The sequence below is a fragment of the Kogia breviceps genome, chromosome X, assembly GCF_026419965.1.
Source record: "Kogia breviceps isolate mKogBre1 chromosome X, mKogBre1 haplotype 1, whole genome shotgun sequence".
In the NCBI taxonomy this organism is placed as follows: domain Eukaryota; kingdom Metazoa; phylum Chordata; class Mammalia; order Artiodactyla; family Physeteridae; genus Kogia; species Kogia breviceps.
Window position 1 is genome coordinate 14,859,104 of NC_081330.1, and position 124,917 is coordinate 14,984,020.

General features: G+C 41.6%; 3 protein-coding genes across 9 annotated transcripts; 2 read left to right on the forward strand and 1 right to left on the reverse strand.

The window, feature by feature from the left end:
• Positions 1–12,722: 12,722 nt before the first annotated feature.
• Positions 12,723–79,577, reverse strand: SLC9A6 (solute carrier family 9 member A6). 5 transcript variants are annotated; one of them, XM_067023778.1, is made up of 18 exons: positions 79,523–79,577; positions 65,355–65,595; positions 64,996–65,220; positions 55,271–55,470; positions 53,800–53,877; positions 53,435–53,511; positions 53,019–53,131; positions 50,666–50,771; positions 44,277–44,418; positions 42,326–42,431; positions 41,941–42,029; positions 39,457–39,570; positions 33,774–33,885; positions 32,701–32,854; positions 26,956–26,986; positions 24,597–24,676; positions 19,090–19,195; positions 12,723–15,429 (listed from the first exon to the last, which is right to left on the reverse strand). In XM_067023778.1, exons 3-18 carry the CDS (start codon positions 65,162–65,164, stop codon positions 15,157–15,159), a joined length of 1,950 nt encoding a protein of 649 aa, XP_066879879.1. In that variant the 5' UTR covers positions 65,165–65,220; positions 65,355–65,595; positions 79,523–79,577; the 3' UTR covers positions 12,723–15,156. The 5 variants fall into 5 exon arrangements, with proteins under 5 accessions (XP_066879879.1, XP_066879877.1, XP_066879876.1 ...); XM_067023776.1 differs by lacking the exon at positions 79,523–79,577 and adding an exon at positions 67,900–68,125; XM_067023775.1 differs by lacking the exon at positions 79,523–79,577 and adding an exon at positions 67,845–68,018.
• An 87-nt stretch (positions 79,578–79,664) lies between these two features.
• Positions 79,665–91,216, forward strand: MMGT1 (membrane magnesium transporter 1). 2 transcript variants are annotated; one of them, XM_067023779.1, is made up of 5 exons: positions 79,740–80,025; positions 84,048–84,100; positions 86,452–86,555; positions 87,688–87,782; positions 88,147–91,216. In XM_067023779.1, the coding sequence occupies exons 1-4, from the start codon at positions 79,947–79,949 to the stop codon at positions 87,770–87,772; spliced, it is 321 nt and encodes a 106-aa protein (XP_066879880.1). In that variant the 5' UTR covers positions 79,740–79,946; the 3' UTR covers positions 87,773–87,782; positions 88,147–91,216. The 2 variants fall into 2 exon arrangements, with proteins under 2 accessions (XP_058907238.2, XP_066879880.1); XM_059051255.2 differs by lacking the exon at positions 87,688–87,782 and having other exon boundaries at positions 79,665–80,025.
• Positions 91,217–93,238: 2,022 nt separating this feature from the next.
• LOC131748968 (integrator complex subunit 6-like) lies at positions 93,239–115,124 on the forward strand. Of its 2 annotated transcripts, XM_059051392.2 has the most exons (6): positions 93,239–93,295; positions 101,577–101,674; positions 110,316–110,493; positions 112,074–112,448; positions 113,329–113,422; positions 114,146–115,124. In XM_059051392.2, exons 3-6 carry the CDS (start codon positions 110,319–110,321, stop codon positions 114,246–114,248), a joined length of 747 nt encoding a protein of 248 aa, XP_058907375.1. In that variant the 5' UTR covers positions 93,239–93,295; positions 101,577–101,674; positions 110,316–110,318; the 3' UTR covers positions 114,249–115,124. The 2 variants fall into 2 exon arrangements, with proteins under 2 accessions (XP_058907375.1, XP_066880377.1); XM_067024276.1 differs by lacking the exons at positions 93,239–93,295; positions 101,577–101,674; positions 110,316–110,493 and having other exon boundaries at positions 111,696–112,448.
• Positions 115,125–124,917: the final 9,793 nt, after the last annotated feature.

Below are 124,917 nucleotides of genomic sequence, written 5' to 3' on the forward strand. Positions count from 1 at the left end.
CAGGGGATGCTTGTGAAGACGCAGCGAAGCAATGCGTGGGAAGGGCTGACCCCCGCCCCCCGCCCATACGAGGTACTCAATAGGCCGCAGCTGTTATTGTTACTCTTCCATGTGAAAAGTATCAAATGATTAGGATCAAAGAGGGAAGCGAGAATGGTCTTCACTCTGGCTTCGGTCTCCCCTCACCCTCAACTCTTTTCACCTGACCCCGGCTCTTTAACACAAACCCTACCCATTTTCTCCCAATCCCCTGGGGGACAGCCTGGATGCGAACTGACCTGACCCGTCGAAAAGCATGAGCTAATCACCCACAGGACTGGGTGCCCATCAGCCGCCACTCTGAGCAGACTGCCTCTTTCTGCCTCCCGGCCAGGTCCATTTTCCGCAGTTTCCATCTCCTTGACGTTGCCACTTTGGCCTGGTTCCACAGGGCAACGCGCGAGGCACGCCCTGGCAATGTGAAAAGGCGTCGGTTGGCTATCTTGCCAGACTGTGCAGCTGTGAATCAGAAATACCAAGGCATTTGTTTTTTTTTTTTTTTTTTTTTTTTTTTTTTTTTTTTTTTGCGGTATGCGGGCCTCTCACTGTTGTGGCCTCTCCCATTGCGGAGCACAGGCTCCGGACGCGCAGGCGCAGCGGCCATGGCTCACGGGCTTAGTTGCTCCGCGGCATGTGGGATCTTCCCGGACCAGGGCACGAACCCGTGTCTCCTGCATCGGCAGGCGGATTCTCAACCACTGCGCCACCAGGGAAGCCCAGAAATACCAAGGCATTTGAAAGCAAAAGCCACACCTTCTGTGATGGCCACAAAAATAATGCCCCCAAAGGTGTTTTTCCCTTCTTCTCCTGAGCGTAAAGCAGGAGAGAGAAAAAAATAAGTGGCAGCAACCAGTCCTGTGAACAGAACGTTTCATCTTGGCTCATGCATTTGTTCATTCATGGCATTCTTAGTATCCCCTCTTGGCTGAGTGATATGCCACAGGTACGGGGAAAATGAGACGAATAAGACAACGGTGCCTGGGCCCAAGGGCTGCACCATTGACTGGGTGGGGGGGGGGGATGGACAAAATAAATGAGCAATTGTCATATGGTGTGGAAAGTTCTCTGCTGTTGGGCCCCAGAGGAACGGACGCTGAACTCATCCTGGGAGTATGTTTGTTTTAGTCTGAGAACAAGCCAGCGACAAGAACAAAAAATAGGCTTTGGTGAAAACAAATGGAACTCAGCAGCCCAGGAAACCACATTCAGAGGGCACAGGGCCTGCAAACGCAGCTCTGGGTCTTGGTGATTCTGCTGCTATTTCGTGTCCATTCCTGAGCCTGCTGATAGGGCTCTTGCCTCCAACCCTCAAGAAAGAGTTCATCCTTAAGAAAATGCTCACAATATTGTTTTAATTGAAGTATAGTTGGTGTACGATGTTTTAGGTGTACAGCAAAGTGATTCAGTTATACATATATATATATATTCTTTTTCGGATTCCTTTCTATTATAGGTTATTACAGGATATTGAATATAGTTCCCTGTGCTATACAGTAGGACCCTGTTTATCTATTTTATATATAGTGGTGTGTATCTGTTAATCCCTAATTCTTAGTTTATCCTTCCCCCACCCCCTTTCCCCTTTGGTAACCGTAAGTTTGTTTTCTATGTCTGTGAGTCTATTTCTGTTTTGTAAGTAAGTTTATTTGTATCACTTTAAAAAATTCTACATATAAGTGATATCATATGATATTTGTCCTTCTCTGATTTACTTCACTTAGGATGATAATCTCTAGCTCCATCCATGTTGCTGCAAATGGCATTATTTCATTCTTTTTTATGGCTGAGTAGTATTCCACTCTGTGTGTATGTGTGTGTGTGTGTGCGCGCACGTGTGTATATACATACATCTTTTTTTAAACATCTTTATTGGAGTATAATTGCTTTACAATGGTGTGTTAGTTTCTGCTGTATAACAAAGTGAATCAGCTATATGTATACGTATATCCCCATATCTCCTCCCTCTTGTGCCTCCCTCCCACCCTCCCTAGCCCACCCCTCTAGGTGGTCACAAACCACAGAGCTGATCTCCCTGTGCTATGCGGCTGCTTCCCACTAGCTATCTATCTTACATGTGGTAGTGTATATACGTCCATGCCGCTCTCTCACTTCGTCCCAGCTTACCCTTCCCCCTCCCCGTATCCTCAAGTCCATTCTCTAGTAGGTCTGTGTCTTTATTCCCGTCTTGCCCCTAGGTTCTTCTGACCATTTTCTTTCTTTCTTTCTTTTTTTCTTTAGATTCCATATATATGTGTTAGCATACGGTATTTGTTTTTCTCTTTCTGACTTACTTCACTCTGTATGACAGACTCTAGGTCCATCCACCTCACTACAAATAACTCAATTTCGTTTCTTTTTATGGCTGAGTAATACTCCGTTGTATCTATGTGCCACATCTTCTTTATCCATTCATGTGTTGGTGGACACTTAGGTTGCTTCCATGTCCTGGCTATTGTAAATACAGCTGCAATGAACAATGTATACCACATCTTTATCCATTTATCAGTTGATGGACATTTAGGTTGCTTCTATGACCATTGGGGTGTGTATACCTTTTCGAATTACAGTTTTCATTTTTTCTGGATATATGCCCAGGAGTAGGATTGCTGGATCAGCTCACAGTATTAAGTTACAAAATCCAAAATAAAAATCCCAAATCCTGTATACAGTAGGATTCCAATCTTGTACTTGTTTGTTTCTGTACATGGGAGTTCATAATGCACATACAGAAAAAAAGACTGGAAGGAAACACATACAAACATTAACAATGGTTCCCTTTGGGAAGCCTTTTTATATCTTCTTGTTTCTTAGTTAAATATTTTCATTTTTCTACAATGAACATGTATTAATCTTTGTTATCTGAAAAACAATGTTATTTTAAAAGCGAAGAGTCAGTCTGCAAAAGGCTGCATTGCTATGTGATTCTGTTTATATGACATTCTGGAAAAGGCAAAACTATATAAACAGAAAACAGGTTTGTGGTTGCCAGGAGCCTTAGGTGGGGAAGGGACGGCCTACAAAGGGACTCAGGAGGATTTTTGGGGGTGATTAAAATGTTCTTTATCTTGATTGTGGTGATAGTTACATGATCGTATGTGTTTTTCAAAACTCCCAGAACTGCACACTTAAAAGGATAAGTTTTATCGTATATAAATTGTTCCTCAATAAATCAGATTTCTTTTTGGTTAGAGCCTGGATCATTTCTCCGCTTCTATTATTTTTTGAAGAATCTAATGGACCTAGGAAGATAATGACAAATTTGGAGGATATGATCTCAAAAGGAAGATTAAAGAAAGAGATAAAAAAAATGTTCATATTCCTCTCAGTCTCTTCAAGTTCAGCCATAAATGGCTGGGGCTTGAGTTTGGTGTTTTGGTTTTACTCCTTTTTTAAAGTGACTTGAGACCAGGATATATGAAAGACACAGTTTTTCTTGGTGTTTAATGAGGTGACTTGAGCATGAATTCAAGTATACGATTTACTTGTGATAACTTTATGAAACATTTACATCTGTGACAACATCTAATAAAACTTTTTATTATTATTAGAAACATTGCTTGTATGGTTAGAACAGACTGTCAAAATGATCCCCCTTGGACCAGACACATCACAAACTGATCAATTACCTTGCTGCTCTTGCCAGTATCATATCTAAATTCAGGGGACTTCCCTGGCCGTCCAGTGGTTAAGACTTCGCCTTCCAACACAGGGGGTGTGGGTTCGATCCCTGGTCGGGGAGCTAAGACCCCACATACCTCGTGGCCCAAACACCAAAACATAAAACAGAAGCAGTGTTGTAACAAATTCAATAAAGACTTAAAAAACGGTCCACATCCAAAAAAATCCTAAAAATAAATACATAAATAACTAAGTAAATTCGGTCTGATGGAGAATCGAGCAAAGGGCAAGCCACTGACACAATTTTCTTTACGAAGATTGGGGTTTTCATTTACTGCAAGGGACAGAACATAAAGACTATCTTTGAGTAGGAAACTGCGCGACCAGAAACTGGCAAGAACTTAAGATTATCTGGAGAAGGAGAGAGAGATGCCTAGACACAGACCCTCCTTCACACAAAAGGACTTGAGGACCCCCTGTGTCTATGGCATAGGGATGGGTGCCACAGTTCCTGTCCTGAGTGACCAGGGTAGACACTGCTGTTCAAATTCAGTCATATCATTTAAATATATGAGACCGCTTTGCCCTTTACTTGATATCAAATCAGATCATTGTCCACAAATACTGACGTCAGATGCTGTTATAATTGAGGTAGCATCGAAGCTACTTTCATTTCTTCCTTAGGTAAACAACAACAAGAGGAGATTCTAGAATAAATCAGTGTTATGGAAAGGAGATAGGCAAGAGACTCAATACAGACAGAAGAGCTGTTCCAGTTACTTTTTATTAACCTGTGAATTCTTCTGTTTCTCCCCAGAAGTGGCTTCAAATGCGTGGTACAGAAACTGCATGTACAGATGCTCCTGGTTCAGATAAAATCAGTTGAGAAATCACAGAGAAATACCGAAAATTAGAAACTATCTAAGCGATGGGTGCTGGTTAAGGGCAAAATGAAAAGATGGCATGGAGTTTTCTACAGAAAAAAAAAAATGGCCATGTTAGTCGATTTACAAACTAGGAAATTCGAGCTCTAGACCCATAAAGCCAACGGCCCACTGGCCATCTGCACTTGGGTATCCCGTCATGCTCAGTGTGTCCCAACCTGAATTCCTTCCCTTTCCCTCTCTCCCTGCTCTGCTCCTCTGGGTTCCTCATCTTGGGGGACGGAACCACCGCTCACCAGTCACTCAGTCCAGAAACCTGACAGTCATCCTTAACATCTCACTCTTCCTCACCTCCCATATGCAAGCAGTCCAACGGTCTCCCCTAAACCTGCTTTGCCATTCCGTTACTGTTACCACTGGTCTCCATATTCCTGGATCCAATGGATGCTCTCCTGTCTTTGTATGACTTGATCTCTTCACAGAAGTTGGCGTTATTAGCCATCCTTTCCTAATGAAAACGCTTTCTCCTTTAATATCTGTAACACTGCTCTCGTTTTCTACGGACCTCTCTAGTCCCTTTAAACATCACTGGTTTTGCTTTTTGTTTGTTGTTGTTTTGTATTTTTTTCTAGGACTCTTTCTATTATATACTTTCTCTTGGGGATCTCATCTGCTCCCAAAGTCCAGATTTTTCTCCTGTGCTCCAGGCTTATATATCTAACTTATCCTTTAAGGCTCCGTTCAACATGAACTTCCTCAGGAATCACAGAATAGTAATTCATCTAATTACAAGTCTGTCCCTACTACTAGACTGTGAGCTCCCTGAGGGCAGGAACCATGCCTTATTCACCTCTGAATTCCCAATACCTTGCGTAGGCACTCAGATAACGTTTGTTTGTTGAATGAATGAATGAGAGCAAAGTTGCTGGCTACATTATTACCCAGACCAGCCAAGTTTGTCCTGGACGGTAACTCTAGGCCAACTGGGAACTCTGACCAGCTGTCTCGAAAACGTCATGTGAGTCATCAAGCGGAGTGGGTGAGAATGCAGCATCACTAACCCAGATGGCGGTAGGCTCTCACCCCAGTAAGTAATCGTCTCCCATTGGTGTCTCCATCGGAGCCCCCTTTTGGGGTGGGATTGGTGTCGGCTGAAGAAAACCTTGGGGAGAGGGAGAGGAGACTTTTTTTCTTCCTAGTGTCCCCAGGGGCTATACATCGAACCCCGCCGTGTACAGGGAAAGACTGAGGTAAGCCAATGAAGGTTTCTGTATAGGTTAAGGGTATACTTTGTGAGGTTCTGAGTTTAATATACATTTTTATTTTATTTTATTATTATTATTATTTTGCGGTACGCGGGCCTCTCACCGCTGTGGCCTCTCCCGCTGCGGAGCACAGGCTCCGGACGCGCAGGCGCAGCGGCCACGGCTCACGGGCCCAGCCGCTCCGCGGCACGTGGGATCTTCCCGGACCGGGGCACGAACCACTGCGCCACCAGGTAAGCTCTAAGGCCCAGCCTCTTTATTTTCTGTTATAATGTCAAATGATTGACAGATTTTATTCCAGCTCCCTTTTTTTTTGCGGTACGCGGGCCTCTCACCGCTGTGGCCTCTCCCGTGGCGGAGCACAGGCTCCGGATGCGCAGGCTCGGCGGCCATGGCTCACGGGCCCAGCCGCTCCGCGGCACGTGGGATCTTCCCGGACTGGGGCACGAACCCGCGTCCCCCGCATCGGCAGGCGGACTCTCAACCACTGCACCACCAGGGAAGCCCTAATATACATTTTTAGATCAACACATCAGTCCTACAATCTCTGGATGGGGGAATAAAATCCTGCTGAGGAAGGAATGTAATCATGAGTCAACATAAAAGCAATTTTAGGAACTACCTATCGGGATCAACGTCACTTTTTTTTTTTTTAATGACAGCTCTCTGTGGATCATCTTTCTCTCAAGGTAGTTCTGAACTGACTTTTCCCAACAACTCCGGAGGCAACGAAGACTGCATTTTGGAAACGTTGGCTGGGTGAACTGATGACTCACACCTCGGATGAATTAATAAAAGTTAAGAAAACAAAAACCAGATGTTTCCTTCATCTTAACATAGGCCTCTATGCTTTCTTTTGTCAGTTGTACTGTCAATTGCCGATTTCCTTCTCTTGGGGCAAAAATCAATTTTTAAAAAGTTTGACTCTCTCTGCATTTTTGGATGAACTCTGTCCCCACCGTTGCTATGTGGCTCAAATGTCCACAGGGACTGCAGCTCCGGCACCGACGGTTTCAGCAAGCGAATGCCACACGGTGCTTGAGGGCAGCATACCAGAGGGGTTTGGACGCTGCACTGGATTTGCTAGAGAACTCCTGCAACAGTCTTTGGGGAAAAGCACAAAGTGAAGCAGTCTCCTTGCTCACACGTAAACCTCCCCAGAACCAGAAATGGTCTGGCCAACTAGCCGAGGCTTCCTTTCCAGCTCCGGGATTCATTCTCTGGCCCTCGACCCTCCCAGAAAATGCTAAGGACTGCATTTTAGAGTGCCCACAACATATATCTTCATTCTCCTGGCCAGACCAGTGGAGGATACACCGAAATCCAGAGTGACGCACTTTGTAAAGTTTCCTAGTCATACCACCCATCATTCCCTGAGAACTTCGGAAGCATTCTGTTTTCTGTGAGGGAAAATCATTTATTTCTTCCTCCATCTATTGTACTTGGGTTAAGGCAATTATTCTCCCCGGACACCACCCCAAGCAGAAAGCTCCAGGTGGTCTTTGGTCATAATGGGAGAATGGATTGCAAGTCCTGGTGTTTTCCGAGCTTGCATCCTCTCATCCTCTCCCAACTTCCTCGTTTGGAGCCCCGAGTTCCTTTCTGTCGCCCCTTCTCCTGCTTGGGTTCCATCTCCCCTCACCTTCCAGAGGCAAATTTAGATTTGCACCTTCCCTGCCTACATTTCTGAATGTCTTTGTCAAAAAAGGTGTTCTCTACAATTGCAGTACTACCGTTCCACACACCCATTTGGCCAACCCAGATCGCTGGGAATCACTGTAACCCACCTCAGCCCTCACTCATTCGCCGCAGTTGGTCTCCAAGTCCCGTTGAGTCTATTGACGACACGTGTCCTGCGTTTGTTCCCTCCACTCCACCCCTCCTGCCGTTTCTATGGTCCAGGCCACGCCCTCTCTCACCTGAGCCATCAGCCCCGTGTTCGCTCCTCCCCTGTCCGGAAAGGCCACCCTTCCCACTGCAGCCACAATGAGGGCGATCCTTCGAGAACCCACATGTGGTCATGTCTTCCACACACTGTCACTCCGTGGTCAGATAGTGGGCGTGGAGGCCTGGGAAAATCCCTTACACCAGTGAGTAACCAGTGAGTGCAAGTGTCCGTTAAAGGTAGGCTAAAGTCACAGAAACGGCAGGGCGTTGCCCAGCCTCCCAACCCCTCTCCCAGCTGGGCATTTATCATCCGGACTGTCCTCCGTCCCGGTGCCATGTCTGCGTACTCGCTAGTCTCCCTCACTGGGCGGTGGACTCTGGATCTTGTTCAGTTCTGTATCCGCAGCACCGTGCACAGTGTCTGACACAGAGCAGACATTCAAAACGAAATAAGGGACAAAATAGCCTCTCCCTCCAAGGCAATGCGTTAGCTCCCTACTGCTGCTGTAGCAAATTACCACAAACATAGTGCCTTAAAACAACCTGCACTTGTCATCTTATGGTTCTGTAGGTCAGAAGTCTGACACAACTTCACTGGGTTACAATAACATCAAGGTGTCGGCAGGGCTGCCTTCCTTCCAGGGGCTCTGAGGGAACACTGCTTCCTTGCCTTTTCCAGCTTCTAGAGACCGCCTTCCTCTGTCTTCAAAGCCAGGAATACGGCATCTGTCTGCCCCCTGCTTCTGTCGGCCATCTCCTTTTCTGAACACAGCCAGGAAATGTTCTCCAATGTTGTGGGCCCGTGTGATTGGACTGGGCCCACCTGGATAATCCAGGATAATCTCCCCATCTCCAGGTCAGCTGACTAGCAACCGTAATCCCATCCACAACTGTAATTGTCTTTGCCATGTCACTATTCACAGGTCCCACAGGCATTAGGGTGTGGACATCGTTAGAGTTTATTATTCTGCTCACCATAAGCAGTAATGGGTAAGGGCCCTGAATCCCATACAGCGGTCCCTTTCTAATGCTTTTCACATGATTGCAATGCTTTTCCCTAATTGGCTGCAGCTGCCTTTATATCAAAACCATGATTTAAGTCACCTCTGTGTTCCTAGTGCCTGGTCCAGGGCTCAGACCCTGTGAGGTGCTCAGTGTTTGCTGACTGGAGGTTAGGAAGTAAAATATTGGTTGGCTGGAATGTTTAAATAGCAACTTCTTGGTTCCCCTTAGAAAAGGGAGCTTTGATTGTTGGTCTCAAGAAAGTGTTAAAAAAACCAATTTTGTGCCACAATCAGGGGGTCCTATCGCCATTATCTTGCTTTCTCACACTAAACCAGCCCTCAGATTGGAAAAACAGTCAGCTTCCATGATCTGACAGAAGTCTTCCAGATTTTTCAGATGAAAAAACAGCTCACATGCTTTCTGCCTAGTTCACATGGGAACACAGCTGTATAGGAAATTCAAGCGAACAAAAGCAAAAAAATCATGCAATAAAGTCTTGTGACTCCCCAGGCAACCAACAAATCTGGAGAAATTAAACCTTGTTTCCAAGAAGCGCTCACAGAGCTCTCAATGCGTTTTTCCATCACGGCGAAAGAAAGAGCTTGCACAGCTAAGCTGCATCTCTCAAGCGGGATCCCACGCCCATTGGACAGCAGCAAGTTTCAAACGAGCAGGACACCAGAGGGCAGGGCTCCCAGGCTGCAATGGCAGTACGGGTGCCTGGTAAAGGAGAGGAGCTCTTTCACTCAGCAGACAGAATTGTCCAGAAACTATCAGGTCTCATGGAGTTCAGGCTCCAGCAATGACAGCCCCGGCTAAGCCGGTTCTGAGTTCAGCCTTCACCGTGGCAACCGCCTGGGAAACCTCCAACTTGCTGAACTGGTGATCCTGAAGCAAAGTCACCCACAGTAGAAGCACGGTCTGCAGAGAGTTTTCCATGTTTTATTCATATAGCACCTCATCAGCAAAACCTGACAGAATACTCAAGCTCAATGTCAAGAGCCTTCTGAATCCCGGTCCAAACGTTTCAAGGTACATCACTTCATCTGATCCCCCAAACAGGCCTGGCAGCTACTTGGGGCTGGAATCATACTCCAGTACCTACCACAGGGCTCACACGTGACAGTAGCTCAATACATGTTTGCGGGATCCGTGACCTGTCATCATTTCATAAAGGAAGAAGCAGCCTCAGAGAGGCTTAAGCAGCTCCCCCAGCATGCCCAGCGGCAGGCGGGGCTCTCTGTGTCCCCACACTCCGCCATGCTGGCCTTCCAAATCCAACTCAGTAAAGGGCAGGACGCTTCGCTCCTTTTCGACAAACATTCATTGCGCGTCTACCCTGGAGCAGACCTTTCCACCACGCCTCGCTGTCCTCTGCCCGGGCAGTTCCTTCAAGCCTCGGTTTTAGTGTCACTTCCTGAGCAAGGCCTCCTCGATGAGCCCTTCCGCAGCCACCGGGCCGCCACCGCCTCGCACCCAGTAGCCTCTATGCCGTTTCCTGTTTGCTACTTATCCCCGTCTCTAATTACGTGATGTGCGTATCTGTCTATTTATGGTTGGCCTTCCCCAACTGGAAGCTCCGTGATGGCAGGGTGCCGGCTCAGGCCTTCTGGTGGCGCCATGAGATGAGGGAGACGAGGCCACCGCAACAAACAGCCAATGTGCTCTCAGGTGCATTCATTAAAGATGTCCAGCACAGTGGGCTTCCGGTGCGTGTCTGAAAGACAGGGAGGCGATGGGGTTGTCAGCACGGGGGGCGGAAAGACTCAAGGAAGACACACCAGCTCTTCTCCAATGTCTGAAGGCTGCGACCCAGAAGAGGGCCGTGGACTTGCCTCAGAGGGGTGGCGGGGGCGGGCTGGAGGGACGAAGTGGCAGGGGGCAGGCTTGCGTTCACGGTGCCCCTCCCTAGGATCGGCGGGTACTTCCTGTCCTGCGCACTAACATGTGAGTACAACGAGGGTGGCCGGCATCCATTGTATTCCTCTCTGTATGTAAATAGCGCAGTACCGGGTATGTGTGTCACTCCGTAACTATCTGATTGAATGAATGTTGTGTCGAAGATCAGTTACAGGCGGAGGCTGTCACTGTTCACTCTGCCTGGAATGTTCCTCACCCCCCCCCGCCCCCGCCGCCTGTCATCTGCTTGACCCTCCGGTTACTCTGTGGTCTGACCTTAAATATCCCGTCGTCAGGAAAAGCCTCCTTATCCCCCTATCACCAAATCACAGTCCCCTCTCAGAGCCTGCTGTATTTTTCCATCATGTGATGATCGTATCTGATGTTATCCGCTGGTTATTTGAGGGAGATAGTCCCCTACCCGAAGGCACTCAGTCTTTCCTGCCTGAATGATCCCCAACAATGCCGCGAGATGGCTTTGGCGTCCCCTGTAGAATATGCTCTGTGAGAGCAGGAACTGCTGTTATTTGCTGCGATAGCCATCGATCGCGTGGGGGCACAAAGCAAGTACGCAAATATTTCTTGAATGAATTAACTTTACAACTAAGAAATTGCTGAAGGCTCAGCAACATGTAAGTAAGTGGTCGACGTTACACAATAAGCCAGCAGTAGAGTCTAGTTTTGAACCCAGGTCTGTGTAACTCCAAACCCTGGGGTTTTTTCTACTACACCAAACTCTGCGGGTGTAGAGCCACGGTTCAGGCCCTCGCGGTCTGCCATAAAAGGTGGGCCCCTTGGTGAAAATGTTGGAAGGCAGAGTGTGAAGGCATGGCACTAGCCAGGTTGCCTCACCCATGGGCTCAAAGAGATACAGGAGGGCACTTCACTAAGAATTCGAGAAACTTCCCAAGCAGGGGAACTTGTGTCTGGCAGCCACCAGTGCAGCAAATGGAAGGACAGAGCCGGGACTTCGTGCCCTACCCTGGCCTGAGGGCAAGCAGGTGGTGGGAGCTGGCGGAGCAGCAGGCAGCAAATCTAGACTTTGGATTTGAATCCTGGATCTGTCACTTACTAGCAGTGTGACAACTTCCCTCCACCTGAGTTCCCTCATCCGTGAAAGGAGAATAACACAAAGCACGATTAAGATTAGATTAAAATGTGGATGAAAAGAACACCTCCTATATACACTGCCTGGATGTAAGGGGGCTCAAAAAAATGAGAACTACCATTTGTTGTTGTTTTTGCGGTACGCGGGCCTCTCACTGCCGTGGCCTCTCCCGTTGCGGAGCACAGGCTCCGGACGCGCAGGCGCGGCGGCCATGGCTCACGGGCCCAGTCGCTCCGGGGCACGTGGGATCCTCCCGGACCGGGGCACGAACCCGCGTCCCCTGCCTCGGCAGGCGGACTCTCAACCACTGCGCCACCAGGGAAGCCCAAGAGAACTACCATTTTTATCATTCCCAGTTTATGTCAAGCCTCATACCTCAATGCAGCATCATCTGTGTGCAGTACTTCCTAGCAAGGACTTTCTGATTAAGTCAAGACATCTACATTTTCATCTCCTTACATCTGTGCACTGAGTCAGGTAAAGAGACCTGCTCAAATCTAATGCAGGGTTTTATCTGTGAATTAGGAAACATGAGTTCGTTCAAGAAACGAGCGGCAAAGCTGCTGTCACCAAACCCCAACCTACAAAACTTCTTACGTACAAAGAGAAAGACCTGTCTTTAACTTGGAAAAAGGGCTATTTGTGTGATCGTGCTCCCAACCCAACTTGCAACTGCCTTTCTACCTAACTGGGTACAGAATTTACTCCCCCCATATAATGGAACTAATATTTTCATGACATTATCCACCAGTGAGCTAACAGGCTACAAATCAATGTAACAGAATTCGACTACTTTGAGTCGTATTTCTTAAATGGTCCCATAAGCAAATACAACCAGCATCACACATAAGCACCCAAAATTTGCCACCCCGTAAGTTCCGTTCCGTTCGGTTTCTGTTTGTTGCTTTTTAAAACATCAGTCTTCCCCCTTTCCCAGTAGGTATATAGGTAGAAAAATAAATGAAGTCAGCACTCTTTACTTCTCACTAGAATAAACTGTGACTCAAACACTGTGAGTGGTTATTTGCAAGGCTATAATTTTTTTAATGACAGATTTTTCCTAAAAGAAACCACTATAACATCTGTCCAAGAACTCCAAGGGAAAACAAAAAATACATAAAAGATTAAAAGTCTATTACTTTAACAGCACATTGCCAAACACGGACAACTAGGATAAAATGCCAAGGAACCTTAAAAAATGACTTGAAAAGATGCAACGTTCAAGTCATTCAAACGTGTAGGGTCCACAAAGAACAGAAAAACAAGTCCGAGAACAGTTCTACTTGCATGATGGGAACTCAGACTGTACCTCATCCAAGTTCATTCAGGTGTCTCAAACCAACAGATGTATGAGCAGAGTTTGTTTTTATTTTCTTCTTTGCTTGGAGATGCGCACGCAGATTAGAGGAGAGGAGAATCTTCCAGATGCTGACGTAAGCACAGCGGGCTTGGTTCACCTCTGATAAAGTACGAAGGCAGATTTAGTTGACTCAAGCTTTATCAGTTTCCCTAAGAAAAAGTCTCATGCATGCTGAAACAGACGAGTTACTGAATTTGTCATGCTAAGTATTTACAGCCATTTTCATAAAGTGAGCTCAGTAACTTGACAGGATAAAAAAGGTAGTTGTGAATTTCTTATATAACCTTTTACAACGTGAATGACATCGTGGGTAAATGACGCTGAAGTTCAAAGCCCCTCAAACACACATTAACAAGAAATTATTGACTGCACGAAGAGGCACACATCGTAGAAAATGCACACTTCACGGGGTTCCTGCATAGCAGGAAAGTCGCTACCACTACATAACAAATGGCTATGCCAACAGTTAGAGCTGCCACTCAAGGGTCCAACAGTAGAATTCCCTCAAAATCGCAAGGAGTGTTTGCATCACAGCAAGGAAACCTTTGGGAAGACAAGTACATATTTTGTTTGCAAAGATGTTTTGTGTTGGACAATTTGAACATCACATAAACGAATCCGTTTTTGAATTGGGTACGATTTAAGGCAATGCTACTCAGACCTGAGGGGGAAAAAAAAACCCACAGAAGTTTCTAGTTTTCTTCTGAAACTTTGACGGGTCAGAATCGATGTCGGAAAGGATCCCCCCCGCTAAGCATTCAATGTACCATTAGGTATCTGCAGCTTACAAAATAGAATCCACTTTCATACTCTGAATATGAAATGGGCAGTGTTATGTACTCTTCCTTGAAAACTGTGAAAAAACAAAACAAACATGGCAGCTTAGGTATTTCATATTAAAAAGTCACATGAGCATGAAGGCAGCTACACCTGGTGCACACAGATGGGCAACCGCCCTCCCAGCAAGCTCTCCGCAGCGCTGTACTTCTCTCAGGACTGGCTGTGGCGGAGTGTGGAACGGTCAAGGATTCATAAATTAACTTTTAACATCAACTACAGACTAATGAATGACAATGAGACACAAGTAAGTTCAAAAATTTTACATTTTGCTCCTGTTTGGCTGCTAAAGAGCAGCGATTTAAATCGATATAAAAACTTCTGACCACAAAGCTTGCTATACACATAAAGTACATAATCAAAAAGTAAGCAGCAATTGAATTTCTTATTTAAACTTATCTGGTATATAGTATTTACATATTTGGGGGGAGAGCTCTCCAAAACCACCATGCTTCTTACTCCCCTTCCTGGCCTCTGCCCCCTCTCCGCCTGCCCCAGCCCCTCCAAATTGAAATCAAGTGCTCTGAACTATATACAACTGTACTTTGGCTAAGTGGGCTGGATGGCGCGACTCCTTCTCACGTCTTGGAGTGGAAGAAAAGAAACAAAGTCTTGGAAGTCATGTGCAGCCTTCTTTTCCGAGTAGCAGTGTGCTGCAGCCAACAAATCTGTTCTTTTCACGGCAAGGGGGGCAAAGGGCCCCCGCACTTCACTCCCCAATCTGAATGGGGCAAGACCCAAAGCCACCGGCCTCTCGCACCACAACTGGCCACCGGACAAAAAGGAAAGGAAAAGGTCAAGACAGAGGCAGCAGCAATCAACCCAAGTTTCCCGACAAAGGAACTTCTCCTGCTAGCACTCCCTCCTTCCTCTCCCTCCCCTCCCACAAATTCATTGCCTTAAAATTAATTCATATCACGAGAACTTGGTACTCCGGTTAAGTGTCAGGTAAATATAAGAAAGAGTAAATCTGTCACCTTGTATACTTGAACTGGGACATAAAGCTTGGACACACGACATCACTGAAATTAACTTTCTAAAACAGACCCGGTCTACATAATGCAGCCAATAAAACGTAAGAGTTTGTTCACAATCTGCCTTGTACAGGGTATTTATAGTCTTTCGATGCCATATAAATAGCATTTATACAGCTTAAACATTCAGAGACATGCACTGGGACTTTTTAGGTAGTACGAATTTCTTCACAATCACATGTGCAAATTTTACAGATCACTAAGTGAGTAATGAGGAAGCTTAGGCTGGACCGTGTCTTGTATTATCTAACAAATTTAACGGGGGTTCAGAGTCATCCATAGGAAGAACCAGGCGTGTTCCCCGAATGACCAGTTCGTGGTCCCCGAATGCAAGTTCCCGATCCAGGGCATCTTCAGAACTGTTTCCCATAAATCTCCTAGGGGCACCGGACGATGCTGATTCAGTGTTCACAGTAGAATCTCCATACGTCAAACTAATATCACCATCATTGAGAATAAGATCGGAGTCATCATCTTTCAACTGTTCCTGGTTCTAAATTCAAATAAAATAAGTTTTGCGAATTGTTATGAAATTCAAGAAACATTTCCAATAGCAGAATTTTCAAGGATGCCCTATTTAAGACGCTTCAGGGGCCGCTCCCCGCCCTCAGGATAAAGTCGGAAGTCCTCACCTTGGCTTAAAAGACACTGTGCTACTTGGGCCCCTCAGCTTCATCTCCCACCACCATCTGTTTCTCTGACCTCACCCGCCCCACTGTGTGCCCAAAGACTGAAGTGCTGACAGCTGCCCCAAATCTCTCGTGCTTTCTCTTACGTCCTGTCCCCTCTCCCCTCCTTCATGTAACTAGCGCCGACTTATCACTGAGGTCTTGGCTGAAAAGTCACTTTCTCCCAGAAGTCTTCCTTGATCATCCAAGGCTAGCTTAGGTGTCCTCCTGTGTTCTCCCCTGGCGTCCCGTACTTGGTCTTCTCCCTAGAGTGGCACTTACCCCTTTGCGTAACTGCTCAGGCAGTGGTCTGCACCACACACACACCCCCCCCGCACTAGACCCTAAGTCACTTGTACACTGTACTTCAATCACCTAACAGTTTGGGGGCACAGAGAAAGTATTCGCTAAATATAAGTTCAAATGATTGTTGAACAGATTTATATAAATGAAGCTTTTACTGCCATATCAACAATACCTAGAAATACTGAACCCTCACCACACACTTGTCACCCAGCTCAATGGGCTTTGGTTCTAATGGAAACTTAGGGGCCAAAAAGAATATAAATAAATAAAGTTCCAGAAAAGGGGAAAATGTCTAGCATATACAGTGCCATTGTGGCAAATTAAAAAGTGTACATGTGCACAGGAAAGTCTAGAAGGTATTCAACAAAATGATGATAATTAGCTCTGCATGACAGAATTGCTAGTGGTTTTTATGTTCTTATGTTTTTGTACTATCTGAAATTTTACTATAATGAGTACATATTACTTTTAAAAATCAGAAAGTCATTTTTTAAAATGTAGAGTAAGAATCGTTCTAAATACTCATATTGATCTAGCAAAAAAAGTCTGTGACTAATACCCCTTGAGGGAAGTAGAGGTGACAGAAACATCCTACACTCAGCTCTCCTACCCTGTGGGTGTTTAAAATCTTTAAATTTGTCTAAGATGGTCAAATAGACTGAGGGCACGATTGGACAAAAATTTTAAAACTTTAAAAAAATTTGCTGTTGCTAGAAATTTGCTTAAATACTCAAAGACAAAGACATGTGAATTAAAAACCAAACAAACCCATTCCACCAACCAGCCATAATCCCTTCCTGCCCAATCCAGTTATAACAGTTAAGTCTAACAAGCGTGTCTATCGCTTAATTCAGCAATACTCAAAGCTCTGTGGCACCTTCACTCGTCAGCAGGGGTTCTTCAGCACCTTCTAATGCCTTTATTAAGTTTCAGGTTTGGGGCAATATCTACCAAATTTTAAAATGCATATGCCTTTTGACCCAGCAACTTAACCTTTAAAATCTATTCTTATAACTTTATATTCTTGGGTAAATTTATATACACAAGGATATTCACTGTAAACATTGTCTGTAATAACAAAAACACACAAAGAGGAACAATGTAAAGGTCTAGCCATAGGAGACTAATTCAATCAATCTTGGCAAACCCACACTGTGCAGCCACCAATAGAGAGAAGGTAAGGGCTCTCATGGACTCTTAGAAACATATCCATGCTGTATCATTAAGCGAAAAAAGCAAGCAGCAGGACAATACTCTTATTATGATCCCATTTGTGTAAAACAATAGCAAAGAAAGCTATATATACATATATAAGTTTGTGTAGATAAACTATAGCAGGGAGTACCAAAATAAACCCTTAATAAAGACTGCCTCTGGGGGATGGAGGTGGGAGAAAGAGAGCAACTTTTATTTTTCACTTTGTACACTCCATACTGTTTGAATATCTGGCTGCAAGCATGCTACCTTTATAATTTAATAAGTAGTTAACATAGCAAAAAATAAAATTAAAAAATTAAGTTTTATGGTTGTTACGGGTTACGTGGTATCTCCCCCCCGCCACCGCACCTCCCCCAAGAGATGTGAAATCCTAACTCCCAGTACCTGTGAATGTGACCTTATCTGGAAATAGAGTCTTTGCAGGTGATCACATTAAGATGAGGTCCTTGGTGTGGGCCCTGATCAAGTATGACTGGTGGGTGTCCTTATAAAAAGGGGGAATTTGGAGACACAGACACACACGTGCACACAGGGAGAATGCCAGGTACAGATGAAGACAGAGATCTGTGTGATGCATCTTCAAGCCAAAGAATGCCAAAGACGGCCAGCAAACCCACGAGAAGCTGGAGAGAGCCCTCGGAAGGACCCAACCCTACTGGCACCTTGACCTCAGACTTCTAGCCTCCAGAACTTGAAACAGTAAATTTCTGTTGTTAAGCCATTCAGTTCGGGGTACTCTGTTATGGCAGCCCAAGGAAATGAATAGAACAATGCCTTATTTTGCTATCCACAGGACACACAGGCATTGTGGAACTCTTCTGGCTTTTGGTGATGGCGAGTGGGTCTTTGAAATCCCAGAGCCAGACCTCACTGACTTAACTGACAAAGCTGGCTGACCCCTCAGCACAGAGCCACATGGGCTAACCGGGTAAAGAGGGAATGGGGGCCTTGCTTGATACTGCAGCCTGGGCAAAGTGGGAGGGAGGGACAAGACAACACGGGGTGTTCCCCCGACCCCACCAGTAGTCTGTCGGAACTGTGCACTGACTCAACATAACACAACGTTGCACGGTACTCCTCCCTGACTCAGGTGCCACCCCTGCTAAGACTCCTCTTCCCCATCCATGCTCTGTGGGATCTGCTCTAAAGCACCACGGAGGCGATCATAGGGAACTGGAGGGCGCACGTCTACACTGCTTTACCACAGCCTCATCTCTCAACTCAAGGTGTTGCATCAGAGTAGTAAAAACTGGTGGGTTTTGTTAACATGGGCACTTTATTTGATGCACCAGATTATTTTTGAAGGGTTGGGTTAGAAGTAAAGGTTTTTAAAAAAGAACTTGAAAAATTAAATGTTCATATTTTAAAATAAAAACTGGTTAGCATTTGTCATTTCTTTCTTTGTGGCAATACCTGCTGAATCACTAATCTTATGTTGGCAGCTAAGGAAAAAATATGGAATCTAGATTATATCTAGATATATCCATGCCTCCCAGCGATATGGTACACAGGTACATAAACTTTCCCTAGTACCCAAAATAAAAGAGCATCTGTTGCACTTTAGGGGCATCAAAAAATGTTTTAGTAATCCTCTCCACATGACTGTGACGACCCTGATTTATAGATTACAATATACGCAGTTAGTACTAAGCTCAGGCCACATGTTGCAAATAAATGAAAACCAGCATGGAAATAGAATTATTTACTAAAATCATTGACAGTAAGATGAGATGCTATTCTATATCTTTTTTCAAATGACGGCTCAAAGGCTGTCAATTATATTTATAGATTTCAGTGCATTTTCTGGCTGAGCAAAATATGTTTATATTCCTACTTGTGGATTTTATACCTTAAGCAAAAGCAAAGCAAAACAAAACAAAAAACCAGTAACCCATCCACAGAGCAGATAACTTTAAATTTAACTTAATGAAGAACTTAGGTTCTGGATAAAACCAACTTACCTCATAAGCCTGGGGGCTGGTTAGGCATCTCGCAACGGGTCCACAGCAGGCAGGGAGGGTTGTCGTAAGAGGAGGCCCACTGTGCGTCAGCAGAGGCTTCAGATAGCTGTGCCAGTTAAGGAAGAGCTGTGTCCCTTTCTTTACCAATTTAAAAGAACAATCTGTTTGATAACAATCACTGTCACAGTGTACCTACCAATTCAGATAGCAAATGTTGTCCCATTTCATGACCCCATTATGCAACGGGAGGGAGATTTTATTATTATCTCTGTTTTACAAATATGGAAACTCAGGCTCATAGAAGTCAATGATCTGCCTAAAGTCACACAATTAAGTAAACGGAGGACCAATACTTGAACCCAGATTGGTTTGATTCCAAATCCTATGGCCTTTCCACTACATCATATTGCCTTTCTGATTTTACTAAAGCCAAAAGGAAGACAAAATCGCTCTCAATTTAGCGCTGAAGGAGACACAGAAGAAAGTAAAGAATGGTAAGAGCCTAAAAAGAGATTAAATATTCCAGTAGTAGAATATAGTAATATAAATGGTTTTAATTATTTATTGTAGATTCAGCTGGCCTCTTCAATGAGTTGAAACTTTAGTATCAAAGGAAACTCAATTCTAAAAACATTTAAAAAATTATGCATCATGAGGTCCTCTGTCATAGTAGACTCTTATTTCAGTATCCATCTATTCTCCAAAAATAAAAATAAAAACAGATGCAACAATATATTTGATACTCAGAAGAAAAAAAGAGGGAATCATGAGAAAAAGCAGAAAAAGGGAGAAAGACACATACATATTCGCTACTTTCTAAAATTACAACTTAAGGTTGTTCTCAATTAAAAATGAGGAGGCCAAAGAAATTTACATAAATTCACATATTTATAAACTCTAAGATTAAAGTACTTCATATAAACATGCTTACATAGTTCATAAAATATCTTGTCACACAAAACCACTGAAAATCTGGAATGATGAATTCTACTAGTGCATTAAGTACAGAAAGTACCAGATCGTAGTTTAGTGGTACTTAACAGGCTAATACTGAGGCTAATAAGTCTTGGTATTTAACTCCATAAGAACAAATTCCCTAAAAACTAAAACTTACCAAATATTGACAAAAGAAAATCTGAGACGCAAGAGGGAAGAGATATGGGAACATATGTATATGTATAACTGATTCACTTAGTTGTAAAGCAGAAACTAACACACCATTGTAAAGCAATTATATCCCAATAAAGATGTTAAAAAAAAAAAAGAAAATCTGAATAGTCCTGTATTTATTTAAGAAACTAAAAACCTTTTCATACAAAAAGTTCCAGGCCCAGAAGGCTTCACTGGTTAAAATCTTCCCAGCAGTTAAGAAATAACACCAATCTTACACAAACCCTTCCAGAAAAATAGAAAAAGAGAAAAATTCTTCCCTACCCGTTTTATAAAACTAGCACAATTTTCCTATAGAAACTTGACAAGGACATTATAAGAAAAAAAAAATCACGAGCCAATACCTCTCATGAAAAGACACAAAAACCAGACACAAAATATTAGCAAATTAAGTATAGTGACATACACAATGAATAATATCAAAATCAAGTGGGATTTGTTCCAGCAGTGTAAGATTGGCTTAACGTTCAAACAATTGATGAAAATCAGCAAGATAACACATGAAAGGAGAAAAAAATAAATACACGATCATCTCAGTTGATGTAGAAAAAGCGTCTAATAATATTCAATACCTATTTATGGTAAGAACTCTTAGCAGACTAGAAATAGAAAGGAATTTTCTTACATTGATCAAGGATATCTCAAAAGCTGATAGCTAACATCATACTCAATGGTGAAACATTGAAAAATTTCCCCCTTAGGTCAGGAATAAGACAAGAATGCCCACTATCATCACTTATATTTAACATTGTACTGGGAATGTCCAGCCAATATAATAAGACATAAAAAAATACAAGGTATTGGACAAGAAAAAATAAAACATTATTATTCACTTGGTTATATGCATAGAAAATAGAATCTAAAAACTATTAGAAATGTAAGTGAACTTAACAAGATTGCTGGATACAAGGCCAATATATAAAAATCCAATTGCATACCTATATATTAAGGGCAAAAATGTAGAAAATAAAATAAAATGAAATACATACCATTTACAATAGCACCAAAAATACCAAATATATAGAGATAAATATAATGAAAAATGTGCAAGACCTGTCACTAAAAAGTATAAAACATTAATGAGAGAAGTTAAAGAAGATCTAAATAAATGGAGGGATATACCGTGTTCATGGATTGGAAGACTCAATATTGTTAAAATGTCAGTTCTCTCCAAATTCATCCAGATTTAATACAAATTCAATAATTTGCCAGCAGGTTTTTTTCTGTGTGTGTGTGAGCACGTGTGTATGGAGAATGACAAGTTGTTTCTAAAATTTAGATGAAAATGCCATGGACCTAAAATAGCAAAGGCAATACTAAAGAATGACAAACCTGTAGAATTTCTCCTATTGGATAGCAAGAGTTATTAAAAAGTACAATAATTAAGAGGGTGTGGTACTGATGTAAAAATGGACAAACAGAAAAGATGGTCCAGAAACAAAAGCCTCCCGACTTATATGGCCAAGTGATTTACAACAAAAGTTCCACTGCAATACAGTGGGTTAAGGATGGCATTTCCAATAAACAGTGCTGGGTCAACTGAATACCCATACGGGAAAAAACAGGTCTTGACCCACACCTCACACTATACACAAAAATTAATTTGTAATGGATCGAAGACTTAAATGTGATAGTTAAGACAATCATATGTTTAGAAGAAAACATAGGAAAATATCTTCATGACCTTGGGATATAAAAGATCTCTTAAGACACAAAAAGCACTAACCATAAAAGAAAAGATTAATGAAATAAACTACATTAAAATGAAGAATTTCTGTTCCTCAAAAGACAGGATTACAAAAATGAAAAGGTGAGCTATAGATTGGGAGAAGATAGTCACCATACATATAACTAACAAAGAACTCAATTCAGGAATGTAGAAAGAACTATAAGTAAATAAAAAAAAGATAAGACAGTTCAATTAAATAGTGAGCAAAAGAACCGAAGAGACACACTTCATAAAAGAGGATATCCAAATGGCCAATAAACATACGAAAGGAAACCTCACTGGTCATCAGAGGAATGCAAATTAAACCACATGAGATATCACTACACACCCACTGAAATGGCTAAAATTTCAAAGGCTGACAAATACCAAGTTTTGGAGGAGATGCGGAACAACTTAACTTGCTGGTGGGAGTGTAAATTGGTTACAACCACTCTGGAAAATGGTTTGGCAATATCTATTAAAGCTAAATATACACTTGCTCCAAATTCCACTCCTAGGTATATACCCAAGAGAAATGAGTGCCTATGTTCATCAAAAGATGTACAAACAGGGAATTCCCTGGTGGCACAGTGGTTAAGAATCCGCCTGCCAGTGCAGGGGACACGGGTTCGAGCCCTGGTCGGGGAAGATCCCACATGCCGCAGAGCAACTAAGCCTGTGCGCCACAACTACTGAGCCCACGTGCTGCAACTACTGAGCCCATGTGCCTAGAGCCCATGTTCCACAACAAGAGAAGCCACCGCAGTGAGAAGTCCGTGCACCACAACAAAGAGCAGCCCCTGCTTGCTGCAACTACAGAAAGCCCGCCCGCAGCAACAAAGACCCAACGCAGCCATAAATAAATAAATTAATTAAAAGATTATTTTTTTAAAAAGGTGTACAAACGTTTAGCTTTATTTATAATCGTCAAAAGCAGGAAACAACCTAAATGTTTATCAACAATAGTTTCTGAGATATCCTTGACCAAAAAAAAAGAAAAGAAAACCCCCAAAACCAAAACCCTGTAGTATATTCATACTATTTATGGAACACTACACAGCAATGATAAAGAATGAATTACCGGTACAGGCAACAATATAGATAAGTTACACAATGTTGACTGAAAGAAGTAAAACATAAAGTAATACATAGTATATAATTCCATTTATATGAAGATCAAAAATAGGTAAAACTGGGCTACCCTGGTGGCACAGTGGTTGAGAGTCCGCCTGCCGATGCAGGGGACACGGGTTCGTGCCCCGGTCCGGGAAGATCCCACAGGCCGCAGAGCGGCTGGGCCCGTGAGCCACGGCCGCTGAGTCTGCGCTCCGCAATGGGAGAGGCCACAACAGTGAGAGGCCCACGTACCACACACACAAAAAAAGGTAAAACTAATCCATGTTGCAAGAAATCAGAACAGTGGCTGCCCTTTTGGCTGGGATAGGGTAGGCCTTCAGGGAAGGCATTACTGACTGCAGGGAACACAGGGAGCCTTCTGGGGTGCTTGAAATGTTCTACATATCTTTACATGGGTGCCAGGCACACAGGTGTATACATAAGTCAAAATTCATTAAGCCGTACCCTTAAGATTTGTATACATTACTGTATTTGAGTTATATCTCAATTATAACAAATGAACAAACTGACTGCACAAAGGAACTGAAATCTAGAATGATGAATGATTAATTCTACTAGGGCACTAGGTATTAAAATTACCGAGTCTTAGTCTAGTAGTACTGAGTCAAACAATTCTTGGTGGTCACTTCTATAAGAATATAAAAAAATATTATTCTATTCTTTCTCTACATTAGGATCATTTAATTATTTTGTATATTATGCAGAAAATATACAAAACATTTATGAAGGAAAAAGTAAACAATTTTTGTTAAATCAGAGGGATGAAAAACTCCCAAGAGATATGGGAGTGCCTTATACCCAAAATGCTGATAATGGAGCCAAAAGTAATGACATAATCATTAAACAATTTTAAGGAGCCAGGATCTCTCTCCCTCTAATAGGAGTCTTAATACCATAGATAAGTGAGCATTCACGTTTCCATATATTAATTTTGAGTCCTCGCAAAAAGTGAATGTAAAAATCTAGCAGAATATAGTAAATAGTAGCTTCTAATGATAATTGTCAAGCGCATTTTTCTTAAACATAGAAGGTTTTGATCAGAAAGTCAAAAGCAAGGGAAAAGCATTTTACATGGTTGTCCCAAATTTGCTTCAATGGAACATAAACCAGGTTTTGATTCCCTTACTGATAAGTCTCAGTCAGAAAGAACTACATGGTCCCTTTTTCTAGTTCAACTTTCAAATAAGAAATTAATTTTAATAAATAGTGAGTGATAAAATGGTTTTTTAAAGGCATGATTTAAGCAGGTTATTATATATAACCCAACCCAAAGTATAGCTATGAAGAAGACTGTTACGATAGGACAAGAAAGAAATCTGGTAAACAATGAAGCACTGGCATTCTGAATGGAGAGGAGAATCTCCCAGTCTGTGGAAAGGTCAGAGAAAAAAAGACATTGCTGACTACTGTGGTACCTAGCATCACTGAATTTCTCATTAAACTCTAGTTGTCCATGTCCATACTATCATTTTTTTTTCTCAGTTAAGGATACTTATGATCAAAGTTATACCATATCCGGAAAAGCCAGGCACTCTCTGCTTTGGTAGTTCTTCTTTCACTTTCAGGAATACCCTGCAAACAGATAATAAATCAATATATACACAAAGATAAAAACACATTTATTTAAGAGTCATTCCTTTGTAGAATCAGGAACATAGCCTACCACATACGAGATACTCACCATAACATGAGAAATTTAATAGCTTGTACACTGCGGCTTGGAAATAAAAAATTGAAGTGTTTTTCTAAACACTTCTATTACTCAGGCTGCTTACTGATTTATGAGTCTACTGGCATTTAAAAAAATCAGTGTGGGATAATCCACCCCCTAAATCTGAAAAGCTTACACGCACGTGAACTGCACCTTAAGTAGAAAACATCCCATCAACATCCCGATCTTTGGGAGTTGTCATGGGTCCAAGTTAACTGGCACTTTCAAAGTTGCTACTCTGTTCTTAGAACACTAGGCAAAATGTAAGTAAGTAGGGAAATTCCACGTAAAGCCTGACTGGGTAGGAGGGAAAAGTAACACAGCAAGCAGGCCTCTTCAAAAACAGCTCCCCCAAAACATAAACTGGGTCCTTATGAGTAATATGATACGGTCGGTCAGCAGTGACGCTGTTAGGCCACCTGGTTCGTCTTGGCTCTGACATGAACTACTTGGGCAACTAACTCCCTTTCCCTCTCTCCAGTGGAGTTTTTTCATGTATCCAACGTTACTCGAAGGCTCTTTCCAGCATGAATGTTCTACGTTTCCGGGATTTTTGAAGACTACGGAGTTTAGATTCTGGGTTTTGGTTCCTGTTCTTCCTGATCTTCGAAATAAATGAATCTTCCTCTCAACATGTATCAAAACATAGACAATATAAAAATGTTTGAGAACACTGTATGGGCTTACAAGAGCAGAGAATCACCCATATTTCCTTTCACATCAGGAGGCATTGGATTGTATGTCTCCGCTTTTTGAAGAGTGACGAATCTGTAAATCTCACACGATCCCCTCACCACATGAGCACCTGTACACCCAGCTCCCACATGCTCCGTAGTTACTAGAATCTTCCTTTGGGCTCCCCAGTGGACACTCGAAATGCTGAGTAAACAATATACTGAGCCAAGGCATCCATACGGTTTTGAGGGCAAGGTAAAAATGGTATTTTTTTCCTGGATGTCACAGCTGCTACTCACCTACCTGGCTCTCTCCCTGTCACTCCATTTCCACATGTCCTGTGTGGCGACAGAGGGGACATAGCAGGTGGAGACTTACGCAGATGGCGACCAAGCATTTGTCCGGGGACCTGTTTGGTAACTCTTCTCATTTGGCCGTGGGGGTGGAGGCACTGGGGAGCTATCAGCCCTTGGAAAGCACCCCAGCAGCTCGCCATCATGGGAATTTATCCAGCCTTGCTGAACAAATAGTTCAAGCCCATGAAATTATACTTGAAGGTTCTGACCACAAAAGGGGCGAGTACTTACTACGTCACGTACACACTCAGCACTCAATAGCTAGCAAAATTAGCATTCAGGAAATGAATCTGATAAAAAAATTTTTTTTAACTACACTCTGAAGACAAATAAACCAGGGCTTGTTTCAGACAAGAAAAAGAACTGTGTTTTTAAAGAGATGCTTTCCATCTTCAAAAACCTCATTTCCGTGATCCCCCATCTCATGTCTAGGGCAGAGGCACATAGTCAGTGGTGCTCAGAAAAAGCATTAACAAGGGGCGGGAAAATACCAGAAAAGGGTGGTCAGTCTAGGGAAGGCACTGAGTCACACTGCACTCAGTCTACCAGGTTCAGGTTCAGAGGAACAACTGAGAAAGTGACACAGGGAAGTAAGCAAGGAAACATGGGCAAGGCTGCGGCACGGGGTAAGAGAGCACATTCTCCCGAACAGGCCGGGAAGACTGGCTGATGAGTCCAGCACTTCTGGGCGGTTCTCAAGGGCAGCTGCTGGTCCTCCAATTTGAAAGTTACACAGGAAGAGCAGCTGGAGTGGGGCTTACATCAGAGACAAGCCTTCATGCGCAAACCAAAGTGGAAAAAGGCTCCTCGTGCCAGAGGCAGTCACTTGAAAACCCAGGAGCACTTAAGGGACTGCTCTCGTCTGTGGCCAAAGCCCAGGTTGGCCCAAAGATAGGAGAGCTGTCACCCTTGATAACCACACGCTGCCTAAACTTCAGTTTTGTCTCTATCGAGCAGTGAGAAAAGCCAGGAATGATGTCAGTTAAAAGCTGATGCAAATAGGCCAGGATCTAAATAATAGTGACATGAAGTCTACAGTAGATTTGTTTTCTTTCCAAGCGACTGCACATTTGACAGAAACGCCAGAGACAACACAAATGCATATTTACCAAATGTTCTTGGTCTGAATCAACACCAACCCTAAAGGAGAAACACAAAAGGGAAATGAGATCTTGAAGTCAAAAGAAAAATTGTCTATTCACATATGGGCACTGTCAGGCAACTACTTTTCTCAACGCAGAAGCTATGGAATGGTTAATATTTTCGTGCGTCTCGATGGCTGGTGATGTAGACTTTTGGCTCCCACCACTCTCCTTAGCAGCAGCTTGGACCCTAAGGCAAGCAGGGTCTGCTAATATTCTCTTCCTGCAATCCAAACCCACTTACCAGTTTCAGAAAAAGAACTTTTTCTTCTCTAAGTCCACTATAGGCAGGAGTCAGGGAAAGCAGCATTGCCCCAGTGGTTGAATAAGAACTACAAGGTAGTTCCAAAAACAAGGCTGGCCCAATGGAGTTCCAGGAGGAGCTGCATGTTTTGGGACCTCTCGGCTCTCACGGCAACATCCTCTTATGATGACTGCAGAGAGGGTCCAATTACAGGGGTTTTCCCATAGACTAATGGATAGACATTAGCCTTGGTTCTTCAGAATTCTTTTTTATCTGCTTTCCGTATCCCAGGGAAGAGCTTCATTATGAAGAAGCTCTCTTTGACTCCTCTACCCCCTCAGCACGAGCACTCACCAACCCCGCTCACTCTTCCTCTAAACTGTTTCTCAGGTCTTCTCTCCTTTCCAATTGCTCAAGCTCGGGCCTCATTCTGACTCGTGGGGTCTGGAGCAACTGGCTGTAAGGTTGCCCAGCTGCCAGGCTCTCCCCTAGAGTTAGCCGTCTAAAGCAGAGAACTAACTCACCGGCTTGTTCCCTGGACAAAAGACTCTGAGAGTAGCTTGCAACCCAGAGGGTCAAGTCTAAAGTCCTTTGTGTGGCATACAAGACTCTACAAACTAGCCTCCCCCGCCACTCCAGCCTAGCTTTCCCCTCATCCTCGCCCACATACCCGCTGTTAGCCAGACCCGACTGCTCCTCTCCCCAGATCCTGTCCTCTCCTGAGCCTCCACGCCTCCGCTCACTGTGTTCCCTCTATCGGAGATGTACTGCCCCTTATTTTTTTTTCTCCTCCTTTTTCAAGTTCCAAAGGAACCATTCTATGGCCCCTTCAGGTGGGATCATTTTTCCTCTGTGCTTTTACAGCACTTTCTAGATTCCTTTATTATACTACTTAGCACAGTATAGTTATTTACCTGTCAGTCTCCCCCAAAAGACTGTGAGCTCCTTGAGGGTAAAGGCCATGTCCCAATTCATCTCCATATCCCCAGAGTCTAGCACAGTACCTGACACACAATAGGTGCTCAAGTGTTTATCGATTAAGGTCACTACTACAGACAACACAGAAAAAATAGCAGTGTGAGAAGCTGTAGCAGGAGCAGCCCAGTAACACCGAAGTGGGGAGAATGATGCACGACCTTATCTGGAAGGCAAGTGAATCAGGGCCAAAGACGAAAACAGATGGCCACGACTAGATTCAGAATTCAAAGAAATGCTCATTTCTTCCTTGTTAAGATGGCCAGAAGCTGTTTAATATCTTCTCAGCCAGATTAAACTCTAATCACATTTGTGTATCTCAAGTGACATCTAGTGGTCTTGAAGACAGCATATTTGTGTTTTTTTGTTTTCTTTTTAAAATAAATTTTATTTATTTATTTTCTGGCTGCGTTGGGTCTTTGTTGGTGTGTGCAGGCTTTCTCTAGTTGGGGTGAGCAGGGGCTACTCAGTTGCGGTGCGCGGACTTCTCATTGCGGTGGCTTCTCTTGCTGTGGAGCATGGGCTCTAGGCACGTAGGCTTCAGTATCTGTGGCACGTGGGCTCAGTAGTTGTGGCTTGCAGGCTCTAGAGCTCAGGCTCAGCAGTTGTGGCGCACGGGCTTAGTTGCTCCGCGGCATGTGGTACCTTCCCAGGCCAGGGCTCGAACCTGTGTCCCCTGCACTGGCAGGCAGATTCTTAACCACTGCGCCACCAGGAAAGCCCCCTGAAGACAGCACATTTGTAATTCTCAGATGGAACAGTACTGGAGGCCAAGTCAGGGTAATAAACATTTCTCAGAGCAGTTATTATCTGCCAGGCACTGTGCTAAGCACAGGGCATAGACATGAATTAGACACGGCCCTGTCCTCAAGGAGCTCACAGACTGCTGCGGGAGACAGACACAACTAGAGCGTAATCCCTAAGGGCTTTGCAATCCAGGAGAGCTGGGTTCCAATCTGACCTCATCTCCTTTCTAGCTGTTTGAACTCCGTCAAGTTATGCAGCCCTATGAACCGCAGTTCGATCACCTGGAAAATGGGGATGACAGACCCCACACAGAGTCGCTGCAAGGATTAAACAAGAAAATGTGTCTAAAGATTTTAAAAGTGTCCCATACATCACTAACATTCTCTAAATGGTAGCTCTTATAACAATATCACTATTACAAGGCTGACTGAAACAAGTGCTGTAACAGAGGTACCCCATGTTAAGCAGACGGAAGAGTGGTGCTGATAGAAAAGAAGAGGGCAAAAGGAGGGGGCGTTTGAGCTGTGTCACCTCCTGGGAGTGAAAGAGAATTCCAGGCAGAGGCAACAGTGTGCGCAAAGGTTTGGAGATGGAGAAATGCAAAGTATGTGTGGTAAATGACAAGGAGCCAAAGGTGACTGTCAGACTATGCGAAAGGACCTACGAAGCCACTTGCAGTGAGTGGCTCTCACTCACTGAGGAGCCGTTGTCCACGCAACAGGACAGATCATGTCATTTTCTTGCTTTCAAATCCTACAAGATTGCCAATTTGGATTTTAAAATCCAAACTCCTTACCGTGTCCTACAAGACCCGATAGCAGGGGTCCACAAACTACAGCCCACAGGCCAATTCAGTGCACCTCCCGCTTTTGTGAATAAAGTCTTGTGGGAACACAGCCACGGCAACTGATTCACATATTGTCTATGGGACTTTCACGCTGGAGTTGAGTAGCTGAGACAGAGACCATACAGCCTTCAAATCCCAAAATATTACTCTCTGGCCCTTTACAGGACACGTTTGCCAACCCCTGCCCCTAAAGGATCTTGCCCACCTTGTTTCCTACCTACCCTTCAGTCACTGTAGTCCAGCTAGGTGGGCTTTGTTTCTTTTCATTCAATAGGCTACATGTGTGCCTACCTCAGGGCCTTTGCACATGCTCTCCCTGCTGCCTGGACTGCTCTTCCTCCTGCTCACCATTTAACTGGCATCATCTTGTCATTCAGGTAGACTGAGCTCAAATCTAACCTCAGAGAGACCTTTCTTGATCTCCACCTATAAAATACATCTATCCCCAGATACTATCATAGTACCTTGTTTGCCATCATAGCATTTAACATCATCTAAAATTGTCATCTTCATTTATTTACTTGCTAGCTTACTATCTGTCTTCTTCCACCACAGTATAGACTTTATGAGACCAGGGACCTTTTCTATCTTATTACTATCACTGCACCTCTCCAGACCAGGGTCTCTTAACCTTCACATTACCAACATCTTGGCCCAGATCATTCTTTGTTGTGAGGGCTGCTCTGGGCACTGGAGGATGTTCAGCAGCATCCTTGGCCTCCCCTCTTAGATTGTGACAATCAAAAATGTCTCCAGGCACTGCCAAATGTCCCTGGCAGGGGGGATCACGCCCAGTTGAGAACCACTAAATTAGAGCACCATGGCACATAGTTGGTTCTCAATCAGTATTTATCGAATGAATGAATAAAATGCTTTACAGACATTAGCTCACTGAATCCTTACAACAATCCTGGGAGGGAGGTTCTGTTACACACGTCACAAACAGGAACCTGAGGCTTAGAAAGGTTAAAGAACTTGCTCAAGATCACAGAATTACTAAACGAAGGGGCAAGAACTCAAAGTCAAGTCTGATCCTGCCTGAATCTTAAACCTGGAGGACTTTTCAGTATCCTCACAGTTGTACTAGACAAATTTGGGGGGAGGTAAGAAAAACTTAAATTCCGGTTTCTGTTTGAAAAGAGGCCAACCCCCCCCCCCCCAACAACAACAACAGTAACAAGAGTTAACCTAAGACTGTAAGGTAATGGATACAACTGAATGCCAAACTATGCTACAGAACAGGCAAGATGGAGCCAAAAAGCTTGCAAAGCTGGTGAGGTAGATTCGACTTTATGTGAATAGGTAGGTTTTTGTGGTGTTTTTTTGGGGGGGCAGGTAAGCGTGGGTATTTGGTTTGGTTTATGTGGAAGGCAGTTAGGGAAGAGAACTGATTCTACTTAAACACTGAGACTCCACTTAAGACTGTTATTTTTCCTAAATTATCTTACATTTAATTTTGTTGTTATTAGTAGAATAAGGAAGAGTCTTCATTTACAAGCTCTCGAGGAAAAAAAGGAGTTTAATCCTTCGAAAATGGACCACCCTCATTTCTTGATGCAGCATTCTAGGAGAAATTAAGTGAGACTGGAGGCTCCTCTGTCCACCATTTAATGATATGTATGACCTTGAATAACTCAGAAACTTTCTAAGCCTCTATTTCCTCACTTGTAAATGGAGTGATTGTCATTAGATAAATACATAAAATGTACCTAGCACAATGCCTAGCACATAGGAGGCGCTCAACAAATGCCAGGTCCTCCCTGAAGTAATAATCAGGGTTACAAGAACATTATTTTGGTGTATTTTCAATTACCTACAATAACAGCACAGGAATTGTAAGAAAGGGATTTGAACAGTAAGGGAGGGGTGAGAAAGGCAGTAACAACATTCAAAGTCTGATTGAGCACCGGTTGCTATTTAGAGTGTTAAGAGAAAGGCATAATAGAATGAAAAAAATGGAGAACAGATTCTATAAGATGTGAAATACTGTTTTCTCTAATGAACCTTACACATGCTGGAAGCTCAGTAGCTCTTAAGGTCTATGAAGTTACAGCCAAACACAGAAGTAAAATCTACAACGGCTTTAGCAACATACACTGCTATACCCATGGAAACAAAGGCAGAACTCTTGAGATACAAGGGAGTTTTCCAATTGAATCCATTAACTAGTGTGCATTCAAGACTAAGACGTCACAACCTTGGCCTTGGACTGTCAGGTCAGAAACCATGCCGATCATGAAGATGAGAAAGAATGACAATATGCAGTTGTGATTGGGACTGGGATAAACCAGACTGCCTCATATGCTGCAAATATAAGAAGATTTTTGATCCGGTCTGGTAATACGGATCATAAACCTTAAATAGAGGCATATCCCTTGACCAAGCAATTCCACTTTTTAGGAATGCATCCTAAGGAAATAGATAAGTGCACAATGGTGTATGCATTTACAAACGTTCACGCTCAGTAAGAGCAAAATCCTCAACTGTTAGCCATAACAGCAAAATCCTAGAAACAATACAAAAGTCCAATGGTAGGGATTTGGTTAATAAATTATAATATATGCAGCCTCTAAAATAATATTTACTAACATAAATGTCTATGCTATATTACATTTAAAAATCAGTTTACAAGAGTACCTGAAGTGTTGCCCCTTTTTGTTAACAAAATACGTAAAGCACAGCAAGAGGTCTGGCAAGACATCCCTCAACAGTGTTAACAACAGTTTTTTATTCTTCTTTTGCATATTTTCCATTTTTTTTCTGTACTACATGTTATATACTTTTGAAAAGGAAGAAATGAAATATTAGGGGCCTGTCAAAGCTCAACATTGTCTCATGATTAAAAGAAAACAACTCATATTATATTTTAATATTAAAATGAGGGCCCCTTAGTACTTACCTTATATGCAAGCATGACAGCATGGCAGTGGTACCACCACCAAACACCCACACAGTGAAAAACACAATCAGAAGTGTGGTGCTGAACATCATTTGGCGGGCATAAGTGGCAGTATCTCGAATGGCCAAGGCAAATGCCATCGCGCCACGAAGGCCTACAAGGGAACAGAAGAGGGACAACGTGAGCTTCATAAATGCAGAGAAATAGGGCACGTTCTGAGACCTTAGATGAGCACGAACAAATACGTAATATATTTTAACATACAAAAGTATATACAAATACAAAAAGAATTAGTAGATGATATAGGCATCGATCGTTTTACAATTTTTTGAAATCTGTTTTAAAATTTACTTACACTGAAGTTCACTCTTTTGGGTGTATAGCTCCACGAATTTTGACAAATGTATAGAGGTGTGTGACCACTACTACACGTGAGACACAGAGTGGTTTCATCACCCCTCTCCCAAATTCGTTTGTGCTACCCTCTTTTTAGTCTCACCTCTAGTCACCCTACCAAACCCTAGCAAAACCAGTGATCTGCTCTGCATCGCTGGGCTTTTGTCTTTTTGAGAATGTCATGTAAATGGAACATACGGTATGTAACCATTTGAGCCTGGCTTCCTTCACTCGGCATAATGCCTCTGACGTCCATGCATGTTGCTGTATCACTAGCTCGTTCTTTTTAGTGCTGAGGAGCATTCCATGGCATGGATGTACCACAGTTTGCTTATTCCCTCACTCACTGGAAGACAGACAGTTGGGCTGTTTCCAGGTTTTGGCAATTACAAATTGCCACAAACATTCACATACAGGTTTTTGTCTGAAAATGCGTCATCTTTACCTCCTCCACTACACGTGACATCGTTCCGAACTGGGAATTTGGAACCAGAACATGAAAAAATCCCCATAGAAGGGAATGGCACACTTTTAAAAAGAATTCTCTACTGGAGGTTGCAACTTTAGTATTTAAGGGAGTCTCACGTTACCAGCATATCACTTCCGTCTAAAATCAAGCTGGTGTACGCACTGTGAGTTGTCTCTTGGACTAAGCAAGAGAGGGAATTATAACTTACCAGCAAACATCATCATGTGTTGAAAATTTGATCCAATCTTACTTCTTCTACCCAAATTAAGTAAGAGGGACAAGGGATAAATATTGGCAGCTCTTCCCAAGAAAATAGCAATCTAAAATTATTAATAGGTTAAGGATAATTCTTTTTTATTATTAACATTCTTTACACTATACCTTCAAGATGGTGAAACACTATCTTAGGGAGCTCAGTTTCTAACACACAGTCTTTATTTTTTTAATTAAAATTTTTTTTTAACATCTTTACAGGAGTATAATTGCTTTACACTGGTGTGTTAGTTTCTGCTGTATAACAAAGTGAATCAGCTATACATATACGTATATCCCTATATCCCCTCCCTCTTGCGTCTCCCTCCCTCCCACCCCCCCATCCCACCCCCTAGGTGGTCACAAAGCACGGAGCTTTTATCCCCCGTGCTATGCGGCTGCTTCCCACTAGCTATCTGTTTTACATTTGGTCGTGTATACATGTCCATGCCACCCTCTCACTTCGTCCCAGCTTACCCTGTAACAGTCTTTAGGTTCCACTGTCTGACGCAGCACCGTCCGATGGAACTTTCTGCCAAGACAGTGCTATATCTGCACTGTCCAACATGGTGAGTGCCTGAAGTGTGGCTAGTGTGACTGAAATTTTCATTTAATTTCATTTTAATTAACTTAAATTTAAATAATTAAATGTGGTTAGTTGTTACCAAATTGGACAGTGCAGGTCTAAGATATAGGACATTCATTAGATGAATAGGAACATGTTTAAAAACAGAGCTTCTTTGGCATAACCTTAAGATTACTAATATAACAGGCTAGTTCATCTTAACTGACAATGTTGGTAGGGGGAAGAGTAATACTGGCTAAACTTGCCCTTGCTTCCTCAGAACAAAGGGCAGCTCAAACACCTCATACCACTGAAATTCCTACTAACCTTGATGTACTCCTCTGAGTTTACACTTTCACCCTCCTTCAAAGGGAAGGCTTAATTGGAATTAAGAATGGTTTTAACTAGAAACCAATTTTAGTGTCTTTTTCTCCAGTTTGTTCTCTATAGAGACTCTTGCTTTAAAATACAATTTTGGTTTCAGGGGTTACAATACAGTCTCCACCTCATTTTCTGAAAGGAATATAAAGGAAAATCTAAGATTAAAAACAAAAGAAGGTGGGAAAAAAAGAAGCTGGGGGAAAACAGTGCTGACCTAAGTAACTTTGGAAATGGGTGGAGTTTGTAGGACTAAAGGCAAAAGAACTGCACATAAGCATTACATGCTCATTGATAAAGTTGCTTCCCATGGGAGCACTGGGTAACAATCCTGATATTACTATGCATGCTGGAATGGAACAGTTAAGTAATGGATGGTAGAAGGTGGGAGCCAGGTTCCCCACTATTGGAATGGGGATTCACAGATCAGCAGGAGAGGAGGCTAGAATGACCCATATGGTAACGGATTAGAGTTGGAGACACTGGTATCTGGCTTAATAGAAATACAGATGGCTACCTATATAAATATTTATAGATACACATATATTCAGGAGCTAATATATACATATATATTCCTCCTCTGTCAGCTGGAAGGGCTTAGAAGCCAGGACACCCAGTAGCACTGAGCATACCTAGAGCCCAGATCTTGATTTCTAATACCATTCCCCAATAAAAGGAACCAGGGCTCCTTGGAGAAATGGCTGATTCTAGGGCTGGGGCAGAAAATATATAAGATGAGCCTGAAGAACCTTACAGTTCCAGAAAGTGAGGAAGCACTCACAAAAATTTAAACAAAAACAAAAACAAAACAAAACAAAACAAAAAAACACAAGGGACACAGGAGCCCACTGAAACAGCTTCTAGTGGTCAAAGCTGGAACAGGTCAAGCAACACAATTTTTAAAGAAGTACTGTATTATAACCTGAAGTATAAAATAAATATCAATGAGTTCATACTGATATAAATAAGTGATAGCTTAAAACAATAAATGGGGGAGAATAGAAAAATCTCCTGTGGAAAGAATTTCAAATAATTTTCTAGATACTCTGTCTTCGAGGCAGTGGAACTGAACTCCCCAGTCCCTAAGTGTGGCTCCCTGTAGTGACTCCCTTCTAAGCAGTACAACATAGAAAGGGGGGAAATTGAGGAACCTTACAATGGAGCAACCTGACAAACACTATCTAGGCCAAGTGATTAAGACCCAACACAGCCAAAAATTAAAAAACAAACAAACAAACAAAAAGTAGTGAGGCATAAACTTGGGGGTTTTCCGGGCACATTCCAAGCTAACTTACAACCTAGGAACACGACTTCCAGGAAGGCTCTGCTGCCCTAGTAACCAGACTTGGGAATGGAGAAACGCTGCAGCCTTTTGGCCGTTTCCCGCAACAGCAGCTTTAAACACAGTGCTAATGGTCACTTAATATTCACAATAATTGTAGACCCATAAATGACACCTGCCCTCAAAAAAAATTGCGGGGTCGAAAATCAACCAAAAATTTCCAAAGAAGGCAACCTTTCAAGAAGACAATTTCAAAAGGCATATTTTACTCACATTTTTTCTTTTTTTTTTTTTTTAACAATAAAGGGCATGGAAAATGCTCAATATCATGAATTAAGAAAGACATGCAAATGCAACATTATTAACATGCTGATAAGTATGTGCCCTTGCCATGATGTGATGAGAATGGCACTTTACTTCTGTGGTCTTCCTCCCAAAGAATGCACAAGTCCGCTCTAAACACGGGAAAAACATCAGGCAAATTCCAGTCGTGGGACATCCTGCAAAACACCTGAACAGTACCCCCTCAAAATTGTCAAAGGTCATCAAAAACAAGGACTGTCTGAGAAACTGTCACAGTCAACTGGAACCTCCAGAGGCATGATGACCCGACAAAATGTGACAGCCTGGATGGGACTTTGGATGAGAACAAGGACATCAGGGAAAACTCTGGGGATCTGAATAAAGTATGAACTTCAGTTAATAATAATGTATCAATATTGGTTTATTAATTGTGACAAGCATGCCATGCTAATGTAAGATGTTAACAATAGGGGAAACTAGGTGTGGGGTATATGAGAACTTTCTGTATTCACAACTTTTCTGTAAATCTAAAACTAGTTTAGAATCCAAAGGTTATTAAAAGTAGTGATTCCTTGAAAAAAAAAAACAAGAGACAAGAAAATAAAACAGTAACAACAAAACATGTGGGCCAATGTGGCAGTGACCACTAGTTATATCCCCAATATCTATTTTTTCTTCCCTCAATAGTAGTAGATACTCCTCCCTGTCACCTCCAATTTTCATCTGAGTATACAGACACCCAGCCTCCTCTGCTGGGAGGTGTAGCCCATGGGTGTTAGGTGGAAGTGATGTGTGCATAATCTGGTGGGGGTGAGCCACCTGGGACCCTAAGAACAAAGGCAACTCCCTAAGGATTCTCGTAAGGCTGTTTGGGTCCCTGCTGACCTTGTGGAGCAGAGCTTGCCACATCAGTCCAGACTTTCCCATGAGAAAGAAACACACTTCTATCCTCTTTGAATGAACCTTGGTTAACTTGGGTCATTGCCACGTGAAACCGAACCTATATCCTAACAAACATAGCCAGCAAGAGAACAACTCTCTCCTGGTAAGAGTCAATTTCCATGGTAGGATTCTGTATTGAGGAACTTCAATTCCTAACAGACTCAGAAACCTACAGAGAATATTTAGCCTTGTTTCTGGATAAGTATACTGGATCAAGCCACTTGACTGCTCAAAAAATTTCTCATAGACTAGCAGGATATGAAGTTACTGATCTCATGGGAGTCTTCCAGCTAAGGTTCTTCTCTTATGAATAAGGCTTTATCTTTTTTTGCCTGAAGTTAATTCTCAGAAGACTAAGACTGCAGAATGGCATTTCAGTAATACTTCACTTTCTAACACAGATCCTACTTAGAGCTTTAATTAAAGAAATACTTCTGCCAATCTCTTTTGGCAGAATCTTCATTCTGAGGTGGTTTTTTTAGAACAGTACTTCTTTTGAAAATCACTAATTCAAACATCCCTCTCTCTGACCACAATGTTTCATGTTCATCTATCCCGGATAATTCTTCCATCTCACTGGGACCTCCAGTCCAAAGATCCTGCTACTTTTCCATCAGTCAGTCCTCTCCCTTCTTCATTTCCTTTTTTAGTCACATCTTAATAAAACTCATTCCAATACCCTGCATTCACTTACCCCTCTGTTTTCATCGCACCGACTTGACAAAACTCCAAACTCAGACGGACTCAGCTATCTATTTTCTCCATGCTTACAGCTAAATTCTCCTGGACAAAGTCATATAATGGGGCAGATTGATTCTACTGTTAATACTTATTCCTCAAACTCAAATGGGTCCCTAACACTGCTCAGCGATTCTACTGCATGCCTTTGGTCAACTCACTTTCCCACTCTTGCAACCACTATTTCCAAACCTTCTCCTCAAAACTCCTATCACTTATGGGAGCCAGCCTCCTAGAGGGTTCCCTAGTATTCACACCCTTGTGTAGCCGTCGCTAACACTGTACCAGGGTTTGTCTGTGTGACCAATAGAAAATGGCAGAAGGGGTGATGGTACATCACCTCCAAGATTAGGTCATAAAAGGCACTTTGGCCTCCATCTTGGTGCTCTCTGGTCTCACCCCCTCTTGGGAAAGCTATGTTGTGCACTGCCCCATGGAGAGGTCCATGCGGAGAAGAACTGAAGCCTCCAGCTAACAGCCGTGTCATTGAGGTTGGGGTGGCTCCTCCATCCCCATTCAAGTCTCGAGAGAGTGAAGCCCCAGCCCAGAGCATGACTACAACCTCAGGAGGGTTGTGAGCAGCCAGTGAGGCTGCTCCTGGATTCCTGACTCTCAGAAACCATGTGAAATAATATGTTTGTTGTTTTAGGCTGCTAAATTTTAGGGTAATTTGTTATATAATAGATAACTGATAGGCCACCTGCTCCTATCTCACTTTCAGCAGATGATCTCACCTCCTACTTTACAGATAAAAATAGAAGTCATCAGACAGGAACGCCATCTTGCAAATGTACCCTCATCTCTACATACCCTACCCTTTCCTGGAACAATGGCGGAGCTGTGCCCCCTTCCACTGAAGGCCCATCCCTCCCCACATGCTTTGGATTCCATCTCCTCCTGCCTTCTCATGAGGCTGGCACTATTGATTGTTGTCTTTCATGTAATCAGCTTATCCTTTTTAGCTGCGCTTTAAAAACGAGAGAGAGAGAGAGAGAGAGAGAGAGAGAGAGAGAGAGAGAGAGAGAGAGAGAGAGATGGGGGAAGGGAGGGAGGGAAGGAGGGAGGGAGGAGTGAGCCTCCTTCCATCTTTCATCATCTTTCAACTACTGCCCTGTGGCACAGACTGCAAACTGCTCCCCACCATCCAATCCCTCTTTCTTCCCTTCAGTAATAGAGGACAAACAGTTTTATCTTTTGGGGTTGGCAGAATGGCAGGAGACTTTTTTTCTCTCATTTCAATCTGTTAGTATTATTTGTGCGATAAACAAAAATGGAAATAGAATAGATAAAAAAGTTGAAATCCTTATTTGCTTTATTCAGAGGAAAATTTTATATATTTAAGTGTATTCTTATCAATCACCCCTCCAGAAAACCCATGCAAATCTCAATTTAAAAAGAAGTTTCCAAAATGGAACACATAATAAAGGATACAAATGCTCCTACCACAAATGTTGGGTTAAAGACATGATTCTGGAATGTGAACAGTGTCAGTCCCATGTAGGAGAAGATGAAATTCTCTGCCAAGAAATTGAGAAGCTCAAACAACTGAAACGAAATTTTAAAAGGTTAGTCCAGTAAATAAAGTTACATAATTTGAAAACATGAGTATTACTAAGATATTGAAACAGATACTTCAAATATGTAACGTTCATATATATCCCCCAAAACTCATGATTCAGAGGGGAGCAAATGTAGAGATGACATTTTTCTGGTCCCGCAGAAAAAGCCAGAAATGTTACCCCTTCACTTCCCCAATCAGCTTCCCTTCTTCAATCCCCATATTCAGTCATTCTTATCCTCATCCTGCAAACCCTGCCAATTTTTCTTTTGCAATGTTCTTTGCTGTCCCTGCCACTGCCTTAGTCTAACTTTCATCACTTCCCACCCATAATGCTGTGAAAGGGCCCTAACTGGTAACCCTGCAATCCCTAAAAATATGGCAGTTCCAAGACACGTCCCTCTTTACGGGCTGTAAGATCCAGTTCAAATCCTTTTATCCTGGCATAGAATGTTTCATGACGACTCTCACAACACCACCTTGCCATGCGATTTCACTTTTTACATGGGTCTCAGCCCTCACTGAGGGAGTAAGCACTTACACATTATAGTGTGGTGCTCTGTACCCTCCCCTGCTGCCTGCCCACCTCCACCTGTTCACATCACTATGATGAAAAGGCCACAACTAGAAGCATGAAAATTACGAAAGAAGAAATCTCATTGGTAAAGGCAAATATACAATAAAGGTAATAAATCAACCATATATAAAGCTAGTAGGAAGGTTAAAAGACAAAAGTAGTAAAATAATCTATATCTGCGATAAGTAGTGAAGGGATACACAAAAGAAAAGGATGTAAAATATGATGTCAAAAATAGTAAACGTCAGGCTTCCCTGTTGGTGCAGTGGTTGAGAGTCTGCCTGCCGATGCAAGGGACACGGACGGGTTCGTGCCCCGGTCCGGGAAGATCCCACGTGCCGCGGAGCGGCTGGGCCCGTGAGCCATGGCCGCTGAGCCTGCGCGTCCGGAGCCTGTGCTCCGCAACGGGAGAGGCCACAACAATGAGACGACCGCGTACCGCAAAAAAAAAAAAAAAAAAAAAAAGTAAACGTGGTGGGGGTAAAATGCATTTGAACTTAAAAGCTCAGCAAATATATGCACCCCACTGTTCACTGCAGCATTATGTACGATAGCCAAGATACAGAAGCAACCTAACTGCCTATCAACAGATGAATGGATAAAGAAGATGTGGTATGTGTGTGTGTGTGTGTGTGTGTGTATATGTGTGTGTGTGTGTGTGTGTGTACCCAATGGAATGTCACTCAACCATGAAAAGGATGAATTCTTCCCATTTGCAATGACACAGATGGACCTAGAGGGTATTATACTAAGTATAATAAGTCAGAGAAAGACAAATACTATATGATTTCACTTACATGTGGAATCTAAAAACCAAAAAAAAAAAGAAATATAACAAAACAGAAAAAGAGTTACAGATACAAACAGGTGGTGGCCAGAGGAGATGGGGGTGGGGGAAGGAAAGAAATAGGTGATGGAGATTAAGAGGTACAAATTTCAAGTTGCAAAATAAATGAGTCACGGGGATGAAATGTACAGTGTGGGGAATACAGTCAATAACTATGTAATATCTTTGTACAGTAACAGATGGTAATTAGACTTATGGTGATCATTTTGAAATGTATAGAAAAACCAAATTGCTATGTTGTATAACAGGAACTAACATAGTGTTGTAGGTCAATTATACTTCAAAACAAACAAACTCATAGAAAAGTAATCAGATTTGTGGTTACCAAAGGCAAGTTGTGGGGAGAGGGGGAATTGGATGAAGGTGGTCAAAAGGTACAAGCTTTCAGTTATAAGATAAATAAGTACTAGGGATGTAATGTACAACATGATAAATAGAATCAACACTGCTGTATGTTATATATGAAAATTGTTAAGACAGTAAATCCTAAGAGTTCTCATCACAAGAAAAAATGTTTTTCTATTTCTTTAATTTTGTATCTATATGAGATGATGTGGTCATCATTTCATGATGTATGGAAGTCAAATCCTTATGCTGCACACCTTAAACGTAGACAGTGCTGTATGCCAATTATATCTCAATTAAACTGGAAGGATAAAAAGCCATTAGGCAAGGGAAACAAGGAAAGGAAGCTAACTGACTGACCACTGGAGCCACAATAATAACAGCCCCTGGCTATTCTGCTGACCTATCTATACCCTAAAAGCTGTCACCCTTCAATCTGACAATCCCATCTATCTCTGGAGTCAACAGAAGAGGAGTTGAAATGAACAGGCATCACTCTGAACAGAACAGATTATTTTTCAGTAAAGAAAAAATATGTTTTCCTGCAAGGAGGAAAAGTTTATTCACAAACTATAAAGTTTCTCTTACCTGTTTAGTTCTATGCTGAGACTCCGTGGACAAATTATTGTATGTATAATGGGCCTGTGTGATGCCACAAAACAACACTGCAACCACACCTATAAATACAACAAGTTCCAAGTTCACATAAAAGGAGAGTTCCCAACTTTTATACGGAGGCTCTTATTTTATAGAAGTAAATTAGATGCTTAGTGTTAAAATTTTCAGTTGTGACTTACTTTGTTGAGAGGAACTGCTTCCACTGAAAATCTTTTACATTCTAAAGTGACAGCATAAGTCCCAACCCTAACAAGTGTGTTCAAACACTAGAGGAGTTGGTCCACACACAGAAAAAAAGTCACTGGCTAAGTCCCTCCTTGTAAGGGTTTACAATTAAAAGGAAAAAGTAACCTACCTGTGAAACCCCATGCTTCAGCCAAGAGGAAGGTACTCCAGGACATCAAGAAGAACAGGCCTGTCTCCAACAACTGGAACTCTCGTAATTTGGTGAACTTTGTCACGTAAGACTGTCAAGGTTGATAACAAGATCTCATAATACAGAAGTGTGACTAGAAAAAATAGTAGTCGAAGCAAGGCAAGCATAAAAGCAAAAGAAGGGTTCTCCAGTCTCTTAACACAAAAGTCACAGAATAAGGAGGTACCAAAGCAAAGAAACTCTGAATACAAGCATTGTACTAAGGAGTCAGCAGCCTTCCCTTCCATGAGAAAGTCCTACAGCTTAGTCCATCCAATTGTTTTACGGGTATCACATGCCTTGCTAGAAACCACACAGTAAAGAATAGACTTGACAGTAAAGGACAGGAGTGACAGATCAGATACGCAACATGCCAACTCTATTAATTTTTGACCCAAAGCAAGACAGCTTCCATAATGATAGCAATTTACATCTATTAAAAATGTCATTTCCACGAGATTTCATGTTTATTTAATCCTCTAACACCTCTGTGATGTGGAGTATTCCATGATGAAGAAACTGAGGCACGTCCCTCACTCATACTAGTCTAACAAGTATATGTTACTTGCCAGTGGAAGGGCCCGTGTTAAGCCGTGGCGAATCTCAGGCTGGAGTCTACATTCACTTCAACAAGTGTGTACTACAACACAAAGATTAAGTTCCTCAAGGAACTTATGCTAGGGAAGAAATCCTGGTCCTTCTTCAGAACTCTTTTCACTGTCCTTTTATGCCTCAGTTCGTCTGTAAAAAGCCCGAAGACAAGTTTCTTCCACCACAAAGCTGGAGTATAGAAAATGAATATATTCTCAGAAAAAGTACTTGTTTTATATGAAAGTACCTTAGAAGTTTTAGAGCTGGAAGCTCTTTAGAGATCAAGCCCCACTCATCTTCCCTGCTGTCCCAGCCCTCTACCTTCCTACACTGAGGTCCCATGAGGTGAAGTGTCAATGCTTCTATATCAGAAGCTCCAAAAGGCAGAGGCCACGTCTGTCTTGTTCATCTTTGATACACAGGGCACAGCATGTGGCATGTAGCAGGCAATCAAGAATTGTTTTTGAAGAATGAAACACTGATATAAAAAGGAAAACTGAAATTCCAGAATTTTAGGGATATTTGCACTTAAAGAATCCAATAAGAGAAAATTTAGATCCATTTATTAAACTATCATTTTCTATTATATTTTAACTTATGAAAGTAAAACTACAATGAGTAAGAAAAAAAGAGGGTTTTTTCGGAATGAATACAAGAATGACTTGCTCAATGTTTCGAACAGCAAATTAGTGGCAGTGCATAGGACTCAAGAGCAGAAGGTTAAAATCGGTGACAGCTGAGATGAACTCCCAGCTATCCTAACCTGGGAACCTTATTTTGTTCAACTGGCATCGAGGTCATACATTCCTATTTGTCCTATTAAACGAAGAGCAAAAGACTGCCAGGATGAACAGTCGTACAGAACAAGCAGAGGCTCTTTGGAATACATCTACGTTTTTATCAATTTAGTGTAGAACCTTAAAGTTCACCCCCATATAAAGCAGAAACTAACACACCATTGTAAAGCAATTATACTCCAATAAAGATGATAATAAATAAATAAATAAATAAATAAAGTGGATAGATCTTAAAAGAAAAAAGTTCACCCCCACAGGGTCACTGTGTCCAATTAGAATTCTGTAGTGAGTGTTTGAGGGCATGAAGTCCTACACAAAACAATGAAATTCTTTTATTTATTTATTGGTAAAGATGATTGCCTAATGTTTTCAAACCAAGTACTTGTTTATAAGGTTCATAATTATAACACGATGTCAATTATGGAACTAGTGGAGACCATGGAACACAGTATTCAATGACTCTGTGAGGTTAACAAGAAAAGATAAATAGAATAAAAGGATATTAAAGCTGTCACCACTCCAGTAGCAGCACCCATCGCGAAAGAGCCACTGAAGATTCCAAGGAAAATCCCGATAGACTTGAACATGGCTGTGACATCAAAGGTGTGGCTGTTGTCTCCGGCTGGCTGGTATGCTACTATTGAGCTACAAAAGAGAGGTGGTTCTTACTTCTAGAGGCAACTTTTACTTTTAAAACATTATCTATAAAAGAGTAAAATAAATTTAAAAAAATTACCTAGTGTAGAGCTTGAAGATGAAATCAGAGGGCGTAAAAACCAAAAACTTTGGATTTGAATTGCCAAAATAAGGTTGGACCAAGCCTTTTCCTCCAGCCTCAAGATACAGTGCAGTACTATTCTTTTGTGACTCTGTTTATGACTTACTGTACTGAGTGCCTGAAAGCCCTAATGTACTAATGTGAACAAACTAATGAAAAATTCCCCGTATTTCCAACAGAGGCATAAGAATATAAAGAATATTGTTCAATACTCAACCCGGTCACATTTTGTTTTTCCTGTGGGAAAAAAAAAGATGACTAAAGTACCCTTTCAACTTTTAGAATACCAGAATGGGCCCAATGCCTCCTATCTATTCATTCACTGAAATGGACTTCTATAGATAAAAGAGCTTGAAAGGCCTGCCAAGGAATTAGAATCCACTTGACAGTACTTTTAGCATACCCAGCTGGATCCTCCACCTCAAACTTCTGAAAGAAAGTCACTCTGTAAGAGGCCAAGACAAGCAATTAGAAGGGACACTCTCCGTCTTGAACTCACAGTTCAAATCTAGTCTAAAAATACTTCTTTTAAAACAGTCGCCCCAGGAAGTAAATACAGCAGAGAAAATCACTGTTGCTAGTGGGTCTCTGGCAAGAGCGCCTACATTACTAAATCAGTTCTCATCTCAGTTAATTGAGGTGCCAGTGTTTTTATAATAAATCCAGACTCAAAGACATCATGCAAGTCATGTCAAAGAAAAGAAGCAGAAAAAACACATTCCGAAGAATATAATGAATTCTCCCTGTGGTTACTGCAATGTTTTTTATGGTTCAAGGCTAAAAAATGGCCTTGCTATACCATGTTTACCAAGTTCTCTTCATACCTCCCTGGTTAAGCTAAAAAACAGAACAAAACAAAACCAAATCTAAGACCAAGCTAAAATTTCCTAATTTTACCTATTTTATTGAAGTATGACTCTAACATGAATTTCTGGTAATGGCATCTAGAAATTTCTGAGACTCAATCTGAATTGAAAAATTTAAACATTTGCATTTAAATCTTCAAAGTGACCAGATCATTTTGGGACTGGTAGATTTGATATTATTTCAGTGAATAGGAAATGGCCTTTAATGTCATGCTATCTTACCTACACATAAAGGGCTCCACCACTGTAAATGATTTTTGACTACTTTATAGCATGAAAATATAGCAGCTGGCTGGAGAAAAGAAAGGACATTGCTACAATAACCTTCCTCCCTGGCAATAGTTTTCAAAATGCTGGGAAGAAAATATCGATGCCATGCCTCCTGAGACTGCTTTCCCTGGATTGGTTCATGGAAATTCAAGATTCACACTAATCATTATTTTATTCTTTAATCACGAAAATGTACAAGAACACAGGAAAAGCATGGTGGGCTGAGAAGAGATGACAGGTTTGTTTTCTTCCTTTTCAGTCAAATGTTGGCCTCTGGATTGAAATCTTAATTCATCTTTTCTACATCAGTCAACATTTTATGTGGAGGCAGTAGCATTTTTATGAATACTTTAAGAAACATCCTGAGAGTAATACACTGTACAATTTGGGGGGAAAAATCACCCCATCATTCCACTACCCTGACAGATCTATCATTTTCCTTCTGTATTTCTTTCCCCTCTTTTTGTTACATGCATGCTATTTCATGTTTAGTTGTAATCATAGTGAACATATGGTTTTGAATTCTGCTTCTTCAACTGACAATGACAAGAATTATTACAGTCTCTCTAACCGTGGTTTTTTAAGACTTCAAAAATGATCCAAATGGATATAACATAATTTATTTAACCATTTCCTCTCTGTCAGACATTTAAAAGTTTTGCTTCTAATATTTTTGCTACTATAAATAACAGTATGAAAGAACTTATTTGTGCTTTCTACAAATTTTGGACGATTTTCCTGTGCTACATTCTTAGAAATAGGGTATTACTATACCTATGGCTCCTTTTACATGTTGAACAATGGCTTTCAGATAGATCTGTATTACATTTCAGGAGGGAAATATGACTACATCTCTCAATGTTTTAGTGATCATATCCATTGGCCTAGAAATTCTACTTCTAAAAAATATCCTACAGAAATACTCTCAAGGATTCACACAGATTTACACATAAATATGTTCACTGCAGTGCTATTCACAATAGTATGATATTAGAAAACACCAAATATTAATCAACAGGGGGTTGGAGAGGTAAATTTGTAGTGCATTCATACAATGGGATAATGGAGGTATTAATACAGTACAATGTCTATGTGAAAAAAGCAAGTTATAGAAAAGTAGGTATAGTGCTATGCCTATTTTTGTTTAAAAGTTAATATGTTTATATGTATGCTAATATCCTAATGGAACAATCTGGATGAAAACTTTAATAGTGGTTATTTCTGAGAGGTGAAATTTCAGGAATTTTCTAAGTCAACTACTTTGAATATTAATTTTATATCATAATGATAAAAGATAAAAGAGTAGGTAATACCAATTTCAATGTCAACAACAATGTACAAGTGATATAGTTTTACAACTCCAGGGTTTCTCAATCCTGGCATTATTGATATTTGGGGCCAGATAATCATTTGTTGGGTGGTGGGTGCTGTCCTGTGTATTGAAGGATATTTAGCAGCACCCCTGGCTTCTACCCACTAGATGCCAGTAGCAACCTCCTCCCATTCATGATAACCAAAATGTCCCCAGACATTGCCAAATATCCCCTGGTTGCAGGGGCTGGGGGCTGCAAAACTGCCCCCGGTTAAGAACGACTGTACTAGACCATTACCAGCAGTAACTATTTTCACTAACAATTTTTTTCTTGTTAACTGAATAGGTAAAAATGGCCACTAATTTAATATGTATATCTCTGATAACCAGTAAGTTAAACAGTTTGTCAGCCATGTTTGTTTACTCACACTTACATTTTACAAAATGTAAGTGACCCTAAAAACATATTTTAAAGTAGTATGAATTTAGGTCTCCAGGGTAATCATGGTATATCCATTCAGAGGTATACTATGCAACTTAAGACTTCATCTCTAACTAGATAGGTATGACACTATATCAGTACACACAGCTCTACCTCATACAGCAATTGAGGGAACCAGTTTCACTCTACCCTCACCAGATTAAAAGCATTAACATTAACAAACAAAATGTCACTGCTGGGCTTCCCTGGTGGCGCAGTGGTTTAGAGTCTGCCTGCCGATGCAGGGGACGCGGGTTCGTGCCCGGGTCCGGGAGGATCCCACGTGCCGCGGAGCGGCTGGGCCCGTGAGCCATGGCTGCTGGGCCTGCCCGTTCGGAGCCTGTGCTCCACAACGGGAGAGGCCACAACAGTGAGAGGCCCGCGTACCGGGAAAAAAAAAAAAAAAAGTCACTGCTAACCTAACAGGTCAAAAAGCAAACAAAAGCAACTTCCAACATAAATTTCAAGAACAGATGTCTTAACCTGTTAATTACCAAGCAGAAGTCCTTCAGAAAGGGGCCCCCCTCTTTGTAAAAGGCTGTTTCTATAGAATATACACATTAGAAAATCATCAAACAGAAATCAACACAAGGTAGACTATTTCTATCTAATGTACTTTTAGAGGCAAATGAAAGATGATGAAAAACATAATGCCGAGCACTCCAGCTAGTGACCTCCCATAGCCAGCAACATCACTGCTTCCCCTTCATCTTTTGGGCAGGAACTCATTTGTTCACTTCTATTAAGATACTTACACAGCTAATGATTCCCCGGGTATGATACTCTTTAGATACAGTCCTTTTCCACCACAGTTCCACCAGACTATGGAATGAGCTAACTCACCGCCTGTGAATCTAGAATAGTACTAGCTATGTACCATCCTTAGGAAAATCGAGGAAAGAATCACTTGAGTCGTTCTCTACAAGGCTTAAATTCTCTCACACGACTCTGAGAAAGGTTGCAACAGAAGGACAAGAAGTCCTGTCCCCTTTGTGAGAAGTGTAACGGAAAGGGCACTCTCTTTGTAACACATTTATTCTTCATCAACACTGATATGTACACCCCCAAGCTCAAAATGTTCCGATGAGTTTTCTTCTTTTAACACTATTCAACTGTTCTTAAAGTTGCAGGAAATAAGTTACTTTATTAATGGAAAAACTAAGGCACGGGGCACATCAGCTTAAGATAGGACCAGAAAAGAGATTTTTCTGACTCTTAATCCATTAGGGCAATGAGGAAGGAACACGTTATTAGTAAAGATGATTAAGTAGCAGAATAATTATCTAGGATGGCGAATTGATGCTAAAAGTACCTGCCTGTACCCTATTCTCTTCGTCTGGTAGCACTGGTGATCTTACATGTTCTTATGTGCTGAAAACTTCAACAATCTTTGTAGCTTCATTTTTTTTTAATAACACGTAAGTTATAACCACACTATCCATTTCTTCCTCCCTTCAAACAACAGAAAACTTTTACTTTGCACCTATCATCCTTGAAGGTACATACATTTAGTATCAATATTAGTTCTGGCCTTTGGGCTTTAGTTCTTAAATTAAATTTACATTAGTTGTAGGCAGCTGCAAAAAAATCTGGCAATAAATATGGTGGAGGGGGTAGAATTTATATACATTACATTCACAAAAGAAGATTTGATCTTTTGCACATCTTCATAAACAACATTTAAGGGATTAGTGTTACATCTCAGAAAGGATAATTTTCCACTTTGCAGTTAGACAATGGGGGCAATCAAGCTGTGTAAACCAGAGTCAGTGACTGATTACTCTTTTATAGTTAATGAAGTGGAAATTAAGGAGAGAAATAAAAGTAAGGAGGAAAGGTGAAGGGGTTTTACTTCTCTCTTGTAGAAAGTTCTGGTGTGGACTAAAGGCAACTGTCTATAGGGTTAGATATTTGCTTAGTAGGAGTGAGTTGGCAGGACTGAGTTCCTAAGAGGTTCAGACCCATTCTTTCACCTGCAAACACCTTCTGGTAGCATGTACAGTAATTTCTAGAATTAGATTAAAATATTGCTCATTTTCATTGTCTTTAAAAAGTGTATTATTTAATACTTCTAAAATTAAAAAGTTTCTGAAATGACTATGTTAAATAAGAGAAATATGAATTAAACTATGAGGTATTTCTCAATCATCAAATTGGCAAAGATACCGAAGTCTGACAAATACTCTGTTGGTGAAGCTATGAGGAAACAGGCACTCCCACAATTTGGTGGTTAAAGTGCAAAATAGCATAATACCTTTGACAGGCAATTTAGCAATGTAACAAAATTACAAATGTATTTACCCTTTAAGCCACTCATCTCACTTCTGGGAATTTATCCTACCAATATACCAGTGCATGTATAAAATGGGTTAAGTACCAGGTTAATCACTGCAGCATTATTTGGGATAGCAAAGAATTGAAAACCCTTTATGATTCCACCAATAGGAGACTGATTAAATAAACTATAGTACAGTTCATAGAATACTATGTGCCTGCAAACAAAGAATGAATTCCTTATTTTGATGCAGAAAGATCTCCAGAATACAGTTATGTGAGAGAAAGTCAGGTAGGTATAGAACATATACAGCATGCTACTTTTAAAATAAGAAATAAGAGGTAAATAAGAATAATTATTCATATGTGTGCTTACATTTGAATAAAGAAATACTAGGATACACAAGAAACTAATAAAATGGTTACCTATATAAGGGGCTACGGGGACAGATTGATGAGGACAGGAGTAAGAACGTGACTTTTCAATGTATACCTTTCTATATCGTTGTGATTTTTGAACCATGTGAATATATATCTATGCCAAAAATTTAATTGGATGAAAAACTAAAATGCCCATGTTATAATGTTAAAACAGAATACGGAATTATACATACACTACAATCACAACTATGTAAAAATACTATGCATAGAAAAAAAAGAATTTTAAAAAATGTCCTAGAATGTTTACAGTAATTGTCTTTAGGTGTCAGGAGTTCATATCATTTTTTTCCCTTCCTTTTCTTCCATGCATTTTCCATGTTATCTATAAGTATATATTTCTTCAAAAGGAAAAAAATGCTTCAGTTTTTCAAATGTTTCCATTCATAATGCACTTCACTCAATAAGTGACTTTTGGTTCTTAGAACCCTAACAATCAATATACAGAATATAATAAGAAAACAAACACTTACGAAGATAGCACTATGGCAACAGCATCATTGAGGACACTTTCACCAAAAAGAAGTGCATAGAGTTCAACATCAACTTGAAGCTCATGGAATATGGCAAGAACAGTCACTAGCAAGTAGAAAGAGTCAGAGGAATATTAAGACATTACAAATATAACATTTTTCCCTCCACAGATGATCGTAATAGCTATTTAGAAATTCATTTTTTCATCTCAGAATTCAATCCTAATAAACATTCTCTTACCATATCAAAGATTCAGTAATTTTATGTCAATATTTTTCTTTTCCATAACTGTGTACCTGTAGTATCTCCCTTCTCTCTCTTACAAACAGCTGAAAATAACCTTGGAGGAGTGAGTTGGCCTACATTCTTCATGCAAATGCTAATAATCTTGTCTTGTACATTTCTTTTCCATAAAAAATACGTGCAGAATTTCTTACAGACCAGGTGATCATTAATCTCTGATGAAGAGAACTATTATGAAAATCATTTCCTACTGCAAACTTCATTTTTTCCTCGGAGCCTTACAACTCACGTCTATTTGACTTGCAAATTTCAAGCACACCAGTTTAGCAAAGACAGTAGGAAATGAAAACACAAGTTTGGTTTTCGGTTGGGATAAAATTTATGACCAGAATTACAGCTGCTATATTTAACTTAGTAAGAAGCCAATCATCAGGCTATTACAGCTTGAGAAGAAAAAAAAACCTTCTCTTAGGAAACAATTACATGAGAATTCTTAGAAAATCAGAAGAGACTGAAGTTGCATTATAACTTTAATTGCTGAGTCATGTACAGCTCGCTTGCTAAATAAACCCAAGCAGACATGAAAGATTATTATAACCAGAGCTGGGAGAGCCTCTTCAAATGCCAACCAAAAAACAGGAAGCTTGTATTTTAAAAGATATAGTTTCTACTGCAAAGCATTTCATCTGGAATATCCTGATATCAAAGCTAACCAAGAGAAAGAGAAAAGGAGGGCAGGAGCAATGCTGTAGAATTTAAAAAAGAGAACCTATGGCTCATCCTTCTATCAAGTGAACAATTGCAAAATAATAGAATTATTATACGGGCAAATACCTATATAATTCAGAAGAAATATAACTATCCAGCTTTATATAAGCAGAACAGTTTTGCTTGAGTCATCCAGGCAATACTCCTACCAAAACAAAACCAGTTTTAAGTAATGTAGCCAGTCCAACTGACTCAGATTTCTCATAGATTTTGAAAAGTCGAGGATCTTGCTTCTAGTAAGAGAACACGGAAAACAGAGACCACTGGCTTCCTGCAAAAAACATCCCACCTTCATACTGATAATGGGAACAGCTACTAACAGTAAGGGGGCAGCCCTGGCTATCTTTAAGGAGGCGATTTGCTTTTCAGTTCTAAAAATGCTGAACTATACAAATACCTCTCTAAAATGTCCTCTGAGCTTCTAAAATCATCTCTTATAGAGTACAGAGCATAATTTCCTACTTTCTATAACACCCTGTGTTATCAGAGTTAACATGAATTCAGAGATAACCTTTGACTATGCTGGATGATAATTAAAGAAGATTATTAACTTACAAGGTCAAAGGGTAAAAAAGAACAAACCTCTACCAAGGATCTAAAATCTAGCATCAGTAAAAGAAAACTTGCATCCTTAGCTCAAAAAAATGCAGTCTCTGCTCTTCAGCCTATATATTCTCTAAGTTCTTAATCTGAATGTAGCTGTGAAGCTCACCAATACTATATTAGAAAAACTACAATCTAACTCATCTAACTCAATACAATTAAATTCATTCTCTAGTCATGCTAATATCAAAACTATTTTATAATCAGAAAGCCAATTTTATAAGAACAATTCTTTAATGTATATTACTGCCCACCAATGACCCAAAATCACACTTGTTCTAGCACAACAGCCTTCTAACAATCATTTTAAAACTTTTTTTCTTACTCTTAAATGCAGATAGCTGAATGTAAACAGATTTCTAGGGATCTGTTTTCTAGGAGCTTGAAAGGAAATTTATAATTATTACCCATCTTAACTAATATAGTTCATCTCCTATACCCAGTCACTAGGGATAGAGATCAACCTGAAATTCTGAAGAAAATACCTTACGGCCCTCATTTAAACATCATCAAATTGTGGACTAGTAATAGGAAATACAGTAAAAAGAAAAAAATGTGTGCTTAAGCCAAAAGGAGCCATTAATTTTGTTTTTTTCCTCCACAGTTGGAAAGTATAGTAAGATGGGGAGTACCTAATCCTGAATTCTACACCTCAAAGGAAGAAATACGTACATGTGTGTTGATGGAAAACCACTGTACAACTTAAGTACTTAAGCTCCACACTCATGTAAAACATACCTGGATCAGTTGCTGATACGATGGCACCAAACAGCAGGCAATCTGTAAAGTAAAAATCTCCCGCAAGTTGTCCAGTTACTTTCATCAGTGTTACACAGCCATACATTATCGATCTGTTCAATAAACATATGTCTACTTTAGAAAAAAAATCAACTGTTAAAGAAGCTACAATACAGTAAGAATAGAAAGATGGGTCTACTGTAGTACTTTGTGACTAATCCCAAATTTACTGCATGTCATTTAAATATGGTAATGCCTTAGCCTTAAGGAAAATTCAAACAACTTATCTGTGTGAATACATTGTACTGCAAAAGTTCTTAGACACATCTGAGAATACAATACTGCAGAAGTCAAATATGCATTATTTTAAAATGATAATTTGAAGGCTAAAAGTGTTTTAAGCTTCAAGTACTTACCCAATTACGAAACAAGAAATTGCGGTTCCAAGAAAAGCATACGCTAAGATAGACCCAAGGTTTCGAAAGAAATGTCTCTGACAGAAAAAAAAAAGTTACACCGTGTTAGAATACTCACCAATTATTTTTTTAAAAAAGGTTTTCTATTCTAGTGTGCTGCGCTAATATTAAATGCATTATTCATTAAAGGAAATAAGTAAGAGAAAGAATTTTTGTATAGGCATAAACTTCAGCATGTCAGAAGGATAAGGAGAGGGAGGAGGCAGGGGAACCTGGAAAGAACTGCCTGTTTCTGAAGTGTCAAAGATGATAAAGCCCATGGAGTTTCAGGTTGTTCAAAGTATATGAAATACAAAAGCACTTACTCTTTTCAGACTATATCCCGCATAAAATATGATAGGAGGAAGTAATATGTTGAAAAATACTTCTGGATCAAAAGTAACCTGTTAAAATAAAGAGTTCTTTGAGATGAATTCCCTCAGAAGATTTCTTATTACATTATCAAATGAGCAAAAAGAAACAAAGATTAAATGTTAAACTGGGAAAAGGCAAGAATGTTACCACTGTGGTAAGTGAAAAATATTTCATATAGGATAGCTGTTATTCCACTTCTCAACCAAATGACAAGGAGATGATAGCGTTGGAACAATCAGTTAAGTCCTATCTGTACAATATCTTAAAATACTATGATAGCAAAAATTTTTTAAATAAGAGAAAGTATGAATATGTCTGCTTTAAATAAGAGACCCCAAACTGGTAACATAAAATTTGGGGGTACAGCATTGTTGTTGGCAAGAAGAAACAGACTTCTTGCATAGGTAACATCTCTAAAGGTATATAACATAATATTGTGGTAAAAAGTTTCTGTACAAGTCAGATTTCTAGTCCTGACAGCCCATTCATTCCTTTTAATACCTATTCCCTATACTAATACAGACGCCCCCTTCTGTTCATAAGGCTATAGTATTTGACATGAACACAGAGCAGCTACACATACTCATGATAAAATTTCATTTCCTAGAACTTTTAAGGAACTGGAATTTTCCACAGGTGGAAAAAAACTCTTGCTGCAAAGTAAACTGTAAGTTCGTATGAAATTTTTAAAAGCATTAAAGATGGTCAGGAACACAACCAAGTAGCTATAAAAGCCAAGTCCTGCCAATGTAGAAGGCAAAAGTGGAGGCAAATGGCCAAGGGTGGGTGAAAACAGAGACATGAGCAAAGAGGCCCTGAGAAGCTTCAGGATGGCAACTATGGGGAGGACAGGAGAAAGCAGCTCCAGGAATGTCTGGAAGCCAGTAAGACTGCAACCCAACCTACATCAAGCTTCACGCACACCGTGGTACAGTACCTGATACTCAGGCTGAGGCCCCTGAAGTTGTGCCAGATTATGAATCAAAGGCAGATTAAATTGTGCTCAGCACAGAACACAATCAAGGCAATAAAGAATTCAAAAAAATATTAATGCAATATTTTAGGTATTATCAAATAAACTCAATGTGCTAAAGTACTATAAAACTCTAAGGGCCATAATCAAACTGAAAGAAACACTTATAAGTTCTGCTTCACTCAATACTGGTCACCATTTATTACAACTGTAAACATTACAGAGTGAAACAAAAAGGGTTGTAGTACTTAGTCTCAATCAGAAAAGCAAACTATACACATGTCAATTTCCTTAGCCTTGCATTACATTCATTAATTGAGGTTTTACTCCATTTGAAAAGACAGATTATTCTAAATATCATTAAAAATTCATTATTTTTCTCCTGAATCACTTTGCTGCTATTATATACCTTAAAAAAATCCAAAGATTCCCTTTAACGAAGAACTTACCTTTCTAAGCATTTCATTATCTTGAACGTTATTGAGCTCATGTGAACTGATCTCTCCTTTCAGCGTATACTCATAAAATTTTCCACTAACATTTACCAATAAGGTAGTTGGGCTTGACTGCACTTCACAGCTCAGGGTCACATTATTCACATCACTAGGAACATGAATGCCATATCGAAGCACAAGGCCCACCAAAAGACCTGGAAATAATAAAAGAATAATATAAGCTCTTCTTTCAGACAGAAACTACTTCTTTTGTACCCCACACATACCTTTGAATTGATAACAGAAAATCTCTTATGATAGTCCTTTGTGATTCTAAACTCATTTTTAGACCAAATGAAGTTACATTTTAAAGTATTACTAAATTCACAAATCTAAGAGTTCGATATTCATATAAGCCAGTGGAACAGGAAGGGGAAACATTCCCTAGAGTAACAACATGTATCATTGCATCCCTAGATCAAGATATAAATAAGTGATTAGGAAGGTAACAAAATGAGGAAATACCTTCAAGTCATCTGTACACAGAATATGCTCCAAGGTGTCCTAACCTAACTGTGTAATCATGTTAGAAATGTGTTTACCACCTCCATCCATCAATTCACAAGACTTAAACATTTCTCAAGTGATTCCTAAATCACATGGCCGGCCAAATAACACAAATTTTACAAATTGGAAAGTCAATAATTTTTCTAGATTGACTGAGTTCTTCTAATACTAAAAGGTCAGATTTTAATTTTAAAATACGTTTCAAAATCAAAACATGGAACAGAAGTCCTGACTTTGACACTTTGATATCAATGTATTGCTGGAATTTTACTTGGATCATCATATTGACATTCAAATATGCACAATGATCTAGGTACTATAAACCTATACTGATCAAAATGTTTAATGATGATTTTATTGAGATATAATTCTATACCACAAAGTTTACCCTTTTAAACTGTACAATTCAGTGGCTTTTAGTATATTCGCAAAGTTGGATATTGATCACTACTATCCAATTCCAAAACATTTTCATTGCTCCACAAAGAAACCCTAGACCTATTAGCAGTCACTCTCCATTTCCCCCACCCCGACTCCCATCCCCTGGCAACCACGAATCTACTTTTTCTCTATATAGATTTGCCTATTCTGGACATTTCACATGAGTAGAATCCTACAATATGTGACCTTTTATGTCTGGCTTCTTTTACTTAGCACAATGTCTTCAGGGTTTATCCATATTGCAGCATGTATCAGTGCTTCATTCCTTTTTACGGTCATAATGTTCCAGTGTATAGATATACCTCAACTGCAAATTGAACTCAAACGTCTGGAACTTTCCTTAACTCCACTATTAGTGGCATTTTACTTTCCTGTCTCCTTTCTCCTTTCTCTTTCACCTTAACCAGTCAGCCTTTCTTTTAATATATGTGAATGGATTACTATGTTAAGTAGGTCCCCGGGGTTCACAGATGAAAACAAGGTCCCGCCTTCAAGTAGCTCTCAGTCCAGCTGGTGAAAACAGACTGAATAAACAATTATAACACGAGATATATATGTGTGTGTGTATGTGTGTGTATGTGTGTACACACACACATACACACACACACACATACATACAAGGTATTATAAAAACAGAAAAGATGTACCTAAGTGTGGAGCGCGCCATGCCCCTTAAGGGTATTCGGCCTGGAGGAAAACGACCAATTGAGCACAGGCTCCCAACATAGAGGCAGGCATTCCTGCATGCCTCAGTAAGGTTGAGCCTACGCTCTTGGGACTTCTCCACCCACGTTTTCCCCGAGGTGATCAGTGCATGACAGGTGCAGGTGAAGCCCACTCTGGACGGATGAAAGCCCCTTTTTGCTAATGTTTATCACAAGGTCAAGAACAATATTCCCAGTCATAACAGAAACTTTGGGTACAAACAGAGACGGTAGAAATATTGTTATCAAGAAGTTAGCAGGATGAAGGACAGACTGTTCCCACGAGAAAGAAACTAACCTAATCTTAAACAGAACCTAGTGTGCTTTAACTCCCTGAACTCCCTGTATCTGCATTTTATAAAAGCTGTGCATATAAACAATAAAATTGACACTTGTTTGCAATGGCTCCTGGTGTCCTTCCTGTCCTCACTCTTTCCTCTTAAACTTTTTCCTCATCCCCTTGCCGCCTGAATTCGAGCCCTCGGTCGTGACACCTAAGCAAGCCTCAGGGAGTAGGACGTTAGGAAAGTCTTTCTAGACGTGTCACCTAAGCAAGTAACAAAGTAAGATAAAATGGTTCTCCAGGTAGGAGGAATAGTAATACATATCCAGTCAAGGAAGAGTGAGAAAACACGGCCTGTTTAGGAAATCATAAATAGTCCAGTATGGCTGGGATATAAAGTGGCAAGAGTTGAGGTGTGAAAGACTGGCAGGGGCTGAACCACAAGAGACCTTGCATGTTGGGGAAGGGAGTGTAGACTTTATCCTGAAAGCAAAAGGAAGCCACAGAACCATAGAGGTCCAAGGGCTTGACGTCAGATTTTTATTTAGCAAGACTGGTCTAGACTACAGAGAAAGGCCAGATAGAAGGCCACTGAGGTCATTCACACACTAAGAGTGCAGGGCCTAATCTAAGAGAGGAGAGATAGGGAGAGAGGGGGATTTTTTTTAGAAAGTATTATCTTGTAGAAGGATGTGGTGACTCACTGGACTGGGAGGAAGGGAGATGAAAAACTAAGAGGAACCTAAACTGACTTGGCAACTAGGTGGGTAAGCTGGCCTAGGCAATTCGGGGGATAGGAGGGCCAGTCAGTGGGACAGGGAGCAGATTTACAGGGGGAAATGCGCAGCTCCATTTTGGACATGTAGAGTTTGATGTACCTGTGACACATGTACAGTTGAGTATGTGGGATCCGGACCTCATGGAAGGGGGTGGATCTGGACTGGAGATATACACTTAGCGGTCATAAGATGGTTGAAGTGAAGCACAGATGGGATTACTTACAGAGCAAACAAAGCGGGAAGAGGACTATGGATATATGCTCGGAGTTTTATGCCAAAATTAAGGGGTTGGTAGAGGAGGAGGAGAGGATGGAGTCTAAGAAAGAAAAGCCACAGGAGTAGGAAGAACAGAGGTGAAAACTAGCAAATGCTGCAGCAAAGTCGAGGAAGACAGGCATTAAGAAGTGTCCATTGGGTTTGGCAACAAGGAGGTCATAGGTGACCTTGCTGAGAGCAGTTTGAGTGAAGAGGTGGGGGCAGAAGCCAGACCGGAGTGGGAAGTGATAAAGCAGAAACGGGGAGCATAAGAGCAGTAGTTAGCTGAGAAGGGGGGAGGAAGCAGAGATGAAGGATCCTTCTGGTCAACTTATAGTCACATGTATTTTTTTTAAGTGAGCAGCAATGAGTAACTGGTAAACAGTACAATGACATCGACTCTAAAAAACGTTTTAACAAAGGTTCAGATTTAAAATAAATGAAAGATAAAATACTTGCAAATCATATCCTGATAAGGGGCTAATATCCAAAATATATAAAGAACTCAAAAGCAAAATAACAATCTGATTAAAAAATGGGCAGAGGGGTGCTTCCCTGGTGGCACAGTGGTTGAGAGTCTGCCTGCCGATGCAGGGGACACAGGTTCGTGTCCCGGTCTGGGAGGATCCCACGTGCTGCAGAGCAGCTGGGCCTGTGAGCCATGGCCGCTGAGCCTGCGCGTCGGGAGCCTGTGCTCCGCAAAGGGAGAGGCCACAACAGTGAGAGGCCCGTGTACCAAAAAAAAAAAAAAAAAAAAAAAAAAAAAAAAAAAAAGGGCAGAGGATCTAAATAGACATTTTTCCAAAAAAGACATACAGATGGCCAATGGTACATAAAAAGATGCTCAATAGGTACATAAAAAGATGCTCAATATCACTAATCATCAGGGAAATGCAAATCAAAACCACAATGAGATATCACTTCACACCTGTTGTTAGAATGGCAATTATAAAAAAGACAAAAAATGGCAAGTGTTGGCAAGGATGTGGAGAAAAGAGAACCCTTATGTGTTGTTGGTGGGAATGTAAACTGGTGCAGCCAGTATGGAGGTTCCACAAAAAATTTAAAAAAGAGCTACTATATGATCCAGCAATTCCACTTTTGGGTATTTACCCAAGGAAAATGAAAACATTAACTCAAAAAGATATATGCACCCCTATGTTCATTGCAGCATTATTTACGATAGCCAGGATATGGAAACAACCTAAGTGCCCACTGATGGATGAATGGATAAGATGTGGTACATATATACCATGGAATATTATTTAGCCATGAAAAAGAATGGAATCTTGCCATTTGAAACAACATGGATGGACCTCAAGGGCATTATGCTAAGTGAAATTAGTTAGACAAAGAAACAGAAATACCGTATTCTCTCTCTTATATGTGGAATCTAAAAATAAAAAATAAAAAACAAAGCTCAATAGATACAGAGAACAGACTGGAGGTTGCCAGAGACATGGGGATGGGGATGGGAGGTAGTAGAAGTGGGTGAAGGGGGTATAAACTTATTTAAAATTTAAAAATAATAAATGAAAGATATACTTTGAAAATATCTCACCTCCAAAAATAACAAAATTAAAAAGTGATGGCTGGATATCAACCGTGTTTGATAAACATAACCTGGGAGAGAAAAGGCTATCACTCCATAGTCATCCTGCCTATATGATATAGGAACAACTCTTTTCTCTACTACCTCACAAGACCTCCTAATTAAGATGTTCAGTTGTACTAAGTTGTCCCATTACATTTATGTATAAAAATCACAGTTAAGCTACTACAAACAGTAAAAATATCAGCATAATTTCTTTCCATATCCCCAAGCTTGACTGTGTAAGGAAGAGTACCCACTGGTTCTACCGTGCCCCGACCCAACGCTGAAACGTCACTGGGTGCCCTGAGGAGGGCTCAGCACTTGGACAAATCTGAAACACACACCTTGGCAGTCAGAACACCAGCAAAGAGAATAATTACTTAGGTTGGAAAAAATCAAGATCCTTTAATTACAGCATCAGACAGCTGAAAAATTGGAATTTCTTTGAATACAGTTGACAGATCAAGTTAACTTGGGTTCTGTGAAAGGTCAAATCCTAATCACGGAGTTAAAGCAATTCTCACTAAACAGAAAGTACACAAAAGGAGTGCTTTGTTAAGAGGATAAGGCAGAAAATTCTAGCCTCCTACATAGACAGAGGCACAAAAACTACTGATATCATGAAATTTAAAATTACCACTAACAGGCAAAAAAGAGTACAACCACAAAGAGATATCTTTCACAAAACAGAGAAGTCCCATTCCTCCTACATTCCTGACCCTCTTGTGCTGGAGACCCTCCCAGGGATACAGAACTCAGTATCACCCAAGGCCCCACCACTGTATGAGTCTCACAGTGGAAATTGGTTTTCTAATGAATTTCAGCACATTCTTCCAGATTATCACACTAGAAGCCTCTAACAGTCAAAAATATGGAAGGAACATCACTGGGGTATTGAGTGTGGCCAAAATTGATAAGATTTCTACAGATTAAAAAGTGTATGTATGTGTGTGTGCATTTATTTATGTGTGTATATTGTGTGTATGTACATATATAACACTTATCTACTTCTTGAAGAATGCTGTTAGATTCTGTCTGAAAAGCTAATTGAACTACTACAAATCTCTCAGTCATTATTTTCTCATCTATAAAATGGGGATAAATGACTTGCCCAACATTATTTGGCATTAAGTGGCAAAACCAGAACTGAAATCTGGGTTTTCTATTTCCAAAGTCTCTATAATTTTCTAATCACCTCCTTGCTCTCTCATCACTACTAACTTGCTCTCTGGTGGTTATGTCTCCATTCTCATAAGCTTCCCTCACAACTCACCTCCAAAACCCCTGTAACTTTAAGTGTTAACTCCCTTCATATCCAACCTTATTAAATTTAGTACAGTAGAGTGTAGGAGAAAAAGCACAAGTTTGGAAGGCAGATAGAAGTATGAATTCTGGCTCCATCAAGTTCTAGTCTGTGATCCTAGGGTACACAACTTCTCATTGAACCTCAGTTTCCTCATATGTAGTGATGATAATACTAACCTGTTTTGTCTTTATAGATAAGTTTTATCTCTTCAACATGAGGCAATATGGTTTAAGGGGCTAAGAGAATGGGGCTCCTGAGGCCGATTGACTGTTTGAATCCTGCCTTAATACTTACAAGTTATGTGACTTCGGGCAGGTCATTTAACCTCCCTGTACCCCAATTTCCTCATCTGTAAAATGGGAAAGATAATAGTACCCATCTCACAGGGTCGTTATGAGCTTTAAATAAGATGATATTTGTTGAGCACCTAAGCAGTGTCAAACACATTATAATGCTCAATAAACACTACCTATTCAGTCACTAGATTGTAAGCGCTTTGTGGACAGGGATGATGACTCATATCTGTATTTCTCATCATATCTCGTACATCAAGGACACTTAATAAATATTTATTGATAAATCACATTAATTAAACCTAGGACTCTGGATGCTGTAGTTTAAGGCATAATAAATATTGCTTCCCTGTCTTCTCCTTTTTATACCATCTGTAAGCGTACTGCAGTGAGTGATCAGTTTTTAGACTTACTAACGGTGACTCACTTTTAAGCTTCTTAAGCAAGCTAGCCCAATGAAGAGAACACTTGGGTGCTTCGACATTGTAACTGGGGCAATTAGGCTATATTACAATCTAGAAACTGACCACATTGGCAACTTAATCTCTCTCTCTCTTTTTACCCTGGCTTCTGAAAAAATAAAGGAGAAGCTTATGTTAAGTAGCATTTTTCTGGGATTTAGATAGCTAAATCATCAGTGGGCTGAATCTTGGAGGTCTGGACATTCCCAGAGAAAGAAGCCCTTTCATCTGGAAGTCAAGCTGAAAAATACAGGTCTTAAAATAATATATTAACGTAGCAGCTATAATGGTACAAGAGTCGTAAAAATAGGTAAATGGCAGATGGTAATTAGGATTAGTAAATGTCCATTTCCATGGCATTGAAAATACTTTGACCCAGCCCCATCTTTTCTCGAACTGGACTTGGGAGTTGGCCAGGAGGCTGTTTATCCGCAGCCCCCATCACCCATATTGAGAAAATGGGACAGGCTAAAGAATGCCAAGTCGTGGCAAATCAACCCAATTTGACTCACAGATAACTCTCCTTCACTTGATATTCCACAAGAGATACCCTTGCTTTTCCTTCACAAAATACCAACACTAAGGTACTCCATCACTTTTCATTAACTTAGAAACATCAGGGAAAGCAATCAGTAATCCCACTTTTCTCCTTTAGCCCAAGAGTTAGAGGAGGTTAATGATTATCAACTACCAAAGAGCAAATATTTTCAGGGAAATTCTAAGTCTCTATTTGATTTTTATAAAAAATACTATATCTGCCTCTTAACTTACAAGACTGAATAATTAAAAGAACTATTCTGAGCCTAACCTGAGAAAATGCAGTTAGAACAGCAATAATAATAATAATAATAGTATTGCAGCTCTCATTTAATGAGCATTTACTTAGAGGTCAGGTACTAAGCTAAAAACATTTCTTCCTCACAATAATGCTACTATCATTGTTCCTAATTTATAGATGACGGTGTAAGAGGGTAAGGGACTTGCCTGAGATCACAAAGAGTTATTGGCATAGTAAGACAGGAACCCAGGTCTGACTCTAAAGCAGGGGTTGGTCTGTTTTTGTATGGTCCAAGAGCTAAGAATGGCTTTAAAATTTTTAAAGGTTCATAGAAAGGAAAAAAACAAAACAAAGAAGAAAACGCAACACATTTGCACAACACAGAGATTGATGTGATCCACAAAGCCGACAAAATTTACTCTCTGGTCCTTTACAGAAAAAATCTGCAGACCTCAGGTCTAAAGCCTTACATCTTTAACCACTTCATCACACTATATCTCTCTACAGGAAAGAAGTTTCTGTGATCAGTTCCTTCATTTAACACCGTAATACTCACCTGGCATTTAATGGAATTTAAGATGCCTTTATTTTCTTTATTATGACCTGTCTACCCAAGAAGGATAAGTTCCTTGAAGGTGGGGACCATATACTTGTTTGTATTTTCTGTGCATAACATAGTAGGCTGAGTAGCAAAGGTTTGTTGAGGATAGTAAATAAATCACACACTGGTATACAGAGAAATTATATAGAGATATATAGCTTATCTGGCTAATTTAGCTTAAGGAGCACTGCAAATAGAATGCAAAAAAACCACCATGAAATATGAAAACCACCCAATATGTCTAAAAACTAAGAATCCTAGGGAGCAAAGATATTTTGCACACAGGCTTAGAATTTTATTACCTTACAAATGAAAAATAAGCCTGAGTTCCTGCATTTTCCTGATGGACACAACTACCTTTCCTTGCTATGCTACCCTTGAGCTGCACATTCCAGAACTCTGTATCTACTGGAAAGGGGCGGGGGGGGGGCGTGTGTGGAGAAAGGTCCTTTTGTGCCAAGGCTTCTCCCACCTATCTGCAAGTCTGAGACACAAAGCTCAACAAGCTCATCAGTTTAAGCCTGTTCCAAATGAAGATAATCTTCACTCATGCACTGCACAGAAAGGATTGTTTGTCTGCCCTCATCTCTCCAGCCATATATGCCTCCGCGGTCATCTTAGATTAAGACGGTCAGCAATAGGCATCTTTTCCTCTCATGAGGCCAAAATGCCTCTGAGTCCATGGTTTGATTTGCCCTTCTCTCCTCATGACCAAAAAATAAAGATAAATAAGAAACCTCGCAAAGAAAGCACACTAAGACACAAGAACTGAAGCCATTTACTCAACGATCTGTCAATAATCTTATGCTACCAGCAAGTCACCCATAATACTGCATATGCGTGGTGTTCCTATTTACTGTTTGGCCGAACGGTCCTGATCATCCTACAGTACAACATGCTGCTGGAAGATCTTTACCTCTTGTCCTCGCCGCGGCACGGCCTGAATTAGAAGAGGCAACCACACGTATCCATATCAGATATTACAGGCATAGTACAATAATACATCAGGACGTCATCAAAAATGCCCTAAGCCTTCTTCGGCTTCTTTCCTGTTCAGGTTTTTACTTGGGGTACACGGGAGTCAGCTTTTCATTCTCAACCTCCAAAGGACAGGGAGTAGCAAGATCTGGGTGATGGGGAAAGGTGGACTCTGGCTCCAAAAGAACGCCAGATGCTGAGCAGCAGAGATACTACTGCAGCTTCAATGGACCTTAAACGAACTGACACCCAGAGAAATGGATCGCTATGCTGGCTTCCCCTCCCCCAGTCCTCAGCCCAATCTGAGACACCGCACCCACTCCCTTCCCATCCTCAGTCCCGGGTCCCGAGCTCCGTAGGCAGAGGCGGAGGGGGTGGCGGGTGCGGAAGAAAAAGGGGGTGGGGTCGGAGGAAAAAAAGGTGTGGACCGGCCGAGGAAACGGGGAGGGGGCGCGAGGCGAAGAAAACGGGGGGCGAGGCTGAGGAGGAAACGGGGTAAGGCAGAGAAACGAGGGGCGTAGCAGAAAAAGAGGGGGACGAGGGAAAGAAACGGGGGTGGGGGAGAAGGCGAGAAGGAAAATGGAAGGAATGGTTAGGGGAGACGACCGTAGGCCGTGCAGGGCCAGGGGAGGAGGCGAGGCAGCCAGGGAGCAGAGAAGGGGGGGAGCGCCAGGGGCGGACACGGGGTTGAGGTACTTGCCATAAATCATAGCCAGGCCGGTTTCGTGCAGGAAGCGGGCCCGGCGGTGCTTGAAGAGCCAGATCGTGAGAATGGTGAGCGTGAGCAGCAGGATGAAGATGAGCAGATTGGCGCTGTCCTGCCGGTGGCTCTCCTCCGCTTGCTTCTCTGACACGATCTCCTCGTCCATGGCTCTCGCTTCTCCGCCAGCGCCGTCCGAAGCCCCGGCCCAGCCAAAGACTCCCACTGCGAGGAGCAACCAGAGCGGCCGCGTGAGCCGGCGGGCCCGGGGGCCGCCGCCGCCGACGACGCGGCGGAGGGGCGCCCGCAACCAGCCGCGCCGAGCCATGACTCCCCCCGCCCCCCGCCCCGCTCCTCACCCGCAGTCGCTCGCTGTCGGACTACTCCCCGAGGCCTCACGGGAAAGGGGCGGGGCCCCAGGGAAGCCGTCGGAGCGCGCGCCGCCGCCGCCGCCGCCGCCGCCGCCGCTCTTAAAGGGGACGAGACACTCCCAGCTCGCTGGGCCCCAAGCCTTTGGCCTTCTGTCCCCCAGGGCACCAGCTCTCCGCTCAGGCTCCGCTGCCAGGCAATGAAAGACCGTCGAATCTAGCCCACTGCCTTCTGGAAAAGAAACCTGGGCTCAGAGTAATCAAAGCGTGGCAGATTGCGCTCTGTCTAGTTCGATCCTATTCTTAGAGCTCTCAGGGGAATCGGCCTTTCATAACCCATCTCAATATTGTCCCCCAGTGTCTCTTAACAGGATAAGAAGTTGTCCTCTTGGGAAGGGCCTAAATCTCCATCTGTAATTTAAATCGGATTCTCCTGGTTCTGTCCTCGTAGGGAAAAAAACCAACAGCACTGTAGTAGTTCACAAATAACTGACTCAAAGGCAAGGACTATGTGTGTGTCTGTATGCTCGGTTTTCTTTACACGTAAATTACCTGATGTGAGTCATCTGTTGCAGATAAACTCCTCAATGTCACAAAGAGTCAATCGGTTTGTGCTCAAATTTACCCGTACTCCAAACACTCCCCTCCCTCCCCAGGAAGAAATCTTTTGTGGTGTGATCAGTTTCTTCTTCTCCTCTCCTTTTCCCTTCTATCTTAAAAAAGATTTCCCCAGCTCAGAAGCCACCTTTGACACCATATCTCATCTCTCTTCCTCAAAGAGTATTTTCCCTGTTCTCGGCCTCTCAACCTTGCACACCAGAATTTTCACAATTCTCACCTCTTTGAGAACAGCGGATTTCTATTTTCTCCATTCTCCTCAGGTCACTCATTAGTCTTTGTGGGCTTTTTGTTCCCTCTAGACTTTCTCTAGAATGTTTCATTTCTACCTCTGCAGGAATGAACTCCAAATCCCAAGTCCTGACCTGCCACCCTCCCTTCAGGCCTCTCCCTGTTGGATACTGAGCATACCCTGGTGAGGCTCCTACCAATCTCCAAAACTAAAAATGTTTTTAAATGAGCTCATTTTACCCCTACCGACATATAGTCTTTCTTCTCAATTCTTTCATACCATTGATGATACTAGCTAGCAATCCAATTCCTATCATTATGCCTAGAAGTCATGATTCTCAAACGTTTTGGCCACGTTACAGCCGTATAACCTCTTTGCTAAAGCAAACATCCAGGCAACTCCCAGCTGTCCCAGTGTGGATTCACTCCCATTAACCAGCTCATTAAGTTCTGTGAGGATGGTGAGCTAAAAAAAAAAAAAAAAAAAAAAAAAAGTGCTGGAATGGTGCTTAACTCCGAGTTCTATCACTGTCGGGTCGGGAGCTGTGCCAGTGACCGAGCCCAGTCTCTCCTCTTAGTACCTGCCTGTCCCTTCCCATGCTCATGGCTGCCGGCCCCCTATACCCTGCCTCCAGCCTCACCTCACTGCCCTGTGTGAACAGGGCTGGGCTGTGTAGAGACAAGAAACCCAAGTGAGGCTCCTTCCCAGTCTCCCCACTGCCCCCCCTCCCCAGACCTATCTCTGTCACCCCAGAAGACCTAGCGAAGGAGTATCCCCTCTTCTTCAGGCCTAACCACCCAACCCAAGGCTGTCTTGCCCCGGCACAAAACCATTTTTCATTCTCCTAGTGTTTGGAGCTCAAGAACAAAACAAAACTAAAGTCACATGTAGCTTGCCTGGCGGGAGTTAGATGTCTCCAAGCTCCAGACTCTACCTCTGTTTACTGGCCCCAACAATTTACTATCCCCACTCTCACCCTTTCCCCAGCAACCTGGTTAGAGCAGAGTTCCAGGAGGAGTCTTGAGAGGCCGATAATTTTATCAGGCAGGCCAACCCCATGAGCCCTTGGCTCCCCCCAGAATATACTTCTTTCTCAACCCAACAGCGCCCTGTGTGCCTCTCGCCCTCCAGTTTCTCCTCTCACTTACTGCTCCCTGCACCAGCCAAGCCTTGCCATGTGCTTTCTGGAGTACCCTCCACTAGGAACAAACTACCCAGCCCTCTCAGTTGCTGCACCGATGCCCTCTCCATCTCCTCCTTTACCTGGTACCTGAATCTTGCTCAGGACATCACAAGCTCTGCCGCTGTTTCAAGTGGAGGCTGCTTATTTCCTCACCACTCCACTGTCCTACACACACACACACACACACACACACACACACACGCACACGCACTCACGCACACTCACGCCCTGTATCAGGTGGCCTGAAGGAGGAGCTGGCACCCCGCTCACTCCCCATACACTGTTGTTCCAAGCTCCTTACTGCTCCACCCTGCCTCCAAGCGCTAACACCCTCTCCTTTCCCGGTCTTCTAACGACTTCCTGGTCTCTCTCGCACTTTCACCAAGCACTTGGGTATCTGGTTCACAGCTTCCTCTCCCCTCCCCCCCACCGCCCCGCGCCTACCCACCTCAGCCCCGCCTTCGATGCTCATACAGGTAAGTCACATGGAATTCGAGACTTGCCTCCTTTTTTCCTGGGAAAATCAAGATCCTCAGGAAAATAGTCCTCACCGTCCTCAGCCTGCAGTCTCCCTTCAACATACCATCAGTGCCCACGCGTTCCTCCTCCCCCCCTCCCTTATGAAACGTAAGCCCCGGTCTACACTCCGCATCCCGCCACCTCCTTCCTGCCTCTTCTAGGACCTACTCCAACTGTCATCTCCCTCCACCATCTTCAGCGGCTCCTTCTCCACCCACTTCCTGTTCTCTAAAACCGCTTTCAGGTCTCTTTTAAGAAACAGCACCCCGCCCGCGCCCCTCCGGTCCACACGCCCCTCTTCTACCGCACGATTTCTCTCCTCCTGTTCAGACCGAGCTTCTCAAAAGAGTCGTCTACACCGCCGCCTGTTTTGGTATGGCATGCTTTTGACATTTTTTAGTGGTTGAAAAGTAGAATAGAAAGAAGACTGTTTTCCGACACGTGAAAATCCCGTGCAATTCATATCGCAGTGTCCACCAGTAAAAGTTTCCTGGATACACCTATTCTCATTTGTTTACTGATTGTCTGTGGTAGCTTTGGGAGTACAAGGCAGAGAGAGGGGCTGCAAAAGAGACTGTATATTAATCTCCAAAATGTACAAGCAGCTCAGGCAGCTCAATATCAAAAAAACATACAGCCCAATCCAAAAATGGGCAGAAGACCTAAATAGACATTTCTCCAAAGAAGATATACAGATTGCCAACAAACGCATGAAAGGATGCTCAACATCACTAACCATTAGAGAAATGCAAATCAAAACTACAATGAGGGCTTCCCTGGTGACGCAGTGGTTGAGAATCTGCCTGCCGATGCAGGGGACACGGGTTGGTGCCCCGGTCCGGGAAGATGCCACATGCCGCGGAGTGGCTGGGCCCGTGAGCTGTGGCCGCTGAGCCTGTGCGTCCGGAGCCTGCGCTCCGCAACGGGAGAGGCCACAACAGTGAGAGGCCCGTGTACCGCAAAAACAAATAAACAAACAAACAAAAACTACCATGAGGTATCACCTCACACCGGTCAGAGTGGCTATCATCAAAAAATCTAGAAATAATAAATGCTGCAGAGGGTGTGGAGAAAAGGGAACCCTCTTGCACTGTTGGTGGGAATGTAAATTGATACAGTCACTATGGAGAACAGTAGGGAGGTTCCTTAAAAAACTAAAAATAGAGCTACCATACAACCCAGCAATCCCACTACTGGGCATATACCCTGAGAAAACCATAATTCAAAAAGAGTCATGTACCACAATGTTCATTGCAGCTCTATTTACAATAGCCAGGACATGGAAGCAACCTAAGTGTCCATCGACAGATGAATGGATAAAGAAGATGTGGCACACATATACAATGGAATATTACTCAGCCATAAAAAGAAATGAAATTGAGTTATTTGTAGTGAGGTGGATGGAGCTAGAGTCTGTCATACAGAGTGAAGAAAGTCAGAAAGAGAAAAACAAATACTGTATGCTAACACATATATATGGAATCTTAAAAAGAAAAAGGTTCTGAAGAACCCAGGGGCAGGACAGGAATAAAGACGCAGATGTAGAGAATGGACTTGAGCACACGGGGAGGGGAAAGGGTAAGCTGGGATGAAGTGAGAGTGGCATGGACATATACACACTACCAAATGTAAAATAGAGAGCTAGTGGGAAGCAGCCGCATAGCACGGGGAGATCAGCTCGGTGCTCTGTGACCACCTAGAGGGGTGGGATAGGGAGGGTGGGAGGGAGACGCAAGAGGGAGGAGATATGGGGATAGATGTATACGTATAGCTGATTCACTATAAAGCAAAAACTAACACACCATTGTAAAGCAATTATACTTCAATAAAGATGTTTAAAAAAAAGAAAATATGAGGAAAAATAAAAAGAGAGAGAGACTGTATAGCCTGCAAAGCCTCCAGTATTTCCTGCCTGGTCCTTTACAGAAAAGGTTTGCTGACCTTTGCCTCGGTCTCTTCCAATCATTACTCTACACTTTTACCAGAGGGATCTTTCTGAAGCACAAGTCTGATTATATATATCACAGCCCTGCGCCAAACCCTCCACTGACCCCATGGCCTTCAGTTCTGGCTCCTTAGCTTGGCACAAGGAGCTCCACACATCCTGACTCCAGACTGTTTCTTCACCATATATCCTGTCTTTCTCCCCCAAATATATTGTGCTTCAGCCCTTTCTGAACTCCTTGTAGTTTCCTGACAGCTTCATGTGCTCTCATGTATCTATGTGCCTTGCCATGTTCTCCCTCTGCTTGAAGAGTCCTTCAACGCATTCCTCACCTAACTAGCTTCTCATCTGACAAAACTCCGTTTAAAGGTCACCAAGCTTTCCAGCATGCCCTCAGGCTGAGTAGGGGCTCCTTTTATGGGCTTCCAGAGCCCCGCCCCCTCCCCAGGCAAATCTCTCTTTTAGCCCTCCTGAAATATTATGTTTGATTGAAATGTTTCTGATGCCACAGGTCATGAGTATCTCGAGGGCAGAAACCAGGTGTTACTTATCTCTTTACTGACAGCCTCTAGCTGAAGGCCTAACCAAAACAAGTACTCAATACAACATATCTGAACATCAGTGAAGGTCTCTTCAATTTCACTGAGTACCAAGGAAATCGCCACATTTGCAGATGACATTAAATTCCCCTAGGTACCTAGATTCAGTTCAAGGATAAAAGAAGAGGACTTTACAGTAGTGGGTACATAGTAAGTGCTCAGGAAGGACTTAATAATTGAAAAATGTACATAAGTTTAGGCCAGCGTTTGCTGCAGTCCCTGGTTCTTTGGAGGTGCATGATAAACATTGAATTAATTCATTCATATGTTGGGGGAAAGGCTGAAAAAGCTAAGTTGAGACTCTACTGTGGAAGGTCCTAATGCCGCAAAAAATTTTAACTCATTCATTTCCCTGCTCAAAACCTCTCCAGTATTAACTTGGCAACAGAAAGGGGGATAAATGAAATGCAGAGTGATGGGCGATGGGGGAGGCCAGTTAAGAAGTCGGAAAGGTAGTCTTGCTGAAAAGCAGTGAGGCCTTAATTTGGGGACGCCGTAGGAAGGGAAACAGGAGGCTGGGTGAGAAAGCCAACGTGGAGGGTGGTAGGATAACCTGTTTTAGCAGCTGATTTGGTGGGTGGACGGGGAGCGCTTGAGGAAGAAAGATTGAAAGACGACTCCAAGGTTTGGAATCTGGAAAACTGGAAAGCATAAGACTACTAACAGCATTAAAATGGGAGTCAGAAGGTAGAGCTCAGCTCTGGACAGGTTGGATTTAAGGGACTGGTGGGATATCCAAGTGGAGGTATCGAAATGGGTGGTTAGAAGCTGGGGTCTGGAGTTCAGGAGTGAAGTCAGGACCAGTGATAGAAATTGGAGCTATATGCACAAACAATATTGAAGCGTGGGAGTCATGTGTTCTCCAAAGAAGAGGGAGTAGAAAGAGAGCCAGTACTAGGACAGTAGTATAGGGAAAGCCTATATTCAAAGAGTAGAAGAAAGAATAGAAGGTCACACGTATCAGTTAGAACTCAACATAATTATGCTGGAGTTTTCCGTTTATTTCCTGAACATACCAGCCCAATGTGCTAAAAGAAGCAAATAAGATGTTTGGTGTCATTTTCAGTGTCAAGGCTATTTGAAATGAATACTCGTATTAACCTCAGACAAGTAACCTAGGATACTTTGTGCAGATGTACTAATGAAACCCCATGAGAAATATTAGTGGATCTGGAAACAGTCCAGAGAATAGCAATTAAAATAATCAAAGGGGTGGGGCAACTGATGTTTTAGGAAAGACTAAAGGGATAAAGAACCTGTTCAGTCTGGAACAATAGCTAGAAGAGTCAACAGGAGCATCAACAACAATAATAACAATGGCTAACATTTATTGAGTGCTCCCCGTGTGTGAGATTATTGTAAACAACTTGTAGGCATCATCTCACTCGATTCTGATAACAATCTTATCAGGCAAGTACTATTATTATTCCCACTTTACAGATGAGGAAACTGAGGCACAGTGAAGTTAAGTAACTTGTCCAATCTTCCAAAGGTAGTAAAGGAGAAGCCAGGATTTCATCCCAATCTGATTCTAGGGCGAGTGGCCAAGATGGCAGAGTAGGAAGACCCCGAGCTCAGCTCCTCCCATAGGCACACCAAAATTAGTTATTTGTGGAGCAACTATTGATGAGAAAGACCAGAAGACTAGCAGAAAAGATTTTCTACAACTAAAGATATAAAGAAGGAACCCCCAAGAGACAGGTAGGAGGAACAGAGACACAGTATACTCAAGACCTGTACTCCTGGGTGGGCAACCCACAAACAGAAGGATAATTACAATCGCAGAAGTTCTCCCCAAGGAGCAAGGGGTCTGAGCCCCACATCAGGCTCCCCAGCCCGGGGGTCCTGCGCCAGGAAGAGAAGATCTCAGAATGTTTGGCTTTGCAGGCCAGCAGGCTTACTTTTGGGAGAGCCAGAGGGCTACGCGAAACGGAGACTCCACTCTTAAACGGCACACACAAAATCTCACACACTCCGGTACCCAGGGCAGAAGCAGTAATGTGAAAGGAGCCTGGGTCAGACCCGCCTGCTGATTTTGGAGAGCCTCCCAGAGAGGCGGGAGGCAACTGCAGCTCACCCTGGGGACATAGACACTGGAGACAGCCATTTTGGGGAGCTCGTTCTACCACGTGGACACTGGTGCTATCAAGTGCCATTTTGGAACTCTCCCTCTAGCTTATTAGTGCAGGGACCTGGCCCTGCCCCTGCTCACCAGCTTGTTGGCACCAGTACCGGGACACCTCAGGCCAAGCAACTGGCTCACAGGAGATATAGACCCACTCACCAGCGGGCCTGCTGCCTTAAGAACCCCTGAGCCCACAGCTGCCCTGGGACCCAGCCCTGTTCACCAGAGGCCTCAGGAGCTGGCCTTGCACACCAGTGCACTGGCACCATACCTGGGACGCCCAGGGCCCTGCACTCAGAGACCCTGGGACCTGGGTCCACCCCCCAGGGGACTGGCTCTAGCTCTGGGATCAGGGATCCCCTTCACCCACCAGTGGGTGGGCACCAATCCTGGGATCCCCCCGGGCCCTGGCCCCACCCACCAGTGGGCTGACACAGTCCTCAGGACCTGGTCCTGTACACCAGCAGGCCAACACCAGCTCCAGGACACTCTGGGCCCCTTAGCCAGTGGCCTGGGATCTGGTCCCATCCACCCATGGGCGGACACCAGCTTTGGGACCTTCCAAGGTCCTGCAGCCAGATATCCGAGGAATTGGCTCTGCCCAACCAGCAAGCTGGCGCTAGTCCTGGGATCCCCTGGGCCCTAGCCCTTCCCAGCAGCAGGCCAACACAAGCTGTGAGACGCCTTGGACTGCTCAGCTAGCCACCCCGGGTTTTGGCCCAACTCATCAGCGGGCCAGTGCCAGCTTTGGGACACCTCGGACACCACAGCCAACCTTGTCAGGAACCAGCCCCACCCACCAGCAGGCCAACAGCACATCTGGGAACCTCGGCCCTCCACCCACCCACCCCAGAACCTGGTTCTCCCCACCAGTGGGCCAGCACTAGCTCTGGGACCCACTGGGGCTCTCAAGCTAGCAACCTTGTGACTTGACCGCACCCACCAGTAGCCTGCAGCCTCTGCACAAGTCAGGACCTGGCAACCAATCAGACTGGGGGCCAGCCGTGCCTAGCAGACTACCCACCACAGTAGAAGGACCCACACATCTCACATATGGGGCACCCTAGAGCATAGAGCTCTGGTGACCAGAGGCGAGTATGCTGCTGGGACGCATAGGATAGGTCAGGAAATGTAACCAACCTACCAGATACATAAAAATAAATACAGCAAATTAGGTAAAAGGAGGTGACAAAGAAACATGTTCCAAACAAAGGAACAAGATAAAACCTCAGAAGAACTAAGTGAAGTGGAGATAGGCCATCTACCCAATAAAGAGTTCAAGGTAATGACTGTAAATATAGTCAAAGAATTTGCGAGAAGATTGGATGAACAGAGTGAGAAGTTAGAAGTTTTTAACAGAGTTAGAAAATATAAAGACCTAAACAGAGATGAAGAATACAATAATTGACATTAAAAATACACTAGAAGGGGCTTCCCTGGTGGCGCAGTGGTTGAGAGTCCGCCTGCCCATGCAGGGGACAGGGGTTCGTGCCCTGGTCCGGGAGGATCCCCCCACATACCACGGAGCGGCTGTGCCCGTGAGCCATGGCCGCTGACGTTGCGCGTCCGGAGCCTGTGCTCTGCAACGGGGGAGGCCACAATAGTAAGAGGCCCGCGTACTGCAAAAAAAAAAAAAAAAAAAAAAAAAAACACCACTGGAAGGAATCAACAATAAATTAGATGATACTAAGGAACGGATCAGAGAGCTGGAAGACAGAGTAGTGGAAATCACTGAAGCTCAGCATATAAAATAAAAATAAAAATAAAAAGCAATGAGGACAGGGACTTCCCTGGTGGTCCAGTGGTAAAGAATCTGCCTTACAATGCAGAGGTCGTGGGTTCTATCCCTGGTCAGGGAACTGAGATCCCACATGCTGCGGGGCAACTAACCCCCACGCCACAACTACTGAGCTTGCGTGCCTCAACTAGGGAGCGCACATGCCGCAAACTACAGAGTCCACGCACTCTGGAACCTGTGTGCCACAACTACAGAGCCCACACGCCCTGGAGCCTGCACACCACAACTAGAGAGAAGCCCATGCGCCGCAACAAAGAGCCCACGCACCTCAGCGAAAGATACTGCATGCCTCAACGGCGATCCCCCATGCCGCAACTAAGACCCAACCCAACCAGAAAAAAAAAAATCTTTAAAAAAGCAGTGAGAACAGCTTAAGAGACCTCTGGAACAACATCAAGCTACTAACATTCACATTAAAGGTGTCCCAGAAGGAGGAGAGAGAGCAAAAGGGACTGAGAACATATTTGAAGATATAATAGCTGATAACTCTCCTGACCTGGGAAAGGAAACAGACACCCAAGTCCAGAAAGCACAGAGAATCCCAAAAAGGAACCCAAAGAGGACCACACCAAGATATACTGTAATTAAAATGGCAAAAATTGTACATAAAGGGAGAATATTAGAAGCAACAAGGGAAAAGCAACATTACATACAAAGGAACTCCCATAAGGTTATCATCTCACTTTTCAGCAGAAACTCTACAGGCCAGAAGGGAGTGGCATGACATATTTAAAGTGATGAAAGGGAAGAACCTACAACCAAGAATACTCTACCCATCCAGGCTTTCCTTCAGATTTGATGGAGAGATCAAAAGTTTTACACACAAACAAAAGCTTAAAAAGTTCAGCACCGGACTTCCCTGGTGGTGCAGTGGTTAAGAATCCGCCTGCCAATGCAGAGGACACGGGTTCAATCCCTGGTCTGGGAAGATCCCACATGCCGCGCAGCAACTAAGCCTGCGAGCCACAACTACTGAGCCTACATGCCACAACTACTGAAGCCCTCGCACCTAGAGCCCGTGCTCTGCAACAAGAGATGCCATCGCAATGAGAAGCCAGTGCACACCACAACGAAGAGTAGCCCCCACTCGCCGCAACTAGAGAAAGCCCACATGCAGCAACAAAGACCCAAGGCAGCCATAAATAAATAAATAAATAAATAAATAAATGTCGTCTCTCAAACCTCTAAAAAAAAAAAAGTGTTCAGCACCACTAAACCAGCTTTACAACAAATGCTAAAGGAACTTCTTGAGGTGGAAAAGAAAAGGCCACAACTAGAAACATGAAAGTTATGAAAGGAAAAATCTCATTGGTAAAGGCAATAACACATTAAAGTAGTAAATCAATCATGTATAAAGCTAGTAGGAAGGTTGAAAGACAAAAGTTATAAAATAATCTATATTCGCAATAATTAGTTAAGGGATACAGAAAACCAAAAGATGTAAAATATTATATCAAAACAGTAAATATGGGGGGAGGGGAGTAAAAATGCAGGGTTGTTAAAATGTGTTTGAACTTAAGATATCAGAAGCCTAAAATAATCACATATGTAGATTAAGAGGTGCAAACTTCCAGTTGCAAAAATAAATGAGTCATGTATATGAAATGTACAGTGTGGGGAATCTAGTCAATAACTATATAAAGTCTTTGAATGGTGACATCAGAACTAGACTTATCATGGTGATCATTTTGAAATTTATAGAAATGCCAAATCACTATGTTGTATAACAGGAACTAGCATAGTTTGTAGACCAATTATACTTCGAAAACAAGCAAACAAGGTCATAGAAAAAGAGATCAGATTTGTGGTTACCAGAGATGGGGGCTAGGGGGAGGGGGAATTGGATGAAGGCGGTCAAAAGGTACAAACTTTCAGTTATAAAAGATAAATACGTACTAGGGATGTAATGTACAACATGATAAATGTAATTAACACTGCTGTGTGTTATATATGAAAGCTGTTGAGAGTATCCTAAGAGTTCTCATCATAAGAAATTTTTTTTTTCTATTTCTTTAATTTTGTGTCTATATGAGATGATAGATGTTCACTAAACTTATTGTGGTCATTTCATGATGTATGGAAGTCAAATCATTACGCTGTACACCTTAAACTTATACAGTGACGTATGTCAGTTATATCTCAATAAAACTGGAAAAAAATAATAAATAAACCCAATCTGATTCTTGAGCATATGCTCTTAACCACAGTAGTATAAACCTTCCAGCAAAATAATCTGAAAGACATGAATCAAGTAACCAGTCTTTGTACTAAGATTCAAAACTCAAAATACCAACACACCACTTAATGTTTTAAGAGGAAGACACATTGCTTTGTTGTTTGAATTTCTTAGACTGAGCAGACATTACTTTTGTAAAGAATAAGAAAATATATATATAACACTAGCTTATATAGTAGTAAACCTCTAGAATTTGTGATCCAGGGAGGTTGTAATAAATAGCGTGAAGAAAGGTTTAGCATCTACAATAGATATGTGGCTCCTATAGATACCTATAATAGTCAGGAATGTATTTCTAGGGAAGGTGGGTTTTTGAACTAAGTAGGAAAGGACAAAGTGTGCTAGGTAGAGGGAGAATCTGCGTGGGAAATGGGTACATGGATGTGGTGTATGAAGTTACTCCTCCAGTTGGGTGGCATGTAACAAAGTTAATTAACTTGAAGACAATTCTGGGATTGCAGTGCTTTGTCTATTCAACCAACTATCCTGGGGAAACAGTGATGAGCCTTCATAAACAACATCTCCATCTCCATAGGAAACGCTTTAGAGATGGTTATCCCCACCTTTAATAACATCCACATCATTTATCCACTGTGCATGTGGACGACGGCTGTTTCTTTGGGAAAACTAAAGGCACTTCTTGGGTCACCCAGGAATTTAAATGCTCTTTCTCGCGAGGTTTGACTTTTGTTCTAAGAGCTTGTGAAAACACTACTGCCATTAGCTGTAACTTGCACCTTTGGGATTAACTCTAACGTAGAGAACACTGCATGAGTGGACCCAAGGTACTTAGTAACTGTGACTTAGTAAATTCCTTAGTAATTGTGACTATGAATATGTTGGCTTCCTTTCAGGGTAGAATCTATAGATGAGCCAAAATCCTGCCTCGTGAATATGAGTTAACCATTTATTTCTAGAAAATGTAAAACTAGGTAGCTTGCACTCAGTATGTGGGTAACAGATTCAAAAGAAGAGAGTGGGGAATGCAGTTTTAAGAGTGCAATGGAGAAAACAAGATTCAAGGTCTGGACAGAGGTCACTTCCCTGAAGCCTAGGATAATGTATTAGTGGTTTATACAAATACCACTCCTTACTGGCTCTTTTTTCTATAACCTCATCTTTTTAAAAGAAAGTCACCAGATCTCAGCTCCTTTAAGAAACCTCCTAATCATTTTCTGCTTCAGATAAATTAACAGAAGTAATTTAATAGGGTACCTGAAAAAACTAATTTCAATTTGACTATTATCAAAGCCAAAACAAGGTTTTAAGATATTTTGGGGATCACCTATGTTTTCAACCTTGCCACCTCCCAGCGGTGGAGAAGGAAGCACTTTCCTGTTAAGAGCAGAGAGATTATTTCCTGGTTCTTCCTGATTGTGAGGTCTATAAATACGGCTACCTTTGTAAGGAATACAATATACTGTACTTGACATTGATCAAGTACCATGTCAACTCTCAGCTTAGAGGTGAAGCAATTGGAGAGGGCCCAGAGAAATATAATGACTATATATATATATAATTAAAGGTTTGGAAAATGGGATCCAGGACAAAAACTATATAGGTAAAGTTGAGGAAATCTGATACTCTTGGATGCCTTCTTTATTTTCTCAATTTTTTCAGCTTTGAGGAAGCTCAAGTATATTGGAAAATGCTTATCATCAATCAAAGTGCTACCAAAATCTAAGGGTGTGTACAAGTCCACAGGGATTTTTGAATCCAATTCAAAAATAATGGACAGACTCTCTATAGAGATTCTTTCAAAGGAGGATACATCCCTCTCCACTTCTTTCCCATAATTCATTCATTCATTCAGCAAACACTGAATGCCTACCATGTGACAGGCAACGTTCTAAGTATAGATAGAAATCTCCGTCCTCTTGGAACTTACATTCCTGGAGGAAGAGAGCTGGTAAAAAATAATAACACAACAAACATAATAAATAGGTAAATTATAGAGTATGTTAGAAGGTGATATAAAAATAGAGCAGGTGAGGGGGATCAGGAATGGAAAGAATGCAAATTTAAAAGGGTGGACAGGATAGGCTTCTAGTAGCCAGTAAGAGTGAGCAAATTGATGCAGCTAAAACGGAGAATTCTGACAGGGTTAAGGGCAAAGGATGGTGGTCACACTTTGCATTTACCTTGTGATATGCAGTTTACAACATGTGCCAACCAGTCAGGAGGCACTGGAGGAGTTGGTGGAGTTTGGAAAAAGGGGTGAATTCTGTTTTGGCCATAGTAAGTGTTAAGGGCCACAGGATAGAAATAAATGATCAGCAGGGAGTTGCAAATGCAGGTCTGGAGTGCAGGAAAGACATTTGAGATAGAGATGTCGACTTGGAATCACTAATATTGACGATGGCTGAAAGCAGTGGGAATGAATAGGTGAGCTGGCCAAAGGAGAATAGAGTGCAAAGAGGTCAATGTAAAATGTCTATAGTGTAGGGGATGAAGACAAAGAAAAAAATTGAGAAAGGAGAGTATGTTTTATTCTGATCAGAGAGACAGAAGATGCGTGTGTTAGATGTGTGTTGTTAGTATCACTGTATTCCTCTCCTTTCATTTCTCCCTAATGTAAACTTGGTTCTCTTCGTGACGAAACACCCCCGCCGCGCTACACCCTTTTGGGCGCGAATCTTCCTCATAGACCTTTTGAAGGTAAGGAGAAGGGAACTAACTTTTACTGAGTGTCCCCCGCGTGCGACGTGTTTGCGGCTCCAAATGCCGGGTGGTTTTCCTCTACACCCCACCCGCCCCCTCGCTTTCACACCCTTGCCTCCTTCCGCGGTTCCCAGTAGTCTGAAGTACAGGAAAGGTCGACAGAAAACAAAGGGCACAGCTTGAGGGAAAAGCAAAACAAACAAACCAAAATTCCCAGCCCAGGGGTAGGGAGCCAGCACTGACCGCCTTTAACCACCGCCTGCAGCGCCCCGTGTTCCTCTGCCCCGCCCGGAATTCTCCACAGGCCCCGCCCCCTGCCCCGCGGCCCGCGCTCATTTGCTGGCGCCCTTCCACTCCACTTCCCCATTGACCCGCTTGCGCCTCTTCTTTTACGCCGTCCGCTCAGCTCCGCCCTTCGCAAAGCGGCAGCGCGGCGCAGGCCCGGCCCCTCGGTACTCGGGGACTTTTCTCCGTGTCGCTTCCCCTTCTTCCCGGCATCCCCGTTTCCGCTTTCTCATGGCTCTTTGGTTCTCCCACCTCTCAGGCGCTTCGCGCCCAGGGGTTCACTGACGTCATCTCTCTGCGCTGCGCGGACACCCGCCGGTGGAGGAAGGAACAGCTTCGCCGCCCTTCGCTTCTTTTGTTGGGCTGCTACTCCTCCGGAGTCATGGCGCCGTCGCTGTGGAAGGGGCTGGTGGGCATCGGCCTCTTTGCCCTAGCCCACGCGGCCTTTTCCGCTGCGCAGCGTAAGTGCCTGAGGGACGGCGATCGCTTCCGTGCGGGACTCCGGGGGCGGCGTGTGGGTGCACCTAGAGGGAGTGTAGGACCGCGTGTCCCGGGAATGGTCATTAGAGACCTTAGAGTTTGGGGTGACTGTGAGAAGCAGTGCGGGGCTCCCCGATGGAAGGCTTGGAGTCTGAGTTTGAGAAGAGTGGGGCACCTGGGGTTGCAGCAGGGTTGGAAGGGGGTGTTGGGGAGAGGGCTCAGTACAGGACCGGTGGGCTGCAGGGTGGGCAGAGAGGGAATCTATCCGGGAATCCGGGACAAGTGATGTCAGATCCAGCGCGGGGCTGGCAGAGTGTCAGATCGAGGACCTCGGATGCTCATGGTCCCATGACAACTAGATGGACAACGTCTTGGGCACTCCTGGGCTGTCCAGGCGGACTGACAAGTTAAGTGACCATTTGCCTCAGGGAGGCACTGTGATGCGGGGCAAAGAGCACCGGACTGGGGGGCTGGTTCTTAAAAACTTGCTTTACCGCTAAATCTGTGACCTTGGGCACATCATGTCCCTTCTCTGAGGCTTCATTGAGGTGGATTTTAGTTCTTGCACTTTCTGTGTCAGAGAGTGATTGGGAAGTTTAAATGAAAAAAAAACAAAAGTGCTTTATCACACATATACAATTGTATTGTCAAGAGGAAACTTAGAGTCCAGCAGAGGATGCAGTGCAGTGAGACAGCTGATCTGTTTTGAGGTCTACCTTCTCTCCGAGAGCAGGAGTTAGCAAACTCTGGCATGTGGGCCAAATGCAATCTCCCTTCTGTTTTTGCCGTGAGCTAAGAATGTTTTTTAGATTTTTAATTTGTTGGGGGGAAAAAGCAAAAGAATATAATTTTATGATCCATGACAATTATATAAAATCCAGGTTTCAGTGTCCATCAGTGAAGTTTTATTGGCACACAGCCACGCCCATTCGTTTAGGTATTGTCTGGCTGCTTTCTAAGGGCAAAGTTGAGTAATTACAATGGAGATAGTAAGACCTGCAAAGGCAAAAATATTTATTATCTGGCCCTTTACAGGAAAAGTTTGCTGAGCTCTTTCCTAACCTATAGAGCCCATAAGGGCAGGGACAATCTATATTTTGTTCATTGCTGTAATGTCAGTGCCCAGCACAATGTTCCCAACTAGGTACTCAATAAATTTGTTGAATGAAGGAAAGAAATTCAGAGTTGAACGTTATTGCTTTATTTGCTACATTACTTTCCATCTTCAGGAATAAAGTAGAAAATGACATGTGAATTCCTCAAAGCTCCAATTGTTTTCAAGATAAAACCTTTTGTTCTATTTATTATATATAATTAAAATGATCCAATTATTAAAATTACTTTTTACATACAGGTATTATGACAACATTTGTCTGGCAGAAATTCAGCTTTATTTTTTTAAAATTTATTTTGAAATTTTAGATTTACAGAAAGGTTGCGAAGATAGTACGGAGAGTTACTGTATACCCCTCCCTCAGGTTCCCCCATTGATAACACCTTACGTTACTATGTTATAATGTTACAACTAGGAAACTGACATTGGTATACTACTATTAAGTAAAGTCTAGCTTTTATTTGGATTTCATCAATTTTCCCATTAGTGTCTTCTTTCTATTCCAGGAATCAATCCAGGGTATCATATTACATTTAGTTGTCATGTTTCCTCAGGCTCCTCTTTCTGTGACAATTTCTCCAAAACTCCAATCTTGAATGACAACAATAATAATAGCTAACATTTATTAAGTGCTTACCATGTGCCAGGCACTGAACTAAGCATTTTACATGTATTATGTAATTCAGTACTACCAAAAACCCTGGGAGGTAGATATTATTGTTATTATTGTCTTTGAAAGATGAAGAAATTGAGACATACTGCTAGGAAACTTGTGCAGAATTACAGAGATGATAAATGGTGGGGCTGGGCTTCAAAGACAAGCAGTTTGATTCTAGAGCCTGTGTGCTATACTGCTTGGTAAAATTCAGTCTTGAGTAATTGATTGAAATTGCGCTGTGCTTAGGTGCTAGAAGGTGCAGTGATATCCTGAGGGAGTTCAAAGTCAAGTGGAGAAACAAGTGCATCAAGCAACAAGCACCATAAAGTGATATAGATGCTATGCTAAAAGTATGTAAAATACATGGAGATGGGAGTAGTCATTTTTCAGGGGGTGGGGGGAAGGGGTTAAAAAAGGTACCTATAGTCTTGCTGATCAAGTGTGGTCTTTAGCCCAGCATCTTGGAAATCATCTGGGAGCTGGTCAGAATGCAGAAATTCAAGACCCCCCCCCCGATCTATGGAATCCGAATCTGCTTTTTAATAAGATCCCCAGGTGATGTGTCCGTACATTCATTTTATTTTATTTTATTTTTATTATTATTTTTTTTTGTGGTATGCGGGCCTCTCGCTGTCGTGGCCTCTCCCGTCGCGGAGCACAGGCTCCGGACGCGAAGGCTCAGAGGCCACGGCTCACGGGCCCAGCCGCTCCGCGGCACGTGGGATCTTCCCGGACTGGGGCACGAACCCGCGTCGCCTGCATCGGCAGGCGGACTCTCAACCGCTGCGCCACCAGGGAAGCCCCGTACATTCATTTTAGAATAGCTTCCCTAGAGGAGATTAGGATACAGTGGTACTGCGTCATTTTCTACAATAGACTTCAGCTGTAAAATCTTACTGTCCTAGAGCAAGGAGATAGATGACTGAAGTCCAACCCCTTCATTTTACAGATGAGGAAATGCCCTGCTAAAGCTAGAGTTAGAGTCAGATTAGGCTTCATGCAAAGAAGAAAGGTAGCTGGGAATTGAACAGTAGGACGTTAGCCAAAACCTATTTGGCTATTGGTTTGATTTTTCTTTTACGCCTGTCCTTATGATGAAACCTGTGAGATAAAACTTCAGAAATGTCTCTAAACACGTTCTCTTTTAAGAGTCAATGCATGCTCACTCACAATAATTTTAGGTTTTAAGCATGTTATTAAGTAGGGATTGTGCACGTTTCCTCTAGAATTAGGATTTTGTGTTTTTATGTGAAGTGAGCATGCCTTGTGGCATTTGTCACTGCAGTGGGACCTCTTTATAGTCCTCATGTTGGAAAGAGACCCATATTTACCTTGGAGGTTAATTGTGTCCCGTCAGGCTGTGGCAGCAGGTAGCACGCTGGGGTGCTGTGGCATGCTGGTCTTTGCCGTGACGGACCTTGTTATGGCAGAGCTCCTATCCTGTGTCTCATTTGACCCTCGTTCCCAATTTACAGTTGCAGAAATTTAGGCAGTGAAAAGATAGATACTGTATTTTTTTGATTCTCAGGCACATTCCACCTCCCACTCCTACATTTTAACACTCTGAAATTGAGATACATGTTACAATCCACGAGGGTGTCTTACATTGAATGAGATTACGATAAATTGAAGAGCTGGTATTGTGATCTAGGCTTTTCAGCTTCCAAATCCTGATCCTTTTCCTTCATACCTTGCTGCCTCCTGAGGCTAAGGCAGTAGCAGAATTATAATTAAATCGTAGAAGCAGCAATTGATGTCCAGGAATTTCTCCTATTCCAACACCCCCCCCCCGCATATTGTCTCAGGAAAAACATTTCCGTAACAATATTACTTTGTCCATATTATGTGATGGTGGTGCTATTTCAGAGTTGAGATTTTCTATAGACTTTATTTTTAAATAATTGTGATTTCTTTGACCAGTTAGTGAAAGAATTTCAGAGAATTCTAGTTCTCCCGTAGTAATGAAAGAAAAATTATGTTTAGGTATGTCTTCCTCATATTTGCTCACTTTTCACTCTTCTCCTGTTTTATAAGGTGACAAAGCAGGTCATGATGGGAATAAAATAGTTCAAGATCAGACTGACTGCCTTAGAAGATAGAGGTTTTTGAGGAATCCGGGATTAGCATTACTTTTTGTAGCACATGTCGGTTGCTTCTTTGGTATATAGATTTACTTGCATTTTAAGAAAAATGGGCTACAATTTCTTTAATGGTATGCTTCTGGTTTATAGATCGTTCTTATATGCGATTAACAGAAAAAGAAGATGAATCACTGCCAATAGATGTAAGTTGGTCATTTATATTCCATTAAAATATATATAACCGAATCACTTTGCTGTATACCTGAAACTAACACAATATTGTAAATCAACTATACTTCAATAAAAATATATATGTATATATATTTGAAAAATCAGCCACATAGCTTAAAATATATTTTTAAAATTTTTTGGTTTTTTATTCTCTTAATTTTCCAGACATAAAATAGCATATCTGTTATCTACTTTTTGTCACTCATTATAAAACCCAAAGATTTGGAAACAAAAGATTTCTGTTTGGTTTCTAGAACTTAGTTTATTTTTTTGGCCATGCTGCGCAGCTTGCAGGATCTTAGTTCCCTGACCAGGGGTCAAACCCGTGCCCCCTGCAGTGGAAGTGTGGAGTCCTAACCACTGGACAGCCAGGGAATTCCCTAGAACTTAGTTTATAATAGTCTTTCTAGAAGTTGCTCTGTCTGTAGTCTGAGATGGACTTAAGTTGATTATTTGACTTTATGTTTTTTTTTAGAAAATTCCTTTTATACATAAAGTTTAAAAACAAATAAAACTAACAAAACATTGTTTAGGGACAGATACATAGGTGGTAATACTAAAGAAAAATAAGGAAGTGCTTTTTTTTTAAAGCTGAAATAATATGTGAACTTCACTCATAGTTTTTTATCTTTATTGGATTTTTGTTTTGTTTTTTGTCTGTGCCATGTGGCTTGTGGGATCTTAGTTCCCCGACCAGGGATTGAACCCGTACCCCCTGCAGTGGAAGCATGGAGTCCTAGCCACTGGACTGCTGGGGAATTTCCACCCCCCCTTTTTTTCATCTTTATTGGATTTTAAAAAACAAAAGTAGTAAGTTCTTTGTAATAGGATCAACCAGTAAGTGTCAAAAGTAAAACTGACCCCATACAATTAAAAAAAAACCTGACCCCATTGCTCACAATTCTACCTCTACTCCCAACAGTTTGGAGTATATAAGTAGTTTAGTTTTCTTCTATGCATAAGCAACATTATCTTTGTTTGTGTATGTATAGTTTTATGTAATCAAAACACAGAGTGTTTCTTTTTAAAAAGTTATGTGTATATATGTATACTTTCATAACTAGCTTTTTATTGCTTAACACTTTATCTCGACATATTTTCATGACAACTCATAGATTTACCACATCCTTGTTAATGGTGCCTATGATTGCATTGTATGAAATGGGTCTTGGTGCACTGGTAGTGGGGATGTAAACCAGTATAACAGATGACATTAGATTTTAGTTTAGAAAGAGTAATAGCTTGTGGTTCATTTTGACTTTGTCATAATTAAAGACATGGTAGATGTGGTTATTAACTCATATTAACTCATCCTCCCGTCACCTTTGTTTTGTGGTAGATGTGTGCACACACACACGCACACACACACATACACACTCATTTCTATCTGTTTAAAATAACTTCCTTCTGTTTACAAATGGGAAATTTTGAAAAATACAGAAAATCACAATCAAGAACATAAAAGATGCCTGTAATCCCATGTTGGTTAATATCAAACATTGCAAGTTTTTGCTTGCAGAACCTTTTCGGAAAGCAGTTTCGTATTACCTAATAAAGTTGAATTTGTGTATACTCTACGCCAGTGGTTGCACTCCCGTGTGCCAGGAGACATACACAAAGATATCCATCCTGATGCTGTAAAAGTCACAGACAGGAAACAGCCCATATAGCCATCAACAGTAGAATGTATAAATTGTGGGATTTTCGTGTAATGAAATACAATGAAAATGAATGGTCTACAACTATGTACTTCAACAGGGAGGAATCTCACCAAAAAAAAAAAGCTCAAATGGGAAAAAGTAAGCAGTGTATGTTTTAGAGGTACATACAGAGCTGGTAAATTTATAAATAAAAGCAAGGAACTGATTAATACACAATTGGAGACAATAGTTAACTGGGAGGGAGGGTGAAGGGTATAATTGGAGAGGGATACCTGGGCCTTGAAAGGTACTGGTAATGTTCTATTTCTTAAGCTAGGTGGTGACTAAGGGGTGTTCTTTTTATACTCTGTGATATTTAACAATAATACATTAAAACATTCATGGTTGCTCCTAGAAGCTGATAATTGTTGATAACTGAGTTCTGAATGGCTTGGTACCTGTTTTTGCTATTTGCGCAAAACCCAGAAGTATTTTTGCAGCCAATTCACAGAACTTATAGAAGATACTGTTTTGTCTTGAGTCCAAATCATTTAAAGTGAGACTCCTGGATAGGATCTAGAAGAAATACCTGTTAAGAGGCTAGAAAGAGATGGAGAGAAAATTGTAAATTTTTATAATAATGTTTGTATGTTGTTTAGTAATTTCAATCTTTGTACTCACAGATAGTTCTTCAGACACTTCTGGCCTTTGCAGTTACCTGTTATGGTATAGTTCATATTGCAGGGGAGTTTAAAGACATGGATGCCACTTCAGAACTAAAAAATAAGTAAGTCTTTTCCTTTTCATAGGCATTTAATTTCATGGGGGTTTTGCTTCATGTACATAATTTAAAATCTATGTTTTTTATGGTACATAAAAGTTGGTTTTGTTTTTACATTTCGATTATGCAGTTTGTCTGAGTAATGAGATAAAAACATTGAGGCAGTGTTTGATGTGACGGGAAAAATGGAAGTTGAATGACAGATTATTGACATTAGAATAAGATGTTATGTTATGGTTGCTTAAAATTACTTGTTGGCTGGTTGGATAGATAGGTGGATGGAAATAGATATATAGGAAGATATTCCCTCAGGAATTTTTTCCTTCTTCTTCCCCACCCGCCTTGCTTTCCCCTCTCCTTCCTCCCTCCCTTCCCTCCCTTCCCTTTTCCTCCTCTTATCCTCTTGACCCAGCTTAATCTTTGGACGATTAAGAGGTTTTCTGTTTTCTCTATCACTTGAACCTAGTCTGTGACATAAACTCTGCTCTTAGGCCCTTTTCTATCCTTGGACTAAAGTATATTTGTTATTCTGCTTTCTTTTTTTCTCCTATACTACTTCTAAGCTATTTTCATGAACTTTGCTTGCTTTTCTTTTCCGTATTTCTGACTTGCATAAAATCATCCTTTAGCTTTATTCAATTCCGTCTCTGGACTTTACCCACCGTCTTGATCCTAGAAATTTTAACACAGTATTTCCTTAGAAGAATTCACAATAAACATTTATGTGTTAGAGGAAATCCGTCCCCTTTTTACTTATACTTTTTAATTTACATTTTAAATAGTCACATCCCATTTTATGTTGGGGTATGCTTGGATTTTCAGGTGGGCTGACTTTGAGATTTGAGTTTTTATCAAAAGTTCTCTTTCCTTCCAGGAAATTAATATTTAAAAACAAACCAATACCAAGAGCCATATACTTAGGTGTTTGTGAACTTTTTTTAGACTGCATATATCTCACTGGAAAGTTGAAAGGATACTCCACTATCACTACCCACTACAGTTCTTACAAAGAGTCTATCAAGAATCACAGGCAAGGGGCATAGAAAGAAAGAAGTAAAACAGAATGGCATTAAGTAGGTGGTAGCAAAATACGTGAATTTAGTAGGTGGTAGCAAAATAATACGAGTTTGTACAACAGCAGGTACAGAAGGGCCAAAAGGAAGTTTTCGTTGTACCTGATTCTTGGAAGACAGATCTGTACAATGATCAGATGGCTTGAATAGTGAGGGCCAGGTGAGAATAATCAAAGTTATAATCTATGTACTGTTTTTCTTAAGGACTGTTTGGCATGGGCTAGTGTTAGATTTATAGAGGTGATTAAAGTTGAGCAATTATTTGTGTTTTCATAGGCATCTTGGAAGGAATGCCTGAATTAAAAAATTTGAGGGTTTTATGTTGCATTTCCGGGTTTCTTATTTTCCTTGTACAGGAAGAAAGTGAGATACAGTATGTTTACCAATTATAGTCTGATTTTATGGATTTAAAGTTAGTTAAAACTATAACCCATAGCAAATTCATAATTTATTAGAAGCCTGCTTATTTTCAAATAGGCTTTTTATAAAGGTTTATCTAAAATTGATGCTTTTTTTCTTTTAAGGACATTTGACACATTAAGGAATCACCCATCATTTTATGTATTTAATCATCGCGGTCGAGTACTGTTCCGGCCTTCGGATACAACAAATTCTTCAAACCAAGATGCATTGTCCTCTAACACATCATTGAAGTTACGAAAACTTGAATCACTGCGTCGTTAAGATTTTTAAAAATTATAATAACAGATTAGGACAGGACACAGAGCTGGAATATTGGAGTTTGGGGTACAAAACACTCCCCCCCATCAGTATTTATATTGACCTTTCAGACCTAATTAAAAAAGTCTATGACCCTTGTTTATACACTGTTAATCAAATCATTAATGCAATATAAGTTATCTGTGAAATGAGTCTTTGATCTTTCATAGAGAGAATTCTTTTTTCATCTAAAACAAATTCACATGTTTTGTAAAAGTCACTGTTTTGAACACATTTCTTTGAAAAATGATGGTTTTGTAATTATTTATTTTCTTAGATTTCTTTTCTATTGCACTACAGTTTTTAGGATCCTTTTGGAGATAGTGTGACTACTGCATTTTGCAGCATGAATGATAGTAAAATGGTCTTAAGTTCTTCTTAAGAACTTATGGACTTATGAAGTCCATAAGTTCAACAAATGGACTTCTCTAAAGAGACCAAAATGGTGACTTATCAGTTTTTCTTATGCCCCCTAAAAAGTGGTTCTGCTTCAGCAGATACTTGCCAGTTTTTAATTTATCCATTACTTCTCACCCTACCCCACTCCCATATACCTCCTAACATCAGTCTTGTTTCATCACTTCTCTGGGGTTCTGTGTGCAGTGAGCAGTTTTTGTGTCAGAAATCCTTTGTCATAACAAATATACTTAACAAACTCAGCTTGCTGTAAAGCTACTTGTGTTTTCTTCCTTTATTGGTAAAAAATGTCCCGAATTGATTATGTAGTGTAAGAATAGTTGAAGATAGACCAAAAAGACCATCAATGAATTAATTACTATTAATTAATAGTAATCACTGAGGAAAACTGATTACTTGTCATTAGCCAGTTTAACTTATTCAAAATCTCTGTTATTTTATTGCATACTAAACTAGTGAATTAGTAAAAATAAAGGAAACCTCGTTAAAGGTAGACTTCAATGGAATTGGGCCAAATATGTTCTAAATATTTGGAACTCATGTCTTTAAAAAAATTAAGGTCATTGAAGAGATTGTTTCATAGCTTCTGATTTGCTTTCCATCTTCATTGTATGTTGCTGAAGGTGAGGATGAGGGTACAGAATTTTTTTAGAAACAGTAATTTCAGTTTTAGGGGAATTTAGCTAGCTCTTTGATCTGTAGGAAGCTTAACATTTCTACATTTCTTCGTAGAAAACATTGCTTTTGTCGAATCATGCAGGTATGGAAACATTGCTTTTGTTGAATTGTATAGGTATAAAGGGAATAACTGTATGCAGATTTGAAAAGGAAATGTGCTTTAGGCAAGAGTCATGAGATGTCCTTATCCTTGAAGGCATTTTTTTCCATTAGTAATGAACCTCAGCTCTTCTCTTCTGCCTGGTAACACAGCCTGAAGTACAAGGTTGTTTTGTCATTGGGTTTTAATTCATTGTTTAATTTTGTTTTGCCAACCCAACCTGTCTGTGGAACACTGACTCTGCTCTCTAAGGAGAACAAAGTTAGAAATCTGTTGAAAACCTAAAATAATTTATAAATGAGTTTAAAATGTGAAGTCAGGGGTTAAAGTGGTTGTATTTAAATCAGAACAGTGTATGAGAAACAAGCTCCTTACATCAGGCCTGTGTACCGTTTCCTCAGGTATGACTTGATTCGCAAGAGCGTCTTATTTTCTTCTCTTTGGGGGCCTGTCTTCCTTTCCCAATATGTTTTAATAATAACTTTACTGAGATATAATTCACGTACCTTACCATTCACCCATTTAAAAGGTACAATTCAGTGGTGTAATATATTCATGAAGTTGTGCAACTGTGATCACAGTGAATTTGAGAACATTGCCATCAGCCCAGAAAGAAACCCTGTGCCCTTTAGCGGTTACCTGTCTTTTTCCCCCAATGCCTCCCAGCCACTAATCTACTTTCTGTCTCTGTAGATGTGTCTATTCTGGTCATTTAATATGAATGGATTCCTGCAGTATCTGGGCTTTCATGACTGGCCTCCCAAATATGGTTTTGTTCTATGTGGAGTGAGAACTTCTCCTCTTGAGAACTGATTGCTGTAAAAGGAAGTGGTTTGTAAAAATCAGTAGCTGTAAGGAGGGAGGGTCACATATCTAACAGGTTTCTCAGTCCGTCTTATGCTGAATAGTTTTTTCTCAGAACCAAGCATTCATGATATGTTACTACTTAATAATATTTTTGTCTAGTCTGTAGAATGGATATTGATATGGATAGCTCAGTCAGGAAAGTCCTGCTAAATAGGACGCCAAATAACGTGGCAAATAATTGACATAGCAGTCTTCAGTTGTGTCTAATTTTGCTAGGAGCTTGTATACCTCTGGTCAGGTGAGCTTCCCCAATTTTTTCTTTAATTTCCTCCAGTGAATTTATGCTGTCTTTTAAAAGCAGGTACCATAGGATTTGGGTGATTTGGGTACTTCATAACAGTGCTAAATGGATTAAGTTCAGAATTCTATTTATACTACTATGAGGCAGTACTAAGGTAGCCAAAAATGTAGTCATGCGAGCTAGTTAAGCCTGCAGTTGACTGTGATTTCAGTGACATTCAGAAGTGTGTACTGTTGAAGGCTCTGTAGAATATAGGAAGACTTAATGACCGGGGAACCAGCCAAATGCTATGGCCTAGTGGACCAGCTGCAGAAAATGCAGATTGGTGAATTAGAGACTGTGACGCTCTGTAACTCCCTAACGATTGTTTTCTAAGCATTGTGGCTTAGCTTTGAGTGGCATGACAGCATCCCCCTGGTTGTACGTGGCCTGTTTCCATGATGTATTGAGTAGTGTTGTTTGTTGCGAGCATCGATGCCTGTAACACCCAGCTAAACACGTTCTTTTGGATATGTTTCCTCTCTTTAAATGACCTTGCCCTGTCCAATAAATAAATGATTGTCTTACCCTGTTTTTGGTAGTGGTTTTTTTTTGTTTTGTTTTGTTTGTTTGTTTGTTCGTTTTACTTTTAATCTCATTTTCTTCTGTTTCTCTGTCCCCAGAAAAATGTAAGGTCTAATTTTAATGATTGTATTTTTTCCAATGTGATGCTGTTTTACTAAATTCAGTGGATACTTTACTTTTCGTTGTACATGTAAAGTCTTATTGCAATTTTATGTTTTTTAGAGTTGAAATAGAATGTGTAATCTCATTTATATTTATATTTATGAATTATCAAATGCCCTTTGGAGTATACGAATATTGGTCTTTGAGTAGCAATGTCTAATCATTCCAGCACAAATGTGTTATATAGCCAAACTGCCATTGCAAAATGGCAATTTATACTTAACAGGAAATCATGATGAAAGCATCAGGGGACAAATCTAGAGTTTAATGGAAGTCCAAGAGGAAGTTCTGGTTCGCAAAGTTTGGCATTTATCTGCGGTATTTTGAAAGATAGCACTACTAGTATTCAAATCTACATAGGAATATCTCAAAATAACCTACTAATCAAGTATTCTTTTAAAAGGAAAAAAAGATAATATATGCACATGGCAAAAAAAAAACCCAGATGGTACAGAAAGGCATGAGATTAAAACTTGCCCCCTTCCCTCCTGTTCCTAATACCTCTCTGCAAAGGTAACCAGCTTTAAGTGTCTTGTATATTCTTTCAGGAAAAACGTTATTTGCCAGCAAATATATACTTAAAAAGTTTTTACATTAATGGAATCAGACTGTACCTTGCTTTTTTTTTTGCTACCTGTGTCTTATAAGATCTTTCTGTATCGGTATGTACAGAAATACCTCATTCTTTTTAATGACTGTGTGGTATTCTAATATATGATGTGTAATAAATGTTCAAACATTGATGGGCTTTCAGGTTGTTGGCAATGTTTTACTATTGCTAAAGAGCATATTGCAGTGAACTTACTTGTACATATAATGAGATTAAACTAACAGGGTTACTTCCTAGCAATAGAATTGCTGGGTCAAAGGATGGTTTTCATTTTCAGGTCAGTAGTTGTTGCCAAACTGATCTCCAGAAATTTTGCCCAATTATGCTTCCACATATAATGTATAAGGATAATTATTTATGAGGCTCTTGCCAATACTGGGCCCTCAACTTTTAAAAATTTGATCATCTGAAAGTGAATAAATGGTATTTTGCATCTTAATGAAGTTATAATGCATTTTAATGAAGGAGATGGAACACATTTTCATGTTTATTGGTTACTTATATTTCATTTCCTGTGAACTGTGTGGTCATGTTCTGTTTTCTATTAGATGATTTGTTTTTTATTAGTTTGTATGAGCTCTTTGTAAGCTAAGAAAATTGGTCCATTGTCATATGTTTAATAATATTTTCCTGAGTTTTATTTATTTATGTAGTTAAACTTATCAGTCTTTATGGCTTCTGGGATTTGTGCCTTGCTTTAGAAAGGCCTTCTTTACATTTAAGAATAAATTTAATGTATTTTTCCAGTACTTTTAAGTTTTTTTTTTAACCTTTAAATCTTTGCTTCATTTGGAATTTATTTAGGTGGAAGGAGTGAGGTAAGAATTCAAGATTTTTCTCTTCCAAATAGTTATCTGGTTAATCCCAACCCTATTTGTTGACTTTTTTCCACGTTGATTTGAAAAAACCATCCGTCATACATTGTTTCCATATATATTTAGATTTGTTGCTGAGCTCTGCAGTCTTTTGCAAAAATTACCAGTCTTTTAATTATTTTAAATTATTATGCATTTTCATATTTGGCACTGCTAGTCCATACCACAATATTATTTCAGGATTTTTTTTCCCGAGTTATTCTTGCATGTTTATATTTCTAGATGAACTTTAGTATCATTTTATCCAATTCTAAAATCCTATTGACATTTTTCCTAAAATTTTATTTTGAAAAATGTCAAACTTACAGAAAGTGTGAACGAATAGTTTGATGAGTGCCCAAATACTTTGCATTTAGATTCACCTTTCCTAACATCTTGTTACTTTTGCTTTTGTTCTCTCCAAATGTGCTTCTTTCAAAACCCTCCTGAATTGTTCGTGGTGAGTTCCAGACTTCATCACATCGTGATGTTCCTAAATATGTCAGCATGCATCTCCTATGAGAGTGAAGACATTTTCCCATTTAACCACAATACCATTCTCACACTTAAGGAAAGGATGAACTGTCTCATCTATTCAAATTTACCCCTGCATCCTCAGAATGACTTTTATAGCTGCCCCAACCAAGGTTCACAAATTACATTGGTTAATTTGTCTCTCTAGTCTCTTTTAAATTGTCCTTCTACCTCCTTTTTAAAATGGTATTTTCTAAATAAACTTATTTTTTAGAACTATTTTAGATGTACAGAAAAATTGGGAAGGTGGTGCAGAAAATTCCCACATAGCCCGCCTCAGTTTCACCACTGGTTAACATCTGATGTTAGCATGGTACATTTGATAACAGTCCTTGAACAGATATTGCTACATTATTTTTAACTGGAGTTAATATTCGGATTTCCTTAGTTTTTACCAAATGTCCTTTTTGTGTTCCAGGATTCCATCCAGGATACCACATTACACTTTAGAATTTCATTTCAAAATATTTATGTATTTATTTGGCTGTCCCGGGTCATTTAGCTGCAATGTCTTCTTAGGCTTCTCTTGACTGTGATAGTTTTTTAGACTTTCCTTATTTCTGGTGACCTTGACAGTTTTGAGGAATACTGGTCAGGTATTTTGTACAATGTGCCTCTGGTGGGATTTGTCCAGTGGGTTTTTTTTAACCATTATTAGACTTGGATTATGTGTGCCATTGTTATCATACCCAGGGCACACATTTATTAACATGAATTTTAACCGTTGATTTTTTTTTTTTTTTGGCTGGGCCACGCAGCTTGCAGGGTCTTAATTCCCTGACCAGGGATTGAACCTGGGCCATGGCAGTGAAAGCGCCGAGTCCTAACCACTGGACCGCCAGGGAATTCCCTGTTGTTGTTATTCTTGATCACCTAAAGCAGTGTTTGTCAGGTTTCTCCATTGTAGAGTTACCCTTTCCATACTGTCCTCTTTGGAAAGAAGTCACTGTGCACAGCCCACACTTAGAGAGTAGGGAGTTATATGCTCCACCTCCTTGAGGACGGAGTATCTACATCAGTTATTTGGAATTCTGCATGGGAGGTATGTCTTTTCTCCCCCACTTGTTAATTTAGTTAATATGTTATTTATATGAGTTTGGCTCATGGATATTAATTTATTTTGTACCCTGGGTTATGTAATACTACTTAATTTTGTTGCTGAAATTGTTCCAGTTTTGAACATTGGTAGCTGTTTCATTTGACTGTTGTGTCCCTTTGACATCACTCCCATTACTGTGGATTTTTTCCCTAGCATTTCTTACTTTCTGGCACTATGAGATGTTCCAGGCCCATCTTGTATATTTCCTTCCCCTGTCCTAGAGTCAGCCTTTTCTCCAAGGAACCTAGTTCTTTTTATTGGAGAATGGTATTAGAAACCAAGATCTGGGCCCTAGTTCTGCTCAGTTGCTCCTGGGGTTTTCGCTCTTCAAGACCCTTCCAGCTAACGGGGCAAGGAAATATATGGGTGTGTACTAACCTGCACCTATACACATATGTATAAATATTCCTATATGTAACATCTTTATTTCTACTAAGTGAAACACAAGTTCTTACTGATGTTTGATCCACCACCACATGTATCATTCTAACCTCCTCCGCTTGCTTATCTGTAAACCACTCCTACACTGAGAGACCTGGTTCCCACCGTCTGCTACCCATTTACTTGAATTGTTTAATTCCAGTGTACAAGTGCAGTGTTTTCAGAATTGTTAACACATATTCCCATGGGAAACAACGTTTTCAACCAAAGCACAGTGATTGTGTAAGGGTTTTTTGCCATTCGTTTTATAGACTCCACTCATTTCCGAAGTTACTTAGGTCAGCACATTTCCTGCCCACTCGCTTCAGTACGTTTGTTTCAAAAATTTGTAATATAGTTAGTTTTGTCACATTCTGCATTCTATCCTGGGATTCCCCTGACCTAAATGATTTTTTAAAATATACATCAAGTTTCACTTTTTGTGATCTAAAGTTCAGTGGGTTTTGACAAATCCATGTGTTATGTATCCACAATTGCATTATCATATAGAATAAATTCACAGCCCTAAAAATCCCTTGTGCTTCACACGTTCAACCCCCTCCTTCCCCTGAGCCCCTGTTCACCACTGATCTTTTTATTGTCTCCATGGTATTGCCTTTTCCAGAGTGTTGTATAGTTGGAATTATACAGTATGTAGCCTTTTCAGACTGGCTTTTTTCACTTAGCAATATGCATTCAAGTTTCCTTCATGTCTCTCTGTGGCTTGATAATTCATTTTTAAAAATCTCTGAATAATAGTTCCTTGTGTAGACGTTCCACAGTTTGTTTATCCATCACCTATTGAAAAACATCTCCAGTTTTTGCTGATTATGAATAAACACTCGCATGCAGGTTTTTGTGTGGACCTATTTTTTCAAATTAGTTGGGTAAATGCCAAGGTACATGATTGCTAGATCATATGGTAAGATTATGTTCGGCTTTATAAGAAATTGCCAAGCTGTCTTCCAAAGTGGCCTTACCATTTGGCCTTCCCATCAGCAATGAATGACTTCCTGTTACTCTGCATCCTCGCCAGCAATTGGTATTGTCAGGTTTCAAATTTTAACTATTGTAATAGATGTGTAGTGATATCTCATTTTAATTTACAGTTCCCTAATGACAAAGGATGTTGAGCATCTTTCATATGTTTATTTGCCATCTGTATTTCTCTTTTGGTGAAGTATCTGTTTAGATCGTTTGCTTAATTTTGAAATCCGGTTGTTTTCTTACTGTTGCATTTTAAGACTTCTTTGTAGATTTTGAATACAAGTCCTTTACAGACATGTGTTTCGCAAATATTTTCTCCCAGTCCATGGTTTGCCTTTTCATTCTCATAGTAATGTCTATCACAGAGAAATTTTTATTTTACTACAGTCCAACTTATCAATTTTCTCTTTCATGTATCATGCCTTTGGTATTACATTTAAAAGCTCATTTCCAAACCCAAAGCCATCTAGATTTTCTCTTATGTTTTCTTACAGAAGTTTTATTGTTTTTCACTTTAAATTTAGGTCTATGAGAAAAGACTCTGCTTTCTCCATTGAAATGCCTTTGCTCCTTTGTCAAAAATAGGTCAACTATATATGTGTGGGTCTATTTCTGGGCTGTCTACTCTATTCCGTTAATCTACATGTCTACTCTTTTACCAATACCACACTGTCTTGATTACTGTAGCTTTACACCAAGTCTTAAAATTGGGTAGTGTGAGCCCTCCATCTTTGTCTTTATTTGTCAGTATTACATTGGCTATTCAGGATCTTTCATCTTTCTCTATGATCTTTAGAGTCAGTTTGTCGTTATCTACAAAATAATTTGCTGGGATTTTGATTGGGATTGCTTTGAATCTATAGATCACAGTGGAAAGAATTGACATCTTAATAATATTGAATCTTCCATTTTCTGAACATGGAATATCTCTACATTTATATAGATCTTGTAGTTTTCCACATAGAGATCCTGTACATATTTTGTTTGATTTATATGTATTTCATTATTTTGGTGCTATTATTGTACATGGTATTCTTTTTTAAATTTCAAATTCCAGTAGTCATTGTTGGCATTTAGGAAAGCAATTGACTTTTGTATATTAACCTTGTATCTTACTCCTTTTTATCATTTTAAAAATTCAGGAATGGATCTTGAATTTTGTCAAATGTAATTTTGGTATTTATTGAGATAGTCATGTGTTTTTTTTCTTCTTTTACCTATTACAATGGTGAATTATAAGAATAGACTTTCAAATGTTGACCCAGTTTTGCATTCATGGGATGAAGCAAGTATCCATTAAAGATAACAGCTTGCTAGGATTTTTGGTTTTTATGATTTTCTTTAATGTTAACCCTGCCTTTATAATACTTTCTTTAAACTACATGTTCACTAGTGAAACTAGATTTCTGCTAAAAGTTGGGTTATCTCTTCCTTTGTTATTAAGGGTACTGACTTCTTTCTCTGCCGTAATTTATATGCCTTTTATTTGCAGTCAAACATTTTATAATGTAGTATTTGGTCCATACAAAAATGTGTGGAGCATATATGTAAGCTGAAACTTAACAAAAGGGACCTGTGTAAACTCACATCAAACTTAAGAACAAGAGTATTACCAATACTATTGCATCAACCTTTCCTGTTATGTTTAGTGGGCTTTTTTGTGTGTCCTCTTTAAGAAATATTTTCCTATTTTTGAAGTCTTAAAGATATTCTTCTCTAACTTCTTCTAAAGTCTTAATTTTTCTTTCACATTTAAGTACTTAATCAATCTGAAATTTTTTTTGTATATGGTGTGAGGAAGAGATCCAATTATATTATTTTTTCACATAGATTGCCAATTGTCTCAGCACCATATGCTGCAAAAAGAAAGTCTAGTCTTTCCCCAGCGATCTTCAATGACACCTCTGAAATGTATCACATTCCCATATATGCATGAGACTATTTCTGGGCTCTGCTATTCTATATCATTGTTCAGCTCGTGTGCCTCTGCATCTATATCACACTGTCTTTATTACTAAAGGTTAATAATAATAAGTCTTGAGATAGTAAGGCAGATCCCCCTAATTTGTTCTTTGTGTTTGTCTTGGCTATTCTTGGGCATTTACTTTTCCATATAGATTTTAGAATCAGCTTGTCAAGTTCTGTGGAAAAACTATTGGAATTTTGATTGTAAGTGTGTTAGATTTATACATTAAATTGAGGGGTGGGGGAAGTGGGCACTGAGTCTTCCTACCTGTGTGTAGACCTTGCTTTAAGTCTTCTCTGATATCTTTCAATAAAATTTTATGATTGTCTGCTGTTATTAGACATGTTTAGTTATATTCATTCCATACACACACACACACATTCTCTCTCTCTCTCTATTTCATATATGCTATGTATATATTCCTATATATATCTTTAATATTTATTTATTATATAATCTTGCTAATTTTAGTAATAGCTTAAAAACTTACATTTCCTGAATTCCTTGATGCTGTTATATAGAAATACAATTAATTTTTATGTGTTGACTTTATATCTCTTCTCTTTGTCAAATTCTTTATTTGTCTGTAGACAACTTTGAGTTTTTAGTTTAGCCAAATAACTTATTTATCTTTTATTGTCTTGGGGTGCAAGCTAGGGATTCTGGGAGTGCAGTGTTGAATAGAAGTGTTTGACATCCCTGTCTTGATCTTGCAAGGAATACTTCTAATTTTTCACAACTAGGAATAATGTACACTATAGATTTCTGGTAGATTCACTTCTTTTTTTTTTTTTTTTTTTTTTTTGCTGTACGCGGGCCTCCCACTGTCGCGGGGTCGCGGGCCTCCCACTGTCGCGGCCTCTCCCGTTGTGGAGCACAGGCTCCGGACGCGCAGGCTCACGGGCCCAGCCGCTCCGCGGCATGTAGGATCTTCCCGGACCGGGGCACGAACCCTCGTCCCCTGCATCGGCAGGCGAACTCTCAACCACTGCGCCACCAGGGAAGCCCAGATTCACTTCTTAACACATGCTTTTAATTTTGTCCTCATGAATAGTTGTTGCATTTTATCGCTTGTGTTTTCTGCATTGATTAAGATGATTGTATGACTTTCCTCCTTTATTTGTTAATACAGTGTGCTGGTTATCCATTTCTTGCCTCTCAGCTCCAAATTAATCTGTTTGGTCTGATCTGTGGAAATGGTGGTTTCCTTTAATTTTTGTTTTTTCTTCTTCTTATAACAGTTGTCACAGAAGTTTGTCTGTAGAGGGCGCCAGAGACATTGTAAGGGGAAAGTCTTGCTTCTGGGTCCTGGGTTGCTGGCACAGAGGGTTCCTGCTGGGCACCAGGCTTCTCCAATGCCAGGCCCTGCACTGCACACAGGTTCTCCACTGCCAGGCTGGTGCAGGGCATAGTGGCCAGCAGCACTCGATGGCCAGCAGCTTCCCTTGAAACCCTCTCAGGCAGTAGTATACATCAGACTGCTTCTGGTGAGACATCTCTGTATACAACATTCTCAGATACCCCAGAGGCAGATTTCTAGAAATTTCCACTGGTGTGGTGCCACAACTTTACTGTCATTCTCTGAGTTGCTTCTAGTTTCCTTCAGTAAGGTCAGGATTTCAACCCCTGGGTGGGGGTAATACTTTTCCTTGGGTGCTTTACCCTGCAAGGGGGCTCTTTCTTGTGTGTTCTCAGTCTAGAGGGTGGTACTATTCCTTGGGCGATCTATCTCAACCCTGGGAGGGGGAACTGTTCCTTGGGTACTATAGATCAGCCATGGGGTGGGGGGACTCTTCCTTGGGTGACCATATCTCTCTCACTGCGGGAGAACTTTCCCTCGGGCACTGTCTCTCAGCTGTGTTGCTGAAGGGGCTTTCCTTGAGTGCTCTATTTCAGTCCATTGAGAGGATCTCTTCCTTGGGTAATTATCTCAGTGCTGGGGGAGGACGTTCCTGTGGGAGCTCCCCATCTCAGCTATGTTGGGGGAAACGATTTTCCTTGCTTGCTTATCAGCCGTGTAGTGGGGACTCTCTTCCTTGATTGGTCCATCTCAGCCCTGGGTTTGGGGCTGTTTCTTAGATTTTGGGAGGAACTCTACTTTGGGTGCTTTATATTAGCCCTGGGGCGGGGGCTCTTCCTTGGATGCTGTATCTCTGTCATGGGTGGGAGGTGCTTGAGTGCCCTGTCTCAGCCCCATGGCAGGGAGGAGCTCTTCCTAGGGCCTTCTATCTCAGTAGTGTTAAAGGAGGGGCTTGCCCTCGGGTGTTTGATCTCAGCCCTAGCCAAAGGGATTCTTCCTTGGGTGCTACATCTCTAATCCCAGAGGATGGGTTTGTGGCACCACAAAAATTCTCTGCCACACATTGAGTCACAGCTGGGTCTCTCCAACAAGAACTGGATTTCAACCCTTTTGGATGGGGGTATTTTCCCCTTACGTTCCCTCTAAGCCCTGGAGAGGACTTTTCATTGGGTACTCTATTTCAACCAAGTTATGGCACTCTTTCTTGGGTGTTCATGTCAGTACTGGGGGAGGAAGTTTCCTTGGGGACCCTATCTCAGCTATGCAGTAGCAGGGCTTTCCTTGGGAGCTGTTATCTCAGCCCTGGTGGGGACATTTCTTTGGGTGCTCTAACTGTCCTGGGAGTGGTACTTTCCCTTGAGCATTCTTTCTAAGCCCTGAAGGGTGGCTCTTCTTTGGAGCTCTATCTCAGTCCTGAGAGGGATGGGAGAGGCACATTATATCTATACTCATGGAAGAGACCATTGGTATTAAGGTACAGAACATGCAATAACGCTTGTCTAACAAAAACTAGGCATAATTGTATTCCATCTACCCCATCCTCAATTAATTAGATTTTTCCTTAATCTTTCTGTGCCTTGGTTTCCTCATTTATAACAATGAGGATGGTAATCACACCTAACTCATAGGGTTCTGCAGAGGATTAAGTGAGTTAATAGATGTAAAGCATTTAGAATTGTACCTGGCAGGTAGTAAGTGCTCAGTGAAATGTCTTCACCCTCTTTGGACTCTTCTATTATGGGAAATGCAAGTGGTATGGAAACATTCTTTATCATGACTCTATTCAAATAATGGGGGGGACATAGTCTTTGTTATCCTTGGATGATAACAGCTTAAGGATGGCCTTCTATACTTCTGATCCTTATCCCCCAACATTGAAAAGTACCCCCCACCAACCCAGCACCTAGGTGGGCATATTTGAATCTCCTTGTGTTTGGGGGTGAGGGGACTTACATTTTCAAACCACCCTACCCTTCACCCTTCACCATCTATGTGTAGCACTGGGTAAAGTGGTAATCAGTATTTGTTAATGATGAGTTTAAAGTATAAAAGGACACACACACAAAAGAAGGACTTTCTCTAAAAAAGGGTTGATGCAGAATGAGTTGTACTTCTTCAAGGGGTAATTATGCGTTTGTTCCCTTTTGGTTGATGAGAGCTGCTGTTTCCCCAAACATTCTGATTAATCCTGGTTGTACCATGTTTGGCTTTGGACAACACCTTGCATTTTAACTTCCTTATTTCACTTAAACTGGATTAAAATTAAGTCTCATTTCTGAGAACAGAGCGTTTCTTGGGGGATGGCAAATTTTTGCCCCATGATTAAAATCATATTAATGGTTCAAACGCATAGTTGTATACACATTTGAAGACTTTGAATTTTGTGATGGTTGTATTTTTGTCATTAATGGAATATGTTGACTGATTTTTTTCAGTGAATGATGACTGATGAAGCTGATGACTTTGCTGCAGGACTTGAAGACAAAATGAAAAGTCCTAAAGAACCCAGTAGTCTTTCCTCATCTAAGAGAAGGTAGAGTATGGCCTTGCTTTTAATGAAATAGGAAGGAAAATGGTAATTATGTCTTTGAGGAACAGAGAGGTATGAACATGTTTGCAAGTGGAAGAGAGAGAATCTAATATGGTGCAACAATTTGGAGTTGCTGCAAGTGTTAGGAGGATGGAGCAGGTTCCTGAAGCAGTAGGAGAGGATAGGCTCAACAAGAGGATGGGTCTACATGTTGTCACCTCCTGTTCATATTCTAATCCAGAGGAGTCTGGTTTCTGCAACTTCCACTCCACTGAAACTGTCATGTCAAGTCCCCAGTGTCTGCTCCTTGTTGCTTTTAACTTCTCAGCAGTATTTGATACAGTTTTTCACTCACTCCTCCCTGGAAATCTTCTTGGGTTTCCAGAAACCACATTTCCCTGATTTCTTCCCTGTTTGCCGATACTCTTTTCATTCTCCTTTTCTAGTTGTTTCTTTTCATTCCCACCACTAAATATTGTAGGTCCCCAAATCTGGATCCTGGGCCTTCTTCCCTTGAATATACTCTCTCCCTAGATGATCCCACATAGTCTTAGAGCTTTAAATATGTTGTGTATTTCAACAATTCCTAAATTTATAACTCTAGACTACAACTTACTCCTGAATTCCAGACTTAAATTCAAATACGTACATGTTATCTCCACTGGCATGTGTAAGAGACATTTAAAACTCAATCCATTCCATGTGTTTAAACTGAACTTCTGAACTCATTCCCCTGCAAAAGCCTTTTCTGCATTACAGTGTTTGTTTATTTTTGCTTTTGTTGTCTGTGCTTTTAGTGTCATATCCAAGAAATTATTGCCAAGTCCAATGTCATGAAGCTTCTCCCCCATGTTTTCTTCCAGGAGTTTTATAGTTTAGGTCTCACATTTAGATCTTTAATCCACTCTGAGTTAATTTTTGTTTATGGTGTAAGATAAGAGTCCAACTTCATTCTTTTTGAAAAAATTATTTATTTATTTATTTGGTCGCTCCAGGTCTTAATTTCTGCATGTGGAATCTTTGTTGCGGTATGTGGGATCTTTTGTTGCAGCATGTGAACTCTTAGTTGCAGCATGTGGGATCTAGTTCCCTGACCAGGTAACAAACCTGGGTCCCCTGCATTGGGAGCACAGAGTTTTAGCCACTGGAGCACCAGGGAAGTCCCTTCATTCTTTTTATGTGGATAAGCAGTTTTCCCAACACCATTTTTTTTTAAACTTTTTGGCCACGCTGTGTGGCATGTGGGATCTTAGTTCCCCGACCAGGGGGTCAAACCTGCGCCCCCTGCAGTGGAAGCGTGGAGTCTTAACCACTGGACCACAAGGTAAGTCCCATTTTTTTGAAGACACTCATTTCTCCATTGAGTAGTCTTTTATTTTTCTTTTTAACGATTTTTTTGATGTGGACCATTTTTTAAAGTCTTTATTGAATTTGTTATAATATTGCTTCTGTTTTATGTTTTGGTTTTTTGGCTGTGAGACAATTGGGATCTTAGCTCCCTGACCAGGGATCGAACACACACCCCCTGCATTAGAAGGCGAAGTCTTAACCACTGGACCGCCAGGGAGGTCCCTCCATTGAGTAGCCTTGACACCCATATAGAAGAGCATTTGACCATATAGGTGAGGGTTTATTTCTAGGATCTCTATTCTATTCCATTGGTCTATTTGTGTGCCTTTATGCCAGTAACACACTGTTTTAATTACTATAGCTTTGTAATACGTTTTGAAATCAGGACTGTAAGTCTTCCAATTTTATTCTTTTTCAAATTTTTTTGTCTATTCAATGTCCCTTGAGATTCTACAGGAATTTTAAGATCAATTTTTCTATTTATGTAAAAAATGACATTGGGATCTTGATAGGGATTACATTGTAGATTGCTTTGGTTAGTATGGGCATCTTAACAATACTAAATCTTCCAATCCATGAACATGGGATGCCTTTCCATTTATTTGTGTCTTCTCAAATTTCTTTCAGCGATGTTTTATAGTTTTCAGTGTACAAATCTTTCACCTTCTTTGTTAAGTTTATTTCTAAGTATTTTATTCTTTTTGATGCTCTTATAGATGGAATTGTTTTCTTAATTTCCATTTCAGATTGTTCATTGTTAGTGTATAGAAATGCAAATGCTTTATGTGTGTTGATTTTGTATCCTGAAACTTTCCATGGGGTTTCATTTTATAATCCCAGGTAGATTATAAGCTCCTTTTTGTATCCCTCACAATGTCTTATACAACAGAGGTGTTTTAGGCATCTTTTGGTTAGTGAAATACCTGTTTTTTTTCAGATTTAAAAGAAGATTTGGGACCTTGAGAAGGTACTAAAAAAATAAATTCCCACCATCTTCACAACAAAGTTAATTACATCAAAACATAATCCTATTACAACCATCAGTGAGAAACAAAGAAAAGCTTGCTGTGCTGTAGGATGGTGCTGGATATTGCTGAAGTTTCTTAGAATATGGCATTCAAGGGAATTGCCTTCCAGAAAGAAAAAGTGGTGGAGCTTTTTATTGCTATGATTCTATGTCAGTAAAATCTGGCTTTGGCCCTAAGAATTTTCTTTGAAAATATAGTTTGCTTTCCTATTTATTTGTTTTCCCTTTGAGGAGGGGTATGTTATTAACTCATCAGGCTAAATACTATTACAGTCCTGGTTTGTGCAGCAGGTCACATTGCTGGTATTTGTAACTACCTTCTTTCAATACCATTGTCCTCAGTCAGCACTCAGCTCTTCATGGTTCTTTCCCTGGGGAGGAGACTCAACGTTCATTCTTGAATGCTTTGGCCATTAGATGTTCTGCCTCAATTAGGTTATTATAATTATCCATTGACTTTCTCCCCAGCTTTATTGACAAATAAAATTGTAAGATATTTAAAGTGTACACTGTGATGATTTGATATACATACACTGTGTACTGACTTTAATCACAAAACATGGGAGTATCAAGTAGCTCTCTAGATATATCATAGTCCTCCATAGCCCCTTTAGTAGTAGGTAATCAATTTGCCTTTGATAGTCAGGTTAAATCACTCAGGCCAGGACAGTATAGCCCTTCTTCGCCTGTTGATTGAGGACACAGCAGTTTTTAAATGTGCAAATATTTATGCTTTTTACCCCAAGTTGAGATCATACTACATATCTTAGAATTTGCTACATTTTTTTCTAACTTATGTCAGAAGCCTTTTCTCTAGATCATAAATGTTATTCTGAAACTTGTGTTTTAATGGTTGCAAAGTATTTGATCATATAGCTATATAATGATTTTTATTTACTTCTGCATTGTTAAGCATCCAATTTATTTGTGATTTTTCAATTTTATAAATCTTTATGTATAATACAGTATTTGTATGAAAGCATTTATAAAATTCATCTCTTTAAATTAGTAGAAGTAGTATCTCATGGGAAGAAATCATGACAGATGCACCTCCAGAAGAACTGCAGCAATTTAGAAGTTTGTGTGAAGGCATTATTTTCTTATCATCTTGACCATAATAACTCCCGGTTATTATTTAATTTTAACATTCATAGGGAAAGTTGTGTTGTCTTGCCTTCCTTTTAACTTCTTTCCTTATTTTCTGTATTAGGTTTATTTCATTCCAAATATCTTAAACAGCAAAAAAATTTTTAAGAAAAGAATACTGCATAGCTTGCAACGAGCTAGGGGAAAAATTTACAATGAATATTAGAGATATGAGGTATATGTTCTCAACATATAAAAAGATATCACTCAGTTTGAAAAGGACAAACATGGTAGCTGGGAAAGTCAAGAGCATTTCAAGAAGAAGCAATTCACTAAAGGAGAAGTAACAATAGCCAACATATGGGGATATGCTTTTTCTTCACTGGCAAGGTTGATGTCTGTTGTTTTGGTCTATTTTTTCCTTTGAGGGGAATATGCCTCCTCCCTCTCACAGGGTCTTATTAAAACTGTTCTTCTCCTGAAACAGACTAGGGCACTTCACACTTTTTGCAGGGGGAACTCAAGGCTGAGTTGTTCACACAGCAACACCTTAAAGAAACTCTCCATTAGTTCATGCTTTCTATTGCTCCAAGAATTAACCTTGCTGCAACTCAAAGCAGATTGCTCAATAGTATTTTCTTGATTTCTTTATCTCAGCCTTAAGAGAGTTCTAGCTAACCTTTCAACTATATCCTTGAGCTTCTAGGTGGAAATCTGGGTTCAGCAAGCAATGTATGAGAGTTCCAGTTGGACCACATACTCACAAACACTTGCTCTACAGGCAGTCTTTCATTTCACTCTGGTGGGTGTGCAGTGACTTCTCATTATGTCTAAACTTGCATTCCTCTGCTGATTAATGAAGTTGAACACCTTTTAGATATGGATTGGCCACTTGAGTATGTCTCATGCAAAGTGCCTTTTCAGGTCTTTTGCCCATATTTTATTAGGATGTTTGTAAGTTTTAAATTGATTTACAGTTCTGCATATATTCTGGATTTCACTGATTTTTTGAGAGAGGGATATATCCAATTATATATACGTACATAAATATGCACAAATATTTATATACATTGTTTAAATTGATTATACAATACATAGATATATATGAATATACGAATAATTAAATGTATAAATGTTTATCCAATTTATATATCTACAAAATTTTGAGTATCTTCTATATACATGTTTTGCTTTTTCATTCTCTTAATCATGTCTTTTCAGTAAACAGAAGTTTCAAATTTAATTATGTCTAATTAGACAATCTATTATTTTTGGTTAGTCCTTTTTTATCCTCGAAAATAAATTTTTGCCTACCTTAAAGCTGTGAAGATAATATTCTAAATTTTCCACCAGGTCTCCCATTCATCTCTAATAAATTTTTGTGTAATGGGATGATGTAAGAAGCAAGCTTTATTTTTTCCCGTGTACATAACTGGACACATTGAAAACACTATCTTATCCACAGTGGTTGGCAGGGGACCTTGTGTCATAAATCCAGCTGTTTAGCATATTTCCAGATCTGTGTCTAGATTCTCTGTCCTCTTCCATTCGTGTATTGGCCTATCCTTGCTCCATTACCAGACTGTTTTAATTACAGTACTTTTGTAGTAAATCTTCAAATCTGGTAGTGCGTGTCCTCCAACTTTGTTGTTTTTCTTAAAGATTATCTTGGCTATTCTAAGCCCTTTAATTTCCATACACTTTTTTACTATCAGCTGGTCAATTTTCACCAAAATGCAACATGGTGGGATTTTATTTTATTTTTCCTTCTTAATCTTTATTGGAGTATATTTGCTTTACAATGTTGTGTTAGTTTCTGCTGTAAAACAAAGTGAATCAGCTATACGTATACATATATCCTCATATCTCCTCCCTCTTGAGGCTCCCTCCCACCCTCCCTATCCCACCCCTCTAGGTGGTCACAAAGCACCGAGCTGATCTCCCAGTGCTATGCAGTAGCTTCCCACCAGCCATCCATTTTACATTTGGTAGTGTATGTATGTCAGTGCTACTCTCTCATGTTGCCCCAGCCTCCCCTTCTCCCCTGTGTCCTCAAGTCCGTTCTCAACATCTGCCTCTTTACTCCTGCCCTACTAGGTTCATCAGTATCATTTTTCTAGATTCCATATATATGCATATGGTATTTGCTTTTCCCTTTCTGACTTACTTCAGTCTGTATGACAGACTCTAGGTCCATCCACCTCACTACAAATAACTCAATTTCGTTTCTTTTTATGGCTGAGTAATATTCCACTGTATATATGTGCCACATCTTCTTTATCCATTCATCTGTCAGTGGACATTTAGCTTGCTTCCACGTCCTGGCTATTGTAAATACTGCTGCAGTGAACATTGTGGTACATGACTCTTTTTGAATTATGGTTTCCTTAGGGTATATGCCCAATAGTGGGATTGCTGGGTCATATGGTAGTTCTATTTTTAGTTTTCTAAGGAACCTCCATACTGTTCTCCATAGTGGCTGTATCAATTTACATTCCCACCAACAGGGCAAGAGGGTTCCCTTTTCTCCACACCCTCTGCAGCATTTATTGTTTCTAGATTTTTTGATGATGGCCATTCTGACCGGTGTGAGGTGATATCTCATTGTAGTTTTGATTTGCATTTGTCTAATGGTTAGGGATGTTGAGCATCCTTTCATGTGTTTGTAGGCAATCTGTATATCTTCTTTGGAGAAATGTCTATTCAGGTCTTCCTCCCATTTTTGGATTGGGTTTTTTGTTTTTTTGATATTGAGCTGCTTGTATATTTGGGAGATTAATCCTTTCCCAGTTGCTTCATTTGCAAATATTTTCTCCCATTCTGGGGGTTGTCTTTTCGTCTTTTTTATGGTTTCCTTTGCTGTGCAAAAGCTGTTAAGTTTCATTAGGTCCCATTCGTTTGTTTTTGTTTTTATTTCCATTTCTCTAGGAGGTGGGTCAAAAAGGATCTTGCTGTGATTTATGTCATAGAGTGTTCTGCCTATGTTTTCCTCTAAGGGTTTGATAGTGTCTGGACTTACATTTAGGTCTTTAATCCATTTTGAGTTTATTTTTGTATATGGTGTTAGGGAGTGTTCTGATTTCATTCTTCTACTTGTAGCGGCCCAGTTTTCCCAGTACCACTTATTGAAGAGGCCGTCTTTTCTCATGGTGGGATTTTAAATAGGATTAGTAGAGATCATTTTGGAGAGAATTGACAGTAACAACTCAATAATGAATCTTGTAATCCATGCAAAAAGTATTTCTTTCTGTTTCCTGAGGTCTTTACTTTCTCTCAGTGATGTTTTTTACTTCTTGTGTTGTGCTCTAGCACTCTTTACTTAGATATTTGATGTTTTTGATACTATTATCAAAGGCATTTAAAATTTCATATTCTAATTATTTGTTGCTATTATATGGGAATAGAAAACTGGTAATAATAATAACCACAAAGTGGTTTTTATTATAACTAATAAGTTGATTAAGTTCACTTATTAACTCTAATGATTTTATATTCTTTGGCATATTCTGTGTAATGCCATCTGTGAATAATGACAGTTTTGCTTTTTCCTTTCCAAACTTTACAACTATTATAATTTCCTGGTACTACTTCACTTTTTAGAACCATCAGTAAATTGTTGAATGGATAGTGAACACCCTTTTTTCCAAAGGCAGGGAGAAATGTTTGATATTTCACGATTAAGTGTGACATTTGCTATAGATTTTTAGGGGGTAGGTACACTTTATCAGATTAAGGAAGTTGCCTTCTATTCTAGATTGTGGAGAGTTTTTATCATGAATAGGTGCTGAAATTTAAACCATCTATAGAAGTGATCAGGTTTTCCCTTGGTTTGTTGTTGTTGTTAAGTGTTGTTAAGCATTACATTGATTTTTGAATTTTAAACCAATCTTACCTTCCTGCAGTATACCCTCATGAAGACAGGATGTATATCCTTTTTATATATTATTATATTTTATTATTCTTTGGTTTAGGATTATTGGGTTTAAGTTCAGGAGAGATATTAGTATAAAGACCTATAGGTTTCTTTTCTTCAAATGTCCTTGTGAGATGTTGTTACCAGTTTATATTGGCCTTCTAAAATGAGGACAAAGAGGCACAGTGGTTGAGAATCCTCCTGCCAATGCAGGGGACACGGGTTTGATCCCTGGTCTGTGAAGATCCCACATGCCGCGGAGCAATTAAGCCCGTGCGCCACAACTACTGAGCCTGTGCTCCAGAGGGTGCGAGCCACAACTACTGAGCCCGTGCGCTGTAACTACTGAAGCCCACATGCCTAGAAGCCCGTGCTCTGCAAAAAGAGAAGCCCCTGCTCATGCAACTAGAGAAAGCCCGCTCGCAGCAGCGAAGATGCAACACAGACAAAAAATAAATAAATAAAAAGTAAAAAATAAAAACAGTAAACTGATTTGAGAAATAAATAAAATAAAATGAGGACAAAGAAAGGGAATTATTTCCCCTTAGAAAAGTAATGCCCTTTTTTGTTGACAGTTGCCCTTTCCCCAAGCATTCTGATTACTCATGGTTACACCATGTTTGGCTTTGGACAGCACCTTGTGTATTAGCTTCATCCTTTGAAAATTTTTATTTATTTATTTACTTTTTCATTCATTTTTGGCGGCATCGGGTCTTAGCTGTGGGACATGGGATCTTTCGTTGTGGTGCATGGGCTCTTCATTGCGGTGCTTGGGCTTCTCCCTAGTTCTGATGCGTGGGCTTCAGGGCATGCAGCCTCAGTAGTTGTGGCACGCAGGCTCTCTAGTTGTGGCGCATGGGCTCCAGAGCTCATGGGTCTGTAGTTGCAGCACACGGGCTCTCGAGTTGTGCTGCGTGGGGCTCAGTAGTTGTGGTGTGTGGACTCAGTTGCACTGTAGCATGTGGCATCTTAGTCCCTGACCAGGGATCGAACCTGCACGCCCTGCTTTGGAAGGCGGGTTCTTAACCACAGGACCACCAAGGAAGTCCCAGCTTCCTCCTTTCTTAAACTATAGACTGGATTAAAATTCAGTTGCATTTTCTGAAAAGAGTATTTGTATTTGTTGAGGTATGGTAAATATTGGACCATGGTGGAAACTCAAATTAATGATTGAACTTCTTGGTTATATATACATATGCAAACTGTTTGCAGTTTTGTGATTGTTGGAGTTTTCTTGCAAATGGAACATGTGCATTGATGTTTCTCAGGAAATGATGAGTGATGAAGCGGAGTTTACTGTAGGGCCTGAAAACCGAACGGAACTTTGTGGAGAACCCGAGAATCCTTCTTCGTCTAAGGAAAAGCTGAGTATGGACCTGCTGTCCGTGAAACAGGAAGAAGAGGGAGAATCCTCTGTTTGGGCCTCATCCGTGTCCATGGAAGATGGTAAGAATGACTGTTCTCACCTCCTCTTCATGGTCTTACGCAGTAGAGTCTGGATTCTGCCTCCTACACTTTACTGGAGCTGTTCTTATCAATCTCAGTAGTTTTGGCTGAGATTGCCATTAATTTCTCAGCCATATTTGACGCAGTTGTTCAGTCTCTCCTCCGTGGAAACTTTCTTGGATTCCTATACTCTGTGACCTACTGGTGTTCCTCTCATACTCGTAACCCCCTTTCATTCTTTTTTTCTGCTTACCCTTGTCGTTTTCCCTGTAAAGATTCCTGAATCCCACCATTTTTTCTCTGTCTACTCCACTCTGACATGATCTTTCAACAAGCTACTCCAATAGCTTCTTATCTGATGTCCCCATTTCCCATCTTCTCCACATCTAAGTCACTTTCTGCCCTGCAAACAAAGTGTTCACGCCAACACAGAGAAGAGATCACGCCACATCCATCCTGAAGACCCATCGTCTCCTCTGCTAGGCACTCAGAGCACCACCTGAACTCCCGACTCTGGTCTGCCAGCTGCGCACGACCTGGCCCCGCCGTCCTCTCCTGACACGTGGCCTGTCGTCTCCTCCTTGCTGTCTCTGTGCCTCTGTCCTTTGCTCTGTGCTCCGTGGCCGGTCCCCTCGCCGGGGCCCTGCACGTGCCCTCGCCGCAGCCTGGACCGCTTCCTCTGCGTGTGCACGGGCCGGCTCGCTCGCTCCTCCTCCAGGCCCCGCCCAGAGCCCACCCCCTCCGAAGGGCCTTCCCGACCACGTGGTCCACTGGGGCTCCCCCTCGTGCCCTCTGTCCCATCCCTGCTTGCTTCCTCCCTGCCACGAATGCAAACTGTTAAGAGTCGTGTTGGATCCTCGTGCACTTACGGCCTGGCCTCCCCACGAGCATGGAGGTTCCATAAGGGCGGGGACCGTGTGCGTCTGTCCTGTTGGCTGCGGCTCCCCAGCTCCTGGCACGGCGCCCGGCCCAGAGCAGGACGCGTCAGTGGAGACGAGCTGTCAGACCTGGAGTAAAAAGAAACACACTTTTCTGAGAGAGGGAACATGGAGGAGGAGGATCGAATACTGACAGGGATTTGGGGTGGGGTGATGCGGGACGTACAGAGCCTTCGGATCTAATGGCCACCACCTCTGTTTGCTCAGACCTTTTGAGGGAGAGAGGCGGGAGACGGCGCGGGGGGGGGGGCGCGGGGAGCCACGTAATCTGATGTCAAGCTCGGCGGAGCATGGCATTTCATAGGTAAATGACAGAAATCATGACACCAAGTGAGACTTGCTGCTTTTCAGCTTGTAAAGCACAAGCTGCAGCTAAACGCTCAGCACCAGGGGCCCGAGGCTGTGTATTGGTTGTACCGTCTTCCTTGGTTTCCGTATGTATTCAAGGGGCCGTGAAGAGAAGAAAGTGCGTCTTGTCGTATTACGTTCCTGAGCTCAGTGTGAGGGGCCTCGGGCTCCATCTGGTACCTCCTGTGTTGCTTCACGAAACAGTTTCCTCGGAGCCGAGGGGCCCCGCGCTGTCCCCGTGGGGTTGCCGTAACGCACCGACGTCACAGCTCCACTTGTTAACTTGGTTTCCAGATGTCACTGCCACGCACGATGTTCACGAGGAGAAGATGGAAAATGGTCAGATCTCACCCGATGGCTTCTTGTCAAAACCTGCCGCCGCAGAGCTTGTGAACACGGCAGGAGGTAGCAGCCCACCCGACCGAGCGGATTCTCTGTCCGATGACTTCACTGGTCTCAGGAAGGATGACCTGATGCAGAATCCCGGTAGTAATGCACTCGCAGGAGGAACCAGGAACTGCGGTGTCTCTGTAGATGATCGAAAAGTCTCGGCAACACCTGCTTTGGAAACTGGGCCGAGTACGTCGCAAATTACTCCCGCTATGGCGCAAGGAATCAACGCTGATATAAAACACCAGTTAATGAAGGAAGTTCGAAAATTTGGACGAAGTAAGTAGTGAAAGAACATCTACCGATAATGTAACGGGAGCTCCCTTGCCTTTTAGGATTCAGAATAGATTCAAGGTGTCTCCTGAGAGGTGCGCTTTGGGGAAGTATTGCGTTTTCACATAATTTAAAATGATTCCTCTTGCTTTACCCAAAAAACACCCCAATACACCTTTCTCTCTCGTTTTCCCCTTACTCGCCGTAATAGTTTCCTTTTGCTGCTGAAACACGTCATCACAAACTCTGTGGCTCGAAACTGTCGTGTCTTAGAGCTGGGGACGTCAGATCTGCAGTTATTTTCACCGGGCCAGCATGAAGGCGTTGGCGGGCCAGGGTGCCTTCTGCAGGCTCTAGGGAGCATCTGCTTCCTCGCCTCTTCCAGCTTCTAGAGGCTGCCTGTGCTCCTTCGCTCGTGGGCCCTTCCTCCCTCTTCAAGCCAGCAATTTAGCCCCTTCTCTCCTCTCTAACGTCTGCTCCCACCCTTACATCTTTCCTTTCTGACCGGCTCTACTGCCTCCCTTTCATAAGGATATTTGTGGTTACATTGGGCAGCGTGTATAAACATGGATAACCTCCCCATCTCCAGAGCCATAGCTTAATCCCATCTGCCAAGCAACGCCTCTTTTGCCGTATAAGGTAGCATGTTCGCGGGTTCTCAGAACTAGGACATGGACAGCTTGGGCGGCCGTTATTCAGCGGACCACATTTAATTAGTGTTTCGAGTTTCCCTAGCAGGTATGTGCAGATGTCCCGATTTCAGTGTTTCAAATACGCACTGTACCTAACTTTCCACACACGAGCGGTGGTTACTGATGATGTGCAGAGATTGAATTTTATTTTTCATCCGTATTTTAAAGAATACTAATTTTTTTAATATCTTCAGAGTATGAAAGGATTTTCATTTTGCTTGAAGGAGTGCAAGGACCTCTTGCAGTGAGGAAACAATTCATTGAATTTACCATCAAGGAAGCTGCAAGGTGGGTGTAAAGAGGAATTCTTCATTGTGTTTTACTTTAAGGCGGGACCAATGCAAGACAGGTGGAGGGACTGGTGCCGCCTTGCTTTTCTTTCCTCGTTTTTAAAAACTAATTAATTTATTTTTGGCTGTGTCGGGTCTGGCTTGCTGTGCACGGGCTTCTCTCTAGTTGCGGCGAGCGGGGGCTACTCTTCGTTGCAGTGTGTGGGCTTCTCATTGCGGTGGCTTCTCTCGTTGCGGAGCACGGGCTCTAGGTACACGGGCTTCAGTAGCTGTGGCACGTGGGCTCAGTAGTTGCGGCTCGCGGGCTTAGTTGCTCCGCGGCACGTGGCATCGTCCCGGACCAGGGCTCGAACCCGTTTTCCCCTGCATTGGCAGGCGGATTCTTAAGCACTGCGCCACCAGGGAAGCCCTGCCTTTTGCTTTCCTAAGGCCTGGCCCTCAGTCATAGTTACGGCTGTCTCCAGAGGCGTCTAGATTAATACTACCTGAGGCCAGCTCATTCATCCAGGTCTGTGGAGCCTTCTGCACTCCTCACAGTCTGAGGTGGGCTTGCGCTCTCAGTTGGTTCTCTCGGTATTAGCTAAGCCCTATGTTTACACGAACCTACATTTGCTATTTCCCGTGTGCATGGCCAGTCCCACCTTGTACCCCGCACGGTGCCTTGCGCATCATAAACGCTTTAAGGACCTTTTGGTTAACAAAATTTCTTTTTCTTTTTTAGGTTCAAAAGACGAGTCTTAATTCAGTACCTTGAGAAGGTACTAGAAAAAATAGAACCCCACCACCTTGTCAAGAACATTAATCACATCAACAGCAGATCATGATGTTAACGCAAAGACCAAGGAGGAACAAAGAATACGTTTCCTGTGCTGTAGGATAGAACGGGATATCGTTGAGTATCCTACGAGGTTGTAGTCAAGGGAACTGCCTTCCAGAGGCTAAAAAAGAGCCGTGGAGCCTTCTGTTTTCAGATGCTCTGGCGGGAAAAGCTGGCTTTCACCCTATGAGTTTTCTTTGAAAGTATTAATTGGCTGTTTTGTTGTTACTTTTCCCAATTGAGGAAGGTGATGTTATCAATCCAGCAGGTTAAAATCAGTCAACCCTGTCGCCCCTACCACACGGGATAAGGGCTCACTCTTGCACTTGGCCGTCCCGGGCATTTGCAGAGTGACTAGGGGCCGCGTGCAGGAGGAGCAATACTTGACGCTCTTACTATGTCCCTTAGAAAGAATAGGTGTTCAGAGGCCAACTGGGCATCTTGTGTGTGCTGAACAAAGTTTTCAACCATTCCTAGTTGTGCCTTTAAACCCATGCAATATTCAGGACAGTTTGGATCAAAGAGGAAGAGAGCTGCTATTTGGGTAACTTATTTCTCCGTGGGAGGGGCAGGGGAAGTCACCAAACAATCTACCTCCAACTCTGTTCTGTTGTGTCTGGAGACATTACAAAGTGCACCTGAGGCTGCCTCAAGCCCTGACATTTGTTCTCGCAGGTGACGACAGGAAGCCTTCAGGTGGACTCGCGCTTCTGTTCTTCAGAAGCACTAAAAGAGAAAATAATGTATACATTTCCTTTCATGTTTATACAAAGGTTTATATGGAGCAGTATTGTTATGTTTGTATTAATTTGCAGAAATTTAACTGTACAAAGAGATTTTGACTTGCATATATAAAATAAATCATTTTATTGATTTTTCACAAGGTCCCGGATGCTAGAGAAATTTCTAGTTTTCTGTTCCTTATGATTTGTTATTCCTTTCAGAAAAAAAGTGCACACTGTTGTGTTCTTTAATAGATTTATTTCTTTACTTCTTTATATTTTGGCTGCGTTGGGCCCTCCGTTGCTGCACGCTAGCTTCCTGTAGCTGCCGCGAACAGGGGCTCCTCTTCGTTGCGGTGCGCGGGCTTCGCATTGCGGTGCTTTCTCTTGTCGTGGAGCACGGGCTCTCGGCAAGGGGGCTTCAGTAGTTGTGGCTCAGGGGCTCTACAGCGCCGGCTCAGTACTTGTGGTTTATGGGCTTAGGTGCTCCGCGGCACGTGGGATCTTCCCGGGCCAGGGCTCGAACCCGTGTCCTCTGCACTGGCGGGCAGATTCTTAACCGCTGCGCCCCCAGGGAAGCCACCACACTGTTAAATTAAGACGTTAGCAGAAGGATGTAAACGTCAAAATGTCACTCACGGAACTGAGTGATATTGGTGAACTCGGTGGTGTAGGGCCCTCTGGGTAGGGTCCTCCAGGAACACTGGAAAGGCTGGGAAAACAATGATCGGAGTCAAGTTTATTGGAACTCTGGAAGATCGTCAGAGGGTTACAGCCACCAAGCGACTGTGAAGTCAGAAGAAGAGCCATTGAAATGTGATAGGAGAATTTGCTGGCATTTTAAGTTATTCTTGCCCCCGCCCTTCCCTAGTAGAGCAGCGGTCTTGAAGACGTCAGCCTGCATTCCAAGTGAGGGCTCCTGGCTCAGGAGGGAGGAGAGTAGACCTTACTCCCAAGGAACTGTGTTTGTTTAAAGCTGTCTGGAAGGCGCCCTGAAGGACTGACGCAAGGGGCTTTATTGCTTTTCTTTTGTGTTAACTCTAAACTCTTTTAGAGTGGAGAAGCAGCTGTGTGAAGGATGTTCCTCAGAAACATTGAAAGGCAAGTGAATAAGCTGCCGATGCTTATGGCAAACAACAGACATGCCAGAATCCTGGACAGAAAAACTGAGGAGTGAGATACTACGGAGAAGAAGGGCTTTGAAATGCTCCCGTGTATATCTGGTTATGTAGAAAGCCATGTGCATGCCCAGGGCAGGACTCAGTCAGAAAAGACCGGAGAAGACCAGAAGATTTCACCTCTGGCTAATCTTCAGGGTCAGGAAAATAAATGACAAGAACAACTAGTTAGAAGATCAGTAAGGAGGGACTTCCCTGGTGGCACAGCGGTTAAGTATCCACTGCCAATGCAAGGACATGGGTTTGAGCCCTGGTCCGGGAAGATCCCACATGCTGCGGAGCAACTAAGCCTGCGAGCCACAACCACTGAGCCCGCGAGCCACAACTACTGAAGCCTGTGCGCCTAGGGCCCGTGCTCCGCAACAAAAGAAACCACCACAAGGAGATGCCTGTGCAGAGCAAGGAAGCGTAGTCCCTACTCGACACAACTAGAGAAAGCCCGTGCGCAGCAACGAAGACCCAACGCAACCTAAAATAAATAAATAAATAAAAACAGTAAACTGATTTAAAAAATAAAATGAGGGGAGTCCCTGGTGGTGCAGTGGTTGAGAGTCTGCCTGCCGATGCACGGGACACGGGTTCGTGCCCCGGTCCGGGAGGTTCCCACATGCCACGGAGCGTCTGAAAATTAATTATCTGTGCCCAGTGTTAGAAGTTAGAACAGTAGAATAAACCCAAAGGAAATAGAAAGAAGGAACTAGTAAAAATAAACCAGAAATTAATTAAATAGAAAGACTGCAATAGGGAAAATCAACAAAACCATAAGTTTGTCCTTTGAAAGCAATAAAAACATAGACAAACCTTTAGCGAAACTGATGGAGAGAAAGAATCCACAAATAAATAACATTAGAAATGAAAAAGGAGATATAACTATGGATCCAGCAAAGATTTTAAAAGGGCGTGGTAAATACTGTGAACAACTTTATATTAAAATTGAAAACAGGTGAAATAGGCAAATTTACAGAAAAATTTAACTGCATATCTATGTGGAAATAATCAACTTTATAATAAGTTCACTAGATAACCATACAGGAAACATGAACCTTGACATTTACTTCATTGCATACACAATAATTTCTTTGAGATGGGTCAGAGATCTAGAAGAAAACTTGGGACGTCATCTTCAAGCCTTTGGGGTAGGCACAGATTTTTTTTAACATCTGTATTGGAGTATAATTGCTTTACAATGCTGTGTTAGTTTCTGCTGCATAACAAAGTGAATCAGCTATATGTATACATATATCCCCATATCTCCTCCCTCTTGCATCTCCCTCCCACCCTCCCAACCCAGGCTGAGGTCCAGCATCCAAAGAAAGCACCCCCCGAAGTTCATTCACCCTGATGAACACCCAAGGAAGTGTCCCCCGCAGGGTTGAGATACAGCACCTAGAGAAAGAAGAGTCATCCCCCACCCCAGGACAGAGATAGAGCGACCAAGGAAAGCATTCTCAACATAACCGAGTCCTCTACAGTGCTGATATAAAGCATCCAAGGAAAAGTATCCCTCCCCAAGGGCGAGATCGAGCCCCCAAGAAATGTCATCCCTCAGGACTGAGAGAGAGCGAGCACTTATGGAAAGTTCCCTTCTAGGGCTGAGATAGAGCACCTGAGAAATAGCCCCACACCATAGAGATTGAGACAGAGCCCACGAGGAACCAACCATCCACCCTTGGGGTTGGGATAGCGCATTCATGTAAGAGCCCTCTCCCAGGAAGAGGAACCACCCTCAGGCCGAGCAGGAGGGCCAGCAGAAGTCCTCACCACGCTTAGGGTGAGCATACAAGGAACCACCCCCTCAAGGGCGGAAGTCTAGATCTTGCTGGAGAGACCCAGCTGTGACTCAATGTGTGGCAGAGAATTTTTGTGGTGCCACCCTCTGAAATGAGAGATGAAGTACCCAAGGCAAAATCCCTTGTCCCAGAGCTGAGATAGGTCACCCAAGGAAAAGTCCCTCCCGAAACACGGCTGAGCTAGGAGTGCCCTGGAGACAGCACCTCACCACAGGGCTGAAATAAAGTACTCAACTAACCCACACAGGAGATACTTTTCCACCCAAGGAAAATGATCCCCTCTCCCAGTGTTGAAATTCTCACCTGGCTGAAGGAGCCTGGCAGAAACTCACAGAATGTCAAAAAAGTTGTAGTGGAGCCACAGCAGTGGAACTTTCTGGAAATCTGCCCTCTGGAAGTTGCTGGAAATCTTCCTGTGGTGACTGGCAATGTTGTACACCGGGAGGTGTCTCACCAGAAACACTCTGATATATTACTGCCCCAGGGAGGTCTAAAGGAAGCTGCTGGCTGTGGAGAGGTACTGGCCACACTGCCCTGCACCAGCCGGGCCCTGGAGAAGCCACGTGAGGTGCAGAGGCTGGCGCAGGAGAAGCCTGGTGTCCAGCGGAAGCCAGCTGTGCCAGCAACCCAGGACCAGGAAGCGAAACTCCAGCTTTTCACTGTCTCTGGCTCCCTCTAGTGGTAAGCTTCAGTAACAACTGCCACAAGAAAAAAATGGAAAGGACCCAGAACATTTTCATGGAAGCAGGACGAAAAGGTGAACTTGGAGCTTACCGGCAATAGAACCATCGCATTTTATTGACAGATTAAAAGAGGAAAGTAATACAATTATCCCAGTGAATGCGGACTACACATGAGATGAAATGCAACAGCTATTCATAAAGAAAAATTTGAAAGTATGTTAAGAAGGTTACACACCAGAAATTTATAGCATACGTTATTCCTATTCAACACTGTAGCAGCTCCTGTAGGAGACCTCTCAGTGCTCTCACGCCCATTGATTAAAGTCAACGGAAACGACACCATCCTAATTCATTCAGGACTCCTAATGGCCATGAATCTCAGGAGTGAAACGCTGGGTCACCCCATCAGGAAAAGGACAATCACCAGGGAAAGGGCTTGTGTGGGTAAAAAAAATGTGGGATGGGTAGAAGTAACCACATAACCATATGCATAAACAAGGACTGTAATGATTGTGAATATTACTTCTTTGTTTTTGTATGAGTTGATTCACATATATATTAACCAAATAATTTTGACTTTGACAGCCTCTCATCTTATCTTCTAACACAAGATGTATTATTAATTTTATTTTTCAGTATTTAAGATACAGGATATTAAACTGGGGTGTGAATCAGGTAGAAGAATGAAAAAGACTTAAGACAGGACTTTGTGCCTTCTTTCAGAGAAAGGTTAGTGTTTTCTTGGTTGTGGGAGAGATGCATCAGGTTAGACAGAATCATGATTTTGTTATTGCCTCTATTTGGAGATTAAGTATGGTCTTTTCCTTCTCTTGTGTTTCCTGCCTAGAGAAGTTCCTTTAGCATTTGTTGTAAAGCTGGTTTGGTGGTGCTGAATTCTCTTAGCTTTTGCTTGTCTGTAAAGGTTTTAATTTCTCTGTTGAATCTGAACAAGATCCTTGCTGGGTAGAGTAATCTTGGTTGTAGGTTTTTCCCGTTCATTGCTTTAAATATGTCCTGCCACTCCCTTCTGGCTTGCAGAGTTTCTGCTGAAAGATCAGCTGTTAACCTTATGGGGGTTCCCTTGTATGTTATTTGCTGTTTGCCCTTGCTGCTTTTAATGTTTTTTCTTTGTGTTTAATTGTTGATAGTTTGATTAATATGTGTCTTGGCGTGTTTCTCCTTGGATTTATCCTGTATGGGACTCTCTACATTTCATGGACTCGATTGACTATTTCCTTTCCCATATTAGGGAAGTTTTCAACTATAATCTCTTCAAATATTTTCTCAGTCCCTTTCTTTTTCTCTTCTTCTTCTGGGACCCCTATAATTCAAATGTTGGTGCATTTAGGGGCTTCCCTGGTGGCGCAGCAGTTACGAATCCGCCTGGCAATGCATGGGACACGGGTTCAAGCCCTGGTCCAGGAAGATCCCACATGCCGCAGAGCAACTAAGCCCATGCACCACAACTACTGAGCCTGCGCTCTAGAGGCCACAAGCCACAACTACTGAGCCCACATGCCACAACTACTGAAGCCCGCGTGCCTAGAGTCTGTGCTCCACAGCAAGAGAAGCCACCAAAATGAGAAGCCCGTGCACCGCAATGAAGAGTAGCCCCCGCTCGCCACAACTAGAGAAAGCCCACACACAGCAACGAAGACCCAACACAGACAAAAATAAACAAATAAATAATAAATTTATTAAAAAATTGGTGCATTTAATGTTGTCCCAGAGGTCTCTGAGACTGTCCTCAATTCTTTTCATTCATTTTTCTTTATTCTGCTCTCCGGTAGTTATTTCCACTATTTTATCTTCCAGGTCACTTATCCGTCCTTCTGCCTCAGTTATTCTGCTATTGATTCCTTCCACAGAGTTTTAAATTTCATTTATTGTGTTGTTCATCATTGTTTGTTTGCTCTTTAGTTCTTCTAGGTCTTTGTTAAACCTTTCTTGTGTTTTCTCCATCCTATTTCCAAGATTTTGGATCATCTTTACTATCATTATTCTGAATTCTTTTTCAGGTAGACTGCCTATTTCCTCTTCATTTGTTAGGTCTGGTATGTTTTTATCTTGCTCCTTCATCTGCTGTGTGTTTCTCTGTCTTCTCATTTTGCTTATCTTACTGTGTTTGGGGTCTGCTTTTCACAGGCTGCAGGTTCGTAGTTCCCGTTGTTTTTGGTGTTTGTACGCAGTGGCTAAGGTTGGTTTTATGGGTTGTGTAGGCTTCCTGGTGGAGGGGACTAGTGCCTGTGTTCTGCTGGATGAGGCTGGATCCTGTCTTTCTGGTGGGCAGGACCGCATCTTATGGTGTTTGATATTACATGGAGCCAGGAGGTGTCTGGTGGTCCAACGTCCTGAACTTGGCTCTCTGACCTCAGAGGCTCAGGCCTGACCACCGGCCAGAGGAACAAGACCCTGTCAGTCGCACAGTTCAGAAGAAAAGGGAGAAAGAAAAAGGAAGAAAATATAAAATTAAATTAAATTAAAAAGTTATTAAAATAAAAAATATTAAAAATAAAAAAGTAATAAAATTTAAAAATAGAAAGAAAGAAGAGAGCAAGCAAACCAAAAAACAAATCCACCAATGATAACAAGTGCTAAAAACTATACTAAAAACAAACAAATGTACAGAACCCTAGGACACATGGTGAAAGCAAAGCTATACAGACAAAATCTCACACAGAAGCACACACATACACACTCACAAAAAGAGGAAATGGGGAAGAAATAATCTATCTTGCTCCCAAAGTCCACCTCCTCAATTTGGGATGATTCGTTGTCTATTCAGGTTTTCCACCGATGCAGGGCACTTCAGGTTGATTGTGGAGCTTTAATCCGCTGCTCCTGAGGCTGCTGGGAGAGACTTCTCTTTCTCTTCTTTGTTTGCACAGCTCCTGGGGTTCAGCTTTGGATTTGGCCCCGCCTCTGCACGTAGGTCGCCTGAGGGCATCTGTTCTTCGCTCAGACAGGACGGGGTTAAAGGAGCCGCTGATTCGGGGGCTCTGGCTCACTCAGGCCGGGGGGAGGGAGGGGTACGGATGCGGGGCGAGCATGCGCTGCAGAGGCCGGCGTGACGTTGCACCGGCCTGAGGCGCACCGTGCGTTCTCCCGGGGAAGCTGTCCCTGGGTCACGGGACCCCGGCAGTGGCGGGCTGCACAGGCTCCCGGGAGGGGAGGTGTGGACGGTGACCTCTGCTCATACAGGTTTCTTGGTGGCGGCAGCAGCGGCCTTAGCGGCTCATGCCCGTCTCTGCGGTCCGCGCTGATAGCCGCGGCTCGCGCCCGTCCCTGGAGCTCCTTTAAGCGGCGCGCTTAATCCCCTCTCCTCGCGCACCTCTGTAGCTTTATTTATTCTTTTAATTTTTATTGGAGTATAGCTGATTTACAATGTTGTGTTAGTTTCAGGTGTATAGCAAAGTGAATCAGTTATGCATATGCATATATCTACTCTTTTTTTAGATTCTTTTCCCATGTAGGTTATTACAGAGTACTGAGTAGAGTTCCCTGTGCTGTACAGTAGGTCCTTGTTTGTTACCTATTTTGTATATAGTCGTGTGTGTATGTCAATCCCAATCTCCCAATTTATCCCTCCCCCCCTTTTCCCCTGGTAACCATAAGTTTGTTTTCTACATCTGTGACTCTATTTCTGTTTTGTAAATAGGTTCATTTGTACCTTATTTTAGATTCCACATCTAAACAATATCATATGATATTTGTCTTTGTCTGACTTACTTCACTCAGTGGGACAATCTCTAAGTCCATCCATGTTGCTGCAAATGGCATTACTTCATTCTTTTTTTTTACATCTTTATTGGAGTACGATTGCCTTACAATGGTGTGTTAGTTTCTGCTTTACAACAAAGCGAATCAGTTATACGTATACATATTTTCCCATAATATCCCATTGTATATATGTACCACATCTTCTTTATCCATTCCTCTGTCAATGGACATTTAGGTTGCGCTGTAGCTTTACAGTTAAGTCTCAAAGTCAGGTAGCATCAGTCCTCCAACTTTGCTCTTTTCCTTCAATACTGTTTGCTTCTCCATATAAACGTTAGAATCCGCTTATCTGTATCCACAAGAGGACTTGCTGGGATTTGGATTGGGATTGCATTGAATCTATAGATCAAGTTGGGAAGAACTGACACCTTGACAACCAAAAGTTGGAGATTTTAATTCTCAGGCTCGCCCACACTGAGCGCCTAGCAATTTGTCAGTTAAAGTTCAGGTTTTCCTACCGGGCACTGGTTCTCACAGAGGTTTTCAGTCATGAATCTCTGCTCCAGTAAGCCATGACTCCCTGTTCTTTGCCTGTCTGTCTCACCAATATTGGCGGTTTGCCGGATGTCCTCCCACTCTGAACAGATCCAGTCTGTTCAGTCTTCTACTTGTTGGGACAGAGTGGTGGCTTCCAAGCTCTTTACATGAGGAACCAGAAACCAGAAGTCAGTGATTAAAAAAAAAAAAACCCACAGTGTATTCGTGGGTTTTTTTTTTTTTTTTTCTTTCACTGCTCCATATGGCATCAAGCGGTGTCAGATGGCGGCTGGGCTGCTCTGGAGCATTTTGTTGCTGTAAATTGTACATAAAGTTCACCATTTTATTTTTCTGGCCACACCACGTGGCTTGCAGGATCTTAGTTCCCCGACCAGGGATCGAACCCAGGCCCCTGGCAGTGGAAGCGCGGAATCCTATCCACTGGACTGCCAGGGGATTCTGTAAAATTTACCATTTTAAAATGTACAACTCAATGACATAAAGTACCTTCACGCAGCGTTAGGCAGCCACCACAGAACTATCTGGTTCTAAAATTGTTTTACTATCCTAAAGGAAACGCCATCAGCAGTCATTCTCATTTCCCCCTTCCCCAGCCCCTCACAAGCAGTTGTCTACTTTCAATCTCTATGGATTTGCCCGTTCTTGATACTTCATATAAATGGAATCATACAGTATGTGCTCTGTCTCCTCTGGCTTCTTTCACTTAGCATACTGCTTTCAATGTTCATCCGTGCTGTACCATGTAGCAGTACTCCATTCCAATGTCTCTGCGTCCTCTGCACTTTTTCTTTCGCTTTTTGATTATTACCATCCTAGTAGGTGTGAAATGGTATCTCATTGTGCTTTTGATTTGCATTTCCCTAATGACTAATGACGCTGAGCATCTTTTCATGTGCCTGTTGGCCATGTGTATATGTTCTTTGGAGAAATGTCTTTTCAAGCTCTTTGCCTATTTCTTCCTTAGATTATCTTTATGTTGTTGAGTTGAAAGAATTCTATTTATATAATGGACACTAGACCCTTATCAGATATGTGCTTTGCAAATATTTCCCCCTATCCTATGGGCTGCCCTGTCACACTCTCTTGATTGAGTCCTTTGACACACAAGAGCTTTGAATTGTAATGAAGTCAAATTATCTATATTTTTCTTTTGTTGCTTGTATGTTTGGTGTCTTATTTAAGAAAACATTGCCAAATCTAAGGTCATAAACTATTACTCCAAAGTTTCCTTCTTAGAATTTTGTGGTTTCAACTCTTATAGGTAGGTACTGATTCATTTTAATTAATTTTGGTATATGGGATGAGGTGAGGGTCCGACTTCTGTTACTGATTTCTGGCTTGACTCCATTATGGCAAAGAAGATTTGTTGTATGATTTCAATGTTATAAAATTTATTGAGACTTGTTTCGTGGCTTAATATATGGTCAACACTGGAGAATACTCCATGAGTACTTGAGAAGAATATGTACTTTGCTGTTGTGGTGTGGGGTGTTGTATAGGTGTCTATTAGACCTAATTGGTTTAGAGTGCTGTTCAAGTCCTCTATTTCCTTACTGATGTCCTTTTTTAAAAAATATAATTTTATTTATTTATTTATATTAGGCTGCGTTGGGTCTTCGTTGCTGCGTGCGGGCTTTCTCTAGTTGCGTCGAGTAGGGACTACTCTTCCTTGCTCTGCTCAGGCATCTCCTTCTGGTGGTTTCTTTTGTTGCGGAGCACGGGCCCTAGGCGCACAGGCATCAGTAGTTGTGGCACGCGGGCTCAGTGGTTGTGGCTCGCAGGCTTAGTTGCTCCGCAGCACGTGGGATCTTCCCGGACTAGGGCTCAAACCCATGTCCTTGCATTGGCAGTGAATACTTAACCACTGTGCCACCAGGGAAGTCCCTCCTTACTGATCTTCTAACTAGTTGTTCTTGTCATTTATTTTCCTGACCCTGAAGATTAGCCAGAGGTGAAATCTTCTGGTCTTCTCCGGTCTTTTCTGACTGAGTCCTGCCCTGGGCATGCACATGGCTTTCTACATAA

What these genes read in the sequence shown, in the direction of transcription:
- SLC9A6 (XM_059051394.2), bottom strand. Translation starts at nt 65,323, where the DNA reads ATGGCTCGGCGCGGCTGGTTGCGGGCGCCCCTCCGCCGCGTCGTCGGC. An exon ending in CGGGATATAGTCTGAAAAGA is followed by an intron (nt 53,512 to 53,799) that starts GTAAGTGCTTTT and finishes TTTTTCTGTCAG; the next exon opens with AGACATTTCTTTCGAAACCT. An exon ending in ACACATGATGATGTTTGCTG is followed by an intron (nt 32,855 to 33,773) that starts GTAAGTTATAAT and finishes GTTCCCTTGTAG; the next exon opens with GCCTTCGTGGCGCGATGGCA.
- LOC131748968 (XM_067024276.1), top strand. Translation starts at nt 111,740, where the DNA reads ATGACAGAAATCATGACACCAAGTGAGACTTGCTGCTTTTCAGCTTGT. An exon ending in AGTTCGAAAATTTGGACGAA is followed by an intron (nt 112,449 to 113,328) that starts GTAAGTAGTGAA and finishes TAATATCTTCAG; the next exon opens with AGTATGAAAGGATTTTCATT. An exon ending in ACCATCAAGGAAGCTGCAAG is followed by an intron (nt 113,423 to 114,145) that starts GTGGGTGTAAAG and finishes TTTCTTTTTTAG; the next exon opens with GTTCAAAAGACGAGTCTTAA.
- MMGT1 (XM_059051255.2), top strand. Translation starts at nt 79,947, where the DNA reads ATGGCGCCGTCGCTGTGGAAGGGGCTGGTGGGCATCGGCCTCTTTGCC. An exon ending in ATGAATCACTGCCAATAGAT is followed by an intron (nt 84,101 to 86,451) that starts GTAAGTTGGTCA and finishes TTGTACTCACAG; the next exon opens with ATAGTTCTTCAGACACTTCT. An exon ending in ACTTCAGAACTAAAAAATAA is followed by an intron (nt 86,556 to 88,146) that starts GTAAGTCTTTTC and finishes TTTTCTTTTAAG; the next exon opens with GACATTTGACACATTAAGGA.